General features: G+C 36.9%; 2 protein-coding genes across 5 annotated transcripts; one reads left to right on the top strand and one right to left on the bottom strand.

Moving 5' to 3' along the window:
- The first annotated feature begins 17687 nt into the window (after positions 1-17687).
- On the top strand, positions 17688-67850 carry LOC147999905 (uncharacterized). 4 transcript variants are annotated; one of them, XR_015643156.1, is made up of 7 exons: positions 17770-18119; positions 33299-33340; positions 36545-36603; positions 40863-40898; positions 52573-52594; positions 54379-54464; positions 57302-58295. XR_015643156.1 is itself a non-coding variant. In XM_087593735.1 (5 exons), the coding sequence occupies exons 1-5, from the start codon at positions 17819-17821 to the stop codon at positions 66775-66777; spliced, it is 483 nt and encodes a 160-aa protein (XP_087449861.1). In that variant the 5' UTR covers positions 17688-17818; the 3' UTR covers positions 66778-67850. The 4 variants fall into 4 exon arrangements, 3 of the variants coding, with proteins under 3 accessions (XP_087449861.1, XP_087449863.1, XP_087449864.1); XM_087593735.1 differs by lacking the exons at positions 40863-40898; positions 52573-52594; positions 54379-54464; positions 57302-58295 and adding exons at positions 61174-61223; positions 66747-67850 and having other exon boundaries at positions 17688-18119; XM_087593737.1 differs by lacking the exons at positions 52573-52594; positions 54379-54464; positions 57302-58295 and adding an exon at positions 38771-38833 and having other exon boundaries at positions 17718-18119; positions 40863-41155.
- On the bottom strand, positions 28061-29246 carry Magea14l1 (MAGE family member A14 like 1). The gene has a single exon (XM_087593734.1). The coding sequence runs from the start codon at positions 29050-29052 to the stop codon at positions 28150-28152; it is 903 nt and encodes a 300-aa protein (XP_087449860.1). The 5' UTR covers positions 29053-29246; the 3' UTR covers positions 28061-28149.
- Positions 67851-138294: the final 70444 nt, after the last annotated feature.

Genomic DNA, 138294 nt, shown 5'->3' with positions numbered 1-138294 from the left:
TGTTTTCATTCTTGTGTTTATTGTAAACCTTGTGTCAGATCTGCTGGTTGTACTGTAGGGTTTGTATGTGCTAAGGCATCCTCAGTTGTTAATATGCACAAAGTCATTATCTTTTTTTCCAGAAAAGAAATATAGAAAGGATTAGGCAAAGTATTAGGTAGCTTTTTAAGAAAGCAGAACATCTGTCAAAGCACTCAGGATACTAAAACAAGACAAAAGTTGGAATGTATGAGAAATTAGAGACCCTAATAGACATTTTAAGTATAATTTCTTCCCATTTGAGCAATTCATAATTTCCTGTGCTCTTTACTTTTTACAAACAGTATCTGGTGACAAAGGAAGGATACTGGCTGAAGAGATGGCTCAGGATTTTAGAGCATTTGCTATTTTGGCACAGAACTAAGGCTCAGTTTCTAGCTCCCATATGCTGACAGTCACTTACTTTTCCAGATAATACTGCCCAGTGTTGTTGCAGATCATATACAATCATGCATACATGCACTTATATACATTAAAAAGGAAAGGTGCTAACCAAGGATAATACATTAGGGAAATACTGCAGCACACTATTTTCAACAAACTATGTAATCTGACTTTCATTTTTCTGTACTTTACACTAAGGTTTTCAGCTATAAATGTATTCACATAATTTTGTGTGCATCTGTGTGTGTGAGTGTGTGTGTGTGTGTGTGTGTGTGTGTGTGTGTGTGTGTTTCCATGTATGTGGTTATTAACATCTCAAGCACTTTAGGGAAGCATCTAGCTTAATGTGATAGTAAATATAATAACTTGCAAAGTTTATGTAAAAATAGAAAACTGTGTAACATCTTATACTATGCTAGAACATTGATATTTTTTAACTCCTTGGAGATATAGGTAATATTAGATAAAAAAAACATGAAAACCATGAACCTATGCTTTCTGAAAGTGATAATGATGACTAAGAAATACACTCTGTCCAACAATGGATTACAGCTCATTTTTTAAAATATTATTTATTTAATGTATATGAGTGCACTGTAGCTGACTTCAGACACACTAGAAGAGGGCATCAGATCTCATTATAGATGGTTGTGAACCACCCTGTGGTTGCTGGGAATTGAACTCAGGAAAAGTAGTCAGTGCTCTAATCTGCTGAGCTATCTCTTCAGCCCCTTAAAACATTCCTTTTGTTTGTTTGGCTTTTTTTTTTTTTGAGATGGCACTCTGGGTAGCCCTGGCTATCCTGGCACTTACTATGTAGACTAGGCTGGCCTCAAACTCACAGAGATCTATTTGCTGCCCTCCCAAGGGCTAGGATTAAAGGTGTGCACCATAATACCTGGCATATTCCAGCTCTTATATAGTTATCTTGTAATACATGACAGAGGACATTCTGCCATGTAATAAAGTACAAAATATAGTAGCTCCCCTGAGACATTTAAGATAGCAAAGTTTACTATAGCTGGGCAATCTCTATATGTGTTCTTATAGCTAAGATGTCAATAGTAGTTTAAGAAAAGCAATAACCACACGCTATATAATGAAAATAACAAGATCATCAATATCTTTGGTTTTAATTGAGCATTGGATTTAATTATTTGGATGATAATAGCCAAGTCCATCATATCTATCATTATCTATCAAGGACTAGAAGATTGATGATCAAATATTTTAGGATTATATTAAAGAAATTCACTAAATTTGAACAAGGACAAGCTTCCAATTAATTTAAAACCATAATGACTTTATTATTAAAAATTCTCTTAAGAATAGGTTAAGTATGAGTTTATTATTAAAATGCTATTAACTCAGAGAACTCGGAAGAGAACTTGCAAATCATGGATGACAACCAAAATTTTGGAATTACCAAGTACTGGAAAAACAAGGTATGTTGGGAATGTAATGAGTGAAAGGCTATCAAGATAAAGCAAATTAATTGATCAATAGTGAGGTGGGTTTCTTCTAATGTTTGGTATTGTATTCAACGATTTGGAAGACATGCACCTAATCTTACATATTTAGCTTATATATTACTAAAACCACTACCACCAATAATAACAACAACAACAACAACAACAACAATAATAATAATAAATGAAAAACTCACAAGGTAAAGCCTATAAAGACTGCAGAGGAACTGGAGGAGAGTACATGGACACCCTCTCCTTGCTCCTTGACAGTTGATGACCACTAGCTGAGAATGATTCAGTTTTCTTCAGTAATGTGGCCCCTGCTAGAATGACTAGGCTCCAATAGATGGTCCTACATGGATGCCTAGACAAGAACCTCCACGTGATCTCATTGATTTGAAAAAAGAATGCTTGAAGTTTATGGAGAGAAGAGATAGAGAGAGTCTGGGAAGAACTTGGAGGGAGAGGTGTTAATTGGGATTAATTTGAACAAAGCATCTAATACATGTGTGTGAAATTCTACAATAATATTAAAAACATTTTATAAGCAGTGTTCATATATACTATTAATTAACCAATCCATGAGCATAGGATGTTCTTCTCTTTTCTACTATCTTTCTCTAGCCCTTTCTTCAGAGGTTTTATGTTTCCATTTTGAAGGTCACTCAGTTACTTAAATCAGATTTATTTGAAGATATCTTATTTTCTTTAAGGCCACTGGAAATGATCGTGTGTTCATAAACTACTTCATATATGTGAATGCTGGTGGTGTATAGAAAAGATATTTATTTGTGTAAGTCGATTATGTATCCTGCCTTATGGCAGAATTTGTTTTTGATTTCCAAAACTTCTCCAGCAGAATTTTTGGGACATCTAAAGTATACTATCATGTAATGTGTAGACAGAGATAGTTTGACTCTTTTCCCATTTGTATCTCTTATTTCCTTTGCTTGCCTAATTATTCTAGATAGTACCTTGGGTGCAATATTGAAAAGGAATTGGTTATTCCCGACTCCAACAGGATTGTTTCAAGATCTATCTTTTTTATTTCTTGGTTATTTTATTTATTACATTTCAAAAGTTGTTCCCTTTGGCTGGTTTCCCTTCCACAAACCACCTATCCCATTTCCCCCTCTCCCCACCTCTGTAAGGGTGCTCCTCCCCACCCACCTACTCCTGCCTCATTGCCCTAGCATTCTCCTACACTGGGATATCCATCCAGCCTCTACAAGACCAAGGACTTTCACTTCCATTGATGCCAGATAAGGCCATCCTCTGCTGCATATGCAGCTGGAGCCGCATGGCCCTCCACGTACATGCATTCTGTGGTTGATGGTTTCGTCTCTGAGTGCTCTGGGGGTAGGGGGTCTGGTTAGTTGATATTGTTGTTCTTCCTATGATGTTGCAATCACCTTCAACTCCTTCAGTCCTTCCATTAACTCATCTATTGGGGTCCAAATGCTCAGTCTGATGGTTGACTATGAGCATCTGCATCTGTATTTTCAGGCTCTGTCAGAGTCTCTCAGGGAACAGCTATACCAGGCTCTTGTCTGCCATTGCTTCTTGGCATCAGCAAATTGCTGGGTTTAATGTCTGAAGATGTGATGGATACCTACGTAGGGCAGTATCTGGATGGCCTTTCCTTCAGGCTCTGCTGTACTCTTTGTCCCTGAATTTCCTTTAGACAAGAAAATTTTGGGGGTTAAAATTTTTGAGATGGGTGGGTGGCCCCATCCCCTAACTGGGGGCTGTGCATATTCACTAGATATGGTCTCTACAGGTTCTATCTTCCCCTTTGTTAGGTATTTCAGCTATGTCATCCCTGTTGGATCCTGGGAACCTCTTCAAGCTCTATATTCAAAATCATCCTATAGGAAGAAAAGATTGAAATAATTAAGGTCTCTAAAGCATTAAAAAAACTAAGAAATTCATTCACACACATAAACACACACACACACACACACACACAGAGAGAGAGAGAGAGAGAGAGAGAGAGAGAGAGAGAGAGAGGAGATTATTCCTAGCAACTAGGGAAATGTAAAGGCAAACAATAACAATTCCATAAACCACTCAGGATGGAAGAGAGAAAAAAGAAGAGAAAAGAAAAGAAAACAGCAGACTACAAATGCTGGAGGAGATACTGAAAAGAGAAAACTCTCATTCACTGTTGTTGGGATTGTAAACTGGTTTAGCCACTAGGGAAATCAGTGTATATAATTCTCCAAATGCTTTTAAGGAATGAAATTATAACACATGTACTGGCTGGTTTTATGTGTCAGCCTGACACAAGGTGGAGTTACCACAGAGAAATGATCCTCCCTTGAGGAAATTCCTCTACGAGATCCAGCTGTAAGGCATTTTCTCAATTAGTGATCAAGAGTGGGAGAGACCATTGTGAGTGGTGCCATCTCTGGCCTGGTAGTCCTGGGTCTTTTAGGAAAGCAAGCTGAGCAAGTCAGCGGAAGCAAGCCAGTAAGCAACATCCCTCCATGGTCTCTGTATCAGCTCCTGCTTCCTGACTAAGACACCATGTGATCTAGCTATACCTCTCTGTGAAATATGTCCAAAGGATTCAACATCTTACTCTCCACAACCTTTCTCCATGATTGTTCTTTTCATAATAGCTACGGAGTATAAACAACCTAAATGTACTGCAAGAGACAAATGACCAGAGCTTCCAGGGACTAAGCTGCTACCCAAAGTCTATACGTGGACTCACCCAGGGATCCAACTGCATGTGTAGAAGAGGATGGCCTTGTTGGGCACCAGTGGAATGAGAAGCCCTTGGTCCTGCTAAGGTTGGACCCCCCCCCCAGTGCAGGGGAATGTTGGGGGTGGTGCTGGTAAGGGGTGGTGGATGGGCGGGCATCCTTATGGGGGAGGGGGAGGGGAAAAGGGGCCTATGGACAGGAAGCCGGGAAAGGGAATATCATTTGAAATGTAAATAAAGAAATATCCAATAAAAAAGACAAATGAATAATAAAAATGTGGTACATATTCACATTGTGAATTTAGAGCTATTTAACTCTATTGGAAGATGATATACTAAGCTTTGCAGGTAAATGGATCAAGTTAGAGAAGATTACACTGAGTGAGGTAATCAAGATCAAGAAGGACATGTTCCCTCATTGGATGACCCTAGTTTCAAATCATCAGATAGGAGTACATATCCTGGAGTAAGTGCAGAAATCAAGGTAAAAATGGACCATTGCCAGGGTAGGGGTTTGGGTTAGGGTTAGGATTAGGGTTAGGGTTATACTATTTACTAACCAAAACAAGATAATAAAGAAATCTTGAATACATGTAAGCCTGTGTATACACACATGCAAAGCCAAATGAAATTGTCTCAGCAGTGCTGACAATGATGTATACAGTAGCCTAAGACAACTTTGAGAAAATAGATAGTAGATGTCAATTTTTTGAATTGTTTTCTACAAGCTCAAAACAACATTACAAAATGTCCATAGTTGTTCCTCATAGATGGAAGGTAATTTCCAAGTGATGAAGTCACTGTGCAGGACCCAAAGACCCTGAGGTGAAAATGATCAGAATGGTTTCTCTCTGAGGACTAGCTTTCACATTACCAAAAGACACAATGCAAGTTTTCATAGGAGAAAAGAAAACAGAAGCTACATAGCCATGAAGACCCTGACCCAGAACCCTCAACCAGCATGGCAAAATAACTCTAAGTTTGCAATGGTTATCACATATAAATCTTAGTGATAACCTACAAGTTTCTAATTGTACTTATGATCCTATCAAATAGAAGGAAGCATGATTGGTATTGGAAACCTATTCAACTTTTCAGGTGCAACAAAATCATTTATTCTGATAGAGAACATACAACTGCTACTTTTCTAAACCAGAAAAATCCCTAACGTTATTCTAAATAGTTGTCCTTATATTTATAGGTGAGTATAATCATCAAGGAAACTTATGTTTGTAACAGACAAGGACTATTACAGAAAATTGCAACCAATCACAATACAAATTTTGGAACCATAGGCCAATGGATACATCCACAAAACAATTCTCTTACCTTAGGCTCTGGGAACACTAAAGAAGAGGGGACAGAAATATTGTATCAGTTAGAGGATTAAAGAGTTTGTTCTATGAATCTTTTAGTAATGTCAGAATCTACATCCATAAGTTGTTTTATGATAAGCCACACTAAAGAGAAAGAAAATAAATAATATTTTATTAAGATGATGCATATATGAACTCATAGAGACTGTGACAATGCACAAGATTAAATAAGGTGTAAGCCACAAGAGGTTGCAACATTGGAAGTGGAAAATTGCAAGGAGTTCCCACCCCTCACCAAGAAGGTATCTACAACTGATAGTCACTGGAATTGGAAAACCTGCTTTTATACAGTGGAGTGTCACTGCGTATATTAACCACATTCCAAAGCATGCTTCATACCCAAAAGTATTTGAACAACACAAAACAAACTCAGTGAGTTTTTTTGTAAACATCTTTTTGTTCACTTTTGTGGTTTTTCTTTTTGTTTTTGGCAATTTTTCATCTCATTAGATTTTGCCTTTGTATTTCTTTTTGTTAGTGGGTTGCTGTAGGGTTTTATGTTTCTTTATTTTGCTTTCATTATTTGTTTTGGTATTTTTTCTTGTGGATGATCATGTTGTTAAGAGAGAAGAAAAGAAAGAAAGAGAGAGAAAGAAGAAATGGAGAGATAGAGACATGGAGACAGAGTGAGACAAGAAGAAAATAAAAGTCAGAGAGTAAGGCGATGGGAAAGAACTAGGAAAAATGGAGAGGGGGAAAGATGAACAACTTGATTGTGATAATTTTCTTTTTCTTTTTCTTTTTTCTTTTAAGAAAAATGGAGAAAAGCTTTTATTGTTTCAGCTTAGAGACAGTGTGGTTAATCTGGTGTCTTGGTGAAACTCCTTTTCTTTTCTACATCTTTATTAAATTGGGTATTTCTTATTTACATTTCAGTTGTTATCACCTTTTCCGGTTTCCAGGCCAACATCCCCCTAAGCCCCCCCCTCCTTTTCTATATGGGTGTTTCCTTCCCCATCCTCCCCCCATTACCTCCCTCCCCACAACAATCACGTTCACTGGGGGTTCAGTCTTGGCAGGACCCAGGGCTTCCCCTTCCACTGGTGCTCTTACTAGGATATTCATTTCTACCTATGAGGTCAGAGTCCAGGGTCAGTCCATGTATAGTCTTTAGGTAGTGGCTTAGTCCCTGGAAGCTCTGGTTGCTTGGCATTTTTGTACATATGGGGTCTCGAGCCTCTTCAAGCTCTTCCAGTTGTTTCTCTGATTCCTTCAACGGGGGTCCCGTTCTCAGTTCAGTGGTTTGCTGCTGGCATTTGCCTGTGTATTTGCCATATTCTGGCTGTGTCTCTCAGGAGAGATTTACATCCGGTTCCTGTCAGCTTGCACTTTTTTGCTTCATCCATTTTATCTAGTTTGGTGCCTGTATATGTATGGGCCACATGTGGGGCAGGCTCTGAATGGGCGTTCCTTCAGCCTCTGTTCTAGATACTTTTCTTAATTACATAAAAAACAATAAGAGCTAATTATATGCTCTCTCCCCAGCGTTCTTGGCTTCTAGGTCTAGGCTTGAAGCAGTCATGCAGTTTCCTAAGTCAGTCTACCTTTCTGAATTAAAATGGGCAAGTTTTTCCTTTTTTTCTACTTCTTTTGCAAACATGCTTTCCATAAACACAAAAGGCTTCACTATCTAAAGCTCTTCTTCCTGTCAAAGGGCTGGTTGGCCAGCACAAGGCTAACCTCCATCCTGGCTTTAGTCAACTACCATGGACTTTTCCATCTCCATTCTTTCTCTCCACGTAGATGCTGAGACTTGAAGCTAACCTGCCCCATTATTTTTTAACTCTAATAAGATTAACCTCGAGCCTGTTTAGTTTTTTTTTTTTAAATCCTTTTACTAATGAAACTAGATGCTGTGTCAAACAAGCTTGTCTCTAATTTTTTTTCACAAGTTGGAAAGTTATGTCACCACTCCACTGCCTTTATTCCATACAACAACTGACTTTGCTTTAATTCTCTTGAACAGAAGTCATAGCTCCATACCACTGGCTTGTGCCCCTCATCCCCTCAAACTGTACATTTTGTGTTTTTCATTATTCGGCTTTCTCCTTTTCATTTTGGGTCTGCATAAGAACAAACACTAATAAACGCAAGCCACAGTCAATAGTGGGATGTTTTGAAATCTCCTCTTCAAAGGCAATGCATCCAAAACTCTTAAATTCAGCCTCCAGCTCATTTTTCAGACAAGTATAAAAAGCTGTCACACTCCTAGCCAAAATATGACACAACAGTCTGTAGGATACATACAAATATTCCTCTCCTCTGAAATCTTTTGAACCAGGCCTTGGGGGCCTGGACAAACCACACTCAGCATCACAATCTTCTGTGAATCTACCTCTACGACCTGTTAAGCCCCACGTCACTGGCTCTTTAATCCAATTTCACCAAATCCACATTTATCCAAACCTAAGAAAGCCTGGCCAGGCCAAATCACAGCAAGCCATCAGTTTCTGTCTTAGTTAGGGCTTTATTGCTATGAATAGATGCCATGGCCACGCCATCTCATATAACAGAGTTAATTGAGACTGGCTACAGGTTCAAGGGTTTGTTCTAGTATTATTAATGTGAGAAAGGTGGAGACATGTAGGTTCCCATGGTGCTGGGGAAGTAGCTGAAAGTTCTACATCTGGGTTGGCAGGAAGAAAGAGTGACAGGGAGCCTGCATTGAGCATCTGAAACCTTAAAGCTCAGTGACATACTTCCTTCAACAAGTCCAAAACTCCAATAACGCTACTCCCTATGAGTGTATAGGGGCCATTTTTATTCAAACAATCACAGACCCTAAGAGACCATGATTTCCTTAGTATCATAACTTTGTTACAAATGCTATATATCTTATTATTTTTATTATTTATTTATTTTTTATTTAATATGTTTGCATACATTTTTACAAAAGCACACTGTTTTATAAATCTCCCAGTCTTATCTGTGGTGGAAGTGGGACTGTAGTTTAGAGTGTCTGCTAGTATCCATGCTGCTTTACATTTTTATAACATGTACAAGAAACAAAAAAAGAAAGGTTAGGTGTATTTGTTCTGAAATATGTAGATAATACTAAGTTTAATTAAAATGTATAATCCTTGAAGGGACAGGCAGGGCATATACATATGTACAGAAGTGCAGGGATATATGGAACTAAATTTCCCAAAATACAGCAATATAGTCATGTAGAAGGTAGAGATAATTAGGTCATGCTGTCCATTGAACCAAAAGATGGAGTAGAAAGAAGGTTTGATAACATGGAAAGATGTAGGTTTGTATCTCCTTAGGGGACATAGGCCACCAGCACGTGAAGTAGGAGAGCAGGGTTTGGACTGCTGTGGATATGATCGTTAAGTGAGACAATTTTCCTTTATTGCTCCAAGTCTAGTGCACATGAGGGTTTTGAGTTTATAGGCAGGACAGGTTGATTGGTTATAACACAGTACCTAATTATCACATGGCAGAAAGACTGAGAGGCTGAGGCATGGAATGCTTGCAAGAAGCTGTGTGCAGGGTCATCCTCCAGATAAGGTTAGGCACGTGTGCTTGGATATACTCTCCAAGTAAGATGAGTGGAGAAGGAGAAAGCCAGCTGAAAAAAAGGAGTCCTCCATTTTGTACCGAGCTTGGTAAGCTATTCAGACATGGTGGGATAGCCAACAGAGTCAGCTAATAGAAAGTATTCTATCTTGGGGTGAATTCAGGAAATACATATTCTATTGAAAACCATAAAAGCAAAACAAAATCCAGCCTAATATTCACGGGACTACTCTATCCTCTTTGTCACGTTTGCGTTTGCTCATTAGAGTTCATTTTCAAATGAATTTAGAAGACTTATTTTTATGGAAACAAGGAAAAAAAACCTGTTAGACTTTGTGCTGTCCTTTGTGTCTTTGGTTTTCAGGAAAATGTCAGTAAAACTCACAACAATGGAACGAAATAGATGGGATATACTCTAAAGTCACACACATTTCATAATAAAAGTCAGTTTTATAATAAGCAGTAATAGAAATTTACGTTTGTGATGAGAGATTAATTATCCTATTAGCCACATGAACTATCCCATAACTTTGATGCTGTAAGTATATTAAAGATTATAAATACTGTGATTGTGATGCTAAAACAAAATTAAGAATGTCTAAAATTAACTCCTTAGTGAAATGCACCATTAACTTTACTGATGTGGCTTCAGGTTGATTTCTTCCTATAGTCATAACAGTGCAGTTATTTTATGGAAAAGTGGCACTTTGTTGGGCATACACTCACCATAAAATAGTCGCTGAAAGTGATTTAGACCATTAACGAAAATTACACATGAGGATGAATGTAGGTAAGCAACATATATTCTTACATATATTTTCAGCTGGTTACATGTTTTTTGTCAACATATGCATAAAAGAGCTGCGGGTTAGAATGTAATCCCAGTGAGAAATTTATGGTGCATCCTAAGATTTTAATTTTTTAATTTACATTTTTATGTACTTGTGTATGCCTTTATATGAGTTTGTGAGTATGAGTGCCTAGCCTGCAGAGGCAAGAAGAGAATCTCAGATCCCCTGAAGTGCGAGTTACAGGTGATTGTGAAGCAGTCAGTGTTGGTGCTGAGAACTGGATTTGGGAACTCTGGAAGAATGCTTCTTAATAACTGACGTATCTTCAGCCCCTATTGTGGGTTCTTACATCAGATCATCTATCTGTTGCTTTTTATAAAAAAAACTGTTAATTGTATCCATTCTTCTATCCTTCTGCAATGCCCATGCTTGTATGTTATAGCTGCAAATAAAGAGCTGGACTTGTATAAGGTTGTATCTTTCTAGTTGCTACAAATAAGATGAATTAACCAAACAGGAGCTAAGCTAACTCAATACTATCACTGAGATAGCATTATATCTAGGATACTAACAACACACCTAGAAATGACAGCAAAGGCACCATGTCACCAAATCCTCACTACATACTGTAATTACTAATGCTCCAGATTTTTCCCCCTGGGAATATTGTTTGTTTTGCTGTTAATTGTGCCCCTCCATAATTCAGGTACTGAATTCCAACCTTTAGAATTAAGCAAAAATGATGAACTCAGTACTTCTGAAGATTGGTAGATTTTTCTTTTAAAATTGATACAAAATTAGGTCAAATGAAACAATACTGATGGACTCCACAAGTATAGATAGAGAGGAGGTGTGGAACTTAACACTGGCATCCTATCTATGTTTAGTTATAGCTGGTAAGGTGATTCCTAGGATTTTCCAACAAATAAAGTTGTCTCATTATAACTGCAAAGTGTGAATCAGGTTTTTGTTTCAGGGAAGCTTCTCCACTGAGACAGAGATGCTTTGCCTACAACCAGGCGCAGTAAGGAGTTGGTGTAAGGTAAGACCATCATATGGTAGTGTCACAGAATCAGCTACTAGTCCCATTCTTGCATTTATCATGAGCAAATACTTGGACCCGCTGTGAGTCTATTCCAGGTAACAGTGTGAAGTGAGCAAGCTGTCACTGGTTGCTCAGTGAGTGAATCGCGGCTCTTCTTCCTCTCCTTCCCTCTTTCCCCCTGACACACATTCTACCTGCACAGAAGCCCTTATCTTGAGATGTGTCTTTAGAGGAGACAAAAAGGAACATGCTGACACTTACCAGGTACTTAAATGACAGATTCCTTTTGTCTACCAAAGAAAGTGTGATTCTCTTTTTCTCTGAAGGTTAAGGTCATTTACAAAATGGACACCAATTTTCAGGTAGTGCATTATGATGAATATTCTTCTACAGGTGTGTCACCCAGCTGTTGGCTCGTTCTTTAATGCATTTCTGTCACACATTTTGCTGGTCTTTGTGATCTTTTGCTTTCCGAGGTTGCCATTTACCACTTTTGATATCAAATTTTATAGTCATCAAGTCGTCACCAAATCTTATCTTCTTTCTTTCTTAAGCCTTTCTACACCCCACCCACCATGGAATGTACAATTCTCTTAGTGCTAACTTGAACTCCAGCACTTTATGTGATGCCGGTATTTACCTTTCAATTTAGTAAGTAGGATCTTTGTTTTCCAGACGGATAAATTGTTAACTGTACAATCACAAGGAATCATTTAAATGGGCCTTTCTGCTTTCCATACTCTAAACTGTGGAATAATTGTGTGTATTCCCCATTAATAAATTTCAAATGTTTATAATTTTATAAATATTACCACACAGAAAATCTACAAAGCTGCAGTAAACAGAATGTGCTTCATCTAAGAGTCAGTTGTTTTTGAAGTGTTTCAGCAGTCGTATTGTATGACCATCTAACAGAAAAGTGAATAATTTTTAACTATGCAAACTCATCCTAAGGACTTGCACTGTTTTCAGTATTTAGGTAGAAACTTTCATTTTTCTTTTGATTGATAATAAAACGACATCTACAGTGTATATTCATATAGTCTGCATTTAGGATACCTTCCTTGCTTTGCTTGGCATCTGTCACGTGCATGAAGAAATTCCTCTAATAATCTTACAGTACAAGGTGCTGATGCTGAATCTGTCTGCCTTGCTGTGTCTGGACGTCTTCTTTTGATCTCCATGTTGATAACCATCACTCATGGTCATGGGATTCTGTGTTGACTTGTTTATCTGAGTTCTGAGGCTGCGCTTTTCCTATCACCTCACTAATTTTTCACACTTTTCCCACAGAGGCTGTGATACTCCAGTGACTGCACTGCTCTGGGCATCATACCAATTGGAACTGTTTTCGTTTTAAGAGGTTTTACAAAATACATCTGGACTGTGGGCAGCTAGTTTTATTAAGGTTTCATAGGTGAGAATTCAGTGATCTCACGAAGGTTATTGCTTTGTAGTTTTACATGTGGAAATTTTTTGACAGCACATGGAAGTTCAGATTACCCGTGTTTTAGGAGAAATGTGGTTATTCTACTGTTGGTGGATTTTGTCTGGAGCTCTGTTGACTTGGTTTTTCTGTTTATGTGTCTTATGTAGATTTATTCAGCATTTTTTAAAATATGACAGCCATTATAAATTCATTCAGTGCCATGGATTTTAGCTTCATGTTAATCTCAAATACTTGCCGTCGTGAATACATGACCAAAACACTGCTTCCTGAAGTATAATAAGCAAATGTAAGTTGAAGAAATCGTATAAAAGAAAACATAAAAAAAGTTACTTGAATATAGTATCTGGAAAGAATCTCAACTTTATATATGCAATAAAGCCAATGGGATAATTCTTAACAAAATGTAGACTAAAAGTTTTATAAATTCTTCACAATTCTGTTAAGAGTCTAAGTATATTAATCATTAATACCATGGACTGGTCAAATAAGCAAATTCAGAAAAAAATGGAGGCAGAGAAAATAATAAAGTTAACTATCAAGAGATGTCATAATTGAATTACTATCTACAGTTTTCCCATTATGTATACTAAAATTTGTAGATGCAGTGAAATAAAGATCAAAAATTGTATTTAGGGTTTCTATTCCTGCACAAACATCATGACCAAGAAGCAAGTTTGTAAGGAAAGGGTTTATCTAGCTTACACATTCACACTGCTGTTCTTCACCAAAGGAAGTGAGAACTGGAACTTACATAGGGCAGGAAGTTGGAGGCAGGAGCTGATGCAGAGCCCAGGGAGGGATGCTGTTTACTGGTTTTCTCCCCATAGCTGTCTCAGCTTGCTTTTTTATAGAACACTGGACTGCCAGCCCAGGGATGGTACCACCCACAATGGGCCCTACCCACTTGATCAGTAATTGAGAAAATGTCTTACAGCTGGATCTCATGGAAGCATTTCCTCAAGAGGGGCTCCTTTCTCTATAGCTTTTTCCCAGTTACACACAAAACCAGCCAGTACAGAAACATAGTTTCAAATTACTATTTGTCTATGTTAAAATGTAATAAACTACATAAATAAGATTCTAAAGTTTCATCTGAATCAAATACTGACATAATTAATAAAAACTTTTAAAATAATACATGGAAAATGTATGAAAATCACTAGTATGAAGTAATTACCTAGCATCAATGATAATACTCTAGATAATTAAGAATCTGTGAGGCTGAGTGTCCTATGTAAATACAATACTATTTTATATGACTGATTTCTTTATCTGGAGAACTTGGTGTCCAAATGGAAGGTGGCCCAAGCACTGACCACACACAGACACTCTATTTTCTGTATTTGGAATTTCTGAACATTTAGATTTCCACATCATTGTATTTCTCTCTTCTAACTTGGTTTTACAAGAAATTCTGTATTTTTTTTAACTTGGTGTTTATTTCATAATAGTATGTTTTTGTGGGAGATATACAAAACACACATATCTACTCACCTAATCAGGAAGCCCACCACAGACCAAAGTACAATGCTACCAACGTCTAACTTGAGAATGAATGGATTTTATTGGATTTACACATAGGAAGTCAGGAAAGAAATACTTACAGGAGGAGAAATGACTCAGAGACAGCTGTGTCTCCAAAGTCCATGCCTGCATTGTTTTCAGCTCACAAAAGCTGAGAACCTGCAGTACATTGTACAGACTTTAGGCAGCTCAACAGGTTGGAAAATTCTCTTTCCAAGTGCCTCAGTTGGTCTAAACCTCTTCCAGGCAGCTCTACAGGTTTCTGCTTTCTCTACGTACGTAACCAATCTATTTTCAGAACTTTCTTTATAGCTCAGGTTTTCTGAGTGTTCCCTTTAAAGCTTGTCTTGCCAGAAAGAGTCTCTCAGCCATGATTATTGCTTAATTTGAGAATGAGGAACCTAGAGAATCTGGCCGGTTTAGGGGACTTCCTAGAGCTATTTTGAATTGTTTACCTTCTGTCTTACTTAGCACCCCTGCAGAATGGAATGTTTTAATCATGGAGGAAAATGCTACACAACCCTGGTTGAAATTTTTTTTTCCAAAGCATATGTGGTTAGAACCTGGCATTGATCGAAACTGACCTTAGGGAGTCAGATAGGAATAATGCACCCCTTCCAGGCTGTACTTGGTGCCTATTTGTCACAGCAAATTTCTTTGCTCCTTTCCTTTGGGTCAGAGGCATTCCCTTCTACTCTTCATTTTCTGTCTTTTCTCAGTAAACACTCATTGTCATATTTTCAATATTGAGTTCTCCACTAGGATTCCATGGACTTTTTAAAATTTGAAATTTACAACTAACTTCAGCTGCTTGAGTTTCTTTCCTTGCTTTGTTTTGTCACCAGCTTCCTTTCTCTTAAACATAGGCATGTACATACATCCTTCCTGAAAAAGAAGACAGAGAATATAGGTGTCACCCTGACCTTAGCAGCCAGTGCGTTCTCAAAGACTTGCCCCTGTCTAGAGTGGTTTCACAAATAGCAATAAAAAAAAAAAGATTTATAGTCTATGTGCATGGGTATTTGTCTGCATGTACATCTGTGTAACACATACATGCCTCTCACCCATAGAGGCCAGAAGAGGACAGCTGGAGTTATAGATAGTTGTCAGCTAACTTATGGGTGTTAAGAATTGAACCCAGGATCTTCTGGAAGAGTAGGTGAAATCATTAAGCCATCTCTCCAGCTTTGAATAGCAAGTTCAGAATGAACAGATACAGCTGTTCTTAGGGTTCTGACATGGGAGATAGGGAAGAGCACATCTGGGGTCAGTGCCCCAGGTGTGGTCACTACGGAGGTTACACGGAGCTAGGACATTCTAATTAAACAGGCCATATTTTATGTCCAAAATTTGTGGTCATCTTTCTCACTTAAGATCTCACATCAATCCAAGCTATTAAATTTGGATAATGAAAAACAAAAACAAACAAACAAAAAACATAGGCATGCGTCCTTATATTAGTTTAATGGAGATTTTAATATGCCTGCTGAGTCAATTTTAACAGCTGCACTCTAGTTCTCCCCAGTATCAGGCCTTATTCACTCTAATCTGTTGAGTCTTTGCCTGCTGGTATCAAATATATACACAGCTCATTTTTGCTTACTCTGAGGTATTAGGAATAAATTCTAACTTCTAGAAATTAAAACACAAATATATTCTCATTTCAGAACTATTGCCAGTAACTACCAAGATCATGTTCTTCTGGGTAGAAAGAAGAATTTTCAAAAGTTTTAAAAATAAGTAACTTTACCCTTTTGCATACGTCTTAAACATCAAATGAGAACAATCTAGCTTTAGCTCTGGTGTTCACTAACTCTATTCCATTTTAAAAAGTAAATGGAAAGAGCAGGAATCAGAGGGATAATCAATACTATATTTTCAGGTAGTAAGAATTTACAGGAGACACTCTTTACACATATTCCTTATGATTAGTATGTCATTGTGTAACTAAACCTAACAGATACCAATTGTCACTGATTCTGTGCTAGAAATCCTGTATTAACTGAACACATGATCTGGTAGGGTTTGCAGTGAGTATCTATGGTATCTTTAAAGCCAGCAAAGGAAATATGCAGCATCAGATTTGGAGACCCTATAGGACTATTTGTACTTTAGGAAATTTCATTCTAAAGAACAGTATAATGTATGTCTTTATAATAATGGTATCATAAAAGAAGGGTTCTGTTTTTACCATAAAAAATGGAAAATACATATGTTTATTTTTGGGTGCAAGCAAGAAAACAAAGATCAGGTAATGTTTAGATGAACAAAAAGTCTAAGTTTAACAATCCTCACAGGGCCATCACTGTTGGTCCTAGAGTAGTATACTCAGTGCTACATTTACACAAGAAGTAGAGAGCCAATCAAATTTCAAGATATCTGCTATTTTTTCTTCTCTGTTCACACATTTCTATTACAAGTTACTCTGTCTTGGTCAAAGTGGAGGTACACACCTTTAATCCCAGCACTTAGCAGGCAGAAGCAGGCAGATCTCTGTAAGTTCAAGATCAGCCTGGTCTACATAGCAAATTCTATACTAGCCGAGGCTTCACAGTGAGACCATGCATCTAAATAAATAAATGAATGTTATACAGACTGATATTTGTGAAACAAATTGTGTCTTTAAAATGTCAAGTAAACTTTCAAAGAATGTTTAATTAATGCAGAGCCATGCATCTTATAATAACAAAGTACAGACAATGTAAGATAATGTGTATCAAATTACTCTTGTCACTGGAAAATTATTCGACAAAAAGTCTCTGCTCCTTTTCATTTCACAGCAATATATACAGAATATGAAATGCAGTGACAGAACAACAGTGACTAATGTTAACACTCTAGCTACAAAAGTGAAAGGGTGAAGACTGTATTTACATTTTCTACATTAATTGATCCCAAGGTAATATCAATCACATGTTTCAGGACTAAATATATTCAATTATCATGAACTCCAATTATTTATTGCAACATATTCAAATGAGAGGTTCATGTATCTAAATAATGATCTCAGTGGAGCCACAATAAGCTTTAATGTAATATGATGCTTGGCTTTAGGTGGGTGAATTGGAGATATACTCGATGAAAATGATGATACAGCTATAGTTGAGGGTCTAACAATCATGTGCTGTTGTGCCTGTTCATGAACTCCAAAAGACCACCAAGGAGCTGACTCAGAAGCAACAGCACTAGGGAATCACTGCTGACCCTGACACAGTAGGAAGGAAAGGTGAAGCCCTGAGCCCAGTTTTAAGGAAGAATTTTTAGACGCAAGCAAACAAGCAAGGGGGTTTCTAGCCTGGCACACATCTGATTGGAGGGCTATTATGGAATTGTGTTGCCCTTTAAAATAATTGGCTGGTGCTGGGAGCCAAACCATTAACTCAGTTTCTGCTTTCCTCCTGATTGTTGATTGTTAGGGCTTATCGTGGAGGTGCAGACTTGTTAGGGAGTGACCTGGAAACTAGTGCTAGGGGAAGGTTTATTTGGGCATAATCTGGAAACCGGTGCTATGTGCTGGCTTCTTGGTTCACTTGAGTTCAACCTTAGGTCAGGTTCTGAAGGATGGAGTCTGAACCCAAGATCTGGACTCTTAGTACAGAGACATCTGGACACCACAGCTGCCAATCAGTCTATAACTGTGACCAGAGGATACTCAGGTACTAAGGCCAGAGAAGGGCCTGTGGCATTTTCTTGTCTTCAGGTGCAGCTGTTAACAATTCCCTTATATCCACTCTTGAAGAATGAGCTTCTGGCTTTTTTCCAATGGATATCCAGGAGATGGTCTGCTGACCTGCTGAACTTAAGGAAAGGTACCTGCATTTCTCACTTCCTCGCCACTCTTGTAGAATACTTAATGTAAGTAACTTGAAGGGGGAAGATTTATGTTGGCCTTTGTTTTTAGAGGCTTCTGTAGCCATTCATTTAGCCCAATTTCTTAGAAAAAAACACTGTCTTGACAGTTGTGTGTGCCAGAGGAAAGCTTTCACTTTGTATCTGCTAAGAAACAGTAAAAGACAGGAAAGATCTAGGAACAGACTACCCCCATGGGCATGTTCCTAGAGAACTGCTTTCTTTGGTAACCTTATCTCCTTAAGTTTGTCTAACCTCACAAAATAGTACTAATGCATGGGGAATAATTCAATGCATGAGTATGTGGGGGAACATTTCATACTCAAGCTGAAACTACTTCCTTTAGCTTTTTCTATTGTCCTCTTAACATGCTTTCTAAAGGAAACGAGAAAAGAAAACAAAGGTTTATTGAGGGAAAAAGAAAAGAAAATTCACAACGTAATTTGGGTGCAGCGATTGCTCCATGAATATTTATTGAATTATGAAATATATTAACAAGGGCTTGTGTGTATTAATCTTGATATATTCGACAGCATTTATCTTTTAAGACACATACGGAGAAAAAAATAAATATATAGACCAAATCACAGACCGCTGATAACTTGAGAAAATGTAAACCAATAACGAAGTAATGATTACCTGTAAAAGTAGAGGTTGAAATGTTCTACGATTGCATTAAGAGCTGAAAAAGTCAATCTGTTAAACACACAAAGAAAATGTTTCAATTGAAAGACATGTGAATCAACCATACAATATTAGTCAGTAAGAGAGGAGTGTGAAACCGTAGTTTACCTTTAATATAGCCTGTCCAACATTTCTTGTCACCTGAGGATAGTAAATGAAAACTTTCCAAAATTATAGAATTATTAGGCGTGAGCATATATTTAATAAAGTATTTCAAGATTGTAGAAAATGATTTAGCTATTAGGTCTCTGAACACACAGGACAAAGTGATACATTCATACACTCACAACAATATAGCTACAATATTATGCCAGAAATTTAAGCATAAGACAATGTCTGAAGAAATTTTAGAAAGTTTATCAGTTTATAATGTCAAAGAGAAATAGTATATTTAAAGAAAAAAGACATTTTCTTTTTGCCACTCTTTCCCATCCCTTTTCCATTCAAACAACCCACTCTAGTTTATTCTAGTCATTCCATAAAACATATTTTATTTGTTTTTCCTTGGGAAATTCTCTTCTCCCCTCAGTCCTTCCTAGGTACCTAACCTCAGTGATTATACATATGTAGCAGAGGATGGCCTTGTTGGACATCAATGGGAGGAGAGGCCCTTGGTCCTTTGAAGGTTCAATGTGTCAGTGTAGGGTAATGCCAGGGCAGGGAAGGGAGAGTGGGTAGGTGGGTGGTAAGCACCCTTATAGAAGCAAGGTGAGGGAGGATGGGATAGGGTATTTCCGGAGGGGAGACTGGGAATGGGGATAACATTTAAAATGTAAATAAAGGAAATATCCAATAAAAATATTTATGTCAACTTAGAATCAAAAGGCTGAATAATTTCTGGCAAAATAAATCAACAAGAATTCGTGAAGCTAAACTGTCATATATGAGAACTGGGTCCATGCATTTTGAAATAAAAAGAGAAACAGCCTAAAAAAGAAAAGAAAAGAAAAGAATAAAATGTCTGGACACATCGTGAAGACCCAAGCAACCTCTGGTGCTGAATCAATGGTGGTATCCCTATTGAGTGTAGTTTAGTTGTGAGCAGGGTACTCTTGCTACAAGATTAAGAGAAAATCTAGACAAAGCATGATAGATGGGGCAGGGGTGGAGGTCCCTTTTAGAAGATTATGGAGATCTGAGGCTGACACAAAGGATAATTAATAGGCTAGAAATGACGTGTGAACAGGAAAGAGTGAAGCTGGAACTATACCAAGGGCTCAATGATGTTTTCAAACTACGTAATCCAAAAGTAAAAAATAAATTTATTTCTCCATAAGGTTATCCTAAATCTACAAGATACATATTCCATCACAAATATACACTGTTTAAAAAGCACTTAAATAAAGTAAATCAAGGTGCAGGATTTGTAAATTAAAGAGCATTCACATGGCAGGGCATCGGTGGCAGAGACAGGTAGCTCTGTCTGATTTATTGGCCAGCCTGGTCTACAGAGTGAGTTACAGGACAGCCAGAGCTACACAGAGATATCCTGTCTTAAAAACAGGTTACTCACATAATTTCACTGAATTAACATAAGACTCTAGTTTAGGCAATGCTCATAGGAACCAAGGAAGTAAAATTTCTGAAAAGATACCATGGTTTATCACATGATATCATGAAGGCCTGCCCTAGTGTGTAATGAAAATTAAGTATTTCTTTAAAATGGAAAGTCTGCAATTTAAAAGTGAAAGAAAGTCATTAATCGTAATACAGATAATTCTTCAACGTATGCTTAATTCAGTGAATTTCCAACTAGATTTAATGACAAGCAAGCATTCTAATGAGCTTAAATGGGAAAATTTAAACATTATAATAGTATGTCCATTTAAAGTTGCACTGAGGGGTTAAATCATATGTCTGTGTGAAATGACATTTTATACAACACCGTTGAATAATTCAGAAATAGTGTGTTATATTTACTTTCTGTAAGCGAAATGAAATGTTAGTGTGAGTTGGAGAAAATCATAAAACTTGCCTTTAACTCTTTTGTAACTAGCATGTTATGTGAATTTCACAGACATTTTCTTGTACAACTGATTATTTGCAATAAATCTTTATAGGCATTGTACTCCTTTGTCTACTCTAACAGAAAAAGTTAGCATTGCTTTAATATTATATATATATATATATATATATATATATATATACATATATATGTAAATTTTCTTGTTGAATCCCAGTTTTACAGAATCAGGGGCTCCATCTCTTACTTTGATGCTCTGTAAATGTGAGTGTTTCAACTCACAGCAGGGACCTGGCTCAGGTGTGGCCTTTCTGTCATGTCTGTGCAGCTAATACTAGAAAGAACTGAAGCTGAGTGCAGTGTGAATTCTTTTCAACAGCCATGGTCAGACAGTTGCAAAGAGGCCACTTTGCATATATTGAAATTAGCCATCAGAGGCCACAGCTGGCTGTGAGGGATGCAGCTGGGAAGCCATCTGTCCTCCTGAAAAGAAAACGTGGGGAAAATGCTTCTTTCAGGAAACTGGCATCATTGCCAAACAACACCAGAGTTGTTAAGGATGTATATTCCCCTGCTTTTATTTCCAGAACTTTTTCATGTAGCCGTAAGAACTGTATAGCCTATGAACATGTTTAAAATAAAACACGAAGAGATAAAAGAGTCCATCTTTAGATTATTCAAGGAGATAACAAGGTCAGCTTTCTCTAGGTGTTTACTTTCCAAACCAAGTGAACGTTTTAAAGATAAGCTCACTCCAGGCAATAACAATTTCTACATCCAGGGACTGTGCTGATTCTCTGCAATGTGAATGCACAGTATTTGATGTTCATGTATTGGACGCCTTTCTGGTTAATTTTTTGACAGCTTGACACAAAGTAAGGTCAACAGAAAGAAAGAACCTCAATTGAGATTCCTCCATCAGACTAGCTTATATGGTGGTCTATGGAGGTATTAATGTCTGACATAAGAGACCACAGGCAACTATAAGCTGTGCTACTCCTGGGCAGGTGGGACTAAGTGATAACTGAACACGAGACAGGGAACCAAGCCCAGGAAGCAGGGTTCCTCTGTAATTTTTGCTTCAGTCTTGCATTGCGTGAATACCTGCCTCACCTTCCCTCAATGAGAGATTGGGATCAGGGCATGTAAGACAAATAAACCCTTCTCCCCAAAGTGTTTTAATCACAGAAATAGAAACTCAAACAAGAACATATATACAGATATTCATATACATGCACTTAAAATGGCTCCTCAATACTTATTTCAATGAAAAAAAAAAGGCTGGTCATTAGTTTCTACAGTTAAGTGTTTCATTGTCAATAGTTCTTAAGCAAAGTTAAACTTGGAACCCTTTTCCAAAATGACTGAAAAATGTAAAAGCCCTTCAGCCAACTATAGCCGGCCAACACTGGATTGACTTAACTACTTGATTCCTTCTCACAAGCGTACCCAAATAAGATACTTCAGCTTGTACATGGACTGACCCTGGACTCTGACCCCATAGGTAGAAATGAATATCCTAGTAAGAGCACCAGTGGAAGGGGAAGCCCTGGGTCCTGCTAAGACTGAACCCCCAGTGAACTAGTCTATGGGGGGAGGGCGGCAATGGGGGGAGGGTTGGGAGGGGAACACCCATAAGGAAGGGGAGGGGGGAGGGGGATGTTTGCCCGGAAACCGGGAAAGGGAATAACACTCGAAATGTATATAAGAAATACTCAAGTTAATAAAAAAAAAAAAGATACTTCAGCTTGTTCAGTGTGCAGATTAGTTTATTGCCATAAAACAGAATCACCTAGGAAGAGAGAAATTCAGTTAAGTAATGGCTCCCATCATAATGGCCTGCTGAGCATTTTGTTGATTAATAATTGATTGATTGATATAAGAATCTCATTCAACTATAGGAGGTGACATCCAGAAGGGAGTCCAGAGTTGCGTAAAACTACAAGCTAAGCAAGCGATGTAAAACAAGCCAAAAAATCCTTTTCTATATGAACTCTGATTCAGTTCCTGCCTCCATGTTCCTGCCTTGAGGTCCTGACCTGATTTCACTCAGAAAAGGATTGTGATCTGTGATGCAAGCCAAATAGACCATTTCTTTCTCAAGTTTCTTTTAGTCATGGTATTTATCACAATGATATTAAACAAACTATGACAAAGTCTGAGTTATGCCAATGAGAAAGTTACCATTAATTTCTTTCTTTCTTCTTGGATTTATGTGTTACCACTTTATGTAGATCAGGATGGTTTCACAATCTTGATTTTCATTAGCCTTTGGAGAACTTGGTTCATGAACATATAACCCTGTGCTGATTTGCATGGTAATTTCTTTACCTCTGTGTTCAGCACAGGATTCGGGAGATCATGTAGGTACTCTCCTTGTTTTTAGAGTTGTTAATACAAGGAAATATATTTAGAACATGTTCATTCTCTCTCCTCTCCCCCTTTCTCATTTGGGGACATAATGTATCCAGTATGACTTTAAATTTATTATATAATCAACAACAGAGTGAAAGTGAGATTCTTGAGCTCTACCACCTTAATTCTGAGATTTTAGGTATGAACTACAGAATCAATTTTAACTAGAACTGGATAGTCAGGCTTCTGTGTAGGACAGGCAAGACACCAGCTGAACAACATCCAACATTATAAAGTATTTTAAAGAAATGTGTACAACTCTACTATTTGAAAGGTACCCTTGGGGTATACAAAGGTATTGAATTAAATAATGAAATCTTAAAGAACGGCCAAATATATACATTGAAAAATTCTTATGTATCTCATTTTTGAAACCTTAATAGATAGCAAAAGTTGTAGATTTTCTAGAAAAAAAATTGAGAAATGACTCGTACTTTTTTAGATTAAGACTGAATATACAAATCGATATTTTCATTGTTGTGGAGTTGAATGAGCCAATAACTGAACACAGTACATCACAATGGATTTTGTGTATAATTCAAAGTTCAGGATAAAAATAAAGAAATAACCTCAGAATAATTCACCTGAAAACTCAATGCCATATTTTCCACAGTAGTAATACCTTGATTTCTTACTTTCTGATTTATTTCCTCTTGAATTCCTTTTGTTGTTTAATTGTTCTAGCTAAAATTTCAACTATTGTATTGAATCAATAGGAAGAGAATGGGCAGCCTTGTCTTGTTCCTGTTTTGAGTAGGATTACTTCAAGTTTCTCTCCACTTAATTTGAAGTTGACTATTGATTTGCTGTATATGGCTTTCATTATGTTTAGATATGTTCCATGGATCCCTGATCTATCTAAGATTTCCAACATGAAGTGACATTGTATTTTGTCAATGGCTTAAGTAAGTGACCCCAAAAATTCTACAAAAGAATTCCTACAGCTGATAAACAACTTCAGCAAAGTGGCTGTATATAAAATTAACTCTAAGAAATCAGTAGTCTTCCTTTGTACAAATGATAAATGGGCTGCGAAAAAAATTATGGAAGCAACATACTTCACAATAGCCACAAATAATATAAAATATCTTGGTGTAATTCTAACTGAGCAAGTGAAAGTACTGTATGACAAGAACTTCAAGTCTCTGAAGCAAGAAGTATAAAGAGACCTCAGAAGATGGAAAGATCTCCCATGCTCAGGTATAAGCACGATTAAAATAGTAAAACTGGTAATCTTATCAAAGGCAATCTACAAATTCAATGCAATACCCATCAAAATTCCAACACAACTCTTCACAGACATGGAAGAGAAATTTTCAACTTCAAATGGAAAAACGAAAAACTAGCTAAAATAATTCTCAACAATAAAAGAACTTGTGAAAGACTCATCATCCCCAATCTAAAGCTGTACTACACAGCAATATTGATAAAAACTACATGGTATTAGTACAAAGATAGATATGGCAATCAATGGAATATAGGCATAGAAATAAACCCACATACATATGGACACTTGATCTTTGACAAAGAAGCCACAATTATTCAGTGGAAAAAAGAAAGCATTTTCAACAAATGGTGCTGTTCTAACTGGTGGTCTGCATGTAGAAGAATGCAAACTAATCAATATTTATCACCTTGTACAAAGTGCAAGTCCAATAGATCAAACACTGCAACATAAAACCAGATACACTGAATCTAACAGAAGAGAAAGTGTGAAATAACCTCAACACAGGGGCATTGGCACAGGGGAAAATTTCCTGAACAGAAAACCAATGACTCAGGCTCTAAGATCAACAATTGATAGATGGGACCTCATGAAACTAAAAATCTTTTGTAAGGCAAAGGACATTGTCAATAGGACAAAATGGGAACTTAAAGAATGGAAAAAGATCTTCACTCGTCCTACAGCTGATATTCAAAGTATATAATGAACTAAAGAAGTTAGACTCCAAAATAGCAAATAACCCAATTCAACATGGGGCACAGAGCCAAACAGAGAATTCTCAACAGAGGAATCACTGATGGCTGAGAAGTACTTAAGGAAATGTTCTCTGGATTTAGTCATCAGAGAAATGCAAGCCAAATCTAGACCTAGGAAGTGAGAGACTGCCAGGAACCAATGAGGATGACCTTAGCAGAAATGCCTAAAAGTGGGAAACACCCTGAACAAACCACTTCCATTAGATAGACAGGGCCCCAGTGGAGGGATGGGGTCACCAACTAACTTTCAAATTTTTTGAATCGTTCATGTTTTAAAAAAATGTAGGGATAAAAATGGAACAGAGACTTAAAGAAACACAACTAGTGACAGATAGAAGTTGGCATCCATCTCATGGGTGGGTAACGAAAGCCTGCCACTATTACTCATGCTGTGTTGTGCTTGCAGACAGGAGACTAGAATGGCTGTCCTCTGAGAAGTTCTACCAGCAACTGGCTGAGACAGATGCAGATACTTACTGCCAACAATTGGACTGAGGTTAGGACTCCTGTGGAAGAGTTAATGAAAGAACTGAAAGAGCAGAAAGCAATGGAAAGTCCATAGGAAGACCAACAGTGTCAACTAACCAGGACCCCTGAAAGCTTCCAGAGACTAAGCCATAAACCAAGGAGCATGCATGCTGGTCTGGGGCTCTGGGCACATATGTAGCAGAGGACTGCCTTGTCTGTCTTCCATGGGAGAAGATGCACCTAATTCTATAGAGACCTGATACCTCAAGGAAAAGGGATGCCCCAGGGTGGGGGTTTGCTCTGTGTATGTGTGTGTGTGTGTGTGTGTGTGTGTGTGTGTGTGTGTGTGTGTGTGTGTGTGTGAGCATGTGTGTGTGTGGCACTCATTCAGAGGCAAAGAGGAGGACAGATGGGGTAAAGAACTCTGAGATGGGGGTCTGGAATCTGGGCAACAATTGGAATGTAAATAAATAAAATAATTTAAAATTTTTAAGTAAAAAATACAAGTCGTAGTGGCTATTTAAAATATTAAATACCCAACAGATACGTTTTTTAAAAAGAATAAAGAAAAATTAATATAAAAAAGTACAAAAATGCCTGAAGTGAGAAGTTGGCTTTGTAGGGAGAGGACCTCTATCACAAACTTGAGAACTTTTATTTGGAGCCTCGTAACTCACATAAAACTAGAAACAGTATGATCTGTAATATCAGTGTTCTTACATCAAGATGGAGAAGCAAGCAGGAGAATCTCCACATCACAGGGCAGCTATCTAGGTATCCCCAGTGGTGATACAAACATGGTAGAATCATTAATTGTCAGTTGCATCCACAGACTCAAGGATTAACCAAAAACAAAACAAATCAAGACAAACAACAAAACAACTCAATACCTTTTATATTGGCATAAAATGCAAAAAGCTTCCTGAAAAAGACCTGAATTAAATATTTTAAAATATAACTACTTTGTGTGTTAACTTTTGAAACAGAAGATGAGTATTTGTAATGGAACAAGCTAGATCATAAAGCGCACGTGATTTACTGCCAACTGCTCATATTTAAAAGAATAATATGGCAGCTGACAATGTGGAAAAGAATAGTGTTATAAAATATTGGGTGTAAAATTACAGTATGCCTAGAATGCTTCATAATTTAATCTCACTCTAAAGCTGGTAAGAAGAATAAGATACCTAAAGTTTATCTCATTTAATCAAAATACATACTATAACAATCTGAGTACATATACGTGTAAGGAATTTTTAAATGAGTAAAATATAGTGTACAAAAATTTGAGCAACTTTAAAATAGCATATTTTCTGAACTTTTGATAAGACATTGGCACACCTCTTTTACAGGGGTGGTACTTATTCTAGTGGGTGACCATGTCATGAGATTTCCAATGTTTCCTTATAAAGTTATATAATTGATATTCCCTATTAAATATGATGAACAGTTCTGCACATTTCTTTGGTGTTCATGTTTAAGATGTTTTCCTTGTGGGCATTTGGTAAGTGTCAACTCTACACAAAGAACTACTGGCAACCAGGAGTGCTGAAAATATGAGAAATGGTTTTATCCAGGGCAGAGCACACCAACAGGCTATGATTAGCAAATGACTAACTCTGGAAGCATACATGTAAGCAGCATCATAAGCAACATTATACGTATTGCTTGGGTTACATTTAGGAATATATATGTACATATTTGTATGCTGTTATTCAATGTATATCAAAGTGAGGGGCATGAAGATTATTTTTAATACCATCGATACTCACACTATCCCCCCCACCTCCATTTTCTACTTTCTCTTTGTACTTTCTACTAATTTCTAGATCTGGCTTATTTTACATGGTATGGCCATAGTATAGTAGAAGGAAATACATGAGCATCCATAGACATACAGGTATAGTCAAGCATAGCCAAGACACTTTTATCAAGAGCTCCAATGGGTCAGTGGAAAAAATGCCAAGAGCAAGAAATGTGATTGTATGGAACTATAAGCATCAGCATATCAGGAGGAAACAAAATTACTGAGTAAACACACAGCCCACAGAGGACAAGAGCAATCTTTGCTAGTTGTCTATCTGTCAGAAGATTAATACCTAGAATATAAGAAGAGCCCAACTCACTTTTGAATTTCATTTCAACTAGAAGTCAAAGGATAAGTTTATTTTTGCTATACTGCTGCCTTCTACAATTAGATATTATTCCTGAATTTTTCTTTTTTTTTGCGTTATTGGTGACATTTATGAACTTAAAACTGTCCACTTAATGAGCCTTGCAGTAAAAGTAGCAACAAGTTGTAACAAGAAACCCCGAGTCACAGTACAGGAAGAATGGAATGGTTCACAGTCCCCTCTTTCCTGCTCTCAAATGAGGGTACAGTACGAAGACGCTGCCTGACCTGATGTTGAATGGGAGTGGCCAGTGTACTAGAATGTGTGCTAGTCAGAGCATAGTACCATCTGCTGGGTGAACCTAGCCTAGGCCCTCTCTATTTCATCTTTCAAAGCCTCTGCATACCTAGTGGGGTAGGATCTGGGATCCTGTTTAACGATGCTGGCAAAGAACTTCAATAGTTTCATTTTGGTGGTTTCAGCATGTGCTCTCGGGCCCCACAGATATTCTTTGGTAGGAGGATCACTGTCTGCCACCTGTCTGCATTCTAGATACCCCTCCTGCACAAAATGCTCAGTAATGAGGACCCCAGGGTCCCCATACACGAAATGATCTCTCCCTGCATACAGTCCCACGTTGTTCAGTATACGCCACAGCACCTGCTCACTGGCACAATTATCCTCTATGAAGATGATGCATAGCACGATGATTAGTAAGCCTATCTTGGGTACGCCTGGGAAACCATGTTGCATCACATCGTAGGTGAGCCCAAGGGCATGGACAAGAGAGTAGGAGTGGACACGGGGGTTTCTTTCTACTATCTCAAGGCCAAATGTCAGCCTCAAGCAGTCAGATGCCTTAGCGAAGATCACAGGGAAGTGCTCCTCATAACCTTGGATGACCATATACAGAATCTCTGCCTTACATGTCTGCTGCTTTCTCCTGTACTTAAGGAGCAAGAACAGAATCAAATCGATTACTTTACTATTGAGCATATCCTGTCTAGAGGAGTCAGGGCCAAATGCTTCTCCTACTTGGCCGCCAGGGGCCCCAACAGATGGTACTTCTGCAGGGGAGTTTATGTCAGCAGAGAATTCGGAAGTTCTCTGAGCACTCTGGGATGAATCTAGACCATTCTCTGAGGTGGTGGCAACGGTCTCTATTTCTGCCTCAACTCTGGGGACCTGGGCACCCTCCAGATCCTTTGTCTCTCTTTCAAACTGAGTGCTGTCCAGGTTGGCATTCTGGCTGTTCTCGGGAGGATCCATGTTGGGTTTCTTTGGAAACAGAAGCAGGAAAATGTGCAGCTGACAGGGATGAACTCACAGGCCTTGAAGAATGGTTAGGTCAACCGGTTCCACATGCTTTTACTGTCCAGGTTCTTATAGCAAGAGGCTTTCTGGATTCCTGGTCAAAAGTGATACCTTCTCTGACACAGATGACAGGCACACTCTGGGTTCCAGTTGTACTGCAGATTTGACAGGATCACATCTCTCAAGTAGTGACCTTTGATGACTTCTCTCATCCTATGAGGCCCAATGGCGCTGTCACATCTGAAAATACGCCCAGAGCCATCCTGGCATGCTAGCAGTAGAACAGAGCATTCAGAGGTGTCCTCTGTGTTCTTTCGTTGCTTCTACCTTGGCTCCAGTTAAAATGTAGACCCTGTGCTCTATGAACTTTAGTCTCCATGGTCAAGACTCTCCCTCCCAGCACTCCCTTTCTGCTGAACAAGAAGCATGCCCCATTCATACTTGACTGTGCCGTGTGTGCACAGGGCTGACAAGAGAGGCAGGACTGCATTGTGGCGATCCTCTGTGTGTGGATGGATTTCCTCAGTCTACCCTCGCTTCAGTTTCCAAGCCATTCTTTATTTTCCTCACTTCCTGGAACCCTGCTAGACCTTATTCCAAAGAAATAAACTCCAGTGCCCTTTAAGCCCCCACCACACCCTACCCCCATACACCTGCAAGTCAAAATGTCTAACTCTGGGCCTGAACGCTTTAGCCTCCTGCTTCATTAAGCATTCTCACCAGTTGTGTCTGCTTAACCTGATTCCAGCTACTCTCCCCCCTGTCTGTTTCCAGATGAATACAAAGTGACATCAGTACATCCAGTTAACACATTCTGTTCTGTGGTTCATGTTGGTCCAATCAGAGTGGGCTTCAAGTGCAAATGTTTTCTTATTCCTGAATTTTTCTAATTTAAATGTACATATTTTCAATTGACTGCCATCAAACTTTAATTATATCTAGTGATTTGTGAGTGGATTATACTGAAGTATTCTTAGATGCAATTTATAGCAATTATTGAACATCATACTTAAGAACTAAGGAAAGAAATGGATGTATAAAGTGCAATTAATGAATTTTAGGTTAAATTTATAATATTAGACTTTATATATGTATAATAAATTTTATAAATGGCAGATATTTATATAGGATACTTTTAATATTTCTGAATATAAATTATATTTGTCTATTCTTATTGATAGTGAGAAAACAGGATAATGGACCAGGTCCACATATTTTATGAATTATAAAATTTTGTGAATATAACAATTTGAACCTATTTTAAACTAATTGTTAAAAACTGTACAAGAAAAATGACAAGCTAGACATGATTCCTAAATAAGACATTGTGGCATTTTATTGTATTGGTTAGCCTTTCACTGTACAACAATAAGATAATAATTCAGGCACACATAGATTATTTTCATCAACATTCAGAACACGTCAAACCAAAACGAGTAGTGCTACACTGAACTGCAGTCAAGTTTGCCAAAGAGGATCCAGTAATAGGAACTTAGAATATTTCCAAATTAGGAAGAATTTCATGTCTGTGCAAAATCTTGCCATACACAGAATAAGTAAACCATCATTTGGGCAGTAATGGAGCAATACTTACTGCTAGACAACACTGGACGTGTGAGCCATGGCAATTCAGTGAGGTATCCCAAAAAATATACACTGTTTCAAGACAATCGTTGTTGGAGCACAGATATGGAGAGGAATGATGGAGAATAAGGGACTTTGAGAACAAGGAAAAAGCCCTGGGTTATAATAATAGCAAAGGACATTGTGCCTACAAGGCACACACCCAGAGTCAACTATTGGGTTATCTGTCAACTATTGGCTTTTGCTGTGTTTTTCTATACATAGGGATCACAGTGGACGGAGCCATATGATGTATATATTTAACCTGCCAGAATTGCATGTGTGGAGCGGGAAATACATGGAAAAATCCAAAGTTTCTGTTCCAAGTGCTGAGGATCTGAAGGTGACCAGAACACGATGTGAAAGTCATTACACACTGATGGTTTTCCCAGTGCTAAGCAAACACTCAGAAGGACCCACACACAAGAATCCAGGCTCATTTCTTTCTCTTCCAAGCTAGTCCTCCTGCTGGTGGTTAGACATTAAGTCACTGCAAAGTTGGGGAGTAGTGTTCAAGAGGCCATCAGTATAGGTTGATGCCATTAGGCAGGTGAACCCAGGTACAGGATAGAACGAAGCCTGTCATTGGACTAGAAGGAAAAATGCACTGGCCGAGGGTGGGGGTGGGGCGTTAGAGAGGCAGAGGAGACAAGAGGGAAGTGAGGGAGCAGCCTAGAGAACAATCCAGGTGGTGGATTGTTAACATTTCTCTCTGCAAATTTACAGGTTGTTATGACTGCTTTTAAGGGAAAGATGTGTGCAGGATTTTGTGTGTCTAGATGAGCAAATTATATCTTATCTAGGTGGGTCGTTTATACCCTTATCAACTGGTTGTAAGTTAATTGTGTGGATCTATTGAGTAATTAATGTATAAATCTGGTTGTTGGGTTACAGTTTGTTGAGTCTTGATAATATTGGGTAGCTGGGACCAGAATTCCCTGCTGGCCAGGGCTGGCCAGGGCTGGCCAGGGTGCCTAGCAATGGGAGTGGAGAGACCTCTGGAGCCAGAAGATAGCTAGGCTAACGTGGCTTGGTGCCTAACTGAAGCCAGCCACAGCTGAGATAAATTAAGGTTAGTTGTATACAGTCCTATGGTGCCGGAACTAGTGCCAGGGAGCAAACACTGGCTTTGAGAGTACCAGGGGGCCAGTGTGGAGTGGTGACGCATGGGGACGAGCCATGCCATTTCAAATATTACCGCAACATTTAAGTAAAGACATCTAACATTTAAATTGATCATTTAAATAAATCTGACAACCAAATCCTAGAAAAAAAATAATGCTCCAATTTGGATGTTCTCCCTAGCTTTTATGTCTAGACTTCTTGAAGGAAATGGCTACAGGTCATAAAGACAGAGATTTAATGATCCAGAAAGTATTTGTCACTCACACCATGCACACTTGGAATCTAAAAGAAGGTCACAAATTAGAGTCCAGTGCACCAATCCGAGCTCTTCAGGTAGAAAGCGCAAAGAAGGTAGACAGTGTAGCACCTTGACAGCTTAGAGACAAGGACTTGCACAAAAGCTAAAAGCACACAGAACTGGCATTAGACTGTGATAGGATGACTAAATGACGAATATAACAAATATAATTTTGGTAATCTAGAAGTAGTAAAAGCTGCTGAGAATTAAATATTCACAAATGGGAAACAGTAGAATGTTCTGATCCCAGATACAATTAATCAATGTCAGATATTAGTCGATCATGAGAAAAGTTAGACAAGATACCATATGGATCAGTCCCCATCCTTCTTTGCACATTCTATAAACGTGCAGTGATTCAATAAACTTTAAAATGCATGTACTATAGTATTAAAAGCCATAGCCAACTGTCTGCTATATTTTTATTATTATGCCCCTAGTTCTATCTATGTAAAAAAAAATATGCCATATGTGAAAAAAATGAGAAAGTATATTTTGAGTATAACAGAGAAATATTTTATACAGAAAATGGACTAATTTTTATTATGATATGTCACATGAAAGGCTATGAAGGTGGTTAGCAATATAAAATTGACCAATTAAAATAATTTATTAGCTTAGCAATTCATAGCAGCATAATAAAATTGTGTGCAGTCAGTCAGTGTATTTCTTGGTATATCACAGGCAGGTTTCTCCGCTACACTTTAGTGATCTTGCTCTTTGGGTCATATATTTGAAATGTGATCATAGCTTCAGTGGTAATTTGCAAGTACGTAGATTCATATATTAAGAACGTAATTATGATGTTCAAAGTACTGTATCACTGACTTGAACAAGGCTATGCCAATCGACTCTGATGTCTCGATTTCTTGGGAGTAGCAAAGCCATTCTCTGTATGATACAGGCTAATACAAAAGGCAAATCTTTCTCTGTGGTCCAAGTGGGAGCAAATGATGAGTGCTTCTCTGAGATGTTCATTGCCAGAGACTTCTGGCCTGTAAACTACTCCTACAGAGAAAACACAATCCCTTCTCCTGTGCTGTACCTAATAAACAGACTTATTTGCTGATGTAAATAGGTATGACTGCATCAGAATAAACACTCCTATAAGAGTCTCACTCTTGTATAAATGTTTCATTTCCTTTTTAATTCTAGATCCTAACCCACTGAGAAATGGTAATTTCTCTGCTCTGAACTGTGAGTATGATGTTACTAATTGCTTTAAGTTCCAACTATTGTGACTTTTCTGGTACAGTGGTCCATAGCTTTGAATTATATGCTCAAATAAATCCTTTAGTCCCCTGAATTGCCCTTTGTCTGGATGTATTTTCACACAACACCAGAAGCTAAACTAGACCAGTTAGCCTTTGGTTATGCCTTTGTGGAATCTTATGGATTAAATTAATTGAATAGGGAAAACCTGGTAAATGTGAACAAGACCCACAAGTGCCTGGGAAAAAAAGGTGTCTTGAGGAAGGGGAAGCTAGTGTTTGTCTTGTTTTGCTTATATAATTCTCCCCTTTATTTGTAAATTAGGCCATCCACTCTGCAGCTCTGCTGCTGCTCTTCCTTGACATCAGGCTAACTCCATCTATCAAATGTGGAGTGGAAACCATTGGTTCTTTAGACCTACTCCAGCTCTTCAGTCCCAGATGAGGACCGTCAGTGCTGAGTGACTAAGCAGATATCGAATTAGCCTCAGTAGTGCAAAGAAAGCCATTGCTGGACTCTGTATATTGTATCTTGTAAACCAAACAGATAAATCCTCTTTTAATATATGTTCCTATAGTAGGCCATGACTAATACTTGAGTGTTTTTTGTTTTGTTTTGTTTTGTTTTTTTCCCGGTATAAGGAGGATGCACATGCTTCATGATTGCATTGTGTATTACCTATCCTATTCCTACTACTCTATAAATATTGGATTATGCTTTCAAAAAGAGCCTTTTATTTAGGACCTAGTACATAAAATTTGTGAAGTAAAAAATGAACCAAATGCACATTCCTTCCTAGGCTATCCAATATTGTAAAATTAAAATCAAACCAAGCAGAAAAAAGATGTAGAAATCTCAGCACGTAGTGTTTTCTACATGGCAGGGGTCTATGGAGTGGCAATGGTGCCTCCGCCCTTGCAAAGATAATAAGATGTTAGCATACCACTGGCCCAGATGTATTTTTATATAAATGAACTGACTAATTAAATATAATTATATCAAAAAGCTTGTTCAAATTAAAAGTAATTGTCTAAACCAACTGTGCTATTATTATTAATGAGATTTCTCATAAGAATACTTGAAAAGACTATAAATAAAAGCAACCTCGGTTGAGTAGCATAATATATATATATATATATATATATATATATATATATATATATATGTGTGTGTGTGTGTGTGTGTGTGTGTGTGTGTGTGTGTGATTCCAACTGCAAAAACAATTCATGGAAAATTGTTGCATGTTGTTGTAAGTATTATTCAAGAATGGCTGGAACTCTGCATATGCAGAAAAGCCACTGACTCATTAGGGCACTAGCGCATACATCAAGGTATGTCCACAATGTCGTTTAGTGTGCACGTACACACATACAAATGTGTTTGTCCCACATGACCTGACATGTGTACACACACATCAGCAGCTGCCATTTCTCTCTCAGGGCTTTTCATAAAACTCTCCTTTTCTCTAATTCCAGTTAAATGCCTCAAAGGAATGAGCTAGTTTCTCACATGGGCACTAGGATTTCTGGGTTTTCCTTTCTCTAAGCAGCTTAGTAATTAAAGATCTAGTGTGCTGGTCTTCGGGACAGTTTTCATACTGCATGCAGTTTTCTGGGCCTTGCAGCTCAGCCATTCTTTTGGTTCTTTAACACCCCCGCGTCATAGTTTTCTTTTCCTATTTCTTCTTCTTATGTCTTCCTGTCAGTAGAAAGTATTTCCCTGTAAAGATGTCTACTGACACTCAACATCTCACGGCTTCTATCCCAGAAATTCAAACAAAAATTACATTAATTGAATTCATGTTATTCAGTGTGACACTGCATTTTTTTCTCCAACACCTTTATTCTTCATTTGTGGCCTGAAACTGAGAAGACACAAGTTTGAAGTTGCTCACAGCTCCTGTGTGCAGCTTTCTCCCATTTTGGCATCTGCCAGTCAGTGTGATAAACAGACGTGCCTCAGGTCACCACTGTTCTTCATGCCACTAAATCCAGGAGACGTTATTTTAATGATCCCAATATATTTTCATTCTTTAACAAGGTCTTATTTGTTATTAATCCGAAGGTTATTTTACAGACCAGTGTTTCATCCTTTTGGGGGTCCTTTCTTTACTCTGGGTTCCTGCCACTTTACCTCATTCTTCAGAATTTCCTCCTGTTGCTTTCTACAGGAGGATTCTATTCTCTATCCATTCTCTGTTCATAAATCATCCCCATAGCAGACTTCCTAAGCTACCAGTTTGTTCCTTTTCCATTAACTTGCTAAAGTGAGACCTTTATTTATAACTGACAATCAGCCTTTCTGAATATTTTATGTCAAGAATATGTACCTACAATTTGAGTCTCTCTTTTCTCTTTATTTTATACTATTTTTTGCTAATCACAAGAACAGCATTCTTATGTAATTATTTTATGGTTGATTTAAAATAAGGACCTTAATGGAATCAAAATCTGCTTGATATTTATATTCTGAATTCAAATTTTCTTAATAAATCAGATAATATTATTTATAACTATTATTATTTACATAAAAGTTATTTCATTTACTTCATTATATATAAATAACTTAGGTTGTTTTCTAAGATATACTGACACTTGCTTTTTAAACATTTTTCTTTACAATTTGGTGTGTGTGTGTATGTGTGTGTGTGTGTGTGTGTGTGTTTGTGTGTGTCTGTGTTCGTATATTTCTCTCTTCAGGAAGAGACATGAGTACATGTGGAGGTCCAAAGACAAATTACAGGAGTAAGTTCTCTCCTTACATCCTTCTACTTCCAGGGATCAGGTTTAGGCTATCAGGCTTGTGTGGTAAAGGCTTAAACTTGCTGAGCCATTTCTCTGGCATACCTGATGATTTTAAGCTCAATATTGTAAAATATTTTCTAGTTATTAGTTTATAGAATTAGTTTAATTGAAACATTTCTCCATGATTTTATATAGAGCAAAGTTGGGAATTTTTTTTATTTGTGGGTATTACTATCAATGCTAATTTTGGAATTTAGGTTTAGTGATCCTTTTAGTGTAATACATATGAAGCTGCAAAAAAATTAGAAGAGTATCACTTATCCACCTACCAATTTTGCAGCTATATTCTGTGGCCAACTCTCTTCAAAATACCAAAGAGATGCTTGAATTATATTCTTTCACATACTTGCACCAGAGGCTTTATTTCACCATTTATCTGTTGCAGGTCACAAAGAGACTGTCTGTGCTGTGGCAAAGAGTTCTGCAATCAACAAGAAGGGTCAGGTAACTATTCCACATACTAAGTTAATTTTTGTATATGTGTGTATAGTATAACATGCACATACACACATACATAAATACACATACACACATACACACAGACATACACACACATACACACACATACACACATACACACATACACACATACACACATACACACACACACACACACAGTTTGTGACTGCGTATGACATGCTGGCCCCTTCTGCAGCAATGATTACATCTGCGTTGATCAAGATTATGAGTTGACTAGGATGTACTTTTTTTTTTTAAAGATTTATTTTATTATATATAAGTACACTGTAGCTGTCTTTAGACACACCAGAAGAGGGCATCGGATCTCTTTACAGATGGTTGTGAGCCACCATGTGGTTGCTGGGAATTGAACTCATGACCTCTGGAAGAACAGTCGGGTGTTCTTAACCACTGAGCCATCTCTCCAGCCCCCTAGGATGTACTTTTATTTTTGTTATCTATGAAAAATTTCATTCTACTGTAGTTATTTTATTTCCCCCTTACTAACTGATAATCATAATATGATCTTTTTTTCAAAGTCAGTCACATTGGTCAACAGTAAGGCTCCACTTTCTCTTTTAGAAATCATTCTCCCACAATTTTCTAATCCTATAGTACCATACTGTTACTCAGAATGTTTCCTTCCTCCTCTCTCCCTAAATTTCCTTCGCCACTGTTTTCTCTGGTCTTAAAACAACAGGGGTTAGGGTGTCTGGCCTTCTCTCAGTGTCAGTCAAAGGTTTGTATAGGTTCAGGGCAAATGGTAATCTCAGGATGTAAAAATTTAGTTGGTTCTTCATGGAGTTGAATAATTCCCATTTAATATATTAATATTTTTATCATTCATTATAGTTCTGGGTAATGTGCAGCAAAAAATATCTATATTTGCCATCCCAGATATGAGAAAAGCACCGCTAGGTCCCCCCAGAGCTGATAAATCCCTATGCATTGTGGGTTAATAATACAAGTCACAGATGAAGTTCAATGTCAACTTGAAAAACAGAGGTGGAACTTTCAACGATTAGATGTAGCAATATAAACTTGGCACATTGAGTGATTTTGAAATAAGTTAACTAAGATTGTCCCTGATAATGCTTACAAAAAAAATTAAATGACTTTAAGTTTTATTGCCCTTTGGAATGCCGCCTGACTGGCTGGGTTTAAGAAAATACTCCCTCCTAAACTCACTGAACTCTGTTAGCAAAATTTAATGATACACATTTCAGGTCCCATAATAGAAAGAAAAATAGGATTATGGATGTACACAAAGAAAATATGTGCTTGGATCAGGAGCACCGTTATTTACGACAGCACAGAAATAGATTCAGTTATTGATCTCTTCATAAATACCTTCTATTTAAAATGGTATAATTGAAAGAATTTTGTTTGTCTAATGTTTTCGTAGTGCTGGCATACACTCGTAATCTTCCCATGAATGCTGCACAAGCACTCATTTCCTCTTCCTGTTCCTGTAACATTGCCTTTACGAAGTGTCATTTTACAGTAGTGATAGACTTTGGCATTCTCATGTCTTAAGTGATATTGCAGTCACTGTCACAAACTAAAGAGAATTAATTTTATTTTAAAGAAAATAAAATATGAGGCTGAAAATGCAGTGGGGGAATCATCATGCAATGTTTTTTATTAGGAAAGGAGCTAATGTAGTTAGAAATAATTAAGCAGTACTAAATTATTAGCACTAAATTATTAATGCCACTAAAACAAAAATTTAAATTACGTGTGTTTCAATCACAAAATCAGGTTTCTATGACTGCTCCAATTAGGACGCCAATACTTTTGTAATATTTGGTATTTGTCTCCCTTGTTTTCATCATAAATGGTATAAATCGTTGAACAAATTATTTTGAATATTAAGTTAGAACATAAAGAGTTTCACTGATGTGTAAATCAGCTTTGAAGTTTCCAGGCTCTAAAGAGAGAATGGAATTTTTTTCTTTTTGGTTGCCAACTCTGTATCTCTATGATTTTGATGAAGATTTTCAAATCCAAGTGTATATGTTTTGTACAAAACTTCAGTTTGTAATACCTAAGAAGATCACAAAGTTACTCTGGATCTGGTAACATAATGAGTTTGATCATCTTGTCCCTGTAAAAAGCCAGACCTGTTACTACTACACTATGGTAATCCCAGAATTTAGGAGACACAACAGAAGAGAAGGATTTCTAGGACCTGCTGGACAACCAGTCTTTCCAGGTGAGTAAGATTCAGATTCAGCTGGAGTCCTCTGACCTCCACATCTGACCTTTACACATAGGTAATGAAGAAAGGCAATCTGTATTCATGCCACTAAATCCGTTTATGACATGGCCATTCTACTGTGGTTGCCAACTTTGTATCTCTAGTAGTCCAATAAAGACTCCATATAAAAACTGTTCTTAGGATATAGAATTATAATTAATTCTTCAAAGTATGGAGCAGTCTGATTCTTACATATATATATATATATATATATATATATATATATATATATATATATGTGTGTGTGTGTGTGTGTGTTTGTGTGTGTGTGTGTGTGTTGTAGTGGAGTTTTGTAGATATTGACTTCGTGTGGTAAAGTTCATTAAGTGTAACTTTGTGGAAGGACAACTAGATAGTTTTTAGAATTAATTATTTATTTCAAAAAAACTACAGGATATAAAAATCACATCATGTATGGAAATGAGTAGCACAAAAGTCTAAGTGAAAATACTAGGTCATTGTTCAAAGCAAGGAAAACATAAATTAACCTGGATCTGTATCCACTTGGGAGTGAGTCTGTGGAGAGAGATTCTCTGAAAATCTTAGTGTTAGAAGAGCTTAGCTCATGCACATACTTTCATTCCAAGTAGACTTGTACATATTACTTTATTCAAATGAACCAGGATTACATATATATACGTATAAGTGTACATGTACATGTATGTGCATGTGTACATGTATATGTATATGCTTACATATACATATATAGTCAGGGATGAATTTTCATTGACTGGGGTTTAAAGTACTGGGAATGTCTCATTTGTATAGAGGGGCATTCCAGGAATCCCAGTCTCTTGATGAGTGGGTTGTTATTGATAAAAACAAGGTTCAAATTGTTAATTTGCCAAGAGTTAATTGACTTTCAAGGTAGAGGTGAATCAGACACATTCAGAGAAGGGGAAGTCCTGCTGGTAAAGGGAGTCTTTTATTTTACACTGTGATCAGAGCAGTTATCCAGACATGGTAGACTGAGATCTTAATTAACAGAGATTCCCCAGAGATAGATATGTGATAGATAGATAGGTAGATAGATGATAGATAGATAGATAGATAGATAGACCGATAGATAGATAGATCATACATCCATCCATACATAGAGAGATACATAGATACATAGTTAGATATAGATCTACATCTATAGACACAGTGAGACAGACAGACAGACAGAAAAAAGCAAAACGGTATGTCATTAGAATGTCTAACAGGCCATACTCCAGATATGCAAAATGTCTACCAAAGGAAGGTCCAAGCATCCAGTAGTTCATTCATATAGCTGGGTGTCGTAGCTGGCTTTCAGAATGCATAGGAATCCTAAAGAAGTAGTTTCTAATACAATTGAGGGAATGGAATTTTCTGAGGGAGATTAAGCAAGCAGGCAAAAGCAAGCTTTCTTCTCCCTGGTCGTTTACATAGGCTGCCAGCAGAAGGTGTTTCTCAGCCTAAAGGTGGATTGTCCCACTCTAAACGATACAAATTGTAAGTGTGTCTTCCCCACTTCAAATTACTTAAGGAACAGTAATTCCCCACAGGTGTCTCTAGCCACTGGCGCTTTAGTGAATTTGAGATGAAGTTAAGTTGACAACCAAGAATACCCATCACAGCCATTTTTTATTGTCTTTTCTGATGTTGGTTAAATGACTTGTTTTATTGAAGTGAACTCTCTTGTAAGGTTTTGCATTTCTTATTCATTCAATAGTGTTAAATTTTGGCAGAGGGTTTCTGGCTTCTACTGAAGAAATCCTCTGACTTTTTACCTTTATTCAATTAAGCATCTAATTGGTAGGCAACAAAAGCATAGCACACTTTCCTAAACACTGCTTCCATCTCATTCATTCCAGAAGGATTTATATGATATTTGTCAAGGATTTCCCAGTACAGTTTGCTGCCTGTACCTTTTACTTCTCATGACATGTAGCTTCATAAGAAAAGTGCTATTTTTCCTAGCTCTATTTTCTAAATAATCTGTTCTCTCTGTCTTTTGTAGGCCTGAAGGACTTATATGCATGTTCTGAATATTCAGGTATCTGGCAGATCTCAATTGAGTCCCTTTATAGCAATTTTCTTAGCCCAAAGGAGTCACCTTTCCCAGGACTGGCCATGACTGTGTAACACCTGAGGCATTTGAGAAAATGGAAGTCATGACATTCAGGGCCAATGATATGAACATCTACAAGGGAGTAATATAATGCAAGTGGTCCACCTGTCAAGATATTACAAGTCTAGCATCCTGTCCAAGCTGGAGTAATAAAAGCTAGTGAGCAAGTGAGAGCTCAGGTATGAAAACAAAATGTCCAAAGAGTGTTCTGTTTTTAATGAAATTTACTCACCAGACTCCATAAAAAATTCTGTAACTTCTTGAAAGCAGTTTAGCCTCTAACATGAAACACACATGAGTACTCAAAATAATCCACAGAAAGCAAACGTTGAGTGAATGGATGAATTTGCTGTTCTATTTCTAAAATTACTGGATGACATGAGTAGGTTCAATGTATTAAAAATCTATTCCCATTGATAAAGAATATGTGAAATAAATAAAGAAATAAATGTTCTCTAAGTAAAGGGATCAAGTGTGAAGAGGATAGAGGGAGAGAGAACTAAAATCACTGGGAGGTCAGGACATGTCTTAGATGAGCTAAAAAACAAGGAAAATGGAAACTCCCAAGAATCTATGAAGGTGACTCTAGCTAAGATTCCTAGCCATGGGAGATACGGATTCTGAAACAGGAATCTCCTGTAAATAGACATGATTTCCAATGGAGGGCGTATGACACCAACCCAGCTGGAAAATCTTTTACCCCATAATTTCTCCTGCCAACAAGATATGTACTTACAAAGATTGAGCAGAAACTCAAGGAATGGACAACAGTCACTGGCCCAGGTTGAGGCCCTATGCCATGAGAGGAAGCTTTGACACTATTAATGATACTCTGCTTTACTTCCACAATGGTGCTTAGCACAACTATCATCTGAGAGGCTTCACGCAGCCACTGATGGAAACAGATGCAGAGACTCACAGCCAAACACTAGGCAGAGCTTAGGGAATTCTATGGAAGTGTTGGAGGAAGGATTGAAGGAGCCAGAGAGGTCAAGAACACCACAAGCAAATCTACAGAATCAATGAACATGGACCCATAGGAGTCCACACAGACTGTGCTAACAACTAGAGAGCAAATGTGGGAGAGACCTAGGCTTTTGGCACATACGTTCCTAACAGTTGTGCAGCTCCTTCTTCATGCAGGACTCCTGACAGCAGGAGTAGAGGCCGTATCTGATTCTGTTGCCCACTTTAGATTCTTTTCCCCTCACTGGACTGCCTTGCCTGGACACAATAGGAGAAGATGTTCCTAGTCTACTAAAACTTGATATGCCAGGACTGGTTGATATCCATGGGAGGTCACCTATTTTGTGAATAATTCCTTAGGAGATGAAGAGGATATCATGGCGATGAAGTAAGAGTAAAGAACTTGCAAAAGAACGAGGAGAGGTTGTGATCTGGATGTAAAACAATTAATTAAAAAGCAAAATAAAAGTAAATGGAGCTGGGGAATGGAAGCCTCTGGGAGAAGGGGACAATTAGTCACACAAACACAGACTATAAACATAGAGACATCAGAGAACTATGAAAAGGACCAGGCTGCAAAGCAGCCACTGTGACAGAAAACAAAGAAAATTAAAGACTATATTCTTGACTATTTGCTTCTTTAGGTATTAGAAAAGGCAACTATTATGTGTGAAGAGGGGATGATAGTGGAAACTCCTGGCAGGTTTGCTTATTCTCAGATAAAGAGTAAGACTGGCTGCTGATTCCAGAGTGAGAAGTAAGTCTGGCTGCCCTGGTTTATTCTGTTGCATTGATCTAATATTCTCATAGAAAGAAACTTGTGAAAACTCATTCTAGCTCACAATTTCAGGTCACAGTTTCTCTGCTTCTATCCTTTACTGGACCCAAATCCAGGGCAGGATTCAACCCAAAGGGACCTGGGTCTTCCCATACCAATGAAGAAAATTAAGACATTCTTACATGGACATATGCACAGGCCAACTTCATCTAGTCAATCTCTTATTCATGTGACATTTATCAGGTGGATATAGGTTGTGCTTATCTGACAATTAAATTGACCACCACTTTTTTTTGGAAAAAAAAACTGTACATGTTTATAATCTGTGTCCATGATGTATATTTAGTGCAGTTCTGGTCCACTCTAAGGGTCCCAGGATTCCCCTTTAAGGTATAAGTGGGCTTTGTTCTATTTATAGCAATCTGTTTATTATTCTCCTGTTTTTGAGTTTTAAATCATATGTACAAGGTAAAACACTCATGGAAGGGTGAATTCACGTTTCCCTTTTGAAACTAAATGTGCAGCAAATCCATGAGTTTCTCTTTTTTATTTCTGTCCACGATAACTCTTGCCCTTCTCTCACAGTGCCCTTTGAAGATGGTACATCTTTTAAAAGAATTCAAGATTTAGAAAACTTACCCTTAGCCGGCTGTTTGTAGTGAGAAGCAATTCCCATTTATAAACCCTAGTCTATTAATTATCTACCGTGTCGTGGCCTTCCTATTCCACTTAACGTTTCTCTTAGCTCCTCACCTCCTGCTGCAATTTGTCTACTGAGTGCTTGTCAGCTCCTTCGTGAATTAACTTATTAAGTTATTCTTAAATGATGCTTTTCAACTCTTTCAGTGCTTATCAAATCTAAGCCTGCTAAGTCCAAATTCTGGAAATCTTTATTGTTTCAGTTTACCTTTTCTTTCATTGCTCCAGGTTATCTTTTCTTTCTCTTTCCCTTCATCTCTAGAGCATTTCCCCCCTTTGTCTAGTATTTAAAAGCATCAGGTGCCTTTCTCTGAGTGATGCAAAGGATAGATTAGTATTTAATTCTCTTAGTAGAACACAGATCACTAGACAAAAATTGTGTCCATCTTTGATAAAGTTCCTTCTCTATGGACTGCATTTCATTACACTATAATATATTCCTTTAATATGCTTACATGTGTGTGTGTGTGTGTGTGTGTGTGTAGCTTTAAGAATGCATTTATACATATTTATTTGTGTCTTGAAAGTTTTCCTGCATGTATGTGTGAATACCATGCACCTCTCATAACCATAGAGGCCAAAAGAGTTCATTGGATCACCTGAAATTGAAATTACATTTGTGAGCCACCATGTGGGTGCTAGAAACCAAACACATGTCTTCTGTGAGAACAGTAAGTGCTCTTCGATGAGTAGCACTCTTTCCAGTACCAATAGACAGGTAACAAGCCACACAGGAGAGCTTATTACTGTTACTCTGCTAAGGGTAAGATTTTTAAACTGACTTGTAATGATATATCATTATACTCATATATTAATGTATCTACCATCCCTTATGAGAGAAGCTTCTACTCACGGTAGATGGTGATTAACATAAAAATATACAACCAACTAAGGTGCAGATCTTAGGAGAGTACAGTGTTAAATGGAACATACATACCACACAGCTTCCTCCAAAGATGTAAGGGTCATTGTAGATGAGGTTGCTCCTGTCTGATACAGAACCTTAAATGGGCTACAGGAGAAATAACGAGACACAGCAAATGTCATCAATATCATAAGGAAATACTTTGATAATAAATTAATAAAATGATATCTCTTGCAAGTAACACTTTTCGATGGCTTGTGAACTCTTGTCTTTATGTAGTTAACTTTTGTAAATTAATATGGGTCCATGTTCACTTCTTTTCCTTAGAGGTCCAGAGTAAGTAAGCATGAAATGAACATAATAAGGCCGGCATGCTGGTACATGCCTATAATCCCAGGACTCTGAGGTGGAGACAGCATCACAGAGGAGTTGATAAAGCCTTCAGAGTGAAATCATTTCTCAAATAAGGAAGCAAATAAACCAAAGCAAAAAAAAAAGAGTAGTTAATGGAAGTCTATTTTAGATCCTACAGAAAACATTGATTTATGCCCTGGATTATGTCTTGATCTTTTAGTTGATTTTATGTTGTCCACGTGTCCTTTTATGGCTGTTAATGATTTGTTTTATTCTCAAGACTATCCACATACTCTGTGGGATTTAAAGCTCTATGTTGCACAATAATCAAGGAAATATGAACAGACATCATATTTGTCAATTTTCATGTGAAGCCTTGAGTTTCACTTATCAGTGTGCCACAGAGGGAACACCATCAACTCCCCAACACAGTGTGCAGCCATCACATGGCTTTGAAGGAGGGAGGCCAAGCAGGCTGCTGTTACTAGAAAACTGATTCAGATTCTACTACTAAAAGAGAAATTTTTCTATATAAATTATTCTTTCCTATAAGTACCTTCCACTAATGTAAGTTGAAATAGCACACAATGACATTGCCATCTGTGGTAATTTGAGCAAGAACAACCCTCACAGGCTCATGTGTTTTAATGCTAGGCTACAAGTTAGTAGAACTGTTTCTGGAGGATTGGGAGGTGTGGCCATGATGGAGAGGGTATGTCACTGGGGGTGGGATTTGTGGTTTCAAAATCCCAGGGGAGGCCCAGTGTTGCTGTCTCATGGCTGCCTGCAGATCAGGATGCAAATGGTCTCAGCTCCTGCTTCACCATCATGCCTTTCTTCTTCCTGCCATGATGGTCATGAACTCTTCTGCACTCAAGCTGTGAACTCCAATTAAATGCTTTCCTTTGTAAGTTGCATTTGTCATGTAAATGACTCTGCATACAAATATAACTTTCCTATCAAAAGAGCTACATAAAGTTGCTAGGTAGACTAAATAAATAGTTATTGCTGTGGGTATTTTTTTTTTAATCCGACTGAATGTATTTCAGATACTTCTTTATATTTAAAAGGTTACATTGGCAGTGTTACTAAACAAGGTATTTTCATAATCAGAAATTTTTTAATTCATAATCAGGTTATTTCTTAAAAAGCTTCCAGGAAAGTATCCCATAGGAATTGCTTAATGTTTGCACAAAAGTACACTCATAAAGTGGCATAGCATATTATTATCATCGTGTCTAAATACCAATAAATGAATTTTAAACCATACAAGAGTTTTAGTTGATTTTTGTAAATTGTATTCTAAGAATTTAAAACAAAATGTCAAAAGAACCTCAGCTTTCTGAACCTCAACTCACAAACTACCGTGTTCCAGATTTGCCTAAATTTTCAAATTTTTCTTGTTAATTTCATATGTCCATCACTTTTTGACTGATTCAGTCTTGGGACAATACTTCCAAAAACTTACTGCATAACATTTTCTCTCATCTACATCCTTGTTACCTAGTGTTTTCCCTGAATGATCTGGTTCCAGCAGCTAATTTGCTAATTTTCCAGCTAATCCCACTTCAGTAGTGAATAAAAGCTGTTTTTGTAGTTCTTTGGTGTGATTGTTTTTAGATTCATCTTCCCTATAGAAAATCTGAATTGAATCTATTTTACACAGAGTAGGTCGTAGCAAAATTGACTTTTCTGAACGTTTTTCTTCTTTAAATGGCTCTCCTTTGAACTGTTAAGCATTTAGGCCAAGTTAGTAACAATTTTTCATTGTTAAAAGTGTCTACACTACATGGTTACATTACAACATAAAATTATGGTGGAATTTCATTCATATTAATATAATGGAAATAATATTTCTCAAAAATAACAGTGATTTAATCATCAAAAATAAAACATTTTAGCTTTTATATAAAAGAATTTAATCTTATATTGTTAAAAATATTACTTAGGATGGGGAAAACCAATTCCTTTTATGATTGGATTTAAGGTCCACTCCACAGAATAAATTACATGTCTATTGCTGTAAATATGACCAACATTTGTCATTTATAGTCGTGACATAATACCTGCATATACATGAATAACAATATGTGTACAGTAGTAGTAGTAGTAGTAGTAGTAGTAGTAGTAGTAACAATAATAATAATTTAAACAAATTGGTTATGAATTAGTTGCATTTATATTTGATTGTATGCCATAATGTTTTAAGTCTGGCTTAAATTGTGATTTGGATAGCTCAATACTATAAATAAATAAACAAACAAACCAACTAAATTGTACGTTAAATTTTTATATTGATTCCAAATAGCTAGTAAGTTACCAGTTTGTAATGTTGAATAACATAATAAAATATTTCAAAAAAGTGTATGTAGTCTTTCCACCTTTGATTTATAACACTTCTCTATGACATAAGTCATAATAGTTTACTAAAGACAAAATATAAATGATTATATGTACGTAATCCTAAAGATGGCAGATCAACACTTCCTCAAACATAGCACTGTCTTCCTATAATCCAGACAAGTTTCCTTTATTTTTATATCATGTACTTTTTGAATTCTCCACTGATTTGCAAGAAATAAAAGACAAATGAATCTTCTTGCTGAATAGACACAATACTGGATTTTAGAATAACTATCATAAAACAACAGTAATAAAATTACTGGAATCATCACTAATAAAATGAAGCGATATAAAATATGAAGGTCTATTTTATTTTCCCAAAAGTAATGATTATATTTACGTGGAGTTAAATAAACCCGAACTGTTTTCCTTGCAAGACTGAAATTGCATGCATATGTGAGATCATGTACACATATAGATTTATATATGTAAACATACATACCAAATCGATACATGCTTATGCAGATTTGGTTTATTTAATGACAAAAGGATTTCTGAAAGCATGTTATGGTTGGAATTTTATCTACCATATGATAGGTTTTATCAGTCAGCTGGAAATAAATAACCTAAACTTTTACAATAGCTGTCACTGGAAAGCTAAACAAAGTCACCATTCATCTGGCTCATACTCACTCTGCCCTTTAGCAGATGTGCTCTTTGAATGAATTTATTAGCCTTATGAATAAAGATTAGCCCTTCTCTGCTCAACTCTGTTTGGAAGAGCATTATTCTATTGTATAAATGGACATCACATTCAACTAAGTGAATTCTTTTAAAAGGAAAATATTCCTTCAGGTAATCTTTCTGAATTTAAGGTGGTATTGGTTTTCAGGGCAAATTTAATTTAATAGATATCACCGCCAGAATTTAAGACTATCTATACAAGGAAGTTTAGCGTAGAGTAGCTCATAAATATATAATCATTAAGTTCCATTTTAAAATATCTATTGTACAATTATGAATTGAATCTAATTTTATTAGTAGTAACAAAGGTATCTGTTTTCACTTCCTACTGTTTGGCTTTATATTTAATTTCCAGTGGCCATACACTCTGCACACTGACATATAGAGACATGTATGACAGAAGAAAACTTATTAGCAGTTCTTAAATTCCAAACCAGGTATTATAAAACTGTATGATTGCTAAAAATGGCCCACTCTTAATTAAGCTTTCAGAAGACAGAAATGCAATGTTTAAGTTTCAGTGGAGAGTCAGTGAATTTTTGGATCATGCATATTATAATATGTAATTTCAAAATATTAAAGTATAATAATTTTATATTCAGTTGTTAGTAAAGTACATTTGATATGAGAGCATGCAACTGTTAATGCAAGCATTGGGTTGGTATCTTAAGATGCTTTCCTGTCTACTCAGTGTCCTACAGAAGGTCTAGGCAGGCACAGTCCTTGACAGGAACTGGAATAGCAAATGCATTAACTATTTCTCCGTCTTCATTTTTTTTGAAATTCATATAAAAACTGTATTTCAAATCTGTCTACAAATTTGGATGTGGTATTACAGATATGTAATCCTTGAACTTTGGATGCCAAAGGGGTAAAATATCAAGACTTCTGTTCCAGCTTCAGATACATAGCAAGTTTTATGCCAGCATGAGACACATGTGAGACTTATCTCACAAACAAAAATCAATAACCAAGTGAGTCCACCAGCAAAGCCATACCCTTCTATAGGTCTAAGGTTTGTGATAGCCAATGAACCATTGCTTCCCTGCAGTGCTCTAGATAGCCTGCGTGGTAATGAGGAACTGCTCTTGCTGGCAAATGACGTAAGCCATACAGAGTTACCGATACAGTAACAAATCAGGAAATGTGACATAAGAAACAAACTGGTATCATGACTTAAAAAGAATGTATGGTTGTCAACAAAGAAGAAAAAAACATAAGGAGTAGTGTTGACAAAGAAGTTAACAGGTATGTAAATGAGTGCATAGGGAAGGTGAAAGTCACATCAGTGCTTATTATACTGTACCTATAAAAGCGACAAACAGAAAGCTCAAATAATGCCTCAGTGATTAGGAATTCTTGACGGCTTTCCGGTGGACAATATTTTATCACCAACACCTATGTATGTAGGTTTACAACACTGGTCCAGTTCCAAGAAATACTACATTTTCTTCTGCCTTTTAATGGCCCCTGAAATTATATGATATATATTTTCATAAACATACACACATGCAGATAAATATGTCTTTTAAAATAGATGTAGCAAGCAGCTATTAATCAATTCAGTTATATTTATTGTTGAAACTATATCAAGGATGAGTCTTGCCTCTCAGAGCTTATCCATAAGGCCCATGAATGACCTATACCTGGTCACTGAAATGACAATTTTTCATAGGAGCATCAGCTTGGAGTTCTGTCAGGCCATCAGATAAATGTTGATGATCCCAGCATCAATAATGAGAATGTTGAGACCAGAAATAGTCTTTTAAGAATTGCATCTCATGACTTAATAGCAGGTGGATCATAGCACAATGAGGACAGAACATTGATTATAGAAACTGACACAATGAACATTGATTTGTTTCTTTTGACAATACTGTGCTTAGAGAGAGTTTATGTGGCTGAGTATATTGATACAGAGATTCTGTAAATATTACTTCTGACCAAGAAATCTTATTAATGTGACAATATTTCAGGACCACGTGTAGGCTTTATTATTAATTTGGTTCAAACATGTATAAAAATGGTAAATGGAGAGGAGATTACTACGGATTGGGGATGAAGTTTGAAGTTTTTTAGAGTAATAGTCAAGCAGGCTATACTGGTTTCAACACTTCAAGTGTGTGTGTGTGTGTGTGTGTGTGTGTGTGAGAGAGAGAGAGAGAGAGAGAGAGAGAGAGAGAGAGAGAGAGAGTTATATACTAAATATGTTTTACTGAAACAGGAATCAAAAACAGAAATATTAGTTCCTTCTTCCTTTACTACTGTTGATTAATTAAAAATATATTCTTATCATCACTTTGTATTGGACTCCTGAATAACAGATCTTCCTCTTTAAATATAAAAACTCTACTAAAAGCCAAGTTTTGCTATAACAAAAGGTAAGACTCTCATGTAGATAAAGTAAGGCCTCATGCTGTCAGATGACCAACAAAGAACCCTGTCATAGCAATGCTGTGGGGAATCGTTATGAAATACTGAATAAACAGGACAGGGCTGAATCTAGGGCTGGGCATTGGAGCATGTGTTGGCGATAAAGCATGTGCTGACCAACAGTTAGATAAATCACAGCACTGTCTTAGATAATGGTCTGGATCACTCAAATGGATACCCCGCAGGTGTTGTAGATGGAAATGATGGTTCTTTACTGTAATCACTGTGGAGAGGAAGAGGTAGAGGGAGTTATAGATTCACATGTGGGTCCCTATGTCCTAGTGAATTCTAGAACACACTCCTTTTGCATATTCCTGAGAGTTTTCTTTCTTTGTTTTTTTCAGTTATAGATTCTCTCCTCTGCCATGCTTTGTGACTTTTATCTGCTCTAATTTTGGTGAAGGTGTAGAATTTCACTTTGGTGTATGTTCATAGCATGGAATCTCAGGATACTTAATGTAGCTGAGAGTTCTCTCCAGCTAAAGGGACATAGAATTGATGAATGCCCAGGTTTCTTTTCCTCCAGGTGGAGAAATACTAGAATTACTCATAGTTCCTTGGAGATTTCTAAAAGGAACTCCACCTAGGAGTCCACAGTGGCTATGAATTCTTCACCAGACTGTGACTGACTTTACTGTGTTAGCTTCTTGGTTCTCCACACACTTATTTCTCTTGTTAGACTTCACTTGCTAAAGAGACCCTTTCTGGCGACATCATCTTCTTTGGTTTCTTTACCCATAAACTTACTTATCAACCAGGTTGGTTTCGTTCCTTTCATTCTCATCTAGACTTATTCTACAGATATGTCCTGTCCTCTCTTCACCAGATGAAAATTTTATAAGTGATAGTAGTTTAAAAATTATTCCCAAGAATATCTTTATATGATTTTCTTTTTTCAAGTTTCTTTAACTGAGATATTTAAAATGTTCACATAATTTATTATAGAACTTAGAAGTTTTAAAATCTTATTGGGAGATATTTTATGTCCATAAAGATAAATATAAGCCACCAATTCAAAAGCTACAGAATTACAAATATGTGAAAATTTGTCTAGTGTCTTCAGGCTGTGAGCAGTATCCAAATATCATAGTGTATAGAAAATGTCTTGTATTATAATAAACCTTTTTATTTGAACTGTGCATTCATAATTCATGAGAATTAATGAGATCATATTATCGCTTTTAAAGATGAGTGTGTGTTTGTGTGTTTTACTGATATATGCATGTGTGCCTGAGTGTATCTATGCACACCATATGTGTGTGTTTATCAGTGGAGGCCATAAGCAGTCTCAACCATGGGACTGGAGTTACAGGTAGTTATGAGCCACTGGATACGAGTGCCGGGAACAAAACCCAGGTCTTGTGAAGAGCAATGAGTGATGTTAACCAAAATGCTATATCTTCTTCTCTAGCAACAGCACTAAAATAATGACAAACAAACAAAAATAAAATGTTAGTTTCTATTTTTTAGAGAAATAAACATAATAGAAGTAACTATTTTCTTGGGAAATATTCTCTACTTCATCCTCTACACGTTAATGTTTTCCATTTCCTCCAATTCTAGCAGCTTCTTTAGATGCAAAGTAAATTACATTAGAACAAAATATCCCTGTATTGGTGTCAAACATTTTTCTTTCCATTGCTTAATATGAGTTGATATTTAGTAATATCTAGTAATGAGTAGAGAGCATGAAGACTTTAACTTATATCATGAAGAATTCCTTACTATATTCATCATGCATAAAGAATATTGCATTTATTTTTTGAAACTATTCATTTTCTCTTTATGAAGTTATATAAACCACAAGAGAAGTGTAAGTGTTTAAGATAATATATAAGAAAAAACTACCTCTAATCATATATTCAGCAATTCATTATGTGAAAAATGGAACATTTTGTTTATGTGTAAAATATTTTAAAATAATAATTTGGTGTCTTAATAACTTTATTAAGGTATAATATGATTATATTATAATATGGATTTCTCTCAAAAATCACTGTCTTTGAATAAATGTGTCTGATTTTTGTGAGTCTCAATTTTCATCATTCCTTTGAATGTCATCATTTTCACTGAAGTGCTTTGTTAGGTAAAATGAATCAACTCCTCTATTGTTTCCTTCCTCAATCAATGATGCCCTGACAGATGGTCTAGAATCATTCAGTAAACATGCAACATGAAATTGTAAGAAGTAATCTTTTCAAGGAGCCTTGCCTCCTTGTATCTGGAAGAGTATGTGGTGACAATAAAAGGATTGGAGATAGCCATTAAAATTTCAATCACTTCCTTTAAACTGTATTTAATAAATAAAACTAAAGCATAAATGTTATAGTTTTATAGTTTGAATATTATCTATAACTTTTTACAATTTCTGTTTAGACTCCTCAATTACTTATGGATATCTTTCTCTTTTAACACAGACTTCACACTGATGTAACTAAGGTAACTAAACATTTTCCTTATATTAATAAATATACTAATCTTGAAGTACTGAGTCTATACAAAATATTTGCTGTTTCTATTAAAATACTTTTCAAATTTCCATTTGTTCTTCTGCCTTATCGATGTTCTTTATACAATTGAAAATACCAGCAGGTATAAAAAAGGAGCCTTAATTCAGTAACCATTTGAGAAAAACTCCCCAAAACCAAATTGACATATTTTTCATATGATGACTGTAAGAAAGAAACATTAAATAATTAAAAACTAAGAAATGTGTAAAAATTAAAATTGCTATACGTTGATTATTCTAAACTAGTCAGATAAGTAATGTGGTATGTGCTGTTCAAAATTCTAAAATCAGATCTGTGGTCAAGATATCGAATCCCATTTCTGTGTTCACAAGAAAAAGATCTAGAAGATCACAAAAAGGAAGGTACACTTTCATGTTCACAATAACTGAATCTTAGAAGGGTCTAGCATGTGAAACACCTTAACATCTACCAACAAATGCAGAAATCCAACCTACTCATATTGAAAAAGCCTTGATATCTTGGAGGTGAGAGACTCTCAGGACTCGAAGGGAGGGACCTTAGATGAAATGTCCTACAGTTGGGAGAGGGAACTTGTAGAGCCCACCTCCAGCAGAAAGAAAGGGCATCTAGTGAGAGATGGGGTTGCTATCAACAGTCAAAAACTCTGGACCAGAATTGTACCTGTCAGCAGGGAAAAAAAAATGGAAAAGAACCCGAGGGAAAGGAGGTCCAATGACAGGCCCAAACTGGGACCCATGTCAAGGCGAGGTTCCAAGGCCTGACACTATTATGAACTCTATGGTGTGCTTACAGTCAGGGGCCCATCATAGCTGCCCTCCCAGAGGACCAACAAACAGCTGACTGAGACAGATGCAGATGCTTATACCCAACCAATGGACACAAGCTGGGGGTCCCTGTGGTTGAATTAGGGAAAGGCTAGAAGAAGCTGAGGAGGAGAGCAATCCCATTGGAAGACCAGCAGTCTCAGCTGACCTGTACATCTGAGATCTCTCAGACATTGAACTACCAACTAGTCAGCATACATTAGCTGGTCTGAGACTCTCAAACACACACACACACACACACACACACACACACACACACACACACACACACACATATATATATAGCAGAGGACTGCCTAGTCTGACCTCAATAAGAGAAGACAGTCATGCCTAACCATCTAGAGACTTGAGGCCCCAGAGAGTGGGGAGGTCGGGCAGGGTGGAGTGGAGAAGGTGGGGACATCCTGTTGGAGACAGTGGTTTGGGGAAGGGGTGAATGGGATGAGGAACTATTGGAGGGCAGACTGGGGACTATGAAGGGGATAACAATTAGACTTTTAAAAAAGGATTAAAGATAAATATTTAAAAAAGAAAATGGCTTATGTGAACTGAATAGTGCTGGTTCACTGACAAAATGGATGGATTCAGAAGAGACTGTTCTAAGTGAAGTTAGTCACAAAGAAACAAATAGTACAATCTTTCTTTTACCTGAGTCTTTGATGACAGTATATCCAGAAATAGATCACAGAATGATGGTTCCCCCAGGATGAGAAAATGGCTGTTTGGTTTGAATGAGAATAACAACCATAATCTCATTTATTAGACTGGTTCGGAGCTGCTGGGACTGTTTGAGAAGAATTAGGAGTTGTGAAGGCAGAGTGCCACTAGAGGTGGACTTTGAGGTTTTACAAGTCTATGGCAGGCTCAGTCTCTGCACAGTGCGTCTGTTTCACATATAAGCTTTCAGTTACTGTTCCAGTGTTCTACCTGTCCACCTGCCTGTCTGCCTCCGTGCTTCCTGCTATGATGATCATGGATTCACCATCTGAAAATGTAAGAAATTCTCCAATTAAGTGTTTTCTTCTGTAAGTTGTCTTGGTCCTGGTGTCTCTTCATGCAAGAGAACAGTAACCCAAATGATGACATGCTGTAAATCTGTGTTCACTTTGTAGATAGTTTCAGTTGTGTAAGAGAAAAAGACCCCCAAACACACTGTATATCACAAAGTATATTGTTAACTATAAAATTTAAAAGAATGCGGTATACACTAAATCATGAAGAAGAAATGACACAAGCTTTTGAGAATGAGTTTGCCAATAACATGAACATATGTAATACCACAACTCTGGACGTTATGCAGGCATTGTACTGTATTGCATAATGTCAATCAATTATTAGGTTTAATTCATTAAAACATTCTAAGGAGAAAACATTTTCAAAGACTGAAATTGCATAGAATAGAAAACAATGCCCATTTCTGCTGCCATTATTACTGGAGATTTGTTAATTCTAATGTCAAAAAATCTATAGAAAGATAATGCAAGAAGAAAAAGACTAAATCAGTTATGTTTGCAGTAACCACACTGTGACTATCTTTTCCTGACAACATCTTTGCTCTTCAGGAACAAACATTTTGTCAGGCTTTGTGACCTAGATCATAATGAAAGTCCCTGGGGTCATTTAAACTGTTATGCTGCTGCTGCTGCTGCTGCTGCTGCTGCTGCTGCTGCTGCTCCTCCTCCTCCTCCTCCTCCTCCTCCTCCTCCTCCTCCTCCTCCTCCTTCTCCTTCTTCTTCTTTTAAAGTGATGTCAGAAGACAGAGATACTTTTTGTGAAGGCATACTATAAAGTGATGTAATAAAACACATGGTAAGGGTGGGAAGTAGTTTAAAGTATTTCCCATGAGAATGAATTTATTTATTTATTTATTTATTTATTTATTTATTTACTTATTTATTTTTATCGGTAGTTTATGTATTTACATTTCAAATGTTATCCTCTTTCCTGGTTACCCCCTTTCCCTCTGCTTTTATGAGGGTGCTCCCCCTCTGACCACCCAATCCCACCTTAACACCTTGGCATTTCCTTACACTGGGGGAAAAAGCCTTCACAGAACCAAGGGCTTCTCCTCCTATTGAAGCCAGACAATGTCATCCTCTGCTACATGTGCGGCTAGAGCCATGGGTCCCATGTATGTACTCTTTGGTTGTAGTTAATCTTCTATACTACTGCATTTTCAATGGACTTCAGGTAATCTACTTTCCAGAAAAGCAAGATAACCAATCTTTCTCTAACATGTAGTTCATGTTTAATTAGGTTCTGCAATCTGAGCTAAATGAATACCTTCAATATAAAATCCTGTACTTTTTCCATGGCACTGACCAAGATAATATGTGTGTATGTGTGTTTGTGTGTGCATGTGTGTGTGTGTGTTCTTATTTTAATTTGATGAAGGTAGCCAACATATTGGAAGTCACGTTAAGCACAACAGGTGTCCCATAAATATAAGAATCAATATAGAGATATTTGTTCAAAATATTTGTTAATATTTGTTCGAAATTTTGAACATTATTCTGGATCAGTTGAAGCAAAGAAGATAATTTCTTCTCTTGTAAATTCTGTTTAATACTTCAGAATAAAAGGCAAACATGTTTTGTGTGCCATTTAACAAAAACAGAGAATATTGTTTTGTTATGAGCATGAAATACAGACAGACAGACTTGATCTATATACAACATATAGAAAAACAGACTGCTAATCACAGATGACAGACAAAAGGCAGGGAGTGAAATAGAGGATTCAAACTTGGGCTTATTCTTGGCCATAACGACTACAAGAGGAAGTCTCATTATTTTTAGATTCAGTGCCCTTCACTGAGTGACACATGTACACACGTTCCACAGAAGTTTGCTGTTCAGCATTTCCCATTGGAATGACATTTGCTGAACTGATATTTCAAATTGCTAAATCATAATCCTGATCAGTATTGCTATACTCTTGCAGCCTCAGTGCACCGTCAAGATAAAAAAAAAAAAATTATTCTGATACTTAGTTGGTGCAGTAATGTCACTGACTCCTAGGAGTAAAGGAATCAGTCAATATGTTGGTTTTATTGCAAAGGCACCCTGGGATTTATCTCACAAGTGAGGAGACTTCCGCCATTTTCTTTCCTGTACCTCCACAACTCTATTCAAACATTTCAATAGAAAAACCTAGCGAGCTGTACCAGCAGAGACAGAAGAGAAAAGGCAAGGAAAAAGATAGAAGTCAAATGTTAAAAGTAAGAGTAACAATGAATGTGAACTCTGTGACCTTAAGTAAAAGGGAATGAAATGTACAAAGTGTAGTGTTGAACAAAGCCCCACTGGCTCGGAGAAACATCTGCAGCTCACTGCCTGTGCAGGTTGCTTAACCAAAGAAATTTAACTACACTTAAGACTCTTTTCTTACTCCGCTATAATGGAAGATATATGGTACACAGAGTGTCTAGCAGTGTGTTCACACTAACTAGATGCCAAATAAAATGTCCTGCTTAACTAAATTCTGCAGCATATTCAAATATATTTGGAGTAAAATATACTTTCTAAATAAGCCATTAGAAATCACCTTTTCAATGTTACATTAACACCTAAAATAGCAAAATGAATCTTTTCTCCTTTCATTCACTTTTATGTTGGTATCTCTACTATATACCCACTGTTTTCAAAGTGCTACTCTATTTCTCTAATTGAGTGAAATATATTATTAGTTGCTAATGTGAGCTAATGTTACCAATATATAAAATTACATATTCTCACTATATTGTTTAATAAAGATATATGAATTCAACTTTTTTATTAATTTTATTTATGTATGTTTATTGACTTTGTGTATATCCATGGTTCATACAGAGACAAGAAGAGGGCACCAGATCTTCTGGAACTTGATTACAGCTTGTGATTGAACATGTTGGTGTTGAGAACAGACCTGGTTTGCTGCAAGAGCAGCAAGTGTTTGTAACTGCTGAGTCATCTCTCCAGGCCCAGTTTCCCCAGTATTTGCCTCTGTTTTTGCTAACTTTATAATCATGCCTTTATAAGTAATAATGTAAATAACCACACTCAAAGAAAACTCTGTCTCTCTCCATCTCTCTCTGCCTCTCTCCGTCTCTCTCTGTCTCTCTGTCTCTCTCTCTGTCTCTGTCTCCTCTTGCTGTGTGTGTCTCTTTCTGTCTCTGACTCTGTCTCTCAGCACGAGCGTGCTGGTGACCACATCTGTGGAGGCCAGAGAAAGATGTATATCTATTTCACTCTGCTTCTTCCCCTGAGACTTGAGGCAGAGACTCTCTTAAACTAGTGATAAGATGACAGTCAGCCAAGCCCAGTGATCCTCCTGCCTCCGACCCTCATAGCACTGCTGTCACAGCGCCACTCAGGACCTCCCAGATTTTTATGTGGGTGCAGGGATCTGAACTCAGGTTCTTATATTTGTGCAGCAAGCACTGCAACCCAATGGCCAGATCGTAAGCTCGATCTGTACCATTTGTATCAACCTTCACAGAGCTTCCTCAAGGGGAGTGTCTCCAACCCTAAGAAATGTAAAACTGACATGCACACACTCAAATTCCCAGCACCCACACCTTGCTGTCCCTCCACATTTTCATTTGCACTCCTCTATGAACTCCTGGGTTTCTGCAAAAGTGCAAATGGTTCTGCCTGAGTCCTTTGTTTCAGCAAGCTCAGAAAAATTGCAGTTGGCTTTATTCATTTGTCTCACCTCCACACTGTCTTAGGGACAGGGGTTACTATACCACAAGCAATCTTAAACATCTTAAAAAAAAAAAACACACACACACAGACACACACAGGCACATGCATGCACACACACATGCATACACACACTCACATGCACACACAAACTCACACATACACAAACTCACACACACAAACACATGCACACGCACAAACATGCACACACAAACTCTCTCCACACACACACACACACACACACACACACACACACACCATAAGTTCACATACAATGCAGAGAAAGCCTATTTATTGTGATTCATTTTCTTTGTTGTTTCATCAGTAGTTTTGGTCATTTCACAATATATCATTAGAGTTTTTCACAAAATTGTTCAATAATTTTGTCATGCCTTTAAATATGTGTGTTTTCTTGTTTCTGGGAGCAAATGAAGGCTTTATGCTTATTCTGTTAGTTTCAGTTATCATAGTACAACTACATTGAGTATGTCATTTTTATGGTCTGCTCTCTACAAAAAAAATTGTTCAATTAAATGTTTCTACCAAAATTAAGAGGCTTGGTTACTCAGACTTGTTCCAGTTTTCCAGTTCCTATTTAAATTAGAAGATGTCTACACAATGTAAATATATATTTAACACTGAATAGCAAAACGAGTAGATTTGGTAATAGCAACCTTCAAAGTAGAATTCTGAATGAGTTTTGAGGCACTGATGGATGCTTTCTAATCTTCATTCAAATGAGTAATATCACTACTCACTGTGATGTTCTTCATCTACCATAGTATATTCAGTTTCTTAATAATGTGTAAGCTTTACCCGGTCATTACCCAGGTCATCACCAAATATTTCATACAAGTCATCATGATTTTTGTTTGTACTTGAATTGGCCAGAGTCTAGTTCTCTGACCAAACAAGAAAACTGCGTTTGAGCCTGACTCATACTTCAGAGAATTCTGAGTGCACAACAGAACAAAAGGGAATGCATAAGAACAACAATGCCAAGCAACCAGAGCTTCCAGGGACTAAGCCACTACCTAAAGACTATACATGGACTGACCCTGGACTCTGACCTCATAGGTAGCAATGAATATCCTAGTAAGAGCACCAGTGGAAGGGGAAGCCCTGGGTCCTGCCAAGACTGAACCCCCAGTGAACGTGATTGTTGGGGGGAGGGTGGCAATGGGGGGAGGGTGGGGAGGGGAACACCCATAGAGAAGGGGAGGGGGACGGGTTAGGGGGATGTTGGCCTGGAAACCGGGAAAGGGAATAACAATTGAAATGTAAATAAGAAATACTCAAGTTAATAAAGATGAAAAAAAAAAAAAAGGAGATGCATTGGAAACAGAATCAGCAACATCTAAGTTTCACTGGCCGAGTATGGGGCTGGGGTGATGAATTTGTCAACCACAGACAAGGGAACAACAGCAGACCATGGAAAGATTCCACCAAGTCCTACTTGGCAAACTGCTGTGTTTGTTAGTGTTACTTACGGGTGAGTGGCTGACAGGTTACACACAGAATCTAGGGTGTCTCATAGTGAAGATATTACAAAATCCACCCAAACACAGACAGTGAGAACTGCATCCCCGAAGCTCCCTGCTGATGTACACACTGCTTGGCAGCTGGGAGTCTTTTAGCTCTTCGGGTCTGAGAATGGTTTCTTGCTTGTATATTCTTGAGGAAATAATCTTGCAAATTTCAGTTTTCCTGAACTCCTGAGATTTGCTCCTTTCTGGATTTTAAGATCAACTCAGTCCCTGTGGTAAAGTCTCAATCTACTGGAAATTGCTGCACAACAGTGAGGATGATATTGAACTCCTGTTTCCCTCCATCCATCTCCCAAGTGCTAGAGTTCGGCTCCCTCCCATTGCCTGCTGCATTTAAATTATGTGGGCCCATCCCTTCCATCTACCAAAATATACATTTAGAATGAATAACAGCAAGAAGCAAGTATTTCATAAGAGATGTTTTTCCCAAAGTGTCTGTACTCCATCTTGTACTTTGGTGTCCCACTATATCATTTTTAATTAGCTAAGTGAATTTCATTTCATGGAAGAATCACAAAATTTAACTTCATTGTTGGCTACATTGGTAATAATTCATGTTAAAATAATATACTTTATAATAAAATTGTATAAATATTTTATTCATATCATTTTATTTTGAATAAAGGGATTCATTATGTAAAATGTAGGACAAGTCTTGAGTTAACTGAGCATTATTGATGAGTTACCAGCATTTCTTTATTTGAAAATGTTTACGATATTTTGTATTTCACTCTCTTCCTAGTTAGTTTCTGATAATCGTTGACTATTACAGTTCTGCTCCAACACATTTACCTTTCCAGATCTAGTTTAACGTACATGTATTTATGAAATCCTCACCATAAGTTATGTCAAATACTTTGGCTTTTAGGTTTAAAAATACCTTTTAGTGAGCTCCGGTCACGTCCAAATTTTGCTACAGAGAATTTTTTTTTTTTTGTTTTCTGATAAACCTTAATGCTGTGTTGCCTTAATGCTGAATGAGTACCTACCAAGAGTGAGCCTCTGAGTTTGATCTCTAACAGGGAGAAAAGGTGTGTCTGATACATCATTAATAGCTATTTAAAAAGGTTTCAAGGCTATTAAGCTTTGGGGTCCATCTCACCTCCCTCTTTCCGTTTCCACATACATTTGAACACTAATACTTCAGTTTGTATGATTCAGAACAACAAAACTTTGTCTGCTTAAACTACTTATAAGAAAGTATATCAGTTCTGCATATCATGTGTGATATTTGATGTAGTTTGTTTTGCTTTATACTGGGGCAAATTTTGAGAGTTCGATTATGTGTAAATAGAATTCTTATTGATTCTCACTATATGATTATATGCCTAGATCACCTATGTGCAACATGGTTCATGAGCATTAGTACTAGCACTCAGTAATTCATATTATATGTAAGTGTCTCTACTATTCTAATGATATCCATTTTATTCTTCACTTTGCTTTGCCGGCTTTCTTTCTTGTATTCAGCATTCCGAAGTCCTTTGTAAATGGAGAGATGTGGCTGTACAGATGATCAGGTACTGTGTCTGAGGGGATTGATTTTTAATGGATCAATCTTGGGGGAACTTGAGCTTCCATATGTACCCAGGAGAACAGAAACTATCATTGGAAATCTGACCTAGACGACAGTGAATCTCTAGGGGACTGGGCCCAGTAAACATAAACCAAGTGAAACAAATATAAAAACAGAGGTGAGCAATGATTGGATGTTATATCTGTATTTTCAGAATTCTTAATCCTCTGTCACTGTAGTCTGATTTATCCTTTTGTTGTTGTTTTTCCCTGGAGTTGCTGGACAGCTTTCTCAGTCTTCATCCCAGTCATCTTTTACCTTTCCAACCTAGCATACAGACAGGTTAGTGTCAGTATTGCATTAATGAGAGCAACCTCACCAATTTCCACATTTACCTCCTACCTTTGAATTAGGAACTCAACTGTAGACTTAGTATAATTCATGTGGACCTGTAGGATGATGCCACAGGTGAGGCAAGTACAGGATAGAAGGAGGCCTGTCATTGGAGGAGAAGGAAGGATGGGTGGGAGAGAAGTTTGAAGGAAGAGGAGGAGACTAGGGGAGAGAGGAAGAGACAGGAGGGAGAGAGGGGCGGAGAAGCCGTGGCAGGACAAGATGGCAGGTGATGTTAAGATTCTGCTCTGTGTATTTACAGGTTGTTATTAATGTTCTCAAGGGAACATACCGGGCTTTGTATGTTTAAGTGGGCAATTATATTTTACCAATTGGATCTAAGATTATTGTGTTGTGTGTTCTTTTATGTGAGGGTTTGAGTGTAAGAAAGTGTGCGGCTGGGCTGTGTTTCCGCCAAGATATCTAGCAGATATCTTGGGACACTGCGGAGTGGGCCTAGCAGGATAAAAGACTTACATCTTTATTTTTATATTTTTACAACAACATGGACTTAGTATAATTCACTTCTCACCTCTTCTCTGTCTCATCTCATATGCGGTAATAAAAAAGATTCCTGGGGTTGGGGATTTAGCTCAGTGGTAGAGTGCTTGCCTAGGAAGCGCAAGGCCCTGGGTTCGGTCCCCAGCTCCGAAAAAAAAAAAGAACCAAAAAAAAATTAAAAAAAAAAGATTCCTGGTAGTATTTGACCATGAGCAGGTGCCTGACGTACCCTTGAGTATGGATCACTACAGAGATGTGCCCTATATTGACGCAGTGATCATATCTTGACTTGATTATGTTATTATGTTATTTTCCATAGTACATTATGTTGGCTCACTCAATTTTCCCCTTTAAAATTTAATTGCTCAAGCAAATGAATGGCTTTATTCATACTTGAGATTGTCATCAGAAAGCAAGGGCTCAAATTATGATTGTGTAAGATATGAAAGTTGAGCTAATGTGTGAGAGAGCCCTTGACTAGGAATGAATGTTCTCTAACTGGTATAAAGTTTCCATTAAAAAAAATACAAACTTCTGAAGCCCCACTAAGTCTCCCCTCTAATTTCATCTCTTCCTTTCAATTCCACCACAAAGAACAATGTATCTGGTAGGAAAAGATCAAAAGAAGAAAGTCAACGAACTATTTAATATTCTCCTCAAAACCCACTCATTCTACCCAAAAGGTGCTCTCTCATATGGTTTCTGTTATATGCTATGATAAGTGATATGTGACACATGATACATACTATATGATAATATTATATGATATAAAGAATACCAATAGGACCTCACAATTTCAAATGGTCACTGTGCTCTCCTTTTTCCTAACTAAGCATCTAATTCATGGATTAATACTTTAATTTGTCATAAGTCAATTCTGAATAGCAAGGGAATATTTTTCCCTGAAATCCTGAGTACAAATATGTATGAACAAATATTCCATGATTCTCAGATTTGATAAATGTCCAATAAAGTCATAAGTAAGAGCTCCTAGAGGGTTTGATTTTGCTATAGTATATTTTCATATCAAAGGCACATAGAAGCAGACTGGGCTTGCTAGAAACATAATTGCAGAAGAGAAGGTGAATCCATTAGGAGAAGCTCAAGGGTCATTTTAGTCCTCTTATTATTCACTTTTGCACAAGAAATGCTGACAGTTCAAGACATGAGTTGACAAGATAGGATAATGAGCCAATAGCAAATTCATTTAGTTTGCTTAAATCTTGTTTGTAGAGTGACTTTGGGTCACTTTCTCTGATGATTTCCTTTCACTTTGATAGCAAGCCCTTTCTCTCCCTATAATACAATAAATTTCTTAGAATGTCTTATCCCAAATCTCTGGAATTTATTGAGTGTCCAAAACATCACAGAGATACTCCCCAAAATGTATTCTATTCCTAATAAGAAGTCTTCTAACAATAACATAAAATAAATAAAAATTTAAGCACTACTGTATATTTGCACACTTAAAATATAAATAAAATTGCCCAGCATAGTCATATAAGTTACATGGTATTTTCTCTTTATGCACCTCTATGATCACTTCCAGAAATATGAATTATAGAACATCAAAAATATCAGGAATAGATGACATTTTAATCTCTTTATTATTGTTATAAATGCTTCAATTTGAGTTTTGTGTAGTTAGGAGAGTACTCATTTTTTTCTTAGCTCCTAACATGAAAATTGTAACCCTTCACGGTTGGGGAAATGGCTTAGTGGCTTAGAAAATTTGCTGTTCTCTCAGAAGACCTGGGTTCAACTCCTAGCACTCACATGGCAGCTCATAACTATCAGGAATTCTAGTTTGATTGAATTTGATGTCTACTAGTATTCTTGGACACCTGAAGCTGTGCAGATGTACCCACACACAGAAAATATTTAAAAACAAGATAACATAAAATAAAACCAGTAGTTACACTCACTTCTGCTGAGCAACAAGACTGTGGCCCTTTAGCAGTCACAGAATGGGTGACGCACATATCTGAATTAAGTCCCAGTGTCATGGGTTGCTACATGAAGAGATAGCAAAACATTTCTCTCCCATGACATCCTTAAAATAAAAATGCTAATGGCTATTCCAATCTTCTTTTATGAAGATGTTATCAAAATGTTTATGCAAAATACACTGCACAGAATACAACCAATCACTTCAATATTAAACTGAAATTCTCTTTGTCATTTTGGATAAAACATGAATGTGATAATCTTAAAATGCTTTGTTTATATAATTATCCTTTTATCGTGTAGTTATTCAGTTCACTTTCTGGCTGGGTATTATAACCTACCCAATGTCACTAAATTGAATAGGAAACAAAAGGAAGAGTTGCAAGGTTAGGTTAAAATTCCTTTATCCAGTATGAATATTTTCCATAATTGTAGAATTAGTTCTAAAATCTGTAAGTAGTTAATTGCATAATTTATGTTGAATAACATATTTAAACTAATTTATAAGATGAAGCAAAATAAAATTAAGTAAATAGAAATGAAGAATATATTGTATCTCTGGATGAAAATCAGTAACAGTTTAATGTTAAGATGAGAAAAGGTAATATTTAATTGATGATATGAGGAAATGTATGAAAAAAAAGCTAATTTAACCAGAAAACATATCCTTGAATGCCTTTCTGTAGTGAATAAGATTAGTTTTCTAAGTCATCTTTCAAGTAAATTGCTTTGCACATGTGTTAACATGAGAGGAATAAAAGTAATAAAAGATTTACACAGTAACTTCAGAGATCAACATATTAACATAAGAAAATAATATATTAGGAAAGGAGAATATAAAAAGTTCTGAACAAACCTTAAACTTGCAGAGCCTTGATGTACATTAATTTAATGTACTTTCTCTAGATTATTTTCTGTGTGAAGGATATATATATATATATATACATTCTTATATAGGCATGTGGGTGAGTGGTGTATGTGTGTGTGTGTGTGTGTGTGTGTGTGTGTGTGTGTGTGTGTGTGTGCCTGTATGTCCCTCTGTGTGTGTTGGAATGGGATCAAATATTTCAGTGTGCATACATGTGTGTATGTATGAATGTTGTTTAGACATGTGTGTGTGTGCCTGTGTTGGGGGGGTGAGTGATCAAATGTTGGCATAGATACACACAGACACACACACACACACACACACACACACACACACACACACACACACATACACACACACACACACACGTAAGCCGGAAGTTGATATTGTGTGTTTTACCAGCCTTCTTTGACTATTGAGGTAGGCTTCTTTCTCACTTGCATTCAATTCGTCAGTTTGGCTCCTCTGGCGCTCAGCTATGGGGAATCCTTTTCTTACCCTTATGAGCACCAGGTTGCAGTTGAGCTGCCATTCCCACACACCAATAAAAGATGCTGGAAATCAGAGTCGAAGTTTTTTTGGTCTCAGGACAAGTGTTTTACCAGGCTTTTTCATCGCCTGTTCTTGTTACATTCTCAACGTGCTATCCTGAGTTAGTCCAGAAAAGCTAGCTTCCACTCTTTATCTTCGTGCCCCGTTCATTGCTCTCAAAATGCAGAATTTCTTCTTCCTAGACATGGCTTCATGAGTAGTATATTTAAATACATTTTTTAATCTTTTAAAAAAGTCTTTTATTGGAAATATTTTTTATGTGATATATCCTGATTTCCTCGCCTTAGCTCCTACTCTCCTAATTCCTCCCCACCACCCTTCCCCTGCATATCCACTTCCTTTCTGTCTCTCATGAGTAAAGCCTTCAAAGAGATAACAACTAAACATAACCAAATGGAATTGAATAAGATAAAACAAAAGCTTTCACATCCAAGTTGGACAAGACTAACCAAGAGAAGGAAAAAGCAAAACAGAAGGCTCAGAATCAGAGATTAACGTGTCCTCATGCAAAGGAGTCTCACAACAATATTGAGCTGAAAGTTATTATATATATGTATGTATATTTATACACACATATATATGTATATATACACATATACATACACATATATGTATATATACACATATATACATATATATACACATACACATATATGTATATATATACATATATATAGATATATAGATATATATAGATATACACACACAGAGGCCCTGCATTTGCAGCTTCAGTTTGGATGAGTTTCTATGAGTTTTGTTCAGTTGATTTAGAGAGTTCTATTTCCCTAGTATCCTCCATTCTCTCTGGCTCTCACACTCTCTCTTTCTCCTCTTCTATGGGATTCCCTGAGCTCTGAGTCAATGGAGACTTCTCATTTAGATCTATGTGATCCTAAGTATCTTTCTCTGAAAATGACTGGCTGTGTATTTGTTTAAACACATTTTGAAATATTAATTGCCTATTGGGATTGTTTTTAGGACTCTGTTCTCTACCTGGTTATTGGTATTATTATTAATTGGTTAATAATATTACCATGAATGTAATATATTTATTAGTTTATCACACATCAGATGAACATTTTCCTAGAAAGGCATGTCTTTTATATGTGTTATGACTTTTAGCAAATATGAAAGTTTTAATTTATAAATATATATAAAATAAATGTTGGAGTTTATCATTTTTCATGTATCACTGTTTAATTATAATAAATCTATGAAAAAATATGATAATTTTAAAAAATATTTTTTTTTTATTTTGGATTCCAGGGAAGCTAGTGCAAGAATGACAGAAGGCTGAATGGCAAAAATAGAAAGGTGGCTAATCATACTTCTATCCTTACTGTGGAAAAAGAGAGCAAGAAGGAAGGGATGGGGGACTATAAATGTTCAAACCGCACCCCATGAGATTCTTCCATCATACCACCTAAAGGTTGCATAACATCCACAAATTGTACCATCAACTATGGAATAAGTGTTTAAATACATGGGGGTTATTTCTCATTTTAACCACTGTATTTATGTACTTTGATGTGGGCAAAGAGAGATGCTCTCTCCAGTATTTTCTCTTTGTGTGTCTGTCTCTCTCTCTCTCTCTCTCTCTCTCTCTCTCTCTCTCTCTCTCTCTGTCTCTATCTCTCTCTCTGGGTCTTTGTGTGTGTGTCTCTTTCTCTGTGTCTCTCTGTCTCTCTGTTTTTGTCTCTGTCTCTGTCTCTCTCTGACTATCTCTCTGTCTCTGTCTGTGTGTGTGTGTGTGTGTGTGTGTGTGTGTGTGTGTGTATGTGTTGATTGTACCATAATAAACTTGTGGAGGTCAGCTGATAATTTTCAAGAGTTTTGGTTATTTCTTTTTACCATGTAGGATCCAGGGAAGGGATTGAACTTAGTTCACCAGGCTGGACCCAGGGCTTGAACTCAGTTCACTAGGCTTGATAGCAAGTGTTTTACACACTGAGCCATCTCATCAGCCCTGGCTGTGCTTATTATTTAGAAATAATGTAGCTAATCACTTTTAGATACTTGAAATTCACTGAGATCAGTTTAAACTTCAAACATGGTTAACATACTGCTGTCTAGGCAAAAGCACATCTGACATTTTATCCAATTCTCTCATTCTTCTTTATATTATAACATGATTGTGAACAGGCTTAGTTCAGTTGAGTTTTAGTACTTTGAAAGGACTTTTCTATGTTGACAACCTTTTCTATATTTTGAAAAGTTGTTAATTTATATTACCTTTATAAATTACTTGCTGATGTTTTACTCATGTAAACAACTACCATAATTTTTGTAATTTATCCTTGTAATTCATTCATATCATTTAAATCCAATAACATTATATTATTGTTATCATTAGTACAAAACAGTAAGTCTTACCTTCTGTGTGCTGCTTTGTTATTCTTCTCACACTACAATAATAAGCCTTACGAATTTCAGGTCACACTATTATCTTGCTAAAGAAGTGGTCTTCCTACGTTGTGCCATTAGATAATTTTACTAGGTATACATTTGGGAGGTTTTCATGTGTTCTATCTTGAGCAGTTTATGCTGTAAGATATATTTAGTTAATGCCCTACTTTTGAGCCATTCCTGTTTTGCCAAAATCAATCCTACTAGAGTGTATTATTCATGGGGTTTTATTGCATTCTATGTGTTAATATTTTATTTACAACTTTGTATCAATATTTATATGTAAATTATCATCTGTAGGAGACATTTGGCCAGCATTGCACTACTGTGTAAATAAACAAAGAACTTATCTCATTCCTGTGAGGCACTGAAAGGCTATGTAAACAGGGTTTAGTCTTCAATATTTGACTTAGTTTCTAAGAATTCATAAGACTATGTCCTTGCTGGTCATCCAAGAAGCAGGTCTGGCACTGGAAATGGTCAGCAATGATATATTCTCAAGGGTTTGCCTCAGGGGATTACATCTTTCAGCTATGTCCCAACAACATAATTCCTATAATTTCCCAAAACAGGGTCAACAAATAGGAAAAAAAATATACATGATATAGATATATGAGAAACATTTAAACTGTAACCCACAGTATACATTTTAAGAATATGAATCTTTACCATAAAAATTTATTAGTCAAATCCTTTTGAAGTTTATTTATGTGGTTATATTCACTACTCAGTTTGTGTGTTTTATAGTTGAGACCTCTTATAGATCCAGCCCATCCTGGTTAACCCTTTCCCTGAAAATACCGTGGCTACACACTCCATTATCTTCATATATAGCAAGTATACCTTGTACTAAAACTCATATCTGCCATATCAGAAAGCCCTGGAAGCAATTCTTTGGTCCGTAGAAACAACCAGAGGCAAAAGATCTTAGAAAGTAGATGAAGCTGTAATTACTGAGACACAAAGTACAACTAAGAACATAAATACATAAAAAAAATCAACAAACAACTTCAATATTAACTTCAGTTCATAATGGCCTTAACTCTCCCAATTAAAAGACAAATGCTATATGAATGAATTAAGGAACAGAATCCATCTTTCTGTTATCTACGAAACACATATCTTAGTTCTAAAGATAGGAATCACCTTAATATCTGATAAAGTAAATTTAAACCTAATTGGGAGAGATAACAGAGGACAATTGATTCTACTAAAGGGAAAAATTCAACAAGAAAACATTTATAACCTAAAATATATGTTCATTCAAGTCTAGTGGATTACGTTTTATAAAATTGTGAACTACATAACATAAAGTTGAACATTAACGCCGACCTGTTGATAATAGATGATTTCAATACCCAGTGTTTTTCAATAGATTGGTCATCTAAAAAAATGATCAGAGAAATATAAAAATTAGGTGGCATATCAACGGAACCTGACAGATCTCTACAGAACTTACTACTCATACACTAAAGAAAGCATATTATATTCAGCAACACATGTAGGCGTCTCTAAAATAGGTCCCAGCCTGTAACATAAATAAATCTGAACACATTCAGAAATATTGAAATAATTCCTTGTACCTTACCTAAACACAGTAAAATTAACTTGAAATTGATAGCAAACAAGTCTCCAATAAACGCTCATATTTACAAAGCTCAGTCCTGGATGGTAAGTGGATGAAAGAAGAAACCAAGGAAGTAATTTAAAAAAGAACAACCCTAGAATTAAAGAAAAAGATACACAGCATTGCCAATCCTCTTGGACCTATTGAAAGCAGTCCTATGAGAGAAATCTTTGTCTATATTGAAATGCCAGAAAGAGCAAACATAAATGGCTTAATCATGCAAACAAAAGGTTAGAAAACCATCAGCAAACCATATATACATGTAGTAGATAGTAAATGAAATATCAGAAGAGAAAAGAATGAAATAGAAACAAAGAAATAATACAGATAATCAGTAAAGCTTGTTCTTTGAAGAGATTACATAATATTAACACAACTTAACTAACCAAAAGAAAAAAGAGAACATAATCAAATGAACAAAATCAGCAGAAAAAAGAAATCATTATAATAGACACCAAATAAATGTAGAAAGTTATAATGGAAAATTTTAAAAGCCTAAACTCCAGAAAGTTGAATAATCTAAATTAATGGACACATTTAACACTTAATCAGAAGCATCAAAGATAAACTAAGAATAGATCAACAGTCTAAAAAGATATATGACAAATGAGGTGACCGAACCATCTTCAAAAATCTTCTGAATAAAATAATTCCAGGCCAAGACAGGTTCCTAGCTTAAATTTATTAAGTTTTCAAAGACCTACAACAAATATGTCTTCAATTGTTCAAAAGAGAAAAATAAGGAGAAGCAGGACTCCAAAACTCTATCCACTAAGCCAAGATTACTCTAATACCAAAACTGGCACAAAAGACACAACAAAACTTGTAGTCTGATATCATTGGTGGACAGAGATGCAGAAATTCTCATAAATGTGCCTACAAACTTAATACGTACATTATCCACCATAATCAAGCTTGCTTCATCCCAGAGGTTCAGGGTGTTTTCTCAGATGTAAATTTATAAATGTAATAAGCCACATACATTGGTTTAAATTCAAAACATCAAATGATCCTCTCAGTAGATTGAGAAAAACATATTTGACAATACACAATATGGCTCTATGATGTATGCTTTAAAAAGGATAGACTGGCTCAGCAAAATAAAAGCTATGTATGACAAAATTATCATAAACAGAAAAAATAACTAGAACCAGTCCTATTAAAATCAGCAGTGAGACGGAACCTTCCCCACTCTTTTCCATATAATGCTCACATCATTAGCTGAAGCAATAATAGAAATTACAATAAGAAAAGAAGAAATCAAATTATCTCTATTCATAGATAATATGAAATTATACACAAACTATCTCAAAGTTCCATTAGAAAATTGGGAGAACTAACCAAAAATTTCAGCAATGTTGTAGAATACAAAATCAACTTAGAAGACTGGTAGTCTAGCTATACACCAACAATAAACACTCTGATAATGGGACCATAGACATATTCCCATTCATAATACCCTACAAGAAAATAAAACAGCTAATAATATACCTAACTAAGGAGTTGAAAAGTCTATAGTCAAAACAAAATGGCTGTTAGGATTAATCTTTTAAAAATAATTATTTTACCCAAAGCAATTTACAGATTCAATAAAATCTCAATAAAAATTCCAACAGTATTCACAGTTTTCTTTTAAATTCTAAAATTCATATGGAACCAAAAAAAGAGCCCAGTCAGAAGAGTCCTAAGCTAAATGAAAAATGTTAGAGGGATTGCCATTCCAGATCTCAAAATATATTACATTTATAATAATAAAACAGCATGATTTTGGCATAAAAGTAGAATCATAGATCCAGTGGAATAAAACAGCAGCCCTAGACATGTGTACATGCAACTATAGCCACCTAATATATTGACAATGATGCAAAAATTATATCAGTACAAATGGTTATACTATATTGTTTCTGTTTATGTATACGTATGTGAATAAGTGTAAGTGTGTTCATGTATATATGCATCTATGCATGTGTGAGATTATAAGTTTAAAACTGTATTTTTATGTATTTGTGTGTTATGTGTGATATATGTTTGAGTGTGGTATATATATGTATGTATATATATATGTATATATATATCTGCTAGATATCTTGCCAGAAGCACACATTCCAATTCTGTGGTGGCACAGACAAACCGCCACACACTCTCTTACACTTAAATCTACACATGAAAGAACACACAACTCAGTAACCTTAGATCCAATTGATAAGATATAATTGCCCACCTAAACATACAAAACTCAGAACACATCCATCCCTTAAGAACATTCATAACAACCTGTAAAGGTACAGCATGGAATCTTTACATCAGCCTCCATGTTGTCTCTTGCAAAGGCTTCTCTCTCCTCCTCTTACATTCCCATCTCCTCCTCTTCCTTCAAACTTTTCTCCCACCCATCATTCCTTCTTGTCCAATGACAGGCATCATCCTATCTTGTACCTGCCTCACCTGTGACATCATCCCACATTTCACCCTTTTTGTCTAATTAAAAAAATCTTTTCTCTCAAATATAAGCTGAGCAGAACTATTATTATTTTGTAAATAAAATTAATCTAACACCCAGTCCAAAACTTTATCAGTTAAATAGAACATTTAGTTATCCATTCCAGCTTAAGAAAGGCTTAAAATCTATGCTATATCTTGGCTAGCTTGTATACTATCTGATAACTATCCAATAAAATATGTATATTTAGAGTTAAACAGCCTGATAGGCTATGAGACTATAATGTCTTCAACCCCGTCAGAAATCTTTGAATGACCAAATATCTATACACATAGGAAGCCTAACACGGCTTCCAGAACTGAGAGGTTGTAGAGACAAATCTCCACTAGCACAGTCCCCTGTTAGCAACATGTGAGCACAAGTCTTCAGTCTTAGGACCAAAATCAACTGGCAGACTCTTGAAATGCAGATTTTGAAGGGCTGATCACACTGTCTTGGCAAGGCTTATCAGTCAACTATTCTGCATAATTTGTCCTTTTCTGTTCAGCATTAATCTGCAGATAAAACAGGCATTTTGTCCAGTGTATTTCCTCACCTGGAGGTAGAGATGTTCAACTTCTTCATTAAATCCACCAAAGGGGAACTGTTAGGACAGATGTGTCTCAACAAAAATAAATAACTTTAAATCTCATATTTTATGGATTTCTGATGTTTTTGAAAGCCATCTGTCTATAGAAGGTAATCTGGATTCTTGTCTCCATATCCTAAATATTATCTTGAAAGTACTCTCGGGGTTGGGGATTTAGCTCAGTGGTAGAGCGCTTGCCTAGCAAATGCAAAGCCCTGGGTTTGGTCCCCAGCTCCGAAAAAAAGAAAAAAAAAGTACTCTCACAAACTCAGAGCCATGAATTTGCTATTTGGCCCTCAACTCACATGTGTAATCAACTTAGAAGTTTACAATGACATCAATAGAAGGACTGGTTCTAAACCTTGTACTTTTAAACTTTTTTGACAAATAAATTATATATCAAAGCAAAGATATTATTTTTTAATTTCAAATGAGATTATGACTGTACAACTCAATCTAGCTAAATCTTCCCTGTTAAATTACAACCATTTCTAAATTCCTCATAAAAACAACCCTAGAATAACCATTTTCAGCCCCCCAAAAGTCCAGGGAATTGGGGCGACGACTTCTCTATAACTTCTTTAAGCTGTACATGGGCATTGAGATATCCTTGGGGGTAGGGGTAGGAAGAATGAAGCAAATGCTGTAGCCAATGTGTCCTGACTGAACTCAGCTGAAAGTCCTTGAGACCAGGAATTCATGTAGGCACATTCTGCAAAATACAACTCTCAAGACAAAAGTTTAGAATTCAGATATCTTTTTGTTTGATTCTCCTGAACCTAGTTTTTCAGGTGGTCTACCTCTCTCAAATCTGATCGGTATGACTCTGTAAGGTTTCCAGAGCATTATCACACTTTTTAAAAGCACAAAGACAAAATCTTTCTCCCAAAATACTGTGTTCCTTTGTCTGTAACCAGAAAAGCTTGTATCTTTCACTTGCTCCCAGAGTAATAATATAACCATAAAACTCAAAGTCATATCCATTATGAAGATTAAACAATTTATAAAATGAAGTAAGCTAAACAGTAGTGTTAAACAATGAGCCTGATAGGCTTTTGTGCTCTATGATATCAGGAAATTAACCTAAAATCCCCGTGGAACCCTCGTTCAGAGAATCTGAGCTTCTTGTTGTGTTAAATATCAAAAGTACCACACACCCTTGCTACCATGCATCAATGAGCCATATGGCCTTTAGCAGGGTAATTCATACAACAAACTAAACATCTTCTATCAAATCTAATACCAATAAGCAACTTATCAAACAAGGACTTTAACCCAAAATATATCAATGTGTCAAGCCCTCTATCCGGAGCCACTGATTTTTATTTAACCTTAATAACTTGTAAATATCACAATACTCTATTTGGAGTCAGTTACTAATTTTCCCCTATCTAAGATCCAAACCATGGATGAAAATCCCCACGTGATTTGAGTAATCTCTGTACTCTCTTCTTTATAAAAATAAACTTAATCAGCTTTTAATATACCTGTCATAAATAAGTATCTTGTCTAACTAGGATTTCAACCCAAAATTCCTTTGGAACCCATGTTGTTAGACGGAATATGAGTATCCTGAAAAACTTCCTTTAAGAAGCAGCTTGATCTCTAACTGTCTGATCTGTAACTACTTATCACACAGCAGAGGATTTACAGCCTGCAGCCCAGGCTGTTTCAGTTTCTTTAAGTTTCCCAGGCTTGAGTTATCACATGACTCAACATGGTGCTGGCCTCCTCTTTCTTAAAAATAAAACTTTCCCTCAATTCTTAGGATTACTACTGGATTCTCACCCATAAGTTGGTTCGCCATCTTTTGTTGTGAAATTATAAAATTAAATCAGTCTTTTACCCTGCTAGAGGTGTTTATGTGTGATGGTTTATAAGCATATATTTACAAGTGTAGAGTGTATATATTTTATATTAGTATGTAATAGGTTTATATCCATATGCCTGTGCTTATATTTGATATGTATGTCATGTGGTGTCAGTTAGAAAAGAAGATAGGAGTCTTCATTCTGCTGTTGAAGCATTAGTTGTTTCTCAGTAAAACATTGATTTAAAACTACCTTAGAGCCCCAAGATATTGTTCAGTCAATAAACCGTTGCTGTGTCAGCAAAAGGACCTCAATTCAGGTTGTGAGCACTCACATAAAAAGTCATTTCCTATACTCATACACCCACACTAAGAAGTGTATGAAACACACCCCCACAACATATCACACACAGAGACACGATTATATCAAAATATACTAAATCATTGGCCTTTATGTTGCTCAGGAAATTTAAGACACATTATATTTACTGTGTTTTTACCTGATTTATTACCTGATAAGTAGTCCGATATAAAGTGGGATTTAACTACCATAGCTATCTAAATTGTATCATTAAGTAGACCACAGTTTTTCACTTCTTTGAGATAAGAAAAGCAATCAAAACCCTTTTAAAGACTTTTGATGTTGATGATGAAATATAAAAACCGGACGCAGGTCATGTGCACAGAACTCTTTGTCTCCGTTAGCTGTTCATTCCTGATGCTGTTCACATATCCCTTTACTCCGTGGAGTTCCTGTGATTGCTTTCTTGCTTGGATGGGGGAAGCATGACAGTCTCAGGAGCGTCTTGCGAGCAGATATTGCAACTGACAGCAGATGGAGGACACCAAGCCTTGTCACACTGGATATCTTCAAATAATAGAAAATTTTACAAAGAATTACTTCTACCAAATTTATTTCCAAGGGAGACCCTTTATTAATTACCTTTCTCTATCTAGGAATGAAGCACAAGTGTTTAAAGATAGTCTTGAGAAGTTTTTCTAGTTAAATAAAGTATACTTCATTCCTGAGTGTGTTTTACTTCTTCCTACAAAAGACTAGATGTCACTCTGTCCCTTCACTCCCCATTTCCCTTCCCTCCACATGCTCATGGCAGGCCTTTGTTCCTCCCCTCTTCTACTCTTCTTTTTTCATTAAACCTCTCCACACGGAAAAAAAAAATAAAATAAAATATACTAGATGTCATTATAAAAGAGATACATGTGACTGACTGTTCCAGACTCAAAATCAATGGCACTCTTCTTTCTCTTTACATATGAAAAGAATAGATTTTTTTTTAAAATGTGGGGTTAATGACAAATTATTACTTTTGTAGCCTGAGAAGGTCTGAATTATTGCTGTCTAATACAACAATGTATTTGAAAACAAGTACTTTCTAACGTACGATTGAATTCATGATAAAGTATGAGATGAATCTCATTTGCAAGTGTACTTGACTTTTTTGTAAATTTCTGTAACTATAAAAATAATATGCTTCTTAAGTATTTTTTCTTTCATATTTTCACCCATGAGTTAAGGTTTTCAATACTGATTGAAGCCTATCTACTATAACACACGTATGGGGCTGCATGCTATGTAAGTCTTCAACAATTGGTCCTCTATCAAGAAGAAAATGAATCCTGTAATTCACTACTGTTTATTTTTCACTACCTACTTACAATTTTTTTTTGGCTTTTTCAACAATTTCCTCTCCGTTCATTTCTCACTCCGATATAGGAAGCCTAAGCTCGAGAGTTTGAAGCATATCCTTTTATACCATTCAATAGTGATGGGGATGCTTTAGTGTGACACACTGGGGCTCACTTCAGTCCAGAGTTAATTTACATATACACCCAAACATGAACAGAAAGACTGCATTGGGACACATGAAAGACAGTCATTTCAGGGTTCCTTTAGAATGACTTTTTCAAACAGCTGCTGAATGCTCAAAGCTTTTGCCATGGAGAAGGGAGGGGGTAGCTGAGAAGGAATCTTATCTACTTGATGGATGGGGAGAGCGGTTTGTAAAAGTTATTTTCTCAGCATAAGGTGACAGAGTAGATAGAAATGATGCTGAGAAGAGAACAACAGAAGTGTGATTTCAAGCAAGGTATTGGGATGGGAACATTCTGGAACAGTGGAATCTTTTAGGGACATCTTTGTTTCTATTACACAGAAATTTATAGAGTTTATAATAAAGGAATTTGTACGATGTGTTTGTGTGTCTATAATTTTAATTTATATTTTATTCCACTTCCTTCTCTGAAATACCATCTGTTGATTTCATGAGACAGAAACCACGTGTGTTATCTGAATGCATGCTCTTATGTATTGCAAGGGCTCTGGTGTTTGCTGTTTTTTTTTTTTCTTTTTTCTCACACTTCACCATTATCACCTCAATACCTTCAGCTAGCTTATAATCCTTGATACAAGATAAACAGTGGGAAAATTCCAAAGCCTTTTTTAAAAATTTCCTACACATAAAGTTTCCATACAAAGCTTATGATTCAACTTTAATCTTTTAAAATTTACATGCTAAAAGCTTTTCTACAATTTCTGTCAGCTCATTTTAATATCTGAAACCCCCTTTTAGTGTAGTGCATTTTTAGTAATTTTAAATACCATATTTCATGTCACCATTATAAAAATCTCTGTTTCAAACATTCACAGATCCATGAGCTGCTGAATAAGACAATGGTTAAATAGTTTACCTAAGACTAGAAGGTGGGAAATGCATACTTCAGTTAGGAATTAATTCAGAGTTCTGACAATTTGTAGGTTAAACAAAACAGTTTTTTTAGTGAGAAATCAATATGAAGGCAACCTCATAGGAAGAACAACAATATCAACCAACCAGACCACACCAGAGCTCCCAGGGACTAAACCACCAACCAAAGAGTACACATGGAGGGACCCATGACTCCAGCCACATATGCAGCAGAGGATAGCATTGTCCAGCATCTATAGGAGGAAAAGTCCTTGGTCCTGTAAAGGCTCATTTTCCCAAAGTAGAGGAATGCCAAGGCATTGAGGTAAGAGTACATGCGTGGGAGAGAAAGAATCCTCATAGAAGCAGGTGGAAGGGTTATGGGAGGGGGAAAAGGGGATAACATTTGAAATGTAAATACATAAATATCCAAGAAAAATAAAATTAAAAGAAAAAGAAGGCAGCCATAGCCCCTGTAAATTCACAGAAGCACATGGAGCCTATAGCTGGATACTCGCTTGGCCACAGGATAGGGTCCAATATCCCTCACTTCAAAGTAGCAATGGTCCTCCTATCATATATGTCTGACAGCAGTATTGAAGGAAACAACACTTCACTGTCACTCTTCCTATCTCTCACACTTCCTTGTGTTGAGCGGGTTCCTTTTGGGTCTGCAGTGGGCCTTAAAGGAACAGGAGGATGTCCAGAATGTGACGCCATCTGAAGCTTACCTGTTTGTAATGACAACGCCTGTATGTCTTTGATCTGTAAATGCTTAGAAGCAGGTTTATGGAAAGAGAAATTTAACCATCCACTGCTGTAGACCTGTGTGGATGGAGGTAATCCAGTGTTCATATTGTGTTAAACTCATCTTTCAGGGGAATTGCTTAGCTTTAAGATCTTTATATCCAGAAAAATGTATAATTGTTGTAAAGAAATCAACTTTGTGAATAACAAAAATCTAAGTAGCCATGAAGTGTTTCCCTGTTCATTACTAATTTGATGAGTAACTTTCCAAAATTCAAATTTAACCGAATTTATCAACTCCTCATCATCATGTCAGATTGTGGTCCTTCAAAAGAGAGTGTCTAGTTTTCAGCAGACCACTCCTGGTTCAAATCTCCCCATCCATGGGCAGCCTCTCATGACTCTATGCCTTCCACTAGGTGCTAATAAAATTCATACTCATTTGAAATCTCAGTCTCCAAAGTTTAAGAGTCTGACAGTCAAACCCCTACCATATCAGTGATAGGCACATGAGTCATTTCTCAGCCCCACCAGTTTTAACCCTGACACTCTGGGGATGCAGGTTTTCTTTTGCTCTTCCCTTACCAGAATAAAACAAATCAATACTAGCTGTATGAAAGGTAGAAACATCTGTAGGTTTTTTTTTTTTTGTACAATTCTTCTTGTGGAGAATGACTATGGAGAATGACTGTGAACATTGAAAGGCAAGGCTATTAACTGCCTGTTTTGCAACCAATGGAAATAGTTTTGTGGCATATTCAATGTGGAGAGATGGTAAGGAAAAGTTCAGTTCTCTTCTGTAACCAGTTTTCAAGATGAATTACTGAGGAGTCTCCCCACAAAAACACGAAGAAGTGGTTTGAGTGCCTTGTGTTTCCTTGTGGCTTTCTGAAAACAATGGAATCTTTCTGCTCATTTTTCCTGCACTTTCCTCTCTCAGGCCCCATTTGTTTTCTGTGTGAACTGATTTGAAATAATCTGACTTCTTCCAAAACAAAAAATAAACCAACAAAAAATTTATAACATTTTATTGAAACTGTGAAAGCACTTGTTTATGTAAAATGTGAAGCTTTGCAGTGGATAACAATTATCTTCCAAAGTGGATAAAACACTGTTGCATACAAACATATTGCAGCTCAAAATTACATCTCTTGGATGCTGGAAAAGAAGTAACACTAAGAAAACAAATAAGCCAATATTACATCCTGCTGCAGTCCCTCAGTGGGCTGCATGATATTTCTTCATGAATAAAGATGGAGTAAACCACATTTGTAGTATAATAAGAAAAGGTAATTAGTGTCATCTATTCACCACTGTTAGAGTTTGACTATAGCAATTTGATTACGTTTATCACATTTTAAACTTTGAGTAAGTTTTTCAGGTCTGTAATCCAGTTACAGCTGAAGTGTGGAGAACATAAGTCAGCTTCCCAGTATGATTGATGAGCGTGAACTCAGAGAGATAGGACTATTAAAAAATAAAAAAAGAAGGGAAGGGGTAAAAAAAGAATTGCAATATAGATAATACTGGTTGGTTTCAAAGTGATGATTTTTTTTTATAAATAAGTTTGAATCAACAGCACATCTTATATCTTACATAAAAACAGTAGTCCCCAAACAAAGACAAAAGAAAGTGAGTATGTGGACAGTGTCATAAGAAAGAGAGAAAGGAAGACACACACACACACACACACACACACACACACACACACAAAGAGAGAGAGAGAGAGAGAGAGAGAGAGAGAGAGAGAGAGAGCAACAATCTATGTACAGACATTCTTGAACTAAAATTGGCAATTGGGAGTGGTTCAATGTTTAAAAGGACTTGCTCTTGCACAGCAAGCAGCTAACTCAGATAGCTGGCTTCACCTTGGAAAGATTTGATAACCACTTCTGGCCCCTGTGCACATCTCTAAGCACATGCATAAACCCACAAACCACCAATATATACACATAATTAGAAGTAAAAACAAAATTTTCAAATAAAGTAATAATTGAGGTATGGACATGATGACACTTGTCTCTTGGTGACCCACATTATCCAAATGGTTCACTGGGATTCTGTTAAGTGAGTCTGTATTCAGAGAACTTTGTTATGACAGAGTAGTAAACAGCAAGATTTAAGTAACTCAACTGTAAAATATGAATAAAGGAAAATAAGATCTATAGCACATTTGAAAGAGAGCAAAGATGAATACTAGAAGAATCTAAAATTATTAGTGATGTTGACAATAGGGAGAAGACAATTCTAGGCAGAGGACACAGCAAAAGTAAGGACATCTAGACCCCCCAGGCTTCTCACTATTTGTGTGGCACTGTTACTGAGATGTTAATAGGCAACCAATCTCCAATAGAACACAGTTCACAAAAGTCCAGATCGATGCTCCAATTAGGCATTTTGTGGTTGCTTAAAAGAATATGAGAGAGAGAGAGAGGTTACCTTAGGAATAGAAACAACTCAAAAAGTCACTCCAGCATTAGTAACAATTCATCACAACCAAAAACCTGAACCACATTCGACGACTTGCAGGCAGCTGAACAAGTTGAAAGGCTGACTCTTAGGCTCCCTTCATAGATGGAGCCTTTTCCAAAGTAGGCGAGCTCACTTCTGCTTCCTCTAGGTAGCTTTCTTCATCTCTGTTTTCTCCCAGGTGGCTTAATTGACCTGAACCCTTTTTGAGAAAGCTCACTGTGCAGGATAATGTCTCTCAGCAGTTCCATATGCTAGAAGAAGCAGGGGCCTAGTGAATCTGGTCTCTTCATGGACTTCCTGAAGCTATTGAGTTATTTACTTCCTGAGCTTATCTGCAGGATGAATGTTTCACACCCCTTTAAACTAGAGTGTTGGTTCATCTGTGTTTTTAGCAACCTATTTCTTAAGGAGCTTTCCTATGAGATGATGGGTTTTATCTCAGAGACAATTGATACACAACAACAACAACAGCAACAACAACAACAGCAACAACAACAACAAGAGCCAAAACAACAACAGCAGCAGCAACAGCAGCATCAACAAAAACCAACAACAAAATCTTTTCTGGAGAAAAATATTTCTCCAGGTCAATTAAGCCACCTGGGAGAGAACAGAGATGAAGAAAGCTACCTAGAGGAAGCAGAAAAATATTTTCTGGTTTCTATATTATTCATCTATTTATATGCATGCATTTTAAGGTAATAAGATTCTTTTTCAAAAAAAATCTTACATTCTCTGTAATCATGATTGAAAATTACACTATACTGCGGATTTGCTGTCCTTGAGCACTCTCCATAACCCAGGGAGACACACAATCACAGATACATAATCTGTTTTTCCCTGATTTTTCCTAAAAATTTTTCTATTATTTTTTTCATTTTTATTAGATTTTTTAATTTGTATTTCAAATGTTATCCCCTTTCCTGGCTTCCCATCCCTAAGCCCCTATCCCACCCTTCTTCTATGAGGGTGTTCCCCTTCCTGCCCTGACATTCCCCCACACTGGGGGGTCCAGCCTTGGCTTCTCCTCCCATTGGTGCCCAACAAGGCCATCCTCTGCTACATATGCAGCTGGAGCCATGGGTCTGTATATGTGTGCTCTTTGCATGGTAGTAATGCCCTGGGAGATCTGGATAGTTGGTATTGTTCTTATGGGGCTGCAAACCTCTTTAGCTCCTTCAATCATTTCTCTAACTCCTCCTCCAATGGGACCCCATTCTCAATTCAATGGTTGGGTGTGAACATCTGAGCATCTGCCTCTGTATGTGTCATGCTCTGGCACAGCCTCTCAGGAGACAGCTTGTCAGCCTCCTGTCTGCATGTACTTTTTTCATATCTGCAATATTGTCTGGGTTTGGTGACTGTATGTGTATGGGCTGAATCCTCAGATAGGACAGGCTCTGAATGGAAATTCCTTCAGTCTCTGCTACAAACTTTGTCTATATATCCCATTCTATGAATATTTTTGTTCCTCCTTTTAAAAAAGATTGAAAGAAACACTTTGATCGTCCTTCTTCTTGAGCTTCATGTGGTCTGTGGTCTTGAATAATTCGAGCTTTTGGGCTAATATCCACTTATCAGTGAGTGCATACCATGTATGTCATTTTGTTATTGGGTTACCTCACTCAGGATGATATTTTCTATTTCCATCCATTTGCCAATGAATTTCATGAAGTCCTCGTTTTTGATAGCTGAGTAATACTCCATTGTGTAGATGTACCACATTTTCTGTATCCATTCCTCTGTTGAAGGGGATCTGGGTTCTTGCCAGCTTCTGGCTATTAGAAATAAGGCTGTTATGAACATAGTGGAGCATGTGTCCTTGTTATATGTTGGAATATCTTTTGGGTATATGCTCAGGAGTGGTATAGCTAGGTCCTCAGCTAGAACCATGTCCAATTTTCTGAGGAACCTCCAGGTTGATTTCGAGAGTTATTGTACCAGTTTACTATCCTATCAACAGTGGAAGAGTGTTTCTTTTTCTCCACATCCTTGCCAACATTTGCTGTCACCTGAGTCTTGATCTGGTAAGCAGACAGATGGGAGAGAGAGATAGACCATAACTCTGTAATAAAAATGGTGAACTTCCAAGATGGCTGACTTCTTTCTCACACTTCTGACCTCAGAAAACACCAGGAAGCATAAATTGAAGGCCTTGTTACCTTTGATTTTCACAGGTAGACTGACTACTGGACTGACTTATCACCTTCAAGATCTAGATCAAGATCTATTACACAATAGTTGTGGGTCAATTTGTCTTTCTTCAAACTAACATCCCTTTCCCTAAATTAGGGGAAGAAAACTCTTCAGAAACTTACAAACCACAGTTCTCAAGAAGAGACTGGATTTTTGGCCCCCTCATCCCCCTAAACACACACAAACACACACACACACACACACACACACACATACACACACACACACACACACGGCTTGCAAAGTATTTTTCCTTGTGTGTCCACTGTATGGGTATGCTTTCTCATCCTCAAATGATTGCTTTTCTTCAACTGCTGGCTTTTTCTGTTCTGGTTTGTAATAATTGAGATTTCTCCATTGCTACTTATCACATATGAGATGTCTTTTGATTCTTTAATTGGCAGAAAACATTAAAAAGCATTAATTCAATAAAGAACACAAGACTGTACATGTGCTGTGCTCTTCCATAAAATGTATGTGGAGGTCTAAAACCAACTTGCAGTAGCTGATTCTCCCTTTATTCCCTGAGGGTTCTGGGAATTTGGCTCAAAGCATCAGTCATGGTGGCAAGTCTTTTTTTTTTTTTTGACTGAGTCCAGAGTGTTATTACAATATCTTAAAGATGTTTCTAGAGTTCTTTTACATTATGGTCTGGGATATGGAAATTCAACTATATGTAGACTTAAATTTTCCCCTTAAGGATATCAGTTGTCCTAGCACAATTGATTAAAGGTTCCTCTTTGGTTTATTGTAATGTCTTTTCTCTTTTATAAAACAAAGATGGATTGACTATGTTCTTACTCAATTTCTTTTTTTCTCCTTTTCGGAGCTGAGGACCGAACCCAGGGCTTTGCACTAGCTAGGCAAGCGCTCTACCACTGAGCTAAATCCCCAACCCCTGTTCTTACTCAATTTCAAGCCTCTCTTTTCTATTTCATTCATTTCCTTGTACATTAATTTGCCAATGCATTATCATCATAAGGTTCAGCTGTGAAAATCAGGTGATTTTGTTCCTACTATTCTCACATTAGTGAATCTTCATATTAGCAGACATGGAATGTCTTCTACTGTTTGTTCTTTTTACATCTTTCTTCAGAAGATAATCTTATGCATACTTTGTTCTATACTAATTTCCTATCATTTTAGGTGCATTTAATATTTCAAATTCAACTTATTTGTTGCTGAAATATGATTACTAAAAGTTAACTTTACACAATTACTACTGTCTACAACCATTTGTAATCATTAAATACATAAGTAATATAATCTTACTGATGGGAGAAATAGGTTAATTTTAACTGTTGAATAATCTTTACATACACTAGATAAATATCACCTGATTGGCATATATCCGTATCTATGTATTTTCTGATTTAATTTGTAAATATTTTAATTTGTAAATATTTTTCCTAATATAAGAAATACACTTCATATTTATGAGATGTGTTTGTTTATCTGTAGTTTGTATCAGTTGGTTTGGGGATTAGACTAGTTGAGGATGATTTAAAATATCACTAAAACATAGTCTTGTAATTTGTTTAAACATGAAGTGAACAGTGTTTCTACATTACATATGGTAACCAGGAAGTGAATTGATGATATCCAGCTCTTAACGGAGTTTACAGATGCTACAACAGCTTTACTCATAAGTCCAATGAGTGCTTTTATGTGGTGGCTCAGTGTTCTGAGGGTGTACAAATTGAGAAATAGAAGAAACACTGTTTGTTTTAAGTAACACCTATTATACATTGTTTTTAATGAAGCAATAGAGAGTAGTAGTTGAATATTTACCTAGAAAAATATGTTCATGTAATTTAGATTGGGTCAGAGTGATCACATCAGTTCCCCAAGGTGACGGGCAAAACAGTTCTACCTGAGCCTAACTTCAGGGCAACTGCACTATGTAATGACAGAAGAATGAGTGATTGTATCTTGGCACCCAGTGTTTTAAAAAGTGAAAATACATCGAGTAGATTCATGGATTTGTCTGGGGAGAACCTGAGAAGTGCCATGTGATTTCTAATTCTCTAAGAAATCTGCAAAGCGAATTAAATTAGGAAGTGGGACATCTGTTACAGAACACAGCAGTGGTGAGAAACTGCTCTAAAACAACTTACACTCCTGATCACTTTAGACAGCCTGTCTCCAGAGTCATCTGAATCTACATTCACTTCAATGAGGATTCTCTTCCTGGAGTGCTCTGCAAGTACATAGCAGGTGTCAACACAGAGTTTTGAAGTGCACTTATAGCATAAGTTATTTATTTACATGTTATATATCATAGATAAAGTTGTTTAGTAAAAGAAAACTCCAAACTCTAATATGCTTGCCACATATTAGACTTAGATAGAAAATAGGCAGTAAAATTTAAATTTTTATACAAATATTTTTAATTGTCAAATTGCTAAATTATAAAAGCTAATTACACTTTGTATTGTTAAACTAAAAATAAGTACTCAGGATAAATGGTATTTACTGGAATGGTTTACAGATTTAACATAGAGATTCAGTCATGATTTTCCATCTCTGTGTTAAAGATCGTCTAATCAGAAGTATCACTCATCTCTTTTTATCCTTTTTATAAAAATGAAGATATATTTTCATAAATGTCAAAATATACTACATAGGGTGATTTTGTGTCTTGCAGATAACTTGCTATTATGACAAAGTTATCTTTGAAAGGCTCTCATCTACATTTTCTAATAAGGGTATTCTCTTATACGTATTGGTTCAATAATTAGCTTAGAGTACCAACTCAGTATGATCACTTACCATGCAGAACCCACATTCGTTCCATATATTTACTTAAAAGTATCAGTTTTAAATAAAAAATTCAATCCTGGCTTTGTACAATAATTTTTCATGGCTTACACGATTAAACTATAATACCAATGAAGGAAAGTTGGTCTCTTAGCAGAACATCCTGTCAGGAGGCACAGACAATCGACTTGCTCCTTGAGGTGAGAATTAATCACTTTGCTATGATGGATTATGAGATATTTTTCTACTATAAAAATACCTTGGCAAATATTCCAAGAGCTTTGTCTTCTCTCTTTTACCTGTTTATTGATATTGACTTAGAGATTTCATTTTAATACATACTATAATCCATTAATGATTATTGATCCTTAAAATCATCTATACATGAACAAAGGTGGCAAATTTTATATAGTTTTATATTTTCAATTATATACTAATTAGTGTTTGGAAATTTACTTACTTTCTGACTGAAGTTTCTAGACTCAATTTATGTATTCCCAGTTAAAGCCTGGAGATAAGCCCGTACTTGAAGTACTCTTGCTTCTTTATGTAATAAATGACATTGATAAAATCAGATTTTGATATTATCTACTACAATATTATAAGTATTTCTAGAGAACTTCACCTAAGTTTGTAAGGAAATTAGCATAAGTAAGAAAATCTATTTAAAAACATGATTATAACACAATTTCTACAAATCTAAATATATGTTCAATCCAAATCTGAACAGCTTTATTAGGCACCAATACACTGAGTTCTTTATGACTGTACACATTTATACCAGCCTTACTCAGTCCCATGGCTGTTACTACTTTGACAGTTAGACACATTCTAGGAAAGAGGAGTGATTACAGGCTAGACAATACAAAGAGTAAAGGGTGGTCTCGCCCACAATGCACGTGAAGAACAGTCCTAAGGATTTTGACATGATGGGATTGTATTTCAATGTCTTTACTCTTCCTTCTGTGAAATCCTGGTGCTCTCTTAACTCCAAGTGAGACTAAGAGGTTGTGCTTCATCTCTATAGGATTATTTTACTCAAATTTATATAGAAGGTGTATGGACTGGAAGAACATTGGGATGTTTCTTTGCTATAAGAAATTCACAGCCAAACATTGGACTGAGCCTGGGAACCCCAGTGGAAGAGTAAGGGTAATGGCTGAAGCAGCTGAAGGGAATTGCAGCTCCATAGGAAGAACAATGGTATCAATTAACCGGACCCCCCCAGAACTCCCAGGGACTAAACTACTAAACCAAGAAAATACATGACCCAGTCCATTGCTTCCACTACGTAAGTAGCAGAGCACTGCCTTATCTGGCATCAGTGGGAGGGGACACACTTGGTCCTGGGGAGTCTTGATACCCCAAAGAAGGGGGATGCTGGAGGGGTGATGCAGAAGTTAGTGGGTGAGGGAGCACACTCTTAGAGGCACAGGGGAAGGAGACATGGTAAACAAATAAAATGATTAATACATTTTATAAAGAAATTAAAATTTATAATTCTATTTTAAGGATGTCTGCTTTAGGATATAAGAATATTGTAAGATGTAAAATTTACAAGTTTAAATGTTGACTTCAACTTTCAACTATTTTTTTCACCTTGAGGTAGGAAGCAGAAAATACTTTAGACAAAATATATTCTTAAATTTTAATATGATCTTGACTAGTATAGATTTGCATTGAAACACAGTATTTTAGTTCTTTTTATGTTCAAACTTCCCACTCAATATCTTCATAGTTTACTGAACCATAGATGAAGGAGTTGATTTGTGGATGGATTCAATGGGACTTATATCTACAAGTCTTCATTTTGATAAGCTGTGGTTGTCCATAATAGTCTCCATCCCACGCAAAGAAAAGTTTCTATTTTTATTGGATATTTCATTTATATACATTTCAACTGTTATCTCTTTGCCGGATTTCCTCTCTGGAAACACGCTTTCCCATCTCCCCTCCCCCTGCTTCTATGATAGTGCTCCTCCACACACCCACATACTTTTTATTCCCAGCCTTGGCATTCTCCTACACTGAAGCATCTAGCCTTCAAAGTACCAAGGGCCTCTCCTCCCACTGATGTCCAAAGAGGTCATCCACTGCTGCATGTGTGGCCAGAGTCATGGGTCACTCCATGTGTTTTCTTTGGTTGACGATTTAGACCCTGGGAGCTCTGGGGTGGTATGGTGGTTTCATATTGTGATTCTTCCGATGTGGTTGCAAACCCCTACAAATCCTTCAGTCCTTTCTCTAATTCCTCCATTGGGGTCCCCATGATCAGTGTAATGGTTGGCTAGAGCATCAGCCTCTGTATTTGTCAGACTCTGGCAGAGACTCTCAGGAGACAATTGTATCAGGCTCCTGTCAGCATGCACTGCTTGGCATCAGCAATAGTGTCTGGGTTTGGTGTCTGTATATGTAATGGATTCCCAGGTGGGGCAGTCACATGTTGGCCTTTCCTTCAGTCTCTGCTCCACACTTTGTCTCCATATTCCCTCATGTGAATATTTTATTCCAAGTTCTAAGAACTGAAGTATCCACAGTTTGTTCTTCCTTCTTCTTGAGCTTCATATGGTCTCTGGATTGGATCTTGGGTGTTCGGGACTCTTGGGCTAATATCCACTTATCAGTGAGTGCATAACATGTGGATTCTTTTGGGATTTGATTACCTCACTCAGGATGATATCTTCTACTTCCAACCATTTGCCAAAGAATTTCATGAAGTCATTGTTTTTAATAGCTGAGCAGGACTCCATTGTGTAGATGTACCACATTTTCTATAATAATTCTTCCGTTGAAGGGCATTCCACTAAAATCAGGGACCAGACCAGGCTGCCCACTCTCTTCCTACTTATTCAATATAGTACTTGAAGTTCCAGCCAGAGCAATTTGACAACAAAAGAAGATCCAAGGGATACAAATTGGAAAGGAAGAAGTCAAAATATCACTATTTTCAGATGATATGATAGTATACTTAAATGATCCCAAAATTTCCACCAGAGAACTTCTAAACCTGATAAACAACTTCAGCAAAGTAGCTGGGTATAAAATTAACTCAAACAAATCAGTACTCAAAGGATAAACAGGCTGAGATAGAAATTGGGGCAACAACACCCTTCACAATAGTCACAAATAATTTAAAATACCTTGGTGACTCTAACCAAGCAAGTGAAAGATCTGTGTGCAAGTCTGAAGAAAGAAGTTGGAGAAGTTCCTTTGATGAGAGGAGATAGCTACACCTATCTGTGGGTATAATGATAAATATTTAGAAGACATTTCAGGATAATGGTCTAGTAAAGTTGTGGTTGAAAATTTTCATCAAAGATCTCTAAATTCATTGACTCTGTAGTTTGCTGGTTTTGTTGATTGGGAGTTGGCCAGTTTTCTAATACAGCCCCATGTTAAGAAGGGCTGGAAATACAGGGAGTTTACTGTGATATTGGCCTCCTAGTAATATCAGAAGCTACAATGAAATATCACTAAATGTCTGTATAAACATGAGCTGAACATGGACAATAGCAGATATGCCAATGTGGACAGGGAAACAGCCATGAAACCAGTAATGTACACAAACAACTACAGGTAGCTAAGTGTGAAATAGTTTTTCCCAGAGAAGAATGCACCAATTTATTTTCAAATACCAAATGTTCATCCCTGACAACATGCATCCAAATAAAGAGTCAGAAGATTACTCATACTACATATATATGCTTGTGTGTATTTATATGTGTGTACATACAAATTTGAATATATTCACATATATTACATATATTCATATACATTGTAACAATTATAAAAAGAGGCAATTGATTTGAAAGAAGGTAGAAATATATGGGAGGTTTGGAGAGAGGAAATGGAATGGATGAAATGGATAATTATATAATCTCAATACATCAAAGAAATAATAAATAAAAATAATGCTCTTCTCTTCCATTTCTTATGTCACAACATTACCAGCCTCTCCCCACTACTCCCTACTCAAATTCTGCCCCTTGGTTTGGTTTTGTGAGCAGTTCTGTTTAACTAGGGTCATTTGTGTGACAACTGGAATAAAAGTACACATTGGAATGCCAAATTGCTGAGAAACACCTAAAGAAATGTTCAAAATCTTTAGTCATAAGGGAAATGCAAATCAAAACAACCCTGAGATTCAACCCTGAGGTCTTAGAATGGCTAAGATCAAAAACTTGGGTGAACGCAGATGCTGGCAAGGATGTGGAGAAAGAGGAAAACTCATCCATTGTTGGTGGGATTGCAGACTGGTACAACCATTCTGGAAATCAGTCTGGAGGTTCCTCAGAAGATTGGACATTGAACTACATGAGGAACCAGCTATACCTCTCTTGGGCATATACCCAAAAGATGCCCCAACGTATAACAAAGACACATGTTCCACTATGTTCATAGCAGCCTTATTTACAATAGCCAGAAGCTGGAAAGAACCCAGATGCCCTTTAACAGAGGAATGCATACAGAAAATGTGGTACATCTACACAATGGAATACTACTCAGCTATCAAAAACAATGACTTTATGAAATTCATAGGCAAATGGATGGAACTGGAAAATATCATCCTGAGTGAGGTAACCTAATCACAGAAAAACACACATGGTATGCACTCATTGATAAGTGGCTATTAGCCCAAATGCTCGAATTACCCTAGATGCACAGAACACATGAAACTCAAGAAGGACAACCAAAATGCGAATGCTTCACTCCTTCTTTAAAAGGGGAACAAGAATACCCTTGGCAGTGAATAGAGAGGCAAAGTTTAGAACAGAGGCAGAGAAACACCCATTCAGAGCCTGCCCCACATGTGACCCATACATATACAGCCACCAAACTCGATAAGATGGATGAAGCAAAGAAGTGCAGGCTGACAAGAACCGGATGTAGATCTCTCCTGAGAGACACAGCCAAAAATGGCAAATACACAGGCGAATGCCAGCAGCAAACCACTGAACTGAGAACGGGACCCCCGTTGAAGGAGTCAGAGAAAGAACTCAAAGAGCTTGAAGGGGCTTGAGACCCCATAAGAACAACAATGCCAAGCAACCAGAGCTTCCAGGGACTAAGCCACTACCTAAAGACTATACATGGACTGACCCTGGACTCTGACCTCATAGGTAGCAATGAATATCCTAGTAAGAGCACCAGTGGAAGGGGAAGCCCTTGGTCCTGCCAAGACTGAACCCCTAATGAGTGTGACAGTTGGAAAGAGGGCAGTAATGGGGGGAGGGGAACACCCATATAGAAAGGGAGGGGGAGGGGCTGGGGGATGTTGGCCCGGAAACCGGGAAAGGGAATAACAATTGAAATGTAAATAAGAAGTACCCAAGTTAATAAAGATGGGGGAAAAATAAAGATTAAAAAAAAGTACACATTGGACTCTGAGGAGGTGTTATCACACAATTCAAAGCAATAATTTTCCCTCACTCAATCTATGAGTAACAGAGTCTTGAACCTGAGGGAGTATGGTACCCAAGATCTCTCACCTGCTTCTGACTTTTAAGTCCATTCCTACACATTCAGTGCCAGCAACCACAGCTGCAGTGAGTTCCTAATGTTAATGGCTATGGATTCAAATGACATCCGTTAACACTTCTCCATATTTTCCAGCTCATACATTCTTTCTTCCCATCTTCTGTAATATTCCTGGAGCCATAGAGGGGATGATAGGACTAATTTAGGGCTGAGAACTTATCCATCACTTATTCTTAGCAGTGGTGCAATAGTGAATCTCTTCAATCACTCCAGCCACTTGAACAAAAAAAAAAAAAACAAAAACAAAAAACAAACAAACAAACAAACAAAAACACTCTGATCATACTTTAGATAAGTTTTTTTTATTATTATTAACTTGAGTATTTCTTATTTACATTTCGAGTGTTATTCCCTTTCCCTGTTTCCGGGCAAACATCCCCCTAATCCCTCCCCCTCCCCTTCTTTTTATGTGTTCCCCTCCCCATCCTCCCTCATTGCTGCCCTCCCCTCAACAATCACGTTCACTGGGGGTTCAGTCTTAGCATGACCCAGGGCTTCCCCTTCCACTGGTGCTCTTACTAGAATATTCATTGCTACCTATGAGGTCAGAGTCCAGGGTCAGTCCATGTATAGTCTTTAGGTAGTGGCTTAGTCCCTGGAAGCTCTGGTTGCTTGGCATTGTTGTTCATAAGGGGTCTCGAGACCCTTCGAGCTCTTCCAGTTCTTTATCTGATTCCTTCAACGGGGGTCCTATTCTCAGTTCAGCGGTTTGCTGCTGGCATTCGCCTCTGCGTTTGCTGTATTCTGGCTCTGTCTCTCAGGAGCGATCTACATCCGGCTCCTGTCGGCATGCACTTCTTTGCTTCATCCATCTTGTCTAATTGGGTGGCTGTATATGTGTGGGCCACATGTGGGGCAGGCTCTGAATGGGTGTTCCTTCTGTGTCTGTTTTAATCTTTGCCTCTCTCTTCCCTGCCAAGGGTATTCTTGTTCCCCTTTTAAAGAAGGAGTGAAGCATTCACATTTTGATCATCCTTGAGTTTCATGTGTTCTAGGCATCTAGGGTAATTCGAGCATTTGGGCTAATAGCCACTTATCAATGAATGCATACCATGTGTGTTTTTCTGTGATTGGGTTACCTCACTCAGGATGATATTTTCCAGTTCCAAACATTTGCCTACGAATTTCATAAAGTCATTGTTTTTGATAGCTGAGTAATATTCCATTGTGTAGATGTACCACATTTTCTGTATCCTTTCCTCTGTTGAAGGGCATCTGGGTTCTTTCCAGCTTCTGGCTATTATAAATAAGGCTGCGATGAACATAGTGGAGCACGTGTCTTTTTTATATGTTGGGGCATCTTTTGGGTATATGACCAAAAGAGGTATAGCTGGATCCTCAGGCAGTTCAATGTCCAATTTTCTGAGGAACCTCCAGACTGATTTCCAGAATGGTTGTACCAGTCTGCAATCCCACCAACAATGGAGGAGTGTTCCTCTTTCTCCACATCCTCTGCAGTATCTGCTGTCACCTGAGTTTTTGATCTTAGCCATTCTCACTGGTGTGAGGTGAAATCTCAGGGTTGTTTTGATTTGCATTTCCCTTATGACTAAAGATGTTGAACATTTCTTTAGGTTTTTCTCAGTCATTCGGCATTCCTCAGCTATGAATTCTTTGTTTAGCTCTGAACCACATTTTTTTTCTTTTTTTTTTTTTTTTTTCAGATCTGGGGACCGAACCCAGGGCCTTGTGCTTGCTAGGCAAGCGCTCTACCACTGAGCCAAATCCCCAACCCAGAACCCCATTTTTTAATAGGGTTATTTGTCTCCCTGCGGTCTAACTTCTTGAGTTCTTTGTATATTTTGGATATAAGGCCTCTATCTGTTGTAGGATTGGTAAAGATCTTTTCCCAATCTGTTGGATGCCGTTTTGTCCTAACCACAGTGTCCTTTGCCTTACAGAAGCTTTGCAGTTTTATGAGATCCCATTTGTTGATTCTTGATCTTAGAGCATAAGCCATTGGTGTTTTGTTCAGGAAATTTTTTCCAGTGCCCATGTGTTCCAGATGCTTCTCTAGTTTTTCTTCTATTAGTTTGAGTGTATCTGGTTTGATGTGGAGGTCCTTGATGCACTTGGACTTAAGCTTTGTACAGGGTAATAAGCATGGATCGACCTGCATTCTTCTACATGTTGACCTCCAGTTGAACCAGCACCATTTGCTGAAAATGCTATCTTTTTTCCATTTGATGGTTTTGGATCCTTTGTCAAAAATCAAGTGCCCATAGGTGTGTGGGTTCATTTCTGGGTCTTCAATTCTGTTCCATTGGTCTGTCTGTCTCTGTACCAATACCATGCAGTTTTTATCACTATTGCTCTGTAATAGTGCTTGAGTTCAGGGATAGTGATTCCCCCTGAAGTCCTTTTATTATTGAGGATAGTTTTAGCTATCCTGGGTTTTTTGTTATTCCAGATGAATTTGCAAATTGTTCTGTCTAACTCTTTGAAGAATTGGATTGGTATTTTGATGGGGATTGCATTGAATCTGTAGATCGCTTTTGGTAAAATGGCCATTTTTACTATATTAATCCTGCCAATCCATGAGCATGGGAGATCTTTCCATCTTCTGAGGTCTTCTTCAATTTCTTTCTTCAGAGTCTTGAAGTTCTTATTGTACAGATCTTTTACTTGCTTGGTTAGTTTTATCTATGGATGTAAACATAATACTAGAAAGCATTTTGGCACTGTGATGTACAAAAGAGTTTTGCTAAGCAATCCCTTAATAAGAAATTAAGATCTCCTCTGGAATGGAATTTGGAATGTGTTTGCAATATTAGGAATGTGTCACCCCCTGTGTAGCAGATCACAGATCTAATTCAAGAGGGCTTGTGAACTGCCAGCCCAACAATCTGGCCATTATTATGCAAATAGGCACATTTTCTCTGGCAGTTGTTCTTGAAGATCCTAAGAAATCTGGCTAGGATCCCCCATCAGCCTGAAAACACTTCCTGTGATTTGAAAACTAGCCTTCCTCCAGGGTTCTGTTGGCTCAGTTCCAGTTTGATTGTTTATAACATGCTCACATCCCATTGAGAAAGTCTTATCATCTAGTTTTGGAGGAAAACCACGAGTATTGACAAGTGCCTGTATTCTTTTATTGGCCTCCAAGTCTCCCTGATTAAGGTATAATGTAGGGAAAGGGGGATACCTGTTCATTCTTGTTGGGAGTAAAAACACACATGCAGTCAGTATAGAAATCAATACAGAATGTGTAAAAAATCTCTTAATAGCAGTGCAGTACAACTCAATTTAACTATTCCTATGACTATGTTCAAAGGATTCCATATCCTAATAAAGGGATCCTGGCTCATCTACATTCAGTTTTTAATTAATTAATTCTTTTTTATCTAGTAGCTGGGAAACGGAAACAGCCTAGAAGTTCATCAATTTATGAAAAGATAAGAAAAATGTGGCACATATACAGAATGGAATTATATAAATCTGAGAAACCAATCAAATTGGGACTGGAGAAATAGCTTGGTATTTAAGAGCACTTTGGGTCAAACCTGAGTTTGAATACCAAGACTCACATTTGTTTTCTTACACTACCTGTAATTCCAGCATCAAGGAATCTGATTTCTTTGGCCTCAGCAGTTCAGGTGCAAACATATACACATAATATTCTTTTTTATTCCTTTATTTACATTTCAAATGTTATTCCCTTTCCCGGTTTCCTGTCCAAAAGGCCCCTATCCTCCCCCCTCCCCTTCTTCTATGTGGGTGTTGCCCTCCCCATCCATCCCTGCTTCCCGACCCTCCGCCGTCAATCCTAAGGATATTGAAAATTTCTTTAGGTGCTTCTCAGCCATTCAATATTCATCAACTGAGAATTCTTTGTTTATCTCTGTACCCCATTTTAATAGGGTTATTTGGCTATCTGGTACAGAGACAGGCAGATAGAGCAGTGGAAGAGAATTGAAGACCCAAAATGAACCCACACACCTATGGTCACTACATCCTTGACAAATGAGCTAATACCATCCAATGGAAAAAAAGATAGGTAGCATTTATACAAATGGTGCTGGTTCAACTGGAGGTCAGCATGTAGAAGAATGCAGATCGATCCATTCTCATCACCCCGTACAAAGCTTAAGTCCAAGTGGATCAAGGACCTCCACATCAAACCAGATACACTCAAACTAATAGAAGAAAAAGTGGGGAAGAGTCTCAAACACATGGGCACTGGTGAAATTTTCCTGAACAAAACACCAATGGCTTATGCTCTTAGATAAGAATTGACAAATGGGACCTCATAGAACTGCATAGCTTCTGTAAGGCAAAGGACATTGTCATTAGGACAAAACGGCAACCAACAGATTGGGAAAAGATAATTACAAATCCTGCATCTGATAGAGAGCTAATATCCAAAATATACAAAGAATATAATATTCTTTTTTAAAAATGAAAATTTCAGATAAGTGACTGAAAGTAGAAAAAACTGATTGATATATTGCAGAGAAATAAATATAAAGGCCAATGCTCTCTCTTATATATTCATCATAAATTCTCTATTTATTTTCTGTTCAACCTGTGAAAGTTGTAGAAGCAAGAATATAAAAAGGAAGCATTTGCAAATTTGAAGGGTGCTAAGGAAGATATGGGGGATAGGAGGGATAGTTAATAAAATGAGGCAGATATATCAGAACTATAAGAAAACCCATTACCTATGAATAAAATGAAATTATTTGTATAAATAGGGCTTGAAATAAGATGAATCAGATAGCTAAGAAAATTCATATTGCTGAGGTGATCTTAGAGGGATATGAAAAGTAAAGCAGGATATAATTAATTGTCACTACAAAACGATTGACTTGTGGGCACATGCATTTCCACATGTGGCTGTCCATCATATCCAAGCATTACATATCACTTTACAAATCAGAAACTGAAAGTAATGAAAAAGAGAACAGGGTGATGAGAAGTACTATCTTAGTGAAGGCTTGGAACTCCTGCACTCAATCCTTACCTGTCTTGACTGTATATATACACAGTAGAATCCACAGCTAACTATAAATTGAGAATCCATGTTGTTTTGCTTGAAGTACATCAGTAATATCTATGTACAGGGGACATAAAAATAATCACACTTTCAGATTAATAATGTGTGCTTCAGCAGAAAAACCTAATTTGTTGATTGCTTCTCAGATTTTTGTCTGAGAGTCCTGGTGTATTATTAACTGAGAAACAAGGCAAAGGTGCATGGTAGGTAAAATAGAATGTTTTCCTCTGTGAGTCTAGACCGGTGCTCTAACAATCAGCTCTTTCTCTTTGCCAACCACAAGGGTAAGGAAAATATTTATTCTTCTTTACAGTCATTCCCCCTTTACTTGCTCAGACAATTTTGAAAATAGCTCTGTGGGGAACTTCTTCAATAATGCTCTAGTGCTGACATTTCTGGGCACAGTATCCAATTGCATTGTATTGGTGGGTACAGAAGAGCCTCTCCAGCTGACAGCAGCAGTAAATCACTGTGCCTGCCAAAGAAGTAAATCACGAGAAATATGGCAAATCATTTCAAAGGCTTCTCAGTCTCTATAGCCTTGTAAACACAAGCATGCTCTCTCTCTCTCTCTCTCTCTCTATATATATATATATATATATATATATATATATATATATACACACACATATATATATATGTATATGTGTGTGTATGTGTTTCTGTCTCTCTGTCTCTCTACCTCTCTAACTCTGTTTCTCCCTGTGTGTCTCTCTGTCTCTCTCTCTGTATATATATGTGTGTGTGTGTGTGTGTGTGTGTGTTTCTTTCTCTCTGCCTCACACTATGTCTCTCTGTCTCTGTCTGTCTCTGTCTCTCTGTCTCTGTCTGTCTCTGTCTCTCTGTCTGTCTCTCTCTCTCACTGTGTGTGTATGTGTGGGTATGTGTGCGTGTGCGTGCGTGTGCGTGTGTGTGTGTGTGTGTGTGTGTGTGTGTGTATGTGTGTGTGTGTGTATTAGTCTATATTTTTTGTCCTCTATAAAATGTAAGCCGCTTGGTTGTTTATAGAGAACAAATGCTCTGCTTCTACTAATTGGGACAGACTTATCCCACAGTCTTAATTTGAAAAATAATTTTTTTTCTTTTTTCTTTTTTTTCGGAGCTGGGGACCGAACCCAGGGCCTTGCGCTTGTTAGGCAAGCGCTCTACCACTGAGCTAAATCCCCAACCCCAAATAATTTTTTTAATAAATAAGCTTTTGTATCCTTTTCTCTAAAATTTCTGCATGGTAGACTGTTTTTCTGTGGTGTGTACTTTTAAATTTTTGAAAGCTAATTTCTGTTATTGAAAACTAAAAACTTACCAATGATGTTTCAAAAACATCCATAGCAGTAAATAATCTGGTTATATGAACATTAAAGCAACACAAATGTTTTTATACCTTGTCTCCCTCTGTTAGTGGATGTGCTGTGCATTTATATGAACAGCTACAAGTTTCTTGAGCACCTACTATATACTAATTAATCTAGGGAGTTAACATATATTTTACAAAAAGTTTCTTTCCTTAAACAGTCTAAATTTTAAGTCTTCAAATTGTTTAAATGACATTAACATGGGTGCAAATTATTCGTTAAGATTAGTGGTATCAAATAGTGTACTGGAATTTCTGTAAATATTCCTGGGAAGAAAATATCATGTGGAAGCTCAGTGAGTACTAGAAAAATCATTGAACGCCCTCATGAAAAGTGAAGCGCCCATCGCATACAAGTTTAAAAAATAGTACTTTAAGTCTTAAGATAGACTTGGAATCCATTCACTCTGAAGAGAAGATGTTCACATGATAAATCTTGGTTATTTCTAGATCTGTTTTTCTTGTTAATAAGGTTACAGATGCAAAACCTATATTTTGAATTTTGTATTTTATATGTGTATCCATTCTAATGAACTCATTTGGATCTAGTTAGTTAAAAACATAGAGGCTATCTATCATTGAGGCTTAGTCAGAAAAATTAGAAAGTATCCTCCTTCTTTCCCTTGCACACAATTCTAAGTTAAGAAATAGATTTTATATGGACAGTAGTGTATAAATTGGTAGAGGTGAACACAGGGTCCAGGAGGGGAGCACAAGAGGAAGAAAATAGAGTATAATGCAGTAAGTAGTCCAGAGTGGACCAGAATTCATGAAAACTTGGCTTCAATTCCTATCACCATGGTGTATAATAAATCATTGGACAAATTAATATTAGGATTATAAAGTCATTTCCCAGGTAGAACTAGGCTGCAAGATATCCTTGGCAGAAGATGATACAGTCTTCCATAGAATAATATATAGAAAGCTTTAGCCTTAGTGCTTTCCTTGAACAACCACTTAGCTAGTATGTTCACTCAAGCACACTGCGGATAATAAAATGAACCAGAACAATGCTATGGTAGAGGAACCTGGCCGGTCATGTTGAACTATATGTCTAGAGGGAACATCAACAGCAAGAAGTCATAAACATAGCCATACCCCCATTCAAATGGGAAGAGAAAGTTATTTCTCAAGTACAATTGCTACTGGCACATATATTTGCCTTTTGGTTTCATCTTTGTTTCTTTAATTCTTCAATCTGGATTTTAGCTTCTTTGTTGTTGAAACATCAATCCTTCTTCCTCTTCCTCTTCCTCTTCCTTCTCCTCCTTCTTCTCCTTCTTCTTCCTCTGCTTCTTCATCTTTCTCCTCCTCCTCTTCCTCCTCCTCTTCCTCCTCCTCTTCTTCCTCTTCCTCTTCCTCTTCCTCTTCTTCTTCTTCTTCTTCTTCTTCTTCTTCTTTGTCTTCTTCCTCCTCTTCTTCCTCCTCTTCCTCCTCCTCCTCTTCTTCCTCTCCTCTTCCTCCTCCTCTTCTTCTTCCTCCTCACCCTGCCCCCTCCTCCTCCTCCTCACCTTCTTCTTTCTGGAACTCCTTAAATCAGAGAGAATAAAGAAAAACATGAAGATATTTGGTGACCTAAAAGTGCAAGAATAGTGTTTAATAAACCCATTAAAATGTGTTAAAACTGCCTAGGACAACAATTTACTGACTAATGTGGTTTGTGTCAGTACCACTGGCAGTCGTCGTGAGTGAGCTGGTACTAGAATATGGGAGAAAGGTGGGAGGCTATGTCTGAAATCAGGGAATGATTTTTGTCTGCAATGGATTCTATTTAGGGTAGGTCAAATTCATGTGAAGTTTTGACCATGTCCTCCTAATCATAATATATTGTTTCCCTATTTACTATGCCTCTGGGTGATGACATTTAGTTGTCTTTATTACATGCCATATTGTCACACAATGGTATGCATATGGAGTATATTAATTAGGAATGTAAGAAGCATCGCGTACTCAGGTATTCTAAGATTTTCAGTTCTCCATTCAAGCACACTTCATTTTTGAGTGCATCATTAAGAGCACCCAATGAGAAGGTCTGAGGAAACCATAAGGAAAATCGTATTTTAGACAGAGGGGAACCCTTTCTTTAGAAAGTTTAAAATAAATAAATTTAAAGTTTAAATAAGTATTTTAGCTATAATTGTCAACAAAATAATATTTAGTGATAAATGTGTAAGCATATATTTAGAAAGACAGAAATATTAAAGAAATGCTAAAGAAGTTAATTTGTTATCATTGTTCACAAATGTTTTTGACAACTTCACCTTAAATTTATCTTATCTGTGGTTAAAACAGCATAATTATGTACCCTCAAGTCATCTTAAAGGATTTCACACAGATTCTTTCAAGAAATGAATGACTTATTTAAGCGACATAATATGAAATGACAAAGAATTGGCAGCTGCTGTTAGTCTTGTTTTTCTGGCCTTAAATTGTTCAATATTTTGTAAACCAGGAGACCAGACCAGTGACACAGTTTGGTACATAAAGACAGTTGCCACAAAGCTTTAGTTCAAATACTGGGACCCACAGGATGAAGAGATAGGGAGCCGACTGCCTGCATTGTCCATGTGAACTCACATGTATGTGCATGGTGACAAATTTGCCAATACGTGTGTGTGTGTGTGTGTGTGTGTGTGTGTGTGTGTGTGTGTGTGTGTCAGTGTTTCACAGACATAGCTAATAGCTAATATAACAGATTAGTGATATCAGAAAATTCTATATCTTTTCATTTATCAATGGCAATTGGAAGAAAAAAATGATAGGAACCCCTATATATCTAACCTTTGTGACTGATACAGTTTACTATCTCCTTTAACTTAGAAATTAATCATTTCCTGTTGGGCTTATTATGCTCAATTTCATGTATTTCATTAGGAAATTTGAAATTTTCATTTATTTTATTGACTTGTAAGTGCTCTTTGGTTTGGGGTAGATTCTGACCATAACCTAAGAAGTTTGGACACCACTGATATTCTCTGTTACTTATAATTATGAAAAACATCTCTATGGCCATTCTAAGTTAATTCAAATGGGTCTGCTCTCCTGCCTACAATGAGACATTAATATATAAAACAGTATTGCATTTTGAGTCATCTTATACCCTGTATATAATTAATGTTGTTAGGATTTTAAAATACTCTGGAAGAGTAGACAAAATTCTCTTCATTTATATGAAAGGTAAATGTCTTTCTTTAATGTTATTAATTTATTAATGAAAAGCCAAAATTGATTTAATGTGCTTCTCAGTAATCATAGGTATAAAACAGCAGTAAAAATGGAAAAAACAATAAAATCTCTCAGAATTGATTGACTTAGTTCAGTATGCAGTAGGGGTTGGCTTTTCCCAGTTGTGATCTCCCTGTGGAATCTTGTCTGGCTACTTCTGCCAGGAGGCATGACACAGCTGCCTTACTTAAGACAATGACTGACCATCTGCTTCCCTACATAGCACTAGGTGTGTTATCTCTCACAGCTACTTTGATGTGTGTCCAAACCTAGTTCCTTTCTACGGTGTTATATCCTGTGGCACTCTGGGGAGGCAATCAATGGCTTGTGCTGTAGCTGAATCTGTGTTCACCACTCCCAAATAGACTGAGCTGCCCCTAGAACTGCTACAGCCACCCCTGTGCAGAGACTCAGCCTTTACATTTTAGTGGAACAAGAATCACAGGACTTAAGTCTGCCTTTCATTCCAGCTACTTCCTAATTGGCTTCTTTTAAGCATGAAATTCCACATTGTCTATCCAGATACAACACCAAGGCACAATGTTATTATCACAAATACTTTCTAATAAGACTTCTGCACATTCTATGCCATTTTGATACATACAAATTGGAATTTTGTACTTTTGGCTTTGTCTTTTACCATCCAAAAGTCCTGAAAAAGAATAGATCTTCACAATTAAAAAATAAATTATACAAATCAGACTTGCCCTCTTTCATAGGGGCCTCCCACCCATATTAATAAAAGGGATGCATTACATGAAATAGTTAATCAATTAAAGGACTCTAATGAGAAAGGAAATAGATTACTATCATTCATGTTGCTTCACAGTTAACTTAATTTTAAAAAAATATTTAATATTATTTACTTTTTTCTGGTGCTGTGGAAATACAAATCCTGTGCATGGAAGAAAAAAAAGAAAGAAAGAAAAATATAGAGGAAGGATTGCTGATGTCAGAGACATCAATCTACATGTCACTTGTGACAGAGCAAAAATATCAGGGAGGTGCAAACATGTGGTACACTGGCTACTTTAGTTTACTGTGATCAGTAAACCACAAAAGAAGAATCTGGCTATAGGCAATTGTAAAATCCCTAAAGAATTCCTTCTAGTGACCTATTTCATCTCAGTAGGCTACTTGTCCTGATGAGTCAAAACTTCAAAATAGCCCCCAGCCACTGAGGTTAAAGTGTTAAACACAAGAAAATATTGAGAGACATTCCACATTCAATCAATACAAACATCACATGATTAGCTATTTTCCCCAAAAGCCAATGATAAATAACTCTGAATCAACCTTTAGCAGAATTCAGGCTTAGTAATCACTTATGTTTATAGCTTCAGATGACTTTGATAGCATTTTTTTGTTACAGCATATTTTTAAGGGAATGTAGTGTTGAAATTTGAATAATTACTCAGAAAATGCTATATCGTAAAAAATGCAGAAGTGAACTGCACCCCTAAAAGCACAATAGCCCTTGGCTCCAAATGCAGTAACTACTTGTCTTCTTCATAATACAGCGTAAGCATGAAATAATGGTTTTAATTTGCATTCTGTTGCTCCTGGCAGCTTAAGCTCTAAATATAAAATTAGTTGTTGCATTTCAGTATTTCACACTGAATTATTAGTGAATATGAACTTTTGATCCATGATAACATACCTTTTAGAGAATAATCTAAAAGTTAGAAAGATATCTTTCAAAGACCAGAAGAATTATCTGAGTTACCTGACCCGCAGTATCAAACAGCTACATTCACAGTATTAATTGTCTTTATTTATTCTCAAATAGTTATTAGTGAAAAAATGAAAACATCAAATTTGAACTTTGGTGTCACTAAATTATAATTAAGTAGGGACTTGATGTTTCATCCTGAATAAGGACGAGGTGAAGTGAAGAATGGACCTGTTGCCAAGACACATACACAGAAACGCTGGTTTCCCTTTGGGTATACTCGTTCAGATGGAGTAGTATAACTTCTGCAACAACGCAGAACCTCGGATTGTTAGTTACACACAATGCATCTTGGTGGTGGTGGTGGTGGGGGCTAATAATTGAGCCTATTCAGCCTCAAAACATCCAGGAGGGGAACCCTTTGTTAATTTTTTCATACACTGCCAACATTCCTGTTGATTCCACAGGAAGTTTTGCCAATTCTAATCCTAACCTATATGGGGAAGGCTTTGCTAATTCCCCAAAGGCCTAAAACATTGGTCCTTGACATGGCCTTGCTTATGTCAGTAATGCAAGTCCACTGTAGACTCTATCTGTTCCTTATACATTAAGTAAGGGCTTTCTCACTTCCCCTAAGGTACTGAAGGGACTTCCATTTGTCAACTGCCATTGACAAAATTAGTGGTTGCCTTTAATATTTTTAGTATTTGGATAACTTTAATTAATGTGACGTTGAAAGCTCATTAGGTGTTTGTATCTCAAACAGTACTTGATTCCTTATCTTGTTTTATTATTATGTACTTGGCTCTGGAGGGCCCCTTCGTTTGTTTTGTTGTTGGTGCAATAATGGGGAACAATGGCTGACTCTGTTTCAGTTTTACGTGTTTAATATCATCTTTCAACCAAAAATACAGCTCCCTTGTCTGATACCATTCCACATGGGTTTATAATCTTAGCGCTTGCGAATACTTGCAAAACATTAGTTAATACCAGGCCAACTACAGTGAGTCTGACAGTGGCTATGAAATGGAATACTGAGAAGTTTCTATGTGCTATAGATATATCAATAAAAGAAAACTACTACCTTTTTTTTCAGAAAGGTTACAGGTTTGTCATGTTGTGCATCTTGACATCAGATGTATTTCTCAGCAAGGTCAGAACTTTATCATATCATTATTCATCCTGACCACCAGATTTATATTAGTCTTCTGCAGCTGGCTGGGGATTTTTCCATGAACCCAGTCATACTTAACTCTAACCATAATATTAACATCAATAATGGAGGGTTTCAAGAGCATTGCTCCCAACAACTAAGGTGCCCAACATGGACCTGGATAAGTATACTTTCTTTAATATTTCTATTTATATAGGATGCTATCTATCTGTGATAAGTAGCAGTTGTGTACATCGCTTCTAAAAAAACTCTATGATACCCTTTGTTTATTATATTCTAACAGTAAGGAGACATTAATGCCAATTATCATCTTGCTAGAATGTGATCAACATCTTGTGACAATGGAAAGGCAGAAAAGAAAAAAAAATAATGGAAAAAATGATTCCAAATGCACATGTTGATTTAACTTTTAAGTGAAAATGAGGAATGCTTATTAACAAGACAATATTTGAGCAAAATATAAATGTCTTACCTCCAATTTATAAAAAAGTAACTTCAGCAAAACACTCTTAGAACTGAGTAACATATTGGGCAAAATGACAGGAGAAAATTTAATATATTAAAATACCAGGGTATACTGTTTGGTTTTGTGTGTTAACTTGACACAAACTAGCATCATCAGAGAAGCCCCAGCTGAGGAAATTCTTTAATGAGATACAGCTGTAAGGAATTTTCTCAATTAGTGATCAACTGGGGAGGGCCCAGCTCATGGTGGGTGGTGCCATCTTAGGGCTGGTGATCTGGGTTTTAAAAGAAAGCAGGAGCGATCTACATCCGGCTCCTGTCGGTCTGCACTTCTTTGCTTCATCCATCTTGTCTAATTGGGTGGCTGTATATGTATGGGCCACATGTGGGGCAGGCTCTGAATGGGTGTTCCTTCAGTCTCTGTTTTAATCTTTGCCTCTCCCTTCCCTGCCAAGGGTATTCTTTTTCCTCATTTAAAGAAGGAGTGAAGCATTCACATTTTGATCATCCGTCTTGAGTTTCGTTTGTTCTAGGGATCTAGGGTAATTCAAGCATTTGGGCTAATAGCCACTTATCAATGAGTGCATACCATGTATGTCTTTCTGTGATTGGGTTAGCTCACTCAGGATGATATTTTCCAGTTCCAACCATTTGCCTACGAATTTCATAAACTCGTTGTTTTTGATAGCTGAGTAATATTCCATTGTGTAGATCGCTCCTGAGAGACACAGCCAGAATACAGCAAATACAGAGGCGAATGCCAGCAGCAAACCACTGAACTGAGAATAGGTCCCCTATTGAAGGAATCAGAGAAAGAACTGGAAGAGCTTGAAGGGGCTCGAGACCCCATATGAACAACAATGCCAAGCAACCAGAGCTTCCAGAGACTAAGCCACTACCTAACGACTATACATGGACTGACCCTGGACTCTGACCTCATAGGTAGCAATGAATATCCTAGTAAGAGCACCAGTGGAAGGGGAAGCTCTGGGTCCTGCTAAGACTGAACCCCCAGTGAACTAGATTGTTGGGGGGAGGGCGGCAAGGGGGGGAGGATGGGGAGGGGAACACCCATATAGAAAGGGAGGGGGGAGGGGGATGTTTGCCCGGAAACCGGGAAAGGGAATAACACTCGAAATGTATATAAGAAATACTCAAGTTAATAAAAAAAAAAAAGAAAGCAGGGTGAACAAGCTATTTGGAAACAGCCACAAAGCAGTAACCCTCCCTGTCTTCTGTATCAGCTCCTGCCTGTAGGATCCTCTTTGGGTTCCTGCCCTGACTTCCTGCAATAAAGAACAATACGGAAGTAAAAGCCAAATAAACTCCTTTCTCCTCAACTTATATTATCGAACTTCTCTTAAAAAATCCACATGATATTATCACGGGAAGAAAGTTCATAAGCTAAAAGACCACAACAGAAGATCCAGAAATAAGTCCAGGTTAATACAGCCATTTCGTTCTTAATAAACACACCAAAGGTACACACTGTGGAAAAGAGATCCTTCTGAACAAAGGATAGAAGAATAAAGTGTAAACACATTGATCTGTACAAAAGTCAAATCAAGGGACTGGAGAGATGACTCTGCAGTTAAGCGTGCTGGTTATTAACTGGGATTGGTTGCACATGCCTTTCATCCTAGCCCTTAGGAGGCAGAGGCGTGCAAGAACTCTGAGTTCCAGATCAGTCTGGTCTATAGAACAAGTGCCAAGATAGCCAGAGCTACACATAGACACCCTGTCTTAAGAAACAAAACAAACAAAAAGAGTGCCTAATGTTCTTCTAGAGGACAATTCTCATCTTCCACACCATGTACAATAACTTATAACTCCAGTTCCTGGGCATTTGAAACACTCTTCTAACCTACACATGTGGCAAACACATATACATGCACATAAATATATAGTTTAAAAGACAATAAAAATGGATGAAGTGACTCAGTGTGAATACGGAAAGTAAGCCATTCAAAACACTAAAAAAGGACTGGGGATTTAGCTCAGTGGTAGAGCGCTTACCTAGGAAGCACAAGGCCCTGGGTTCGGTCCCCAGCTCCGAAAAAAAAAAAAAAAAAAAAAAAAGAACCAAAAAAAAAAAAACACTAAAAAAAAGGCAGAAATTTCCTCAATACAGCTCTAAAAACTCAGGAATTACAAGAAATTTTATATCAGACTGTATCATAAATCCTGTGAATAACAAAGGAAAAAATTACTAAAGAGAAGACATAACCTAAACAATGGGAGAATATCTTTTGCATACCTAACAGGGTTAACATGAAAAATACACAAATGATTTAGTAAACAGGTAATGATTTAAATCAATGATTTAAACTGAATATTTGTTTTAAAATATTTATTAATTTTTAACTTATGTGTATTGGTGTGTATGTGTATGTATCTGTGTGTGTGTGTGTGTGTGTGTGTGTGTGTGTGTGTGTGTGTGTGTGTGTGTTTACATGTGGATGGTGCCCAGGAGAGGCTCTCAAAGCTCCTGAGACTAGGAGTACAACTCTGGTTGCCATGTGTATCCTAGAAACTGAACTAGGACCCTTTGATACAGTAGCAAGTACTCTCAATGGTTGAGCTACATCTCACCCCCAGTGAATACCTCTTTGATCTGCAGAAATATTCCCACAAAATAAAGCAACTGTCCAATAAAAGCAATGCTTGAGATTGGTGTAATTTTTCTTGCTATTTGCTTTTGTTTGTTTTGAGAAAGGTTCTCTGCATTAGTCAATGTGAATGAGCTTACTTCTTACTTCAGCTAACGCTTTTGGCAGACACTATTTGTCGTTGTTACTGTTTTCTTTTTTCCCAAAGATGGCAACATCTATTACCTGGTTGAGGAGTCAAACAATAAATGACAAACATATAAATGTTTCCATAATTCAAACTGATATATTAAAGACAGATATTTCTTAATCATTGGAACTAATCTATTTTTTTATTCATTTTTTATTGTTCCTGTGCATCAGATTCCTGAATTGGAAAGGAGTCGATAAATAATATAGTCCCCCTGAACTTGGAACAATTTTTATGCTTCCTAGTTTCTGTGGGGTTTTTTTTGGCATACTCAGTACTTCTTTCTTTTTACTCAGTACTTCTTGATCACTGAGTTACTATTTGCTTGATCTTGTTGACAGAAGAGGCAGCATCAATGCCATATCTAACATTATTTCTGCCTTCTTCACTCACCACCAATACAAACCATTTCTGATGTCTTCAGGCAGGGGTGGTTTGAGTGGAACACAGAGACACTGGTGCAGGGAAAAGGGAAACAGTTTATACTCTAAGACTTGTGTGCTATTGGTGATATTGATATCTCAGGACTCATTACATCAGATATCAATATGTCTCCTCTTTCGCTCAACTCAAAGTTGAATAGGTATTAAATTATAGGAATTTTCCTTAGCTAAGTATAGCCCTTCCTCAATTTGAAATGCATCGCTGGGAAATAGTAACATATAGCTGAATGAACAGATATATCCCATTCACGAAAGTCTGGTGGAGGTAAAGTTAACTCTACACACATGTTTGTATAAATTAGACAAAATGCCCCCGAATCCACTATCTGTTGGGATAGAAATTTAAAAGGTAACTATAAAATTAATACTTCAAGCACATTGAATAAACAATGAATAAGACAATTGAACAAGCTGAAGAATAAGACAAAGCTAAGAGTAAAAATGATTTTACTTCAGGAAAACAAACCAAAAATGTTATAGTCAGACAATCAAGGAATGAAATAAATTAGAATATGAACAACAATGCCAACCAACCAGAGCTTCCAGGGACTAAGTCACTATCCAAAGACAATACATGGACTGACCCTGGGCTCTAACTGCATAGGTAGCAATGAATAGCCTAGTAAAGGCACCAGTGGAAGGGGAAGCCCTTGGTCCTGCCAAGGTTGGACCCCCAAGTGAACGGGATTCTTGGGGGGAAGATGGCAATGGGGGGAGGATTGGGAGGGGAACACCCATATAGAATGGGAAAGGGAGGGGATAGGGGATGTTGGCATGGAAACCGGGAAAAGGAATAACATTTGAAATGTAAATAAAAAATACCCAATTTAATAAAGATGGAAAAAAAAGAATTTCTGAACTCAACTCATTCAATCCAGACAGGAACAACTGTAATTTAGCCATGAGTCAATAATATATTCTGTAAATTTTACTAAAAACCCTGATACTTTATGCACAAAATAAGTGTTCAATAGTTCACACCAATACAAATTTACACAAAAATTTTTATAGCCAAAAGTACAACCATAAAAATATTTTTGAATGACACATATGTTATATTTGATAGACAAATACATATTTTTAAAATTTTTCCCTTATCTCTGTTTTATGTGTATATGTGCTTTACCTGTATGCAGTACCCACAGAGGCCAGAAGAATGTGTCAGGTCCTCTAGAAGAAAGGTTGTGAGATGCCATTTGGGTCTACAAATCAAACCTTGGTCTTCTGAAAGAGCAGCCACTGCTCTTCACCATCAAGCCATCTTTCTACGCCCTGACAAATATTTCTAAAGGACAGTATTAAAGCATGACTGTTACAGAGAGGACAGCTCATTTTATACTCCATCAAAATATAAAATTCCCCATTTCATAATTAAATGAAAAGATACACTGAAGACTGGAAGAAAAACATTGTAAACTCAATATAATCATTTTAAATCTGGAGTGTGCAAAACTCACTAGTAACTAATTAGGGAGCTCATCCCTGGGGAAGACTAATTCTCTCTTCCTCAGAAGCTCTTAATTGCCTGTAGTCATTTTAATAACAAGTTGTCAGCTTTGAAGCATTGACATACCAGCAAGACTAAATGGACTCAGCAGGTAATATTAACAAGTATGTGTGGCTCCGTGGTGCGTGCGTGTGTGTGTGTGTGTGTGTGTGTGTGTGTGTGTGTGTGTGTGTGTGTAAGAGAGAGAGAGAGAGAGAGAGAGAGAGAGAGAGAGAGAGAGAGAGAGAGAGAATGGTTAAAAATAAGAGATAAGAGGATATGAATTAGAGCAGAGTTGGGGATGTGAAAGGGATAGGAGAGAGGAAAGAGAGTAGTGATGTCACTACATGTCAACAAATATAATTCACTAATTAGAGTAAGATCGATTATAAATCAGGCATAAATATGGACTGTTAATTTATGAGAAATGTACAAATGAAAGTAAGCATAGGAAATTTGGTCTCACTGCCATTAATGACCAAAGGGATGGAAATTAAAACCACAAGAGGGACTATTAAATTTAATTAGAAAAGCTAATATTAATGACACATGTTTTAATAAATGTTAGCAAAGATATAGGGGCTAGGAATACATTTGTTCCTTTGAGAATGTAAAATGTAAGGATTTCCTAAGAAATCCCTTTAAATGCTAATAAATCAAACTTATCCAGTACTATCTGTAATGAGTCCACAAACCTATTGTCACTTGATTTTTGACAAAGGAGCCAAAACCATCCAATGGAAAAAAGAGCATTTTCAGCAAATGGTGCTGGTTCAACTGGAGGTCAGCATGTAGAAGAATGTAGATTGATCTATTCTTATCACCCTGTACAAAGCTTAAGTCCAAGTGGATAAAGGACCTCCACATCAAACCAGACACACTCAAACTAATAGAAGAAAAAGTGGGGAAGAATCTCGAACACAATGGCCCTGGAGAAAATTTCCTGAACAAAACACCAATGGCTTATGCTCTAAGATCAAGAATCAACAAATGGGATCTCATAAAACTGCAAAGCTTTTGTAAGGCAAAGGACACTGTTGTTAGGGCAAAACAGCAACCAACAGATTGGGAAAAGGTCTTTACCAATCCTACAACTGTTAGAGGACTTATATCCAAAATATACAAAGAACTAAAGAAGTTAGACTGCAGGGAGACAAATAACCCTATTAAAAAATGGGGTTCAGAGCTAAACAAAGAATTCATAGCTGAGGAATGCCGAATGGCTGAGAAGCACCTAAGGAAATGTTCAACATCTTTAGTCATAAGGGAAATACAAATCAAAACAACCCTGAGATTTCACCTCACACCAGTGAGAATGGCTAAGATCAAAAACTCTGGTGACAGCAGATGCTGGTGAGGATATGGAGAAAGATGAACACTCCTCCATTGTTGGTGGGATTGTAAGCTGGTACAACCATTCTGGAAATCAGTCTGGAGGTTCCTCAGAAAATTGGATATTGAACTACCTGTGGACCCAGCTATACCTCTCTTGGGCATATACCCAAAGATGCTCCAACATATAACAAACACACATGTGCCACTATGTTCCTAGCAGCCTTACTTATAATAGCCAGAAGCTGAAAAGAAGATGCCCTTCAACAGAGGAATGGATACAGAAAATGTGGTACATCTACACAATGGAATACTATCAAAATAGCTGTCAAAAACAATGACTTTATTAAATTCATAGGCAAATGGATGAAACTGGAAAATATCATCCTGAGTGAGGTAACCCAATCACAGAAAAACACACATGGTATGCACTCAATGATAAGTGGCTATTAGCCCAAATGCTTGAATTACTCTAGATGCACAAAACACATGAAACTCAAGAAGGATGACCAAAATTCAGATGCTTCACTCCTTTAAAAGAGGAGCAAGAATACCCTCAGAAGGGAATAGGGAGGCAAAGTTTAGAACAGAGGCTAAAGGAACACCCATTCTGAGCCTGGCCCACATGTGGCCCATACAAAGACAGCCACCAAACTCGATAAGATGGATGAAGCAAAGAAGTGCAGGCTGACAGGAACCAGATGGAGATCTCTCCTGAGAGACACAGCCAGAATACAGTGAATACATAGGCGAATGCCAGCAGTGAACCACTGAGAACCGGACCTCATTGAAGGAATCAGAGAAAGGACTGAAAGAACCGAAGGGGCTTGAGACCCCATATGAACAACAACGCCAACCAACCAGAGCTTCCAGGGACTAAGCCACTACCTAAAGACTATACATGGACTGACCCTGGACTCTGACCTCATAGGTAGCACTGAATAGCCTAGTAAGAGCACCAGTGGAAGGGGAAGCCCTTGGTCCTGCCAAGGCTGGACCCCCAGTGAACGTGATTCTGTGGGAGGGCAGTAATGGGGGGAGGATTGGGAGGGGAGCACCCATATAGAATGGGAGAGGTTGGAGTTAGGGAGATGCTGATATGGAAACCTGGAAATTGAATAACATTTGAACTGTAAATGAGAAATACCCAATTTAATAAAGATGGGAAAAAAATCATGCAAAAATATTGATACCAGGTGACTTATACAAGCTTCACACCGATGTTAAATTAGGCTTATTTACAATAGTTAAATCCTGTAAGAACCTAAACCAACATCAAAATACGGACACACTCCACAACAAAACATCATTTAGAGGCAGTCAATAATGAATACTTCAGTGTTGCACACAGAATCATGATGAATATCAAAATGATTATGTTCCAAGAATGATATCAAACAAAAATGTGAGCCTTGCTACTCTTTACATGAAATTTTCAGAATGGAATGTCATCTGTGCTGAGGAGACATACGTGTATTTTCTGAAGGAATAAGGAAGGAGAATCAAGTATGAGCGTGCCGTGAGAATAGTTTGGCTGATCATTAGTTCTATGTGCATGCAATGCTTGTTTACGCAATGCTTGTTTATGCAGTGCTAATTGTATTTCAGAATGGCTACCACAATCTTAAAAAACAAAGGTTTAAAGCTCTCAATGTGAGTTAACCTATGTTTTGTCCAAAACATTACATCTGATTAGGAATTACCTATTAAAATGACACAGTTCAACTGAATTTTCCAAAACAATTATCTTAATTTCTCAGGAAAAATTATCCATACTTGTATTAAAAATTCTAATTTCTTTTCAGATTTTTGGCATTTTGTTTGCTTGGTTAGCAAGTCTTGAGAATACAAAGGAGATACTTCATTATCCTAATCCCATATATGTGTATCACACCAAGGGCAGGTTTCTTTTCTCACTGACGTGATGAAACACCCAGAATAAGCCACTTAAGGAGAGAGTTTGAAGTTGCAGTGGATGTCATGGCTGTAGACCGGGTAGTTGGTTACCCGTATTCACAGCCACAGAAATAAATGCTAGTACTCTGCTCACTTAGTTTCTTTTTCTACGGCCAGAACTCAGCCCATGGCATGCTGCCATGATATCCATGTGCATTGTCCCCACAATTAAGCAAATCAAGAAACTTCCTCACAGGCATGCCTGTGTCATGTTCCCTGCATGGGTTTGAATCCCATCAACCTGGTGAAATAGTCATACTCAGGGACAGCTGATAAAATCCAGAAGTAATTGATATGGCTAAATCTCGGTAAACAGTTTTCCATTTAAGAGGAGCATGCATTCTGGACACCCTTCTATATACATTGCAAGTCAGTCTCTTTTAGGCAAAAGAGACAAATGTTCTGTTAAAAGTAGAAGTAGGATCTCAGAGATGCAGTATGTTATACATACTTACTGGTCTTGGAAAGTTCTAAGGGTTAGTTTGCAGCAACCACAACAAATAGGTCACAGAAGATTCATCTCTCTTTTCTAGCTACCATAGATAGGTACCAGGCAAATTTAAAATGCACATACATAATTGTGGCTCTCACATATACAAATAATAAATAGGTCTTCAAAAATGAATTCATATATACTATAAACGAGCATATTATTTTTTTGTCATTTTCTGCTTTGGTGTCACTGAAAAGCCACTAATATGGACAATAAATATAGTGACATTTTTCATGATGTGACACTTGTATTTACTACTCACTAAACATATTCATCTTCTCTTGGCTTTTCCTTTGTATGAAAACTAGCTGACTATTGTGTTAAAAACACTAGCTTCTTTCTTTCACACATTCATTTCATAGTCATTCTTTGTAATATATTCTCAGATGATGCTGAATAATTTTCAGTATGAATGTGCTTGCAATTGGAGGTAGGGGAAGTGTTACATTCCATTCTTAACGTGACACCTCAAATTCTAAAGAAGAATCATGCATGTCAAAATAAGGAAGCAAAGCCAACACATTTCCTGAATCACCTCATATCTTACACATATAGCTATTCTTGCAGAAATTAATTTTAGATAAATGACTAATTCTGTCAAGTGATTGTGTCACATGTAAAAGGGAGCAATGATAAATACATAAAAAGAAAAGGAAATATCACCAGTACTCTCTCAAACAAAAACGAATATTTCAGCACTTTTCTATCAGTTCTCATTTTCCAATGAAAGGGTTGCCAAGGAAACCTCATGCTAAACAAAACCCGCTGTCAAATGCCATCATTAAAGTGAGCAAACATTACCCATGAGACCCCTTTCTTGGAGGCTCTGTTCATTATTTCCTAAATCTGTAAAGCTATCATTTCCCGGGTTTCTTTTGAGTACTGACATAAAAAGAAACAATCATGATTTGTAAGAGTATCATCGAGAAACACTCTTTCCACATTCCCAAAGTGTAGCTTGCAAAGAAGGGAAAACTAATGTCAACCTCCTACTGTTTGCCTGGGAACCTGAACCTTACTGGGTAGCTTATCATTTGCTCTCAAAAGGAAAGAAAACATTTCGTAACTAAGTTCAAGAAACCACTTTCATCACTAAAAGCCAGAAGTATCTGCTGGTGTGCAACAAAGTGAAAGATTCCGGACTGAGAATTTTCTTCTGATTTCCTTAGGTTCTTCTGTGGTCTGAATTATCTGGTGAAAAAAATGGGGATCCTTCAGTAAACTCTGAACTCCCACTTTTGCAAACTAAGATATGGAACAGTCCAGAGTGTCTCCAAAGCAAATGTGGAACCCAGAATAGAGGAGTCAAGGAAGAACAGACCTTTTCCTGCCTTTGATCTATTGTTCAACTGCTTGGAAATTGGCTACATAAATGGAGTGGGTGAAAGGCTACTGAGGGCATGAAAAGGGGCATTGTCAAGACACTGGCTTTGAAGTCAGATTCAAAGTCCATGTTGCCAGAATCCTACTTTCTATAGCACTTTAAATGTCAGTTAATGTTGCTCTTTTTATCTAATTTTTATTGTCATTTTAGTTTCAAAAGCTGAGGGAGGCTGGGGTGGTAGTTTACAAGGACTATCACTCCACCTGGGAGCCTGTGGTAAGAGACCACTGAGATTGAAGCAGCCTCGAATATGTGTATCTCTGAAAAAAGACAAAACAATAACAAAATAAAAAATAAGGGCTGATAGAGAGCTGGATTGTCTTCTGCAAAGTCCTGGATTCAATTTCAAGGATGACAAAAATAATAATTGTCACAATTATAAATTTGTTAAACAGCATTGCTGAACATTAAACTTATTTCAAATTTACATAACAGTTCTAACCTTAACATTCCTAAACACTTATCAACTGCTATTCCATTGACTAAATTTACCTTACACAGAGAAAGGATTGTCAAAATATCCGTTACATCTTAATTTGTTAATCAGTTATCAAGCAGCTTGATGAGAAAGGACACTTTATAGTCATCAAAGGGAAAATGCACAAAGAGAAAGTCTCAATGCTGAACATCTATGTTACAAATGCGAGGACACCCACATTTATAAAAGAAACTTTACTAAAGCTCAAAACACATTGAACCCCACACAATACTAGCCGGAATCTTCAACATCCGATTCTCACCAATGGACAGGCTATTGAAACAGAAACTAAACAGAGACACAGTGAGACAAATAGAGGTTATGAACCAAATGGATTTAACAGGTATTTATAGAACATTTCATCCTAAAACAAAAGAATGCACCTTCTTCTCAAGACTTCATGGTACCTTCTCCCAAACCTCCCGTATAATTGGTTACAATACAGGCCTCAACAGATACAAGAAGACTGACATAATAGTATGCATCCTATCAGATAACCATAGACTGAGGGTGGTCTTCAATAACAGCAAAAACAACAGAAAGCTGACACATGTGAAAATTGAACAACATTCTACTCAATGACAACTTCATCAGGGAAGAAATAAAGAAAGAAATTAAATACTTCCTGGAATTTAATGAAAGTTTTGATACATCATACCCAAATTTGAGACAACGAAAACAGTGCTAAGAGCCCTGGTAAAGAAACTGGAGAGATCTTACATTAGCAAATTAACAGCACACCTGAAAGCTATAGAACAAGAAGAAGTAAATATACCCAAGATGAGTAGAAGGTAGGAGATAGTCAAACTCAGGGCTGAAATGACCAAATAGAAACAAAGAGAACAATACAAAGAATCAACAAAACCAAAAGCTGGTTCTTTGAGAAAACAAGATAGATAAACTCCTAGCCAAACTAACTAAGGGGTCCAGAGGCACTATCCAAATTAACTAAATCAGAAATGAAAAGGGAGACACAACAACAAAAATGAGGAAATTAAAAAAAATTATAAGATCCTACTACAAAAGCCTATACTCAACAAAACTGGAAAATATGAAGGAAGTGGATGGTTTTCTAGACAGATACCACATTACCACATACCAAAGTTTAATTAATAGCAGGTAAACTATCTAAACAAGCCCATATTTTATAGGGAAATAAAAGTCATTAAAAAAAAAACAGGGCCAGACAGATTTAGTACAGAATTCTACCAGACATTCAAAGAAGACCTAACACCAATATTCACCAAACTGTATCATAAAATAAAAACCAATCCTGCTTATGAATATTGATGCAAAAATACTCAATGAAATTTTTACAAGCCGAATTCAAGAATATATCAAAACCATCATTCACCATGATCAAGTAGGCTTCACTTCAAGGATGCAAGGTTAGTTTAATACATGAAAATCCATTAATTTAATCCACTATATAAACAAACTCAAAGAAAAAAATCACATGATCAACTGCTTAGAGGCAGAAAAAGCATTTGACAAAATATAACACCCCTTCATATTAAAATTATTGGAAAGAGCAGGAATTCAAGGCCTATACATAAACATAATAAAAGTAATTTACTATAAAGAAACTGGCAATATCAAATTAAATGGAGACATAATTGAAGCAATCCCACTAAAATCCAGGACCAGACAAGGATGCCCACTATTCCCCTATCTGTTGAATATAGGACTCAAAGTGCTAGCTAGAACAATAAGAGAACAAAAAGAGATCTAGGGGATACAAATTGGCACTGAAGAAATATCGATATCACTCTTTGCAGAAGATATGATAGTATACATAAACGACCCCAAAAATTATACCAGAGAATTTCTAAAGCTCATAAATAACTTTAGCAAAGTGGCCATTTATAAAATTAAGTAAAATAAATCAGTAGCTTTCCTTTATACAAATGATAAAGAGGCTGAGAAAGAAATTAGGGAAACAACTCCCTTCACAATAGCTACAGGTAATATAATAAAATATCTTGAGGTAACTCTAACCAAACAAGTGAAAGATCTTTTTGATAAGAACTTCTTCAAGTCTCTCAAGAAAGAAATCAAGGAAGATCTCAGAAAATGGAGAGGTCTCTCATGCTCACGGATTGGCAGAATTAACATAGTAAAAAAAATGGTCATCCTACCAAAGGCAATCTAGAGATTCAATGCAATCCCCATCAAAATCCCAAAACATGTCTTCAAAGACAAGAAAATATCAATTCCCAAATTCATCTGGGAAGGCAATAAACCAGAATAGTGAAAACAATTCTTAAGAATAAAAGAACAGCTGGGGGAATCACTATCAGTGATCTTAAGTTCTACGACAGAGCCATTGATAGACATGTTGATTAATAGAATAGAATTGAAGACTCAGAAATAAAACCATACACACACACACAGACACACACAGACACACACACACACACACACACACACACACACACACACACACTAGATATTAGGCAAGGAAGCCAAAAATATAAAATGAAAAATGCCTCTTTAATAAATTGTGCTGATCTAACTGGGTCTCTGTATTTAAAACAATGAAAATAGACCCAAATTTTCACTATTCACAAAGTTCAAATCCAAGTGGATCAAGTACTTCAACATAAAACCAGACACATTGAATCTAATAGAAGAGAAAGTGGAAAAGAGCTTTGAACTCATTGGCACAGGGGGAAATTTCCTAAACCAAACTCCAACGGCTCATGCTCTAAGATCAAGAATTGATAAATTGGGCTACATGAAACTGGAAAGCTTCTGTAAGGCAAAGGACATAATAAGACAAATTGGCAATCTACAGATTGGGAAAAAACTTCACTAACTCCATATCTGATAGAGGGTAATATCCAAAATATATAAAGAACTCAAGAAGATAACCAAAAAACCGAACAACCCAAACAAAAGAAGAACTATAGAACTAAACTGAGAATTCACAACAGAGATATCTTGAATGACTGAGAAGCACCTAAAGAAATGTTTAAAGTCCTTAGTGATCAGAGAAATGCCAATCAAAATGACCCTGAGATTCCACCTTACCCCAATTAGAATGGCTAAGATCAATACATGTTGGTGAGGATGTGGAGAAAGAACACTCCTCCATTGCCAGTGAGATTGTAAACTTGTACAACCACTCTGGAAATCAATCTGGAAGTGCCTAAGATAATTGGAAATGGATCTACCTGTAACCCAGCAATACCACTCTTGGGAATATACCTAAAAGCTTCCACACCATGCTACAGGGGCACATGTTCCACTGTGTTCTAGCTGCCTTGTTTGTGATAGCCAGAAGTTGGAAACAACCCAGATGTCCCAAGACAAAAGAATGGATACAGAAAATGTGGTTCATTTACACAATGACATATTACTGAGCTATTAAAAATGGGGACATCCTGAGTTTTGCAGGCAAATGGATTGAACTAGAAAATATCCTGAGTGAGGTAACTCAGACCCAAAAGGACATGCATGGTAAGCATGCACTAATAAGCGGATATTAGAGAGAGAAAAAAGGTATAGTCTACCTAAATACAATCCACAGAACTCAAAAAGTTCAACAAGTAGAAGGGCCCAAGTGAGGATGTCTCAGTACCACTTGGGAGGGAGAAGAAAGCAATCACAAGCAGGGAAGGAGGGACCTGGGAGGGAAAGGGAACTGGGGGTGGAGGTGGGGGTTCAGGGAGAGGCGAACATGATCTGGTATTGGGGTAGGGTTAAAGGACTGAAGCCCTGAGGGCCAGCAGAAAAAAATAGAAACAGGCAACCTTGGGAGGCAGGAGGGTGCTGGGACCATTCAGAATGTACCAGAGACCTGGGAGATGAAAAACTCTCAGGATTCAAAGGAAGGGATCTTAGATGAAATGCCCTATAGTGGGAAGAAAGAACTTGTTGAGCCCACCTCCAGCAGAAAGACAGGGCATCAAGTGAGGGATGAGTTTGCCATCCCACAGTCAAAACTCTGACCCATAATTGTTCCTGTCTGAAAAAACTGCAGGAATGGAAATGGGGAGGAACTTGAGGAAAAGAAGGTCCAGCAACAGATCCAAAGTGGGATCCAGCCCAACAGGAGGCCACAAGGCCTGACACTCTATTAGTGAGGCTATGGAGTTCTGACACAAAGGGACCCATCATGACTGTCCCCAGAAGATCCAAGAAGCAGCTGAAAGAGTCAAATACAGATATTTGCACAAAAACTGCTGACCCCTGTGGTTGAGTTTGGGAAAAGCTGGAAGAAACTGAGGAGGAGGCCAAACCTGTGGGAGGAGCAGTAGTCTTATTTAACCTGGACCCCCGAGATATCTCAGACACTGGATCACCAACCAGACAACTTAAACCAGATGCGATGAAGCCCCCAACACATATACTGCAGAGGACTGTCTGGGTGTGGTTTCAGTCAGAAAAAAATTGCACCTAACCCTCAAGAGACTGGAGGCTTCAGGGAGTTTAGAGGAGTGTCGGGATGGCGTGTGGGGTGTTGTGGACATCCTCATAGAGACAAGGCAGGGAGGATGTATGAGATGTGGAATAGTCGGAGAGTAAACTGGAATGAGAATAAAATCTGGAGTTTAAAAAAAGATTAAATGAAAGAAGTAATGTGTAAGTATCTGTATAATGTATATGTGTATGTGTATGCATATTGCATGTATATGATGTATATGTATATATATATATGTATATATATATGTATGTATGCATTTTAACAATGAAAGGACTCCACTGATTCTTGCAATTTAGCTGTTCTGTAGTGAAAACAAATTAATGCCAATTTAAATAAATTGTGTTTTCTGGCAAGAGATGAAGATTTTACAGTTAAAGATGGGTCTGGGCTCTTTAATTGTGCTTTATATCTGCATAGAAATTAGGGAGTCAAACAATGTTAGAAAAAAATTTAACTAGAAACTGAAAATATTTATCAGGGAAAGATCAGCCCATGGCCATATGATGAGAACATGTGGATTAAGCTAAAAAGGTTGGAAAAAAATTCAGATTTGTAATGGCAATGGTCTCTGAGTACAAAGAAGGCAACCAATTACATAAGGAAAAAGGCATGGGATGTATGTCTGAGACAACTGTTAAGTGAGGCACAAAGAAAGAAGGTTGCTCTTCCCTGGGGAAGAATATTTCTCCAGATCTTGATGTTTCTTAGTTACCTGCAGTTCTTTGGGTAGGGTTGAAGCAGCCCAGTACAATTCCTCTCTTCCATGTCTGTTGTGGTTGTCCTTATTCAACTCATATTCAGAAGTCATAGTGATGAAAGTTTATGGGTGCAGCTTCTGATATTTCTGGGTTAAAGGGTCTTACAAAATGTCCCTGAGTCTCTGTCACTTACGATCTTTCCATGCCCTTCTTTCAGTGATCCCTAGATTTGAGAGTTGATTACTAGATGTAAGTATTGGGAATGGAATCTGATGGGAACGAATTAATTATATTATTATTTCAAACTAAGAGAAATAGTTGATATTTTTTAAAAAAATGAAAGGAAAACAAAAGTAGGGAGGTAGTAGAGAGGTTGAGAAAGCCCAAGAACCAAGACCAGGAATGATCAACCTGTAAGGGTAATTACCAAGTACTTTTTCTTTCTTTCTCAAGCAAAATCAAGCTTAGGGTTTAAAAACAACATCACCACAAGCAAATTGGAAGAAATGCTATCCAAAACTCTGGCAGGTTGAGACTTTCTGGACTTTGAGAGCAACAAATGTATGTATACCCTGAATTACTGCTTGGTCCAGTTTAGCCTGAATTGCCTTCAAACTTTCCCAAGTAGCTTAAAATTGAGATCATAAAACATTTAAAATTTAGAGAAGGGGGGGTGCACATAATGAAAAAGTTCCTCTAAGGCAAAGTGAGGAATTAAAGGTAGCTAAAGCTATCAATTCCTCTCTACCATGCCCTCCACAACGCATTATCTGGAAATAGTCTGTACCATCCACTCTCCTGAGTTTCTCTGGGTTTGACCCTGGGCACAGCAGTGCAATAATTAAAAGTCATTCTTTTCCAACTCCACCCTAGACTATTTCTCTTGAGTCTCATTGCCTTAACTGTTTGGAGGCCCAAATTGTCTTATTATTTCAAACTAGATGCAAGAAAATATTTCTTTTCAAAGATAATTGAAACAGTGGAAAAGTATGAATTACAAATCAATAACTGAAAGATCTTTTGAATACAGAGAAAGAAAGGAAGGCTGTTGTGCCCATTGTAGACAGATGTTGTCAGACTTTAGGCACAGGACTGCTTCAGACTGTGGAGTAATATATGAGTGTAGCCCAGAGATAATCTTGGCTGAAGAGATAACAGTGTGTGACTTATTCTCAGTAAACATAGCTACTGTTTAAACCAATTCGTTCCTTAAAGGAACCCAGGTTATGTGCTTAATTCAGCCATCATGAATTACTACCAATATTTATTTTCCTTTTTTTGTTAGATCTTTAAAAGACACATTGTCATGAAACCCTTGATGTCTCAAAACTGGCCTATATCATCCTGTTAGGCCTCAAACAGATGGTCATACCTCCACTTCCTAAGTGTTGGGATTACAGGTACATGCTATCATGCCTAACTTTCCAAACTGTCACTTAAAATTAACTTTGTGATTGTTTTTCTGTTTTAAATCCTAATAGTCTCTTAGAACCTGCTTTTGTACCTAAAAAAACACTGGTAATATAAATGTGGGGCTTCTTGCTATTTCATGTAGGAAATGATGACAGCATTTCAGATAAATCATTATTTACTATTTTTATGTCCATTTTCGTATTTATTAGAAAATACTGAGATTTTGTTTTGAAATTTTGTTTTATTTTGATCTTTCCAGAATATTTCTCATGCAGCTTATACTGTCTTAAAATTGGCTGTTTATCTGAGCGTGGCCTAACTCTTTGATTGAATGTTTTTGGTAAATTATTATTTACTGAGTTCATCGGTAGAAGTTATTGTTGAATACTTTGTTTTACGTGTTTTCAGGATAGATTTTTTTTCTCTTTTGAAGAATTCCTCTATTAACTTCCATAAGTGAAAATGCTTTATAATTTCCAATATGTTGTAGTAGGCTCTAACAGTTTTATATTCATTTTAAAAACTGTATAGTAATGTTTTCGAAAAAAAGTTGAACGCATCTGGTGTATGTATTAGGCAGGGTGAGTGTTGTGTGTGTGTATGTGTAGATATACTTGCCCCTCAGTGAAATTGTGGAAACCAAATGTCAACATCCAGTGGACAACTTCCAAGTACGTTTAAAATGTAAGAGGCCAAATTCAGTTATTTATGTTGCTTAATAAATGATTTTCATAATTAAACTTATTTTTACACAAATCAACGGGATTCTTCTAGAAGACAAAATGTCTCATATTTACAAATAATAAATATTTAATAAAATATTAGAGCATATTTAAAGATTCTAAAGTAATTATACAATTAATATAAATAGTTTAATTGAAGTGAGTCTTTTACAAACTTAGTACAGTATATTTAAAATAAAATCCACAACTCTCTAGGTAGGTGATCATTGCTCGGTTGTGAATAGTTTTCTTTGTCTTCACTCAATCTTTTCTCTTGGTGAACAAAACAAAACAACAACAACGGAAACCACTTTGTATTTTCAAAGTGTATAACCCTACCTAATCTTTTATGAGGTTAAGCTTTTCTGTGATCAAAACTGATTTTTTTATTAGTTGAGAGACAAAACTATGTGTTTGTACCATAGTGAGTGGTATTTAAGTAGATGATTAAATCGAATAATTAAACATCTGTTTGCCTAGCTTTTTTTTTCCTAGTGAGAACACTTAACATTCTTTGCACTTTTTCAGACTACAACATATTGTCAATGTCACTAAGTACAATCATCATGCAATAAATATTTGATAAGCTAGCATGCATACTCATACACAAATAAACACACAGACACACACACACACACACACACACACACACACACACACACTTCTCTGTGTGTCTTCTCTCATTATTTCAAACTCCTCAGTCTCTATTTCTCCGTATCTTATTTTTCACTCTGTAAGATCTGTTGGATTTCTAATGCGTCTTGTATTGCACATGTAAGATCTTGAGGTAATTGTTTTTATGTGTCTGGCTAATCTCACTCAATATAAAGGTCTCCAGAACCATGCTTCTTGTTACAAATGAGAAGGTTTGACATTTCAAATGTTTATGCACTTAGTATTCCGTAATATATATAATATATTAATATGAATATAGTATTTATTCATATAGTGCACATAACAATATAATACATAATTGTATTATGTATTATATGTAATACATATATAGCATAACGCAAGACCTTTCATATCTAACAATTTCTGCATTAATAACTTTCTCCAGAAATAGAGTCATTTTAGACAATAAAAGAGTAACAGTGTTGTTTTACTTTTCAAGCTTTTCAACTCTTGACTTACCAGTTATGCCTGTTTTCAAATTCTGTCAATAAACCAGGCCAGCAAGACTCATTTACAACTTTTTAAGAGGCAATTGTTTATTATTGAGGAAGGCATATGCCACAGAATGCACAGAGTTCTAAGGATAATATTGGGGTGTTCATTCTCAAATGTACTCCGTGTCCAGAGTATTAAGTTCAAGTTACTGGGCACGTGTGACAAGACCCTTTACAAGTTGAGTCATGTCACCAGTGATTTGGACTTTAAATAAAATATAAGTTGATATGAAAGTGGAGATTTGCCTTATAAAAGTTAAGAGCATTGTCTTACCTCCATCTCCCTTCTCCTTATCCAGATTTCATATAGTACGTTGTACAAGCTCTACTCTTGTGGTCTTTGTGGAAAGCTGAAGTGTGAATGGAAGGTTTCCAAAGGCCCAAGACCTTTCCAAAGAATAGCGTGTGTGCATGTGCGTGTGTGTGTGTCTGTATGTGTCTTGTGTGTGTGTGTTTGTGTGTATGCTTTTTTTTCTTTTGAAATGTACTTTTCTTTTTGCTAGCTGTAAATGGAATTCAAACTCTAGGGAGCAGAAACTCATTTCTAGCTTTGGAAACTACATTACTCTAGTGTGTTTGAGGTATGCAAAAATCATTTCCTCCACAGCTCGGGGATACCTACAAGGCTCCCAAATCGGGCAAAAGCAAGATGATTGCCAAGGATAGAAAAGTCTCTTAACACTTCATTACTGTTATTCTTTCTGCCATATTAGTCATCTGTGGTCTCAGAGCCTTGAAAGATTTTTTTAGCACCTCAGACTATATGGTGCATTTTTAATGATTTTTTCTTTGTAAAAAATAAATCCATCTCAAATCTTCACTAAGAGAAAATATGATACATTTTACTTCAGTTTTACATGTAAAACTTTCAAGAATTTGTTAAAAATTGCCCTTTGTATTTTGCCCAATATCCATAGTTTTAACATAATTACTTTTGAATTTTAAATTCAAATTTATTGCCTCAAGTCATCACAATTGTGGAGAGTTGCATGAGAATGTCCACCATAGACTCATGCTTAAATGCTTCCTTTCCAGTTGGTGGACATAGTTAGGAAGTACCGCCTTGGTGAACAAAATGTGTTACTTGGGATGAGTTTTAGGTTTGAGAAGTCTGTATTATTCCCAGCATTTTTCTTTCTCTGCCTTCTAGCTGTATCTTAATATGGAAGTTCTCGGGTATGACTCCAGTGCCAGGCCAGCCTGCCTTCCTGTTGGGTTGCACACCAAGGTCTTTGCAACTGTAATCCCCCAATAAACCCACTCTTTTATACGCTGCTGAGGTCATGGCATCTTATCTCATCAATAAATCATTAACTAAGTCAGAAGCACATTTTAAGATAACTATTATACGTGTTGTCTGCAAAAATAAGGGAAGAGTGTATAAAAATTTATTGCTGTGTAGAAGCAGAAATCACCATAAAAATGGGCACAAAAAATGAATTTACCAGGACTTGAAGAAAATCAAGCCTGGATAGGAACTCTTCATCCTAAGGCATGTTAAGCCATCCTGTGTCCTCAGGTCTCTTCACCCAGCAGGAGCACTGGAGGATGATTGAAAGGAAAGAATTTGTTCACTCTTCCAATGCCCTCATGCCCAGGCTACTGCTGCTTGGTGTTGAGCGGGCAGCTTCCCGGAAGATCCCACATGCTGCCTTCTCTCTAATTGACCTGACTCATGGGTTACTCAGAGCAAATAAAGGGCCTTTACCGGGACCATTTCTGCAGCAACAATTATCTAACGTCATAGCCTGTAAAGGCTGTGAGTCACCTCTTGTCCATCATCCACAAACTATGTCAAAGACACCTAGTTTAAATTTTCATTGCTGCTGTGATTTTTTTTATTTCCTCTTTAGGTCTTACATAAATAAGGCCTGGCTATGAATTCACTGAGTAGCACAATTTGCTATAATACTGATGGCAATCCTTCTGCCTCAGCTGCTTCAGAGATAAAATTACAGAATCAAAGCTCCATGCCCATATAGCTGTTGATACATTTACATTTTTATTCATATTTTTAATAAGATGTTTAAAATCAACAATTTAAAGTCTTGGCTTTTCCTCTCTATGATTATTACATATTTTAGACTTCCATAGTTTAATTAACCATATATCCATTGTATAAAACATTCTTCATATATTTTATTTCAATGATTTATTTACATTATCTAATACTTTTAGCTCCTGTTGCCAATTATTTCTTGCCATATTTTAGCTGTTTTATCATATATATTTTTATTTAAGTATTTTATTTCTAGTATTGTTTATTTACACATTCAGAAGACAATATTGTTCATTTTATGAAAATAATTTTAAATAAATACTGTGTTAAATAAAAGAGGATTTTTTTGAAAAGGAGTGAAGGGAGACATAGGGATAGTTGGAGGAATGATAAAATTGTACTTTCATTTTAAAGTTGAAAAACTAAAGGGAAATTATGGTGAAATTTTGTGAAAATTTAGTCCTCCATATAAAATGCCTAAATGGATAGCTAAATGGGACCAACTTATTCTTTTAACTTTTTTGAATCTTTCCAAATGCAAATGCCCTCTGAGATCGAAAACTAGCTTGTAGTTGAATCCCTTATTAGCAAATACATCTCTTTGTATTTAATGGATTTCATCTAGGCATGTGCTCACAAGTTCACAAGTTCATCTACACAATACTGGAAGTTACCATTTGCTAAATCTCATTGTTTGTTTGTTTAGTATAAAAGATTGTTTCCAAATTGATTTATAAACAAAGTATGTTATTTCATAATGTTGATATGTGACTTTGTCCAGCAGTGTCATAGAACTCTACTGGAAGAAAGTATGTTTTACAAATGGCAATACCAATAAAATAACTGATAGAAAAATAGCTGTTCATATAAAAGAATGAATTGCATTTTATTGCAGTATTTTGAAGCAATTCTAAATGCATAAGGTAACCACCAAAACTATGAACTAAAATGAAGTAGACACCATATTTTGGGCTCAAAACTTTGACTATGTTAATCCCAGTATATGCAGTTTATCTCTGAGCTACTTTGTCTCAAAATGCTATTTCTAGTTAACAACAAATACTTGGATTACATATGGTATTCTTCAACCTCCCAAATATATGTTGTATGTTACAGAAGTCTTATGTATTTGTAAGGTAACTTTTACTTGCCAGACATAATTGTCTTGGAGGATTTCTGCTGAATAAACTCACTCTTTCTAGCTCTTTCTAAATTCTAGACTGACTCTACGCTGACTCAACTCAGCTGTTCTAGCTCAAACTTTTCTCTAAGCTGACTGATTCGAAGTGTTTTCACTTGGCTTCTGACTGATTTGCTTTGCTTGACAGGATTGCCTCTGAACTCTTGGAACTGGACTGTTCCAAATTGCACTGAACTGAATCAAACTGAATTCTATGGACAAACTCATGAACCAACTTCATGGTACTGCACTCACTATACTGATTCCCAACTGACTGTCTCTTTCCCTATATTTCTCCTAAATAGCTTTTCTTTCCTCTGTTATTCCTGAGAGTTGGACATACACTATCTCTGACAAATATTCCTCTGATTCGACATCTTATCTGCCCCTCAATTAGATATCACTGAGATTAAAGGTGTGCACTAAGGACATGTCTGTATTCCTGACAGGTCACATAGATCTTTGGATGTGATCCCTTGCCAGAACAGCCATGTGGATGGATTAAAATTCTTCTACAGCTATTGTATTACTTTTTTCCTCTGTCCTTTTTTATTACAAAAGTAAGGTTCCACTTTTAGACCTTCCAAGCACTTTAAATTTTACATGTTTTGGGCAGCCATTTTTAGTCAAATATTTACCTTTTCCTATGCCATAACTGTCTTAGTTAGGGTTTTACTGCTATGAACAGACACCATGACCAAAGCAACTCTTATTAAAAACAGCATTTAATTGGGGCTGGCTTACAGGTTCAAAGATTCAATCCATTATCATCAAGGTAAGAGCATGGCAGTGTTCAAACAGAAGTGGGGCTGGAGGAGTTGAGAGTTCTACCTCTTGTTCTAAAGGGAGCTAGAAGAAGAGGGGCTTCCTGGCAGCTAGGAGATGGTCTTAAAGCCCATGCCCACAATGACACACTTCCTCCAACAATGACACACCTACTCCAACAAGGTCATTTTCTGAGCAAAGCATATTCAGCCTACCACAGTAACTTACAGTCATAACCCATTTCTCTCTTATTATAGACAATCCAAAATGGTAATATGAACTGAAACTCTTAAGCAATGTTTTAAGTATTTACAGAAATTTTGTCATTATAAAGCCTAGTGACTGATTCAAACCACATTTCCCAACTTTTCAAAATTAAGTTTTCTATAAACACAAGTGAGGTAAATATTCTCATAAGGCTTTTATGTAGACTGTTAACTGTACCACAAATTCATGTTGTTAACTTTTCAACATGGCTAATTAATTAATTTTATGACTATTTGTATGATTGAAGACACAGTTGAGATTAGAGGACAACTTGCAAGAGTTATCTCTTGGCATTGGATGGGGTTGAAACGCAAGTGTTTGGCAAGTCCAAGATGGTATCATTAAATACTCTTAAATGGATAAGAAATGAAGTCCAGAGAAGAGGAATGTGAGAACATGGAGCTTGCTGGAAAGAGCAAGTAAGGGTTTTATAAATATGGCTTCCAAATGGCAGAGTAGACACTTTCCACTTCCTCATTAAATCGTGCTATACCTCTTTTCCCTGCTTTGTCTCCACAGATAACTTTTGTCACTATTATGATTGTAGTCTTAATGGGATGTAAGTCCTATGACATGTATTACATTCACTTAATCAATGCTACACAGTGATATTTAGTGAAGTGGAGTAAGGCAAATGTCAGCACAATCAATTTGAGACTATTTCATCACTCAGAAAAAAAATCCCATACTCCTTGGCAACACAGCACCTTCAGTCTCCATACCAGAGCCTGGCCTGTCCTTCATTGCAATCCAACCTTACTAACTCCAGGCAATTTGAAATCTATTAGTTTGTCTCTATGATGTTTTCTCTTATGAGCATTTCCTGTAAAATAAATATACAATAGTTAACATTTTTCTGGCTTATTTTATTCTGCATGGTGTTTGCAATGTTTATCCATGGTATGCTTTGTGCTATTTTAGTTCTTCCAAGACTAAATGACTTTCTTTTTTTCTTTCAAGGATACATCACACTTTGTTTAGCCATTTAACGGTTGTTGAACACTACAATTTTTTTTTGTGCTGTATGTCTTAGCTAGTGTGCTATTATTGTGAATAGAAACCATGACCACTGCAACTCTTATTCAAAAACAAACAAATAAACAAACAAAATAAATAAGCTTTTAACTGGTGCTAGATTACAGTCCAGAGGTTTAGTTCCTTGCTATCATGGTGGGAAGCATAGTGGCATGTAGGTGGTCATGGTATTAGAGAAATATCTGAAAGTTCTACATCTAGATCCAAGGGCAGCGAAAAGAGCAAGAGCCTCTTGGCCTGGCTTGAGATTCTAAAACTTCAAAGTCCTCTTCCAGTGACCCATTTCTTCCAACAATGTCACAGCTCCTAATCCTTCCCACAACTGCCACTCCCTGATGACTAAGATTTCACATCTATTAACTTAGGTGATGGTTCTTATTCAAACCACCACAATATACACAGCACTTCTATGAAGCTTCCTGTTAAAATTTTTGTGCTCATTTATATTTTAAATTCTCTTGGAATGGTCTGGTCATGTGTTGAACATTATGGGGAATATCCACTGTTTTGCCCACATGGCCCTCACTTTACTTACATATGATACTCTCTGAATACTAGCAACTGCAATCCTTAAAAATATAGATAAAGACTAAGGGCATCTGTTATTCCATATGAAGTTGAGAATTGATCTATTTCTGTCAAGAATTGAGTTGATATTTTAATGGAGATTGTGTTGAATCTCTAGACTGCTTTTGGTAAGATGGCCATTTTTACTATGTTAATCCTACCAGTCCATGAACATAGGAGATCTTTCCATCTTCTAAGGTCTTCCTTGATTTTGTTCTTCAGGAATGTGAAGTTCTTACCATATAGATCTTTCACTTGCTTGGTTAAAGTTATGCCAAGATATTTTTTATTGCTCGTAGCTATTGTGAAGGGTATTGTTTCCATAATTTCTTTCTCACCTCATTTATCCTTTGTATAGAGGAAAGCTACTGATTTGTTTGAGTTATTTTTATATCCAGCCACATTGATTAAGTTGTTTTATAGCTCTAGGAGTTCTCTAGTAAAATTTTGGGGGTCACTCATGTATACTATCATATCATCCTCCGAGAGTGATATCGTGACTTCTTCCTTTCCAATTTGTATACTTTTGACCTCCTTTTTTGTGTAATTGCTCTAGCTAGAACTTTTGGGTACTATATCAAATAAATAGGGAGAGAGTGGGCAGCCTTCTAAAAGCTCTTAAATTTAAATCGTAAAGAGAAAGCATGTGATGCAGGACAACCATGATAGAAGGAAGAGCAGCACATTCTGCTATACAAAGCTCACAAATTTAAAAGGATCAGGCAGAAAATTTAGAGTATTCTATTACTAAAATGAACATCTCAGTTTAAAAAATTTACAAAATGAAACACAGTATATGTGAAGAATGAAACATTCAAACCGCAAATTGAAGATGAGAGTATCACTGGGAAAGAGGGGTGTTAAAACTCTCATAGTACACAACAGGCATAGAAAGCCACCAGCACATTGTTCCTGCTTTTTCTAGCCCATAGGAGATAAGAGGCCATCCCATTACATAGAAATATGACATAAGTGAGGGATTCCCTTGAACAAGGAATTTAAATGGCCTATCTAATCTCTGAATTTTCCAAGACGAAAGTATCAGGACCCATAGAGGAGCTTTTTACTTCAATTGTAACCCATAAAAATTTAGCACTATCTCTGACCACATAATGTGTTGGAGAAATGACTTCCCGGTGTGTAATGCCTGCTTAAAGACTTCCTTGGATGCTACTAAATTCACAATTTGACTTTAGAGTATAATTTCTTCTGCTTGTAATCACGACAATTCTGTTCTATTTTTAAATCATGTTTTCTACCACATGGTAGTCAGTAATTTATTATATTTGATTATAGCTCTTTCCAGGTTTTATTTCCCTGAACCTAAGGTCCTGTCTTAATAGAAGGAACTATCACTAAATTTTAAGATTAAAAAAATGAAAGCTACTATTTAAGCCAAGGATGCACACTTCCTGTTAAAGCAAAAAAAAAAAAAATAATAGCTAATTTGTGTTTTGTGCGTAATAAATCTTAATGCTTTTCTCCTGACCCTTTGAATGATTTGAAATAATTTGTGTTGCAATAACTTATGGTTGTGTAGAGTGGCGTATTGGTCTTGTGGGACTCCCAACAATGGGAGTGGAAGAATGTCTCTGATTCTTACTTGCATTTGGAAAGCATTTCTTGTTATTAGATTGCAAAGTCCAGCCATGCTGAGAGAGCTTGTGCACAGTCTTGTAGTGTCTTTTTATGACAGGTTCAGTGGATATCCCTCAAAGAGGTGTTGGTACTTTCTGGAGGAGAGGTTACAGAGGACGAAAGGGAAAAGGAGGAAGTGAGGGAGGGGGTTAAGAGAAGAGAAAGGAGAGGAAATTGTGGTTAGGCTGTAACATATGAGAGAACAATAAAAGTTAAAAAACAATAATTTGTGTCAATTGTTTCTGTGTTTTTAATATTTTTCCACTGTTACCATATAACAGCAGGTTCTGTTTGAAGTACAAAATTAATTGAATAATTTAAACATCATTTATAAAATGCCTTTCAGAAAAATCAACAAAATGTTAAAATACAATTAAAATAATTTTAGCTAATTTGGCTTATCATTATTTTATTCACAGCAACATAAGTTTTACATAAAATAGAACTTGAGAATATATGTCATATATTTATGAAGTGCTGCTAAGCTTCTCACACACCCAGGCTCACTGTGAATGCCATTTCCTCTTAGGAAATCTGTCAAATGCCTGAAACAATATTGATAGATCATTGCTTATCAACACCCTGTTTTTCTTTCTGTTTCTCCTTTTGCTCACTTAATTTCTGTGAATCAGTATTGAAGTCTAGCTTTTCAATATCACAATTCTTTTTATTTGTCATATCTCTGAATCTTCATGATTATGGCTTAAAGTTTCCTTGGTTTTGAGATTCTTTATTTCTAACATTAGTTCTAAATTGTAATCACCCTTTTTACCATGATGTTTTGAAGTATTTTTACATAATGGAATGACTAAATCTCTCCAGTTAGCATATATAAAATATTTCTTTACATTACTGTTTCACTTTTGTCCTAAGAGGATGTTCTCGATAATCTTGATGAATTTGTAAAGAACTATTTAGATACTTTATGGAATGTTTGACAAATGTTGAGTATTTGCTGTTTCTCATATTATTGCTGTTCAGGGCAAAATGACAATTAGTATCATTCCTAATATCCTTTACACAAAGATGACCCCAAAGGCTTCTTCTGTGTTTCTATACTTAGTCCCCAAATCCAATTTTGTAAAACTTTGGAACCTTAGGAGGTAGAGCCTTAAGGGATAAGTGAGGCATGGAGGTAGGGGCTTGAAGATTTACTGCAAGGCACCACTTCCTGAGTGCAGATTGTACTTGCCAGCCACCTCCTGCTCCAATTTCCAAACCTCTTTGACCATATTTCCATAATAAAGCCAGCTTAACTTCTCACTGCTTACACTGTTCATGTTCAGATATCCAGTCATAGCAATAAGAAAAGTATCAGAAGCACAAGTGGAGTCAAATCCTACTGAGCACCATCACAATTCTTTACAGTTGGTGACTACAGGGATCAAATTAAACTCATTTCTTGTTCTGTTAATGTCTCATTCCAATCGAGAAAACTGCCAACCCCAATTTTATACTTACAATTCATTTCTCTGTTTAGTTCTAATTTACATATAGAGAAAAATAGCAATAAGTGTTAGTCTACAGCCATCAAGTATTTCTGCAGATTATGGTACTATATTGCAAAGTTTCTTTTGTATTTGGTCTTATGAATTTGACCATATAATTGACAAAGTTATGCAGGTGGCCAGATGTTTTAAACCTCCTTTTGTTTCTCTCCAATACACTGATTATTCAGTGCAATTGCCTGGGAACATTCTGCTTTCTACTCTAAGATCCTCTAAGCTCTTCAAATTTTCCATAGTATCTGCATACCTTAAGGTTTATTTTTTTAATAACTGATAGAAGACTATAGAATATTTTCTCTCTCTTCCTTCTAACAATCCACTCTTCTACCTCACCTCTAAGTTCCTGACACCCACAATTTATCTTCTTCCTGTCTCGATGGTTGCCCTTTCCAAAAACATAAATTTATGCACACCTCATTGGGTCAACTTTCAGGCTGAATTCCTTCACTAAACAGTTTCTAAGAGTCTCCTGAGTACATATAGCTCTACGGCTCATTATTTTATTTTGTCGTCAACAACAAATATCTTTGGCATTCCCTACATCTGTGTAACCACTGATTGACTTTCAGTATTCATCAATTGTAAGTAAAACATGGTGCCTATAAGTTCTTATACAAATTTAGTTTAAAATCATTGTTGAAAATATGCAACGCTGAGATGGCTAGAGTTTTCTATTTGCATGAATCTCTCGACTTGATTCCCACAATTTCGACACCGTTCTGTATCCCCAAAAATAATGAATGAAAATTTCTATGACATTGTACCCTATGAAAGACTGGTACTGCCAACTCTTCTGTCCAATGGATATGTCATAGCATCTCAATCATACTCTTACTATGACATTTTCCTAATCACAAATAATGTTAAACATCTTCTAATGGTTTTCCTTAGAATAAGTATGTCTTCTCTGGCAAAACAAACAAAAAAACCCTCTTAATTTTAATGTTGAATTCCAAGAATCCCTTGCCTACCTTTGATTAAACTATTCTATCTGGAGTTGGCCAAGTTCCTTTGGAATTCCACTGAAATGATCACCATAGGAAAAGATAGAGAATGACTTAACTTTACTTAGATTATTTTCATAGACAGGCATTTGCAGAAGATTTGAAGACAAGTGTGCATTTCTTTCTAGTCTACATGAAGTCGGTGGTGCATCTTACAGCTCAGTGACAGGAAGAGGAACCAGCACGGTGCTTAATGGCTGAGATGCTTGATCTGCCTGCCCTTTGTGGGTCACAGACAAAAAAAAAATGGATTTCACATGATTCTAGCTCTCTCCTTTACACTTAAACAGGACTTTTTTCATCGATACCCTTGAGAGAGAATAAACAGAGAGACTTTTGTGTAAGACATAGCTCAAGAGATATTATGGACATAGAAATTAGAGAACTCAGAATAGGTCCTGGATCCCTTGCACATTATTTCAAGTTATAAAATTATTCTGCCTTTTCATTATTCAGAATGCGGTTTGGTCGTGGTGCAAAATTAAAATGTTTCCAAAGCAGACTACCTCAAATAGTCACTTTTAAATTCCCGATACCACTTACCTATTACCTTTGCAACATTTTCCTCAACATAATTCACTTTGACTGGTATCTATTCTAAGCTCAAATGGAAGTTTAGTATATCACAATCTCAGTCCTATGCTTATACATTAATATTTAGTTATACTTGGCACAGTGAAATGAAAAGGGGGGTATACTTCTCATTGGAAGTAAGCATACTGCTTACCGCCACTGAAGAGTAGAACACAGTGGAGCCTGAGTCCTTGTTATATGCTGGAGCATCTTTTGGATGTATGCCTAGGAGTGGTAAAGCTGTGTGCCCAGGTAGTACTCAGTCCAATTTTCTGTGGAATCACCAGACTGAGTTCAAGAGTGGTTATACAAGCTTGCAATACAACAGGGACACATGCTCCACTCTGTTCATAGCAGCCTAATTTATAATAGCCAGAAACTGGAAAGAACCCAGATGTCCTTCACTAGAGGAATGGATACAGAAAATGTGGCACATCTACACAATGGAGATGTTCTCAGCGATTAAAAGCAACAACTACATGAAATTCTTAGGCAAATGAATGGAACTAGGAAATATCCTGAGTGAGGTGACCCAGTCACAAAAGAACGCACAGGCTATGCACTCACTGACCCATGGATAACTTGGAATACCTAAGAAAAAATGTACAGATTATATGAAACCCAAGAAGAAGAATGATCAAAATGTGGATGCTTTATTCCTTCTTAGAAGGGAGAACAAAATGCTCATAGGAGGAAATAAAGGGACATGAGTGGAGCAGAGACTGAAGGAAAGGCCATCCAGAGACTGCCCCACCTGGGGATCCATCCCACATGCAGCGACCAAACCCAGTCACTATTGCTGATGCCAAGAAGTGTTTGCTGACAGGAACCAGATATGGGTGTCTCCTAAGAGGCTCGGCCAGAGCCCTACTGATACAGATGAGCATGGTTTTAGCTAACCATTGAACTGAACAAGGGGACCCCAATGAAGGACTTAAAGAAAAGACTGAAGGAGCTGAAGGGCTTTACAACCCCATAGGAAGAACAACAATATCAACCAACTAAACCCCACCAGAGCTCGTAGGGACTAAACTACCAATCAATGAGTACCAAAGAAGAGACCCACGACTCCAGCCATGTATGTGACAGAGGATGGCATTGTCCAGTGTCAATGGATGGAAAAGCCCTTGATCCTCTGAATGCCAGGGCGTTGAGTTTGGAGTGATAGCCTCCTCATAGAAACAAGGGGAGGGGGAGGGTTTTTGGGAGAGGGGGAAAGGGGATAACATTTGAAATGTAAATACATAAAATATCCAAGAAAAATGAAATTTAAAAAAAAGAGTAGAACATGTGACAGGTTATACATTCATTCTTGTTGTTTCTTGTGGAGAAGGAAATATTTCATAAATTTGGTTATACCCTTGTCTATGTGGAAGTGTTTGCAGACAAACCACTTGCCTCTTTCATTCCTCCTGCTTAGAAAAATAATTTCAGTATGATTAGTTTTTTTTAACCAAAGGTTACCTGTCATCTTCTCACATAATAATGTTTAAAATAGAATACTGAAAAGTAAAATGAAACTCAATAATTTATTAAAACAGTTAACACAGCTTGAACAGGTCATTTTTGTCCTTTTCTGCAAAATCAGTATTTCATAATTTCCTCTGATATATAAATATTTTTGCATCTGAAATCCTACCCAGCACTTAATAGCACATAACTGTAACTCTAGTAAATAAAGCTAAATATACACTATTCATTGGCAGACACAACCCTAGTCTTGAATGGAATGCTAAAACACTAAGAAAAGAAAACAATGACAAAGTGCATTCTTTTTTACCAATTGTAGAAAAGATTGTCATTTTGATGAAAAATACAACGTTATGAACCCAACTCTGCATGTTACAAATTTAAGACGTATAGGGGGAAACTGGGAGGAGGGGTCTGATATTGGGATGCAAATAAAAATTTAGAAAGCACATCAATTAGGATGTATATGGAGGTGTTGGAAGTAGAGAACTGAAGGGACGTTTGTCTTAATTAAATTGTAATCTCAATGATAAATAAAAAGAATGGCAGGTGAAGAGTGCTTTTCTGGGGCGGTGACATGTCTCTCAAGTCACACACCTCATAATGCTGTTAGTCTCAGATCATCTCAGAGAACTCTACATAAAACTCTTCTCAGAAATTCATGGGGATAGTTCACTAAGACGCTTGTACATTTACTTCTGTCGTAGTAGCCAATACTGTGACCAACTTAAAGAAAAGAGGATTTATTCTGCTTTTATTTCTCTGTCAAGGACCATCACCAACAGAAGTCAGGGTAGGAACATAAGAAGCCTAAAACAGAAACTATGGAAGAATGCTGCCTGCTGGCTTGCTTCGCTGGCAGTCTCAAACTTGGCAAGCATTTTCATACAGCGTAGCACCACCTGCCCAGGTGATGCACATGCTACAGTGTTGTGTTTTGTTTATAAGTTAACAATCAATACAGTTCCTTATAGAAGTGTCCGGTTTTAAATGTGACGTCCGCAAGTCTTCTGTACAGACTTAAATTTAAAGAGATTCTACATGTGTCTAGTTGACAAAGCTCTCTGGACGTAAACTCTATGTGTATTATACTAATTTACTATTAGAAATATTGAAAATTTCCAGATTTTAGAGAAATAAATAGAGATGTGGATATAAATAAGGCAATATACCAATATACCAGAATAATAACGTTTCGTGTTAAATCTGTAACAAATGCCCAAGCCTCCCCTGAGGTTTATGGGCAGTGTCTGCACCACTGGGGAATGGAGGTGGGGGTGCTACTGACACCTAGTGGATAGAGGCCGTCGCTGCTGCTGAATATTACACTGTATGGTTAACTACCCACAAGCCATGCTGGCGCACTGTTGGGGTTAAGAAAAACTAACTCAAACACAGCGATCACAGCCACATCACATCATAGAGAAAAGCCCTCTCTGGGGAAGTGATCATTAAGTGTAAACAAAAAACAAAAAACAAAACAAAACAAAACAAAACAAAAACAACCCCCCCCCCAAAAAAAAAAAACCAAAGTATCAGTGAAAGAAGTATAAAACAAAATGGACTTTGGTGTCTAAGAGTGAAAACCATCCAGAGCGCTGGCTGTGGTGAAATTCTGAACTACATTAAACAAGAGTTAGAAATCCCTTGATAGTTCTTAAAAAGAGAGATTATCTGATTAAGTATTCATTTAAATAAAATCACCATACTTAATGTGCTTTTAATGCAACGTGAAATAAAAAGGCAGCGCAGTTTAGCATAATGAGCTGAGTGACAGCGAGGAGGGAGCTACCTGGGCATGCAGCGCTATAACAGAAGCAAAGTGGAGAACTTTCATAGATGCTTGTGAGGAAAACTGTAAGACATAGTCCTTGATTTGGATGCAGTGTTTATACAGATAAACCAAGTTACCGAGTCACAAATTTGTATTTACTGTGTGATAGATAGTTCAAGTTTGGAAAGCTAAAAGCTATGTCAGAAGCTCTGGGACCGCGAACCTTACTTAATCTACATGGTAAATGTCGAAAGAACAGAAGGAAATCCTGAAGTTTGTCGTTGAGAGCTTCTGAGAGAGCACAAGCAGCTCGACATCATGAGAATAAATGTGATCACATAGGGCAGTGTCGGAAGAAAAGACGGATGTCTACAATGGAGTGCTTAGAATTTTCAGCATGTGTGGTTCCTGGAGGAGAACAAAATGAGGGAAATACAAGGGCAGTATGCGGAGGAAGCTGTGGCCTGCAAAGCACCAAAACAAAACGACGATGTCGCAACAAGACAAGTGTACACTCCCGACCTGACCCGAGAGCTGACGTAATCATAAAACTCTTCAGTAGAAATTTTTTGCTGTGATATGGGACTGTCACTCAGTCATAAAGTACCTGCCTGGAAAATATGCATTTGTTTCGTTAGAGAATAGGCCTGTTTATAATATGATTTGTGGAGATTTCACGGGTAACACAAGATGCCAGATAAATGAAAAGAATTCCAAAGGCATGCGATGTTAATGTGATTATTATGTTTAAGAGACACTAGAGGACATCTGTGAGTTGATACATCATGTCAGGCAGACTTGCTTGCTTCAATACACATCTACATTCATAGTTGTAATACATGAACTGGAATCAGTGTATGAGACCAGTTCTGACAGGATAGACGCAGTTTTGAAATGACTGTTGAAACAGAAGAGCTATACTTGATGACTGAGGGGGGGTCTCAGGTTACTGACTGATGGAGAAAGGGAGGAGCCCAATCGTGATGATGCCTGAAGCTGAGCCTGCCATTTAAAGTATCAAGCACTTGCTGCATAGAAACAGCCTGCGTTTTTCCTTCCAGGATTTACGTACATCAAAGGAAAAATAATGTGAATTTCTATGTATTGTCATCAAACACATGAACAACACATCTATAATAGACAGACACCGAAAGAAAAACATTGATAGAGTCTAGAAACACCAAGACACGGAGAAATTATTTCTCTTAGTTGTTTTTGTAAATATTGGCATGTCTTAAAAATTAAAACACTTTTAAAAAGGGATTTTAAAGTGATCATTCTTATTTGACAACACAAAAATTAGACCTTTAAATTAGAATCCTCAAGAAAGAGTTGACACCTGAGAATTTAAAAACAAATTTGCTTGATGCTAATTCATCCTGAAAGCAAGGACTGGAAGAACAAACAGAAAGGGAGTTTATAGAGCATTTTGTCCGAATACAATATTGCAATGAGATGATATTTTCAGTGGGTAGCATTAGTTTGTGTCACAATAAGTTACACAGAACTCTAACAGATACATAATATATATGTTCAAAAAGTCAGTCTGAAAAGAATTACTGAACATTTCAGAGCTGATGAAACAGAAGGTAAGATGCCAGTGAGGGTAATGGTTCTAGCAGTGAAACTGCAAAGAAAAAAAGTCGTCTGACATTTCTAGGTGGCATGATGTCATATTTATGTATTTAGAAACACACATACCCACCCATACACACACAATTGAATAGATTAAAAACAGTCATAAATTTGAAAGAGAGAAAAGAGGTGATTGGAAGGGATTGGAGAAGGAAAAGCAAAGAGAGAAATAATGCAAAATTGCATTATAATCTCAAAATATAAAATATATTAAAGAGAGAAATGCAGCTACATATAGGTACACTGTGCTGAAATTATGAGATGCTGATATAATAGAGAGTTTCACAGGAATCAAATATCATCAAAACAGAGGCGTACTTCTCAGCAGCTACAGTGAAAGCCAAGAGGCAAAGCAATAATTCTATCAGGGTTCAGGGTATAAACA

Source organism: Rattus norvegicus, chromosome 18, assembly GCF_021556685.1.
Source record: "Rattus norvegicus strain SHRSP/BbbUtx chromosome 18, alternate assembly SHRSP_T2T, whole genome shotgun sequence".
NCBI classification, from domain to species: Eukaryota; Metazoa; Chordata; class Mammalia; order Rodentia; family Muridae; genus Rattus; species Rattus norvegicus.
This window is presented reverse-complemented; position numbering and strand designations above follow the sequence as displayed.

Bases quoted from the DNA above. Each gene is read 5' to 3' on its own strand.
- Magea14l1 (XM_087593734.1), bottom strand. From the start codon at position 29,052: ATGGATCCTCCCGAGAACAGCCAGAATGCCAACCTGGACAGCACTCAG.
- LOC147999905 (XM_087593735.1), top strand. From the start codon at position 17,819: ATGTGCTGGCTTCTTGGTTCACTTGAGTTCAACCTTAGGTCAGGTTCT. The intron at 33,341-36,544 runs GTGAGTATGATG...TATCTGTTGCAG, and splicing joins TAATTTCTCTGCTCTGAACT to GTCACAAAGAGACTGTCTGT. The intron at 36,604-61,173 runs GTAACTATTCCA...TCTTGTATTCAG, and splicing joins CAATCAACAAGAAGGGTCAG to CATTCCGAAGTCCTTTGTAA.